Raw genomic sequence first — 127,253 nt, forward strand, 5'->3', positions numbered from 1 at the left:
CTCGCCTCCACCTTAAGCCACCACAATCCCGCACCGGACATGAAGCACCACCGGGACAGATCCGACCACCCGACAAAACAAGCTTCCACCACCTCAAGCCGCGAACCCGGCACTCAGCCAGAGACTTGCCTTTGTTGTTCCAGGTATCAGGGACTCCCAGGGTCTGCACCTGGCGCCCAGAAGGGATCGGATGAGCACAAGCAGTAAACAGCAGCCTGCCAAGCATGTCCCACTATAGCCGGTCTTCCACACCATGCCTTTGATCACATGAACTGCTCTCTGCACATTAACTAATCGTAAAGTAGCAAGCGTTTAAACATGTCATTATTTCACCTCCTAAAGAGTTTGTCGTAGTTCCTTACATGTCTTTACCTAAACCGTTCATGTATTAGGTTATTCACTAGTTTCATCTCATGGGGCAACTCACACTTGATTTATAACTAGTGGTGGAGCTGCTGATATAAATACACAGTTGATAACGTGCAAGCTACACCCTAAACATGACAGCCATCTTTCACAACAATGTACTGCTATATACTCATACCCTCAGTGCAACTAGCCATGATATACGCACGTTCAGCCTAGCATGCTCAAATATAACACACTTCTGTCTAAATAAAAAAAGAATGCAGCTTCAGAAGTAATCTAAATTGTATGCTGTCTAGGAGGTGGGAGGGTCTGGGAGGGAGGGTCTGCTGCTGATGGTCTGGAATGCGTCTGCTGACTGTGAGGTACAGGGTCAAAGTTTACTCAATGATGACGAATAGGGGGCGGACCGAACATCGCATATGTTCGCCATCCGTGGCGAACAAGCTATGTTCGCCAGGAACTATTCGCCAGCGAACCGTTCGGGACATCACTACTGATGACAGATGTAAAATATGCACAGAATTGACATTAGGTAGCCCAGAGCCAGTGTCACATGTGCTGAGGGTGCAGCTTACCACCATCACACAATTAAAGCAGAAACACTCCACATACTGACTCCTACCACCATTACCCCTTTAAATCACTGAAGTGGTCATGGTGCTTGGAGTAATTCATTTAAGGGTTTAAACTACAGGGCCACTGCACCCAGACCACTTTAGTAAGCCTTATTTAACATGGCACAGTAATAATAATACATTTCTGGTATGCATTGTAATTAATTTTGAAACTATTGTCCAAAGATGGCCAGTAGATGGTTTGCCAGCTTTGAAGGCTCTTCTACGTGCAAAGAAGAGTCATTGATTGAACAAGCGCACATACCTGTGTCTTGTAATTAAATAGAATGATTTTATTCATAGTAAAGAAAAGAAAATAAGGCCTCCAGCGTCGCAGATGCGCCTCTAGTGGCTGTCCGGAAGACAGCCACTAGATGCTGGCTTAACCCCAAATGTAAACATAGCAGTTTCTCTGAAACTGCTATGTTTGCATCTGAAGGGTTAAAACCGAAGGGACCTGGCACCCAGACCACTTCATTGAGCTGAAGTGGTCCGGGTGACTATACTGTCCCTTTAAATTTTATAAATGGCATCGGCCTAGAGGCTGAATACAATGACAAACCTGTTCTAATAACTGGTAACCCAAATTTGTCTTCCGGCTCAAGTTAAGTGGTTGTGTACACGTACCACTGATAAGTCCCACCACAAGAACACAGTCTGTGACTATGGTTATGAGAAAAAAATAAATTGGTTTTAATGGATGATGTACATGTTATATATACAATAAACAAGTGTGTACATGAAGTATACAAACATTTAAACTAGAATTCAGAATCAATGACCTAGAAAGCAATCTAGCATCACAATTCTGGTGACCAATTGGAAAGGGGCAAAAACGGAAACCTCGTTACTCAAATGTGTCCTACAGTATTCTTAACTGGCATCTGTAACTCAGAGTATAGTTTGAGATCAAAGAACAGAATTTATATTCCATAGCCAGACAACATCCTTGGGAATAGCTAGATCACTTAGTATTTTACAGCCTTTGCCATCATGCAGGTGTAACAAAATGAATGTTTCCTTGAATAATGAAAAATGCATTTGGTTACACAAAACACATCTGTTTTACACAACTGGCAATCTACATTACAAATGGGGGCATCTAGAACAGTGATAGCCCTACCAACAAGAAACATGCTAGCAACCTATTATAATACTGTACGCTGTCCAGATCTTGCAAATACACATACTCCAGAATGCGGAAGTATGTGTTCTGGTGCTTCTCTTTTGTAATGGATGCCCATCATGTTTCCATGCCTTCTACTCTTGCAATTAACTCATAATGCAGAATTCATATTGAAAAGATACATATCACATAGCAAGAGGCAAAATGAATTGGGGCGTTTGACTTTCCAGTGCCACCACTATGTTAGAAGAGCTATGTAGAATCATGTGAGAAGTGCGTAATATAATCTAGGGACTGTATATTTAATCTGACAAATGCATAGAGGATGTAGCTGGGACGGTCCCCCATCCTAAAGAAAAAGAAGAATAAACTCTCCTGAGATCCCTTACTGAGGCCAAGTTCTCCCTACAGTCCAATTTACCTGTATGTACACTCCTTCTCACTGCTGGGCTTGTGCAAGACTATGGGCAAAAGAGTGGAGAACCACGCCGTCATTGGACGTCAGTCACCAGCATGCCATGTGTGTTTCTGACAGATGCATTCTAAGTACAAAATTCACATTGACAGCGAGGAAGTAATGTTCCAGGCTGCTGCTGGTGCCAGTGGGAAAGTTACACCTCCAGCAGCATAATCAAATATATCTGTATGTGCAATGTTTCCCACTGAAAAGCTGCAGATAAGACTTCAAACAGCATGACCACTTGAAATCACTGAAATTGTCACAATGCGTAAAGTAACATTTTAGATAAATGAGAGCCAGAGAGATACATAACAGGGGATTTGGTCACTGATGGCTAACCTTGTCATCACAGCACTGCGTGTGGTGAAATGTAGTTCACAGACATCTGAAGTTTTAAGTTTACCTTCATGTATTTAGGGTACAAATGCACCCTATGGATGAAAAATTCAACAAAATGACAACAATTCCATCAATAAAAGCTTGGACTCCAACATCAATTTAAAAGCAATAAATATATGTAGTTGTTTCACTGGGGGAGGTAAATAAGGTTGTTGCCGGTGAAAAGTAACACAGTTGCAGGGTAAAGTTCTAAGAGTGGGAGAATCAGCAAGATCCTATAACGATTGTTTCACAATTGCTTTATCCACTAACCACAATACATCTAGTTGCACAAAACATGAATTATTGTGACACACTAGTCTCTGGAGTCTGGACGTAAAGGGACTCTCCATGCAGCAGTTTTAACTCACCTGGTTCCAGCGCCAGGAGCCTCGTGAAGCCGTGCCCCCTATTTTGTCAAAATGACGAAATAGGCGGGCGTGAGCAGGGAGCAATCAGACGCTTCCATTTGGAAGCGTCATTGCTCCCTTGTGCGCATTCATGCCGCCCTCTGAAGTCCTGAGCGCACTACCGTGCATGCGCACGGCCGCGAGCTGACTGACAGCTCAGCTTGCGGTCTTTGCCCGCACCCCTTCTCTGCTGACAGGCAGAAGAGAGAAGGCGCGCACACAGTGCCTTCTCTCTCCTGCACACATCAGACGTATTTTAATACGTCTGACGTGTACAGGGCCTTTTTAGGGCCCTGCATGATAGGAAGTACCTCTGGTGGCCGTCTAGTGACGGCCACTGGAGGTATTCCTATCAATCAATGTAAACACTGTATTTTCTCTGAAAATACCTTGTTTACATTAGATTGCCTGCAGGGAGCTATAGCTCATACCTGAACAACTACATTAAGCTGTAGTTGTTCAGGTGACTATACTGTCCCTTTAAAGTTATCAGTTGGTTTCTTGGATGGAAACCAGTAAACTTCAAAGAAACCTGGGTAGCACTCTGTAATCAGCCCACTTGACACATAAAATAAAAACATAGCATCTCAATCACTAAGTTCATCTTCATCGCTGAAATATGCACTCTTTTTGATTCTAGGTCTCCTGGAATCATCTGACGTAGAAGCTTCACTCTGAGCTGCTCTCAATTTGATCTTTTCTTCTTCCATTCTTGCTTGCTGTAAAACAGAGGTGATAGTAATTAAAGCCAACCAATTAACAAATAGATTGGATATTCTCATGGTCTAACCCTTAACCATCTGAAACTGTAGACTGTAGAAATAGAATTAAAAAAATTACTGATTCAGAATTAAAATATAGATTGAACATGTATTTAAAAAGTATATATATTACCTACTGAGATGCAGGAACATACTGTCCAGCCTAAGTTATATAGTAATACTACAGATGATGTCTCACCCTATAATTAGCCTATAACTTGCATTTTGAATTTTCATGTTTACCTATACACCACATATCTAGCTGGCCCTTTAAGTCTTGTTTTCTGCCTAAAGAGATAGTCATGTTTGACCAGCCTAATACTTTTGTCTGCTATAACTTAAAAATGTGCAAGTTTACTAAATGCCATGATGACATGTGTTTATGAAGTGCTTGCTATTGTGGCATGGCGAGCTTGATTGTAACCTCATGCACAGCAAAAAAAATATTAAAGGGAAACTCCAAGCACCAAACCACAGCAGCATAAAGAAACAATATCTTAACGGTTTAGATTATCAGGCCCCACTCTAAATTAAATAAAGTTAGTGCACATGTATGGAAATTTTCTGAACAGGCAGTGCTTACAATGCTGAGCCTACACGGACAGGCTATATATCTGAGAAATATTAGTAACATCCAATTAGATACTGCAGTTCATGTAAGTACAAACTATTTTCCATTGTTGTACCAAACAAACAATAACAAATGGCATCCATCGGTTCTAGCTGTCCAAGCCATATTTAATCCATTTGTCATTATGTATTTGGTACACAGGCCTCAGGAAAAGAAAGACTTTTCATTTAAAACAATGTGACTAGCAGTCAACCTCTCGCTATTCCACACTAAAGAGGTAGGCTGTGAGCACCTTAAAAGTATATTTATATGGTAATGTTAGGTGTGTCAGCAATGTGGTGAAAGGACCAAACAGCCTGGGTACATGCAGCAGTGAGATGGATTAACAATAGAAATAACATACTGCAAAACAGACAACAGCAGAGTTTAATAATGGAATTACACTTTAATTTGTGGTTATGTGTTGGACTGGAATTGTGGCTTATTGACATGGAAATTTCACAAAGCCAATTTGTAGCTCAGGCAGATTGTCCACTCCTTGGCCACATTGATGATGCGGAAGTAACACTTCTGAATTATTAGATCTGTCCAAACTGGACAACACCGATAAGCTGCAAAAGGAAGGCTAATAAAACTAAATCAAAACTAATCATTGCCATCCATTTTGGACACGAACACTGATAATACATAAGTGTAACTTCCACATTATCAATTCAGCTAAGGATGGTATGTTATCTGTGTGCCATAGAGAGCCCTGTTTTTGTCAGACACCTTTTAAATATTTTTATATAAAAACGGGATGGAAGCCAGAGACTCAAGATAACATAACCACTACACTGAGCTGCAGTTATGGTAGGATCAGGTTACGCTTCATGTCGAGATAAGAAATTAGTCTGTACCTGGAAAGCTATTGCTTGGCTGAGGCTATCAAGAGCTGGGTCTTCTCCTTCATCTTCACTTTCTTCCTCTTCAGGACTGGAAAACAAATAAAAATTAAACTTTAACACAGAAGGCTACATACCTTGAACACACCGGGCAGATATACAAATTTGTAATACTTACAATTCCTCCTGTTCAACCATTTTCCTTCTTTTCTTTTTCTCCTTTTTTTGGGGAGGTTCACGTTCCCCAAGCATATTTTTGGGACAAGCATAACTTAAATGGCCTGTGTCCTGAACAAAGAAGTAGATTTAGAATATTACATATTCTATGTTCTTATGCATATGCAATTATATATGGATTTCTAATGGGTTAAAAAGAACAGATAGTAATATGCTATTCTGTACTATGAGAAGACTAGAACGTGATTGTATACCAAGAGGATTGAGAGTCTTCTTATGTGACCTTATATGCTAAGAGTTTTAGCTAAAAGTTCTGACATAATTATAGCCATAATTATGTAGAACATTACAAAAGGACCTAATGGTCTATCTCTGACTTTCTGGACAAAGCACTTGCTCTCCATTGAAGATCTATCGCTCTCTATGTAACATCATTAAGCTGTACCATCTATTACGACTAGCCACTTGATGTAAGTATACACATAAAAATACATATTCCAATCATTCTTAACATATGCATACAGTATTTATTACAATGAACAGATACATAAATACATGTGGGGTTATACACTAGTTAAAATACAACATTCTCATCTGATTTGGACGCTTTTTATTGCTCTGGACTCCTGAGTCAATTCAGCAAGACCAAAATACATAATAATGATTTAGTCTCATCGAAATGACTGGTTCAGCACAACCAAATCCTCCCCATGCTCACCGCCTCTCACTGCTTTGGACAAGTGTCCAATTTCAATGAGATGAAGTGGTCTGGAAGCCTATAGTGACTCTTTAAGGAACTTTCAAAGTATGATTTTTTTCTTTCTTTTAATATATTTTTAATTTGTTATCTATCCAATGTATTATAGTGGGCATATCCATTCCTGTAAATGGGAGCATTGTTGAAGTCCTTTTATTTCATTTTACTTACACCACATTCATAACATCTTGACTTGTCAGTATAATTACGCCTCCGGATGAATTCTGTTGCTCTGCCATTGTCGATCGCTATGCTGGCCTTTATAACTCTGCCAAACAGCTAAGGGAAAAGCAAAAATTAGATTACGTTTCTCCTGCTGGTAACTGGTGTCAAACAAAGAGATTATTCAAATTATATTATTTGCCATACTTGTTTGTTATTTAGTGCTCGAACACAGTGCTGTGCAGATTCCTTATTTAAAAATAAAACAAATGCAACCCCTTTGCTTCTCCGAGAATCTTTGTCTTTCACAATTGTGACTCTGAAACACAAAAAAATAATTGTTAATAAAATTCTGATATATTACACGGATGGAAAATGACGACAACAGTAGACTACCCCCACCCCCAGCCAATCATTGCCACCTAGGTTGGGTGAAACAGACACTGGTAATCAGAAGGTGTAAATTCTGCATTCTCAATGCAGCTATTTGCACTTTCAACATCGAGCTGCTGATTATTTTTTATTGGATCTTTAAATGGACTCTGTAGGCACTAAGAAGCTCATTGAGGTAGTTATGCTGCATGCAGTCTGTGGGGATAGTCTCTTGCATCCCTGTAAAACTGTTATCATACTGAGTCACCATTCACAGCCTGTTCCCCAGTGACTATGGTGAAGTCAATCAGTAGATTTACCTTATACCATACACTCTCAGCCTGTCACTGCCTGGTATAACTCCATATGGCGTAAGGCAGACCAGTTTTTTGTTTTTGCCATTGAGAGCTGTGCTGCGAGTACCAAGGGATCCAGTATCCATGTAAAACAGTTAGGCAACAGATTAACAGGGATGAGAGAGAAAATGCCTGCGGACCCAGCATCAATTATTTGAATGAATTGTACTTGTTATGGTGCCTACAGTGTCTCTTTAATAACAGAAAAGGTGTTCTAAAAAAAAAAAAAAATCTACTTACTTCACTACTTTGCCATATTTAGAAAAGATCTGAAAGGAAAGATTGTAACAAGGTTAGAAAGTTCCTTGAACAATACAAATGATGTCTTAAATAGACAGAATATGTCAACTTACCCTGTACAGATCATTGTTTGTGAGAGAGAAAGGCAGATTGGAAACGTACACCGTACTTTTACTGGGCGCAAGGCCTCCACTCATTTTCTTACGAAAAAGAAAGAAAAAAATAAAATAAATTAGACATTAAAGACACCTTTTCAAAATGGTATAGTATGCAAATTTAAAGTAAAACTGTTTGACTATTGCAAAAAATAAAAATAAAATATATATCTAAAAGCTTGCTATGGATGGTGATTTTATTTTTCTAAAATGTTTAAGGAGTTGTAATTTTTCCATTTACATGGCATGCCTGGCTATCTAGGCACAACCAGGGCATGGTATGCAAATGACATAAAAGGAGAACTATAGTGATACAACAACAAACATGTTTTGCTTATGCTATAGTGTAACCCTACCTATTTAGGTGTTGTCTCCATCAGCAGAGGGGTCGAGCACTCTATGTGCACTGTATCATAGTGAATTACTGCACATACAGGCTCCAGGCACCATGACTTCAAGTGTTCATGGTGCTTGGAGTAACCCACAGCAAAAGTACTACAAAACTAGGGATGGCCATAATAAGGTATAGCTCCAACTCTTATAGAACTAACACTCCTTTGAATATATATAAATCAATACCTGATAGTTACAAACAAGTGTAACCTAATTCTATTGTTACTTATTAAGGGGAGAATTGAAGGATCACTATAGTGTCAGGAAAACAAACTCGCTTTCCTCCACCCTCAGGGCCCCCCTCCCTTGGCGCTGAAGATGTTATAAACCCTCCAGTTACTTACTTTAATCCAGCGCTGGGCTCCCTCTGCGCTGGTGACCTCTCCTCCCCCTCCGACGTCAGCTCCCGAGTGGAGCCGAATGCACATGCGCGGCCAGAGCCGCGTGCGCATTCAAAACGCCCATTGGAAAGCATTTCTCAATGCTTTCCTATGGACGCACTGCACAGTGGATGCGATTTTTGCATCCAGCGTCACAGAAGCACCTCTAGTGGCAGTCAGGAAGACAGCCACTAGAGGCCGGATTAACCCTGCTATGTAAACATACCAGGGTAAGTTTCTTTGAAACTGCTATGTTTACATCTGCAGAGTTGAAACCTGGGGGACCTGGCACCCAGACCCCTTCATTGAGCTGAAGTGGTCTGGGTGACTATAGTGGTCCTTTAATAGAGTGGCTTTTCCTGCACTGTCTGTATAGACAAAGCACACACATGCCATGGTTACAATGTAATCACACCCACTCACCCTGTACTGGCAGGTTCTGAACACACAGCACTCTGTAACAAGACTCACCATGGGACTCACAGCCCAACTTCCTGCCCTGCTCTGCGTGGCTGTTTACATCGTGACGTCACCGGGCTACAGGGAGGAAACAGGGTCAAAATTGTACAACCAGAAAAAAAAAGCATTTCTGTTTGTAAATTGCCATTTTCACATCAATGCAGTTCAGTCTGCTTGTAACATGCATTCATGTCTCTTTCCATTCCTCTTTATTGGTCTACGAGCTGCTTTTTTTTTTTTTTTTATTATTTTTTTTTTTCTTTAAAAGTAAGGTAGGTTCATTACACTGAATAATACGGTTTCTCAGCCTGCCTTGTGAGTAAACAGAATCTATATCCCCCACAGAAGCTGGGATACTAACTGCCACCGCTAATTTGTGTTCACTAGCAAAAAAATAAAATAAAAATAGTCAAAACGCGTTTGGAGGATGTTTGGTCCGCACCTTGCCCGGTAGGCGTCGCACGGTCACGTGGTCAGTACCGGAAGTTGGCTGCGCAGTAGGGGCATAGAGATATGCAGTAAGGGGGTGAAAGGTTCCAGAGAGAGGCTCGCGAGGCGGGGAGAGTGCAGAGCTGCTCAGAGTGTGAGTATAACTAACCCTGCTCACAGTAACAAAGCAACATGGCCCATGCCCTGCCTCCAGCAGGTGCCACACATTCTATAAACACTGTGCATGAAATCACTGGTCCTGGGCCAAGAGCTGCATTGCACCTTATTATTATTCATTTATTATTTAATTTATTATTATTATTAATTTATTTAATTTATTATTATTATTATTATTATTATTATTATCATTATTATGATTAATTTATTATCATATTATTAATTTATTATTATCATTATTATCATTATTATTACTACAATGGGTGGACTAACAGACACGTCACTTCACCCTTTGTGGACTGCAACTCCTTATACTCTCAGCCAAGCAGGTGCATGGCAGCCTATTCATATCATTAAGGCAGCTCTGCCAAACAGTGGGATTTTGCAATTGTAATTATTTAAGAATTCTTTTTATTTTTTTTTATTGTATTTTTTTTAATTTATTTTTTTATTCCTCATTGCTTCTGCTGCTTTTGAGGTGGGATTAATTTATTTATAGTGCTTATGGTTTGTTCTGCTAAATCTTAATGAGGATATCTACTCAGAGGGACATGCATCACTTGGAAAGCAAGCACATTCTTTAAAACAAATCTTATTAAATTAAATGTGGTTCGCAGAAGCTAGAGTGCCAGAGGTCAGAATCTAGTCACTTCAGGTGCATTGAGTTTCTGGTGTCGTTTGTAGTGTCTGGTGTTGTCTTTTTGGAAAACCCATCCTTGAAGGTTTCATTTAAATAAAGTGAATTTCAAATTCAATGCAAAAATAGAAACTTTCTCTAAGTCAGCGATGCTTTCAGTTAAGTTACTTTGGTCTTAAATTTTTAAACTCAATTTGAATGTTGACTTTCACAATAGCTCTGTTGGTTACACGCTTGTTGAGAATGCTCTGTCTGTTTCTTTATAAATACATTGAAGCTTTTACATTTTTTTTTCTTTTAAACTAATTATCTGAGCTCTATTTTACCTTTCCTGGTGTGCAATATTTCTGAATCCAATTTACTCTTTAGTGTAAAGAGCATATGCTGCTGTATCGTTATACATTTTGATAGATTAAGTTATTACTGAGCACATGAATTGAAAGCTGAATTTATCAAAATGAATGAATAATGTGGATTTTTTAAAGTAATAATGTTGTTCAGCTTATGAAACAAAATACCTATTCAAGGCTTGTTTCAGATAGCAGCATAACTGGAATGCTGCCACATTTGAGTGCAGTTTAGAAGTCTTCTTATTTTGAAGTGTGTTGTAAGGGATATATTATTTTCAGTCTCTCTCTGTCTTCCATTAGATCAGTGCTTCCCAACGTTTTTTTCACTTAATTATCCCTTGGCAGCCGATTTCCATAAATTGTACCCCTCCCATTAGCAAAATCTTTGTAATTAATATAGTTTGCATTTATTTCAAATTTATACGTTTTTCTCTGTCCCATATCCCCCCGCCTCAGGCTCTCCCTGCTTCTTCTCCGCCTCAGGCTCTCCCTGCTTCTTCTCCGCCTCAGGCTCTCCCTGCTTCTTCTCCGCCTCAGGCTCTCCCTGCTTCTTCTCCGCCTCAGGCTCTCCCTGCTTCTCCTCCGCCCCAAACGCAGACACACATATAGATAGATAGATACATACACACACACACACACACCTGCAGATACACAGATGCAAACACTGATATACATACAGGTACAGATGTACAGACACGATGATGCACAAACATACATATAAAAACACTGACATACAGACACACCGAAACATACATACAGATACACATTCTGACACACATACAGGTACACAGATACACACATTGACACACACGGATACATACAGACATTGTATGCGTGTCAGAGTATGTATCTATGTGTCAGTGTTTGCATCTGTATCAGTCTATATGTGTGTCGGTGTGGTTATCTGTGTCTGTATGTGTGTCAGGGCATGTATCTGTGTGTCTGACACACAGATACATACCCTGAAACACAAATTGTGGCCATCCTAAGGCACACCTGTGCAATAATCATGCTGTCTAATCAGCATCTTGATATGCCACACCTCTGAGGTGGATGGATTATCTCCGCAAAGGAGAAGTGTTCACTAACACAGATTTAGACAGATTTGTGAACCGTATTTGAGAGAACCAGGCCTTTTGTGTACATAGAAAAAGTATTAGATCTTTGAGTTCAGCTCTTGAAAAAATGGGGGCAAAAACAAGTTTTACTTTTAAAATTTTGTTCAGTCTATATACATACACTGACACACATACAGACACATACACTGAAAAACAGATATACTCTGACTCGCAGATACACACCATGACACACATGCAGATACAAAGACACAGAGGTACATACACTGACACACATGTAGATACAAAGACACTTAGATACATGCAGATACATACCTTGACACACTGACGAACATATACACACTCAGACACCCATGCAGATACACAAACATAGAGATGCACAGATACTCACATATACATACCCTGACAAACAGATACACACTCTCACACACATGCAGATACAAAGAAACATAGGGTATGTATCTTAGTATCTGCATGTGTGTCAGGGTATGAAACCTTAAGTGTGTCAGTGTATGTATCTGACACACAGATGCACACCCACACACACATGCATAAACACACATTGACACACAGATACTTATACAGATACACTTAAGGATACATACACTGACACATCCTCACGCACAGATACTTATTCTGACACACATATACATACCCTGAGACACATCACAGATACACACATTGACACACATGCAGATACAAAGACGCATAGACACATAGATGCACACCCTGATACACAGCGACACACACACACACTGACACATATACTGACAAACATGCAGATACAGACACACACATATATATATATATATATATATACACACACTGACACTTAAGGATACATACCCTGAGACACAGATACACACATGCACAGACGCATGCAGATGCACAGACGCATGCAGATGCACAGACGCATGCAGATGCACAGACGCATGCAGATGCACAGACGCATGCAGATGCACAGACGCATGCAGATGCACAGACGCATGCAGATGCACAGACGCATGCAGATGCACAGACGCATGCAGATGCACAGACGCATGCAGATGCACAGACGCATGCAGATGCACAGACGCATGCAGATGCACAGACGCATGCAGATGCACAGACGCATGCCGATGCACAGACGCATGCCGATGCACAGACGCATGCAGATGCACAGACGCATGCAGATGCACACTGACACTTAAGGATACATATACTGACACACATCCTCACACACAGATACACATGCAGATACAGAGTTACAATCCCCGACACACACATGCAGATACAGACACATAGATACATACAATGACACACTTAAGGATACACACCCTGACACACAAATGCAGATACACAGTCACATAGATACATACACTTAAGGATACACCCTGACACACACATGCAGATACACAGTCACATAGATACATACACTTAAGGATACACACTGACACACACATGCAGATACACAGAGATACACACACTGGCACAGACACTGTGCTGTGTGTGAGGGGTGTTGTGTGGGGGGTGCTGTGTTTGTGTGTGTGTGTGGGGGGGGGGGGGGGATAGAAGTAATTCATAAAAATGTATTATAAATAAACTGTCCCCTCTACTTACCTTTTCCCCAGGAAGAAGGGACATTGCCTGGTGGTCTGGTGGAGATGAGCAGCACTACTCTGCCTGCAGCTCGTCTGGCTGCAGGCAGAGTTCAGTCCTCCCGCGAGATCCTCTGAGCGTTGCCGTGGTAACCCGCGGCAAAGCTCCGAATTCCCAAACTCATGGGAGGACATTTCCTCCTTCCCTCCCTCTCCCACCGGTTCATGAAGGCACACACAGCAGGGTCAGCGCTCGGATAGGCTTGCTGGCTACGGCTGGCAGGCTAGATCTCTCCTGTCGGCCATTGCTGCACACCGGGCATTTACACCTACACTGCGTTTTTAATACTATAGTGTTAGGAATACACATTCCTAGGACACTCCAGACCCTTAAGCACTTGCACATGCTGAAAAAAATCTGTTTGAAGAGTGTGGGGTTTTTTTTTCTTTGCTTTTTTTGTTACTTGTTTTGAAGTATAATGCAGATTTGAATTGTATACATTTTGTGATTTATATGTTTTTTGCTTTACTATTTTGTTTGTGTTAAGTGACTTTAGTTTTCTTTTATTTGAAGGTTTACAGAGGAAATTGGGAAATTACAGCGGAAACCAAGAAATTTTCTGTGATTAAGCATATACCCTGCAAGTAAGTTTTTAGTATTTGCAATTTGAATCAAATTTAGAACATGTGCAAAAATGCGGCTGCATGATAGAAAGCATTTTACCCATAGTGTACACATCAGCATTTGCATATAATTGCTATCCCGAAATACTAAATGTGGCGGACCGCCAATATATCGCTGCGACGGATTCGATTTCCCTCCAAAAAAAACAGCTCAAATAATCCTGAAGTAAAATATCGCCAGTATCGCATATCCTCTCACACATGAGCTGACACTTAATGCTGGGCGTAGAACTGTTTAATAGGAACACAGTCACATAATTTATACATGTCACAAACTCCTCCTCTGTGCTTGAGAGATAATTGAGTCAGGAACTGTACAAACTCCATTATCTCCTGGTACAGAAAAACATAACAATTTTAAAACACCCCAAAAATACCCCCCAAATCCATGGAAATCCCACAAAATCACATCCCCGGATAGCCCTGATCTGAGTGACCATAATATCCAAAAATCGCTCAAATCTGTTCGGTAGTTTTGAATCTCTATCGCAGGGAACTTTTGACCTGCCTGCCGTGAGGTGGAAGCCCAAAATAGTTCCAGGGAAATAGTGGCAAGAACCGGTCTCCGTTCGTTGGGTTTTTGTACGAAAACCACATAGTTCATACGAAATCTGTTAAATGTAGAATGCTCTTCTCATTCGGTAGTTCATATCTCCCGAACACCGTTCGTATAGGTGGTAGGGAACTTGAACGGGCAGCAGGTCTATTTTCACCAGCGCTCGCGGGGGTGCCTGGCTGAAATCCATTTCAGGCATTCGACCATCAAGTCCCGCTGCCTGCGTTTGGGAGACAAAATGGCCATCCGTACTGTCGTCCATGTGTGTTCGGTTGAACGAAATGGCGGCCACCCAGTGGAGCATTCTAAAAATTGTTTCCTTTGCGGTTTTCATACTGGATACTTGGTGTTCCATGTTCTTATGAGGTTCTGGGGTGGTCCTTGTTTGGGAAACGAACCAGGTGGGTATGAACAAAATAAACGAATATTCATAAACGAAATGTGCCGAACCAAGTGATGGGGTATTCCTTCAACTCAATTTTGCTATTCATATTTATTAGAAATGTAGCAGGAACCATGGATTTCAAACTTTTCTCTCCCTGATGTTGATGGCCTACAACTCCCAGAATTCCTTGAATGCAATAGGTGGCCAGACAATCACAAGAGTTGTAATTTAGCAACATGCTTGGCAGGCAGAGTCTGCTGCCTGACTTAGGTCCACCCGTTTCTTCTTCAAACCCATTGTTCTATGTTTGACAGTGCTGCTTACTGTCCACCTCTGTTGTTCAAAGAATACTCACATGTGCACCTGCTATACAAGTCCCTCAGCACAGGTAAAGAGCGCCCTATAAATGATTCTGGCCAGCTCTGCACCCTTAACTTCCATGTTAATCATTCCTGTATTCCATGATTGAATGTTTGATTTATGAAAAAAAAGTGAATTAATTTGCATCTTGGATGCAAATAAATGGGAAATATCACCACCAACCTATTGAAATGGCATTCGTAAACTGTGTAAATCATTGGTTACTTGTATTTGGCCTCTGAAGATACTTTTAGAACAAATACATATACCACCATGACTCATACCCACCTCTGCCAGAGCACAAGAGTATATATGTATCCTATATTGTCTCTCAACACTTTTTAGCCTTCAAAGTACTGTATTTCGGTATCTCCTTATCTCACATCGGTATTTTGTGTTTCATTACATTTCCCCTTTACAACTGCCACAGAGTTGCATTCATGACTTATTTTTTTTCTTTTAAGTGGATTATCGAAAAGATGAAATGTGGGCTGATGGCAGATATGATTATGAGCGAATTCCTAGACAACGTCTTGTGTCTCGTGGTGATCTTCTCGAAGTAAGTAATTGTCAGATTTTGCTTCTGAGAGAATTCTCTGGAAAACAATGTATTTCTGGATCACATGTGATCCGTATTGGATTGTATTTATTAAACATTATATTTGTATTACTTCATGATATGTATTGTATAATTCATAACCATACATTTCTCAAATTTTACCGCATGGGTACATTCATGTGCATTAGCTAAGCCTTCAAGCTGTTTTAATGTACTGTATGAGTTTGTATTTAGTAAGTTGGAGTTTTCTTGTGCTGCACATCTAATATTATACTAGTTGGGTTTTCTTTATTAAAGGGACACTATAGTCAACAAAACAATTTTAGTTTGGTAAAACTGTTTTTGTGTATAGATCAGGCCCTGCCGTCTCACTGTTCAATTCTCTGTTATTTAGGAGTTAAACCACTTTTGTCTCTGTTTATGCAGCCTTAGCCACACCTCCCCTGACTGTGACTCTCACAGCCTGTATGAAAAATAAAATGGTTTAATTTTCAATCAGATATTGGCTCACTTTAGAAGTATTTATCTCCTCCTCTGTACAGTGAACATGTATCACAAACAGGGGGCTCCTGCAGTGTTTAGCATGCTATTAGTAGAGCAGAAGATAAGACATTCTAAGTTAAAAGAATACACAGTAAAGGAAGTTTAAACATTAGATCTCACTTTAAAGGAAGTGTTTAGGAAGGCTGTATAAGTCACTTGCAGAGAGGTGTGACTAGGGCTGCGTAAACAACGTGATTTAACTCCTAAATGGCAGAGAGTTGAGCACTGAGACTGCAGGGGCATGATCTATACTCAAAAACTGCCTCATTAAGCTTACGTTGTTTTGGTTAATATAATGTCCATTTTAATGACACATTGTGGTACATAGAAAGCAAAATCTACAATAGCCAATGTGAAAAATTCTCCATCCCAGCTATTTTACCAACTTAACTATTTTGGCCTAAGTTTACACATTTCACAGCCCCCATCCCCACTTGTTTTAAACAGATCTGTCATATGCTCATCAGCCATTAAGAGGATACCTGTCTGTCAGCAACTTCGCATGGCATAGAAGCAAAGGAATTAAAAACACATTACTAACTGACAGAATTAACCAGGACCTCTCGTGTCTTCAGGAACATTTTAATTAATGTTGGCTCCCTCATTAAGGCATAAGTGTTATATATGTACTTGGATATTCTTCTATCCAACACAGAGAAAATGCCAGACTGGAGTGTTTATGCCTCCTATTTACATTATTGATCCCCCTCTACCCTAAAACAAAAAGGAGTGGGGGAGCAAGACAGTCCCTCATCGCAACTACTTTCCACCTTTTCTTAGAGAAACACTGAATTACAGATGCACAATCGCTGTTGTGCATCTGTAATAATTCTCACAGAGTAGCATTGAATAGAATTCTTCTGTATTCAAAGTATTGCCTTCCTATGTGTGCTGGGGCAGAACGCAATCCTGAAGAGGACCCTCCTCTCCGACAGCCAGATGGGTGCACCCAAGACACATCTTTAAAGTGGCTCTGTTACCCAATGGTGACATTGCCACTTGATGTGCGTTGGCCTGGGGTTGTAGCAGAGGTGAGTTATAGTTCCATGATGCTGTTCAGCTCATGGTGCTTCATCTGCAATTTAGTCCATAGCGTTTGGATTGTTCCTTTTAGACGATTTTGAGTTTTTGTTTGATCATTGTCTATTTTTCGTCTCGGCGTATTAAATAGCTATAACAGTTCTTTGCACTAGCATATATTCGAATAATAAAAACTTGTGTGCAGCTTATTTTTATTAATTTTAACAAATTAATTACATATTTAAGCTTTTTTTTTATTTATTTTTTTTAATTCTTTATTTTTGTTGTGCAGGTAGGTACATGTCATTCACAAACGCCACAACAGCGTGCTTATATAATCCTACAGGTTTGACAATGGCATGAGTGCGTGCACATTTTTTTTTTTTAAAGGACCACTCTAGTGCCAGGAAAGCATACTTGTTTTCCTGGCACTAGAGTGCCCTGAGGGTGCCCCCACCCTCAGGGACCCCCTCCCGCCCAGCTCTGGAAAGGGGAAAGGGGTTAAATCTTACCTTTTTCCAGCGCTGGGCGGAGAGCTCTCCTCCTGCTCTCCTCCTCCGATCCGCCTCTTCTCCTCCCCGTCGGCTGAATGCGCACGCGCGGCAAGAGCTGCGCGCGCATTCAGCCGGTCACATAGGAAAGCATTCATAATGCTTTCCTATGGACGCTTGCGTGCTCTCACTGTGATTTTCACAGTGAGAATCACGCAAGCGCCTCTAGCGGCTGTCAGTGAGACAGCCACTAGAGGAAAAAGGGGAAGGCTTAACTAATTGATAAACATAGCAGTTTCTCTGAAACTGCTATGTTTATAAAACAATTAGTTAGCCCTAGCTGGACCTGGCACCCAGACCACTTAATTAAGCTGAAGTGGTCTGGGTGCCTAGAGTGGTCCTTTAAGTATTAACAAGCTTAATACAACATTTAACATTAGCGGTGGATATAAGCGCAGTAGTTGAGTATGTGAGTGGACTAGGTGTCCTTCGCAGGGGACTACTACAGTAAATTGAATGCTGGAGTATACACATCTGCCTGAGAGACAAGGCTGGAGGTTCAAGTGTAGAGAGACAGACATGGAAAATGTTAAACAAAATACGCAGGTTAGGTGAGGTCTAATGCTTGGTTGCCGCTGGGTACTTAACTTTACGGTGACTGGGGATAGCCCTCCTAATGCTAGGGACAAATGATGCTAAATAACAGGTTAACAAACCACGAGAAATTATGGGTTACGCGCTAAGTATGTGGGTCCAGATTGCTATTTGGGTACACAAGAGATCATGCGCAGGCTTATAGTTACCTTAGTCTGATTAACATTAATATTCATTTTGGTTAGGTCTCATTAGGTACATTAAATAATGATAAGCTCTAGTAAAGGAAAACTCAAACATAAACAAAAAGACCCATCACGTTTTTACCACTCGGCATGTCAGGGTGTTTAGATAAGTGGTGCAGAATGACTGTCCTGCCAACCAAAGTGAGTCTCTAAGAGGGCTGCACAGTCAAATAAGTGTTCCAGCTGGAGTGGGTAGCCAGTGTTGCAGGTACTCTAGGGTGTGCCTCTCTCCCGCCTTGCCGTTCAGCCGATGCCGCGTGTGGGCATAGTGCAGACTTGCGCCAGTTGCTGGAAGTGGGTCGTTGCTGTTGGCGGATACTTGCTGGAGTTGGGTCTAGGATCGCACGGAGGGAAGAGAGCGAGTGCCCCTGACCGGTGGGGTGCAGCGCTTCTGGCGGAGGTTCTGCTGGTCTGCAGTCGCTTGGGTCGCTTTTGCCTCACTGTGTGCGGGCGAATCTTCCTGGTGATCCCTTCTGTGGTCTGCTCCCCATGTGGGTCAGGTAAGGTGTGAGTGGGTGAGCGTTGTGTTTTTGCGCCCTGGGGTTTGCCCCTCACCTCCCTCTGTCTGTAATTCCTCTTACCCATTATCGGTGGGTCATGCAGGTTGGGAGTGGGTGCTCGAAGTCGCTCCCAAAGTTTGTCCCAGAAGCGGGTGAAGATCCCCTCTAAGCGCTGCAGGGTGTCTTGCTGTGTGGGCTCTGTATCAGCAGCTTACTTTGAGGCGCTGTGTTGTCAGCCGCCATCTTAGGTGCGCCTCGTGCGGGCTGTTTCTCGATCGTGGGCCAGGTATGGTCTCGTCAGATTGCTCCAGTTACCCTATGTGGACCGGGTTAACCCCCACCGGTTCCTGAGGAGGGGTGGGGGGAGGCTTGTGCACCGTGGGATCCGTCTGTGGTGTTACCGTCCAGGAGAGCGGCCGCCTCTCCCCGGCTCGGCCGCAGACAGGCCTCGTTTGCTCGTTGCGGGTTCCCGGGCAGTATGTACATCGTGTTTGGAGTCTTCAGTTGCCCCCGGGTTCCCCCTATACCGCTGGTGCCGTCTGGTGTGCGAAATTGCTTAATTTCGGGATATTATGGCTCTTAATTCGTCGTGTACATCAGGAGCTGATGTGAAACACGTCTGTCCAGCACGGCGGTTAGGCTCCGCCCCCCATTTAAGCTTTTTTTTTTATGTACATTCAAAAGTATTGAATAAAGAATATAAAGCTAGCTTGCATTTCCTTTATGCAATGCTCTCCTTGTCCATCTGGGCCAAAAAAAAAAACATTTTCTAGGCTTAGACCTTTTTAATGCCTGGAACACCCATAGCTCATCTAAATCTCGGGTTCTGCTGGCATCACATGATCTGGTTCTGCTGGCATCACGTGATCTCATAGCCATTTTTAAAAGTAACTGTCACTAAGTATTTGAGCAGTCGTCATGCAGTCAGCCAGGCCCCTCAATCTAAATAAACTGTCAAACATTATAGAGGTAATTACACCTAAACTCGCAATAGATTGGTCAGAGGTCATTATTATTTATCTTTTGTTGGCGTTGTTCTAATGTACTTAAATTATGTCGTGAAAGGGCTATCTAACTATTTAGGGATTTGAATATTTTTTTATTTTTTGGCCTTGGATTGTGGTGAGCTAAACTTGCAACAAAATATTGTACTCCTGGTAGGGTCGATAACATGTATTTTATTTTTTAAATTAAATGATACTGTCTACCTTGGCAAGGGCGCAGGAATTTGTGGATGCTAAACAGCCCCATGACTTACACCACCACACTGGACATGAGGTCCTTTTCTGAAGTCTCAATTATTTCCTTCAGCCAGAAACGCTAAAAATGCAGGCATTTTTATCATATCAATGCTTTTTTTTCTTTTTCAATGTCAATTAGCCTGTGATGTGCAGTTTGTATCAGTTTTCCTGGAATTCTTTTACATTTGATTGTTATTCGTGGATGCCTCATGAATGACTCATGGATGTGGAAACATTTTGAAAGTAATTTAAAATTTTAGGGTTGACGTCAATGTTAGGCTAGATTGCAGCAAAATCCAATTCTTATTAAGAAATCATTATTGTATTTATAACAACTGTTAATGCCAAGATGAAAATTTTTTATTCTGGGTTTTAACTGTTTTGGCCTCATTTTAAAAATGGTCTTTCACCGTTCAGAATTTACAATTTGGTATTGGAAGATCAAAAAATGTAAGTAGTATCTTACACATTCCTATAACTGTCAATTGATATTTGGAATATGAGAAATGATTGCCCAACATATTTTAATAATACTTGAAACCGAACACTGATAGTGATTCTTCTCTTCCTTTGTGTATGGAAGTTGACCTGCTTATTTTTGGGAACGTTTGCTCAATAAGGGGTTAATAAGATCTTGTGGACAGTAATCCATTAAATTAAATGTTTCTGGAGCTCATAATCACGCTTGCAAATTGGAGAAGGAAAAGCTGCAGCAATGAACTACATTGTATATTATGAGCTGAAACTAATGTTAACAAAAAATATCCCAGTAAAGGAAATTATCTGGGTTATGTGTGACAATATACAGAGAGTTAAAGGGACATTATAGTCACCCAGACCACTTCAGCTCAATGAAGTGGTCTGGGTGCCAGGTCCCTTAGGTTTTAACCCTTCAGATGTAAACATAGCAGTTTCAGAGAAACTGCTATGTTTACATTTGGGGTTAATCCAGCTTCTAGTGGCTGTCTTCTGCATGCGCATTCGGCTCCAGTGACGTTGGAGGAGAGGTCACCAGCGCCGAGGGAGCCCGCCACTGGATTAAGGTAAGCTGCTGAAAGGGTTTTAACCTCTTCAGCGCCACGGGAGGGGGACCCTTTTCTGTATTTGCTGCCCATTCATTATATTTTGGTCTATGTATTATAGACATTTGCAGTTCCCCATTAGTAAATAGCCCTGTATGTCTAGATTAGGATGATTAGCTGTCTCAAATTGAACCAAAATCAACTGAAAAGTTTGTGATTTTTTTCAGTGTTCCCCACTAAGTATGGAAACATTATGTGCTTGAATCTAGTGAGTATCATGCCTCAAAAACATGTACCTCAAAATTGGTCCCTTTTTAGGGACACCAAGACCTCAACTTGTTGAGTATGCAAGCATAAAAAACTGTATTTCATGTGATGGCTGAAAGACTTATCAGGTAGAAAAAATGTTTCCTTAATCCCAATTTGGTTTGAGATTACTGTACTTAAAGGAATACTATAGTGCCAGAAAGCTGTATTCCTGGCACTATTGCTCCCCTGCGCCCTCCCCGCCTGTGTAAATGAAGTGTTAAAAACCTTTTTGTTACCTTACCTGATCCCAGAACCGATGCTCCACTCCGTCCAACGTCCTGCGATGAGCCGGTGCTAATGCGCCTTGGACCTCCCCATAGGAAAGCACTGAATAATTGATTATACCTATGGGGAACAATCTGACGCTGGGTGTCCTCATGCAGAGGTCGGTTTCAATCCAGGAAGCCCTCTGGTGGCTGTTTTGTAGACAGCCACTAGAGGCTGACATAGTGCTGCATTGTAAACATTGCAGTTTCTCTGGAACATTGCAGCACTAGGTGCAAAAGGGACCCTGTACTCGGACCACTAAAATTTAGCTCAAGCGGTCTGGGTGCCTACAGTGTCCCTTTAAATTATTTATGTAATAGAAATATTTTTTTGACATAACCCCAGGTGATTTGTCCATTTTCATACTGGCGCCTGAGGGAAGGGACAGATAACTAAATCTGTTTTCCTGTTCCCTATATTTTCTGGTCTTCATTTCATGGCAGATAAAACTTCTGCGAGCTGCATCATTTTCTTACTCCTTCTAAGAGTACAAAAGTGTGATTTTGGAAGATCCCTTGATGCCATGGAATCCTTTTATAAAAAAAAAAATATATCTTCTTGTCAATGCACAGTAGTGGTCTATCACATGGCAGTGTGCATTTTGAAAAATCTTCTACATGCTACACACACACTCTGACACAGTAATACATATACTGGCACAAACACTGGGTATACATACTTACACACTCGATCATTTAGAAATAGTCACACATTATAAACAGTTTTTTGTTTTTTTTAATATAGTAATTTTAAATTCTCTTCCATCTACTAGTTAAAGGGACACTACAGCTCAATGAAGTGGTCTGGGAGCCAGGTCCCTCAGGTTTTAACTCTTCACATGTAAACATAGCGGTTTCAGAGAAACTGCTTTGTTTACATAGCAGGGTTAATCCAACCTCTAGTGGCTGTCTTACTGACAGCCACCAGAGGCGCTTCTGCGACGTTGGATGCGAAATAAGCATCCAGCGTGCAGAACGTCCATAGGAAAGCATTGAGAAATGCTTTCCTATGGACTGTTAGAATGAGCTCACGGCTCTGACCGCGCATGCGCATTCCGCTCCACTCGGGAGCTGATGTCGGGGAGGAGAGGTCACCAGCGCCGAGGGAGCCCGACGCTGGATTAAGGTTAGTGGCTAAAGGGGTTTTTAACCCCTTCAGTGCCACGGGAGGGGGACCCTGAGGGTGAGGGTCCCCCAAGGATGACAGTGTCAGGAAAACAGTTTGTTTTCCTGACACTATAGTGATCCTTTAAATCACTTTGTTTATACAGCTATAGTAACATCTCCCTGTATGTAACTTAAATGACCACTCTAGGCACCCAGACCACTTCAGCTTAATGAAGTGGTCTGGGTTCCAGGTCCAGCTAGGATTAACCCATTTTTTTTTTATAAACATAGCAGTTTCAGAGAAACTGCTATGTTTATAAATGGATTAATCCAGCCCTCAAATCCTCTAGTGGATGTCTCACTGACAGCCGCTAGAGGCGCTTGCGTGATTCTCACTGTGAAAATCACAGTGAGAGCACGCAAGCGTCCATAGGAAAGCATTGATAATGCTTTCCTATGAGACCGGCTGAATGCGTGCGCAGCTGTGGCCGCGCGTGCGCATTCAGCCGAATGGGAGGATCAGAGGATCGGAGGAGGAGAGCTCTCCGCCTGGCGGTAATGTTTAAACTTCCTTTATTGCACAATTTGTTTAATTAAGAATTTATCTCCTGCTTTGTTAATGGCTTGCTATACCCTGCAGGAGCATCGTGTGTGTGTGTGTGTGTGTGTGTGTGTATGTGTGTATGTGTGTGATCAGAGTTATATTTTCAAAGCTTTAAAGCAAGTTAACATCTGATTGAAAATGAAAGGGTTTTTATTTTCACGTAGGCTGTGAGAGTCACAGCCATGGGAGTTGTGGCTAGGTTTGCAACAGAAACAAACTAATTTAAGAGAATTGAGCAGTAAGACTTAAGGGCATGATGTATACCCAAACATTGTTTCATTACGCGAAAGTTGTTTTGATGCCTATAGTCTTTCAGGATTTTTTCCACCTTCCAAAGGTTTTTTTTTTTTTTTTTTTTTCTCTTTTGTTACTCCTTGTAATTGTAATATGGTAAAGTATTGGACATGCACCTTGTACCCACTTTTTTTGCTAAGCGTGTTTTGTAAAGGCATTTAGAAAAAATAATTGGTGCTGCTATAAGACAGCCTGGAACACCTTGTGTGTGTGTGCGCGTGTGTGTAATTCTGTGTTTAAAATATTTACAAACTTTGAGTGGAGTTCATGTGGGGTGTTTGCCTTTGGGGCAAAATGGGAATTGTTGATGCAAACTAATTAGCATTGTGTACTAGACGGTCCCAAACTGTGCTCACTGCTCTCACGTCTCCAATATATAGACTCTCTTTAATCCTCTTAATCATTTTCTCAGTAGGAGCCTGCTACCCCTGAGCCCACCCTTGGCCCAAAGTAATCCAACAAAGATAAAATTTGAAAGAGACTTTAAAATAGACTTTATTGCTTCACTAAAGTTAAAATGGCAAGATTCCAGCTAGTGCCTTAATCATGTTATATGGTTAAGGCACTGACTGAAACATCACGGCTTAATCACTAAAGTGAGATTTGACCAAAGCGAAATTAAAATTTATGGTCAAAAAAGCAGTACTGAAAATAACTTGTGTATAGGTACTTTTAGTTTAGCTACTCTGGCCTTAAATTTGAAATCACGGCGAAGTGTCACTTTGGTAAATAAACCGTATTTGTTGTTGTTTTAACCTGAATACGACAAAGTCTACTTAAACAGTAAGCAGGTAAAGCTTTTTCCAAAATGTATCCTCGTTGTATTGTGTCTTGCCTGGGTTTTTTTTTTTTAATTTTTAAAAATATATATATATATATTTTTTTATTTTATTTTTTACATGAATACATTCAGCTGTATTCTGTACATTTTTTTTTTAAGTGTTTGATTTTGTTTCTGCAGGGAGAATATCATAGGGTGGTAAATGTGGTTAATCACAGAAGGGCAGAAGATGAAACGTATCCTCGCTACGAAGAATATGGTGAACCAGAATACAGAGATTATGAAGAGGGACATGGCTACACTGCTGAAAGACGCGGCGGGCTTTACAGAGGGGTATGTACATCTGGTATTTTTAGGAAAATTTGCACATAAAGCAAGCAAAATAAATTCTTCATCTGTGTGTTTAAAAATGTTTTTTTTTATTTGGTGTCTAAAAAGATGTGCTTAAAATGTATTTATTTTTAACCATCTGAAACAGACCCTTTTGGGAAGTTGCTATTAATATATGAATATCCGAGTTCCTTTTGCTGCTGAGATGCGCACCAACTTTGCAGCTCTTCTCTTCCACCTTTTTTCGGCACACAACCCCCACAGCCGTCTGCAACTATGATTCCCTAATTTAGCTCCATTGTACATAACCACCATGAGCGCAAGTGGCTTAGAAAAACTCTCTACGTTTTTATTTTGATGTGCAGAGTAAAACATACAATTGAGTATTTATGATCATACGAGGATATGGTTATGATGTAATTTTGATAATACGGCATGATTTATATTAAAGGAACACTATAGTCACCTAAATTACTTTAGCTAAATAAAGCAGTTTTAGTGTATAGATCATTCCCCTGCAATTTCACTGCTCAATTCACTGTCATTTAGGAGTTAAATCACTTTGTTTCTGTTTATGCAGCCCTAGCCACACCTCCCCTGGCTATGATTGACAGAGCCTGCATGAAAATAACTGGTTTCACTTTCAAACAGATGTATTTACCTTAAATAATTGTATCTCAATCTCTAAATTGAACTTTAATCACATACAGGAGGCTCTTGCCCTATCTAATCTTTGCAATCTATTTACATAGCAGGGGATAAGAAACTCTTAATTAAACAGAACCTAAATAGGGCTCTCTTTACAGGAAGTGTTTATGGGAGGCTGTGCAAGTCACATGCAGGGAGGTGTGACTAGGGTTCATAAACAAAGGGATTTAACTCCTAACTCCTAAATGGCAGAGGATTGAGCAGTGAGGCTGCAGGGGCATGTTCTATACACCAAAACTGCTTCATTAAGCTAAAGTTGTTCAGGTGATTATAGTGTCCCTTTAAAGGGTAAGTGTGAGTCAGGTCAGGAACTGAAGAATAAAGGCTTGGCATGTTGGCTGATTAAACATCAGAGAACACCCATGGAAAGCGAGTCAGGTTAGGTCACATAACTATAAAACATGGCAAGTTCCCCAGGAGGCCCACACTTGGATAAGCTGCTCCCTGTTTGCTTTACAACTTCAAACTTGCTGTAATATTAGTTTTATTTTATATGCTTTTATTACAGATAAATCTATGCCATTCTTCAAAAACAACAAATCTAAAAACTACTTGTATATCGTGCATTTCATTCTATTTGTTACTTTCAAAGTACTTTTGTATTGTTACATGTAATAATATAGCCTTTCACATATCTGCATTTCTGCTTTTGTTCCCCCTGGTATCATTGCTTGATGAGTAGTCATAACCGTTTTTCAACACCTTGACAATCACCCATTTAGTGCAGTCTGCTTTTCTGGTAGCACTAAAGAAGTAGTGATCCCGCATTAGTGATCCCACTTCTATCCGTGTTTGGATGGATTTAATAGGCAGAAAGTGTCAGCTGTCACTCTCAACCAATTAATTTCATCTAAACTGGGACGAAATTGATATATCTATTGCGGAAATGGAATTTCTGCTGGAGATATAGCAGAAATGGAGGCTGGACTGGAGGCACCCGGGGGATCCAGGTAACTGTCCAGCAGGGGGGCTCTTGGCAACATAACTACAGCAGGCTTGGCACCATTGCAACTTCAGCGGTTATGATGGTTAGATGGTCTCTTTAAAGATAGACCGGGAAAGCAAGCTGCTAACTCATACCTGCCCCAGTCAGCAGAATCCACCCTCCAGCGTAGGAAACTGGAGTGTAGCTAAAAATCTAGGGAGGAGGGGGGTGTTTTTAATGAGGCAAAAATGTGATTCTTTGTTAAACTAATTTGCATATGCCCACCCGGAATCCTTTGCGGTTGTAACATCACTGCAGATTTCTGTGGGAAAAGCAAGTCTTATGGCTTGACTGGTATGCAGATTTTTGTTTAACATTGCTATATATATATATATATATATATATATATATATATATATATATATATATATATATATACACTGCGTGCAGAATTATTAGGCAAATTAGTATTTTGACCACATCATCCTCTTTATGCATGTTGTCTACTCCAAGCTGTATAGGCTCGAAAGCCTACTACCAATTAAGCATATTAGGTGATGTGCATCTCTGTAATGAGAAGGGGTGTGGTCTAATGACATCAACACCCTATATCAGGTGTGCATAATTATTAGGCAACCTCCTTTCCTTTGGCAAAATGGGTCAAAAGAAGGACTTGACAGGCTCAGAAAAGTTAAAAATAGTGAGATATCTTGCAGAGGGATGCAGCACTCTTAAAATTGCAAAGCTTCTGAAGCGTGATCATCAAACAATCAAGCGTTTCATTCAAAATAGTCAACAGGATCGCAAGAAGCGTATGGAGAAACCAAGGCGCAAAATAACTGCCCATGAACTGAGAAAAGTCAAGCGTGCAGCTGCCAAGATGCCACTTGCCACCAGTTTGGCCATATTTCAGAGCTGCAACATCACTGGAGTGCCCGAAAGCACAAGGTGTGCAATACTCAGAGACATGGCCAAGGTAAGAAAGGCTGAAAGACGACCACCACTGAACAAGACACACAAGCTGAAACGTCAAGACTGGGCCAAGAAATATCTCAAGACTGATTTTTCTAAGGTTTTATGGACTGATGAAATGAGAGTGAGTCTTGATGGGCCAGATGGATGGATTGGTAAAGGGCAGAGAGCTCCAGTCCGACTCAGACGCCAGCAAGGTGGAGGTGGAGTACTGGTTTGGGCTGGTATCATCAAAGATGAGCTTGTGGGGCCTTTTCGGGTTGAGGATGGAGTCAAGCTCAACTCCCAGTTTCTGGAAGACACCTTCTTCAAGCAGTGGTACAGGAAGAAGTCTGCATCCTTCAAGAAAAACATGATTTTCATACAGGACAATGCTCCATCACACGCATCCAAGTACTCCACAGCGTGGCTGGCAAGAAAGGGTATAAAAGAAGAATCTAATGACATGGCCTCCTTGTTCACCTGATCTGAACCCCATTGAGAACCTGTGGTCCATCATCAAATGTGAGATTTACAAGGAGGGAAAACAGTACACCTCTCTGAACAGTGTCTGGGAGGCTGTGGTTGCTGCTGCACGCAATGTTGATGGTGAACAGATCAAAACACTGACAGAATCCATGGATGGCAGGCTTTTGAGTGTCCTTGCAAAGAAAGGTGGCTATATTGGTCACTGATTTGTTTTTGTTATGTTTTTGAATGTCAGAAATTTATATTTGTGAATGTTGAGATGTTATATTGGTTTCACTGGTAAAAGTAAATAATTGAAATGGGTATATATTTGTTTTTTGTTAAGTTGCCTAATAATTATGCACAGTAATAGTCACCTGCACACACAGATATCCCCCTAAAATAGCTATAACTAAAAACAAACTAAAAACTACTTCCAAAGATATTCAGCTTTGATATTAATGAGTTTTTTGGGTTCATTGAGAACATGGTTGTTGTTCAATAATAAAATTAATCCTCAAAAATACAACTTGCCTAATAATTCTGCACTCCCTGTATATACGCACACGCTATAACATGTTTAACTCTTTTCTGCTTGCGTATTCCCCCTTTTTACTATCAAGCTGTCCATAGTTGAAATGTTATAAACATGTAGTTTTTGTTCTGCTAATTCAGGATAGTCCGGGATACAGATGGCAAAGAGGTGACCCCCACGTGAGCAGACAGCCTGAATACAGGTAAGCTTGTAGTTTACTTTTCATTACTTTCTAATTTTCTATCAGTAATAACTTACACAGTGTTTTCTTGGATTTGGAAAATTTGATTAACCCCTTAAGGACCAAACTTCTGGAATAAAAGGGAATCATGACATGTCACACATGTCATGTGTCCTTAAGGGGTTAAAGTGTTATTTATTACTCCTATGCACATAACTATTAATACATTAATTAAAATATTTTCTTATTATATATAATTTTTTTTTATTTTTTATTTTTATTTTTTTGTAAGCCTTCCCCACACAAACCATAAGCAATGAATATATAACTTATAATACTGGTAATTTAAATGCTTAGTTGCTAATTTTCCTATGAATCCACTAGTTGCCTTCATCTGCACCATATTCCTAATTCCTGGTTGATGGAATAAAATCCCCAAACTGCATACATCCTACTTCTGTCATAAGACCCTGCTTGCGATCAATTCCCCAAATAAGCACCTCTCCTTTATGTTAGCATGCTGGCTTTGACACAAGTCCTTTGACAATTGAAATCCGTCACACTGGTTCAATATTTCTCTATTCTCATGCAAACCAAGGAAGTACCGTAAGTACCACAGTAGCATTGCAGATAGGGCCTGGACTGTGCAGCGGGCTGCAGTGTCTATGGGGCAATGCTCCCCCGTTTAAGTTCAGAGAGGAGGCTCTGCAGCTGGTGGGAAGGCCAGCCCAGTGCAATACTAGCGGCCCAGGGAGCTTGTAGTTTGCACCTTGTACGGAAGTGTTGCATTCTACTTTATTTGTTTTGCACTCAATGCCCACTATTTACATCAAATATTTTATATCATTTACATCCTCTTTAATGCGGTCTGTTGCTGTACTAACGGAAAGAGTAAATGTGTCAAGCAGCCCGCCGGGTCCGCTCCTGCCAGAGAGCAGTATAGGTCCCGGCGGGCGCGCATCGTTTCGGCGGCATTCCCACATCGCAAGGGGAATGCCGCTGAATACTCACCCGGTCTCCAGGCACCCGCCGGGTCCACTCCTGCCTGGCAGCGGACTGGGACCCGGCAGGCGCATCTCATTGTGGCGGCATTCCCAGAGAATGAGAATACCGCCTATCACTTACCTCCTCCTGCGAAACATGCTGTCCTCTGATAGGCACTTCTCCCCTCACAGAGCGTCCGGGTCTGTAATCATTAGAGACGCCGGCCGCTGCAAGTAAGAACCTTTTAAGGTTCTGGCTTAACCCTTTGAGTGCCTAACTTGGGAAACGTGTGTGTGTGTGTGTGTGTTCACTGTCACATGCTCCCCTGTAGCCAATCAAGGAGCACCTTAGGCTATTTAAACCTTTTTCCTTAATTTCTCTGTGCCCTGTCGTGGTTTCCATTCTGGTTATCCGAGAGCGTGTTTCTGGTATTGTTTCTTGTGTATTTTGACCCTGGCTTTCCTACTGCTGACTATTCTGATCTCTATATTCCTTGACCTTTGGCTTGGCTCCTGACTATTCTGACTTCTAAATTCCTTGTCCTTTGGCTTTCTTTACCTGTCTTGTGTTTTTCCTTTTTATTTGTTAAATCGGGCAGTTCTAAGGCCTGGTAATACGTCTTACGGTTTTCTTTAATTTTTTTTTACTTAAGTTCTGCATGTTGGGCATAGTATTTTATCCTGACCATGTGTTGGTGCTGTAATATTCATAATAAATAGCTACTTCATAAAGTGCTACTTCATATGAGCCGTGAGGAATTTCTTTGAAACTCCGTTTGTTTTCCTTCCAGTGACGTCTAGTGGTCATTTAAGCTAACTGCAGTTGCTATCATAGGTATAACCACTACAATGTGGATTTCCTTAGCTTTTCAGGCTGTGTGTAATCTTAACAGTAATGAATAATTGTGTGAGAGATTTGCAAAATATTACATCTGATAAAACACCACTGACAGGAGTGCAAATTATATTGATCAGTGTTATAGAAATGGCTAATGCATTAATTATTACCCTGGTGGTAACAGATAATTAACTATTAGTTATAAAGTTTAAACACATTCTACAGTGCTGTACAAATAGGTGCATTAGCAAACAAATCGTTTTACTTAATCGGTTTGGACGTATAAGAACAGAAGTTGGTGAGGGCCCTGTTTAAGTCAACTTAACGTGGAAATTCTAACGCTACATGAATAATATCATGATCTAGTACAGCAAGCATGTCAAACTCAAAGCCTAACACAGGCCAAATAAACAAGGTTTAAGTATATGTGGGCCGCAGAAAAACCACAACTTTAGTTTTCATAGAAACGTAGGTTTCCTTAGAAAAGTACAGTATATAAAAAAAAAGTGTTGCCTCACACTGGACGTTTGCACGCTCGCAGGGCTTCAAAGCAAACAAAAGAGCACTTTTTTTTTTTTTTTTTTTAGGAGACTTGCATTTGCATATAACTAATGTTTCAGTTGTGCGCTCTGTGTGCTCTCAGTTAATTATTTTTTGTAAATCTTTCTTTTATTATGGCATATGCGTTATGGGGTACAGAATAGAAAGAGGAGGCATTGTGGGGTAACACGAGTTGATGATAACAAGATGGTGAGCAATACACCTCTAAGAAAGACTGCCATATTTTTTGTTTTTTAAAACGTCATGTAAACAGATTGATACAAGCTTGGTTAATAAAATAAAAGTAATTGTTGCTTAACAGTGCTAGATCAGCTACATCGATGTAGTCTTAATGTACCAACATGTCTTACAAAGTAGTAGTAGCTAGTTAGTATATGATTCAGAGAGAGGTCATTATTATGAAAAGAACATGCTAGTAATCATTGCTTACGGTACATAACATGCTAGAGTAGTTAGAGCGAATACAGTAATAATATTACGTTTTCTCCCATGCGGGGCTGCTTTATTGTATGTTGAAGAAAGTTGCTTTATCTGAATAGCTGTGTAAGGCAAGGCAGTAGGGATTGAACAGGCAGGCTGTGTACAGCGCTGACAACCTGTAGATTGACATGCATGAGGATTACGTTTAAGGCTCGGTGTTGCGGTTAGAAGTGCGTTCTAGATATAAGATTATAGGTGAGTACTGGGGGGGGTCAGAGTGCTGCTGGTTCGCCGGTCGAGCCGGAGCGTCGGGAGGTAGGCCGCCTCTCCCCCGCCCAGGTGCCAGTAGGCCGCAGCAGGGCTCTCGGGTTATTGTCGGTAGCGATGTTTGAAGTTGCTTGCCCGGAGTCCCCTGGATGCCAGTGCTTCCATACATTGATAGCTGAGCCCTGTATTTAGGCTTTTTTATTGCTTTATCGTCGAGTTGTAGCAGGAGCTCATGTAGTGTGCGACTGCTCTGCTTGGCAGTCAGGCTCCGCCCCCCAGTTAATTATTTATTCGCTATAACGATTGTATTTTTGGGGGGTTTGAGTGACACACACAATGTGATTGGAGCACCTTCCTTCAATTTTATCTTTCTATTCACTGTTTTATATTGGTTGTAATACTCTCTATTTCTATATATTAATTCAGGTTAGTTTATGAGATAAGACTATTCCAGAGCAGAGAGTATCTTACAAAGCAACAGGGAAAAGAAAAACTGTTTTAAAAAATATATATATATATATTTGTAATTTTTAAATGGTTGTGAGCAGAACGATTCAGGATACGCGCTATTGAAAAATGTTACTGAAAATATTGTTGGCCCTTCTTAAACTGGACGTCATCAGAGTGAATTTGTACCCACCAGTAGGTTGTAGTTATGGTAAATTCTTTTTATTGTGTGGAACTGTATTTTTGTCTGTTTGTGCAATCAGAAGTGAAAGTTTGAGGCTGACATTTGCTTTTCAGTGTGTTTCTAGTTGCCAGTAAAGATAAATAAATGACTTTCTTTTTCTTATACAATGCTGTAAGGTTAATGTAATTGATGTCATATTTCCTTTGAAAGTTTGTTATATCACGATTACGAACTGGACTAGAGGAACTTTGTGCATTTTGGAATTTTAAGGCAGCTACGGTGTGAATTGCCACTGTGCCACAAGGCAGCCGTCTATGACTTGCCATAAGGAGGCATGAAGTTTTAAAAGTGTGCCAGTAGAGGGAGCAATAGGACTCTGTACTAAACACGCATGCTTTTTCTACATGACAAATGCAACCTGGAGTTGTGTTCATACTGGTATCTCATGTTTACTGTTTCTCGGAGTGAACTGGGAAACTAACAGTGCAAGAATATAAGCTCTAAGCCCATGTGGTTCTAATTATAATTTATATAGTGTAGAGCTATACATTGGCATTATTTGACAGGCAGAAATAAGGTTGTCAGGAGGTGAGAAAGGCCTTGCTTGAAATGTTATTTACCAGATTCTATAATATTATTTCCTGTTCTCTATGATGTAAGATATTTAGTGGCACTATAAAGGTTTTTATATATCTGCAATGTTTGTTTTTGTTTTGTTAAATATCAATATCCAAATGCTGTGTGGTGGAAAAACAAGCAAGTTGGAACATAACATTTATCAGTGCAAAGTTACGAAGTGCTTTTAGTGTTAAGCTGACTACAAGCCTAGGAGAAAATCTATTCAGTATAAAAATAAATGCAGGGTGGACTCGCACGTTAAGCAGCTACACATGGAATCATTTATGCAAATGGGGTAAAACGGCCTCCGCATTTAGATATATCACTTTCTGCTGCTTAGTATAGGGTTCACAGAACAGAAAGCCTTGTACAAGAGTGTTCTAAAGTCCACTAGGAAGTAAACTGCTCTAATGATGCAGACTCTTGGTTCTTGTCTCCTGATACTGTGTAATAATGTGATATTAATGATCTAGAGATTCTAGAACATGGTGTAAATTTGAAGCTCTATACTGCTAACCAGGCCTTAAGTTACTTGCCATACCATACTCACCAGGGTGAATTTCTACTCTCTCTAGGGCTAAATTTTCCCTAGCCAGTGGCTAATGGAAATATTGAGGCCTGATTTTAGAGACCTACAAGAACCTTGCAGTTTTTGGTGTAGAGAAAGACCACATTTTCTGAAATGGGATGTATTTATTGTTCTGAAACTGAAGGCTGGAAGTGTCCTGCAAGGGCTTTATTGTGGGCTCCAATAGGCTGTGCTGACTCTTTTCTATTATTCAGAATTGGTTAACTCACTGGTACCCAAACCTGTCCTCAAGGCACCCCCTACCAGTGCAGGATTTAGGGATTACCTGTTGTCTAAGTGTGTTTTTGTTTTGTTTTTTTTAAACATCTGGGTAATCCCTGAATCCTTGACTAGTTGGGAACCACTCGGTTAGCCAACCGTTTTGCTTGATTGTTTCTGGCAGTGTGTTTTTAACTTTACCACCCTACTTATATCTAAAGTACATTTCCTTTGAGGCTGACTGAGCATCATGGGAAATGTAGTTTAGAAACATGTAGGGCTACTGATCTAGCATAATCATGCCAGCAATTAAAGGGACACAGAGAAAGAAACCTACTTCTCATTGTAGAACAACTCTAAATCTTAAAGGGTTTCTCCAACCACCATGATCACTTCTGCTTTTAGAAGTGGTCATGATCTTCACATACAGTTTAATCTGCACTTTTGTGCCGGGTGCTAGATATACTCACGGCACATGTGACCTAGTCATCTCCGAACAGAGTAGCTCCTACCCTTGCAGACAGTGTTTCTGATGCCATATGCCGTGGGAGCTTGCCTGGATCTCTCCCCGCCCTCCCCACCTCCCTGTAATCCTTAATGTGCCTCCGTGGTGTGTCTCTTTTTTTTTTTTTTTTTTAGAAATTCTGTCCACTCCCTCTCTCCCTTCCCAGCTCAGAGTGTGTGCATTCGCTATGAGCTGGCCCAGTAAAATGCTTCTCCATTTTGAAGCAATGGTTCACAGAGATGGAATGGAGTGATATAAGACTGGGCATGGAAACCAGCGAGGGGAAGTTTATTGCTAATTTTACAGATTTTTACAGATTACAGCTACTTATTGGTTTAGGGTGTCAGCTGACATTCTCAGCCAATCAGAGATGCCCTGACCGAGGCTTCCTGTTACAAGAATCCGTGTGTAGCAGAAGGGCAGCATCAGATTTAAACAGCACTGGATTTAAGTCTTTGGCGTTAAACCATTCATGAACCTATGTCAGGGACCTCTTGGCACCATAACAACTCCATTCTGATGAACTTGTTCTGGTGCCCCCTTGTGTTCCTTTATGATTTGTGTGCTTAGACTGTTTTCCTTTAAGTGCAGGGGGATGGATGAGAGACGTATGGCACACATACAATCTGCACAGGCAGTCTGTGCTCAGCCAAAGCATGCAGCATTTCCTAACGGGGACAATACAAGAATCTCTTTACTCTGCAAAAATACCTTTGCCAAAAATAGGTTAGAAATGCCTTTAGATGCGATTGATATTGGAAAGTGTAATTGGTAAAGAAAATATATACCAATGATCATACAAACATTTCTTACTCAGAATACATATGTAAAATATTTATTGTTTTTGTTAGATTTGGACGACTAAACCTCCTGTAATGCAGCTACCACAGAAATCTAAATCGAACTTTCCAGGACGCCCCCGGATCCTGCACTGCCTGGCAAGGTGTATTTTCCATGTGTTAGCAGGAGTCTGGATAACTAGACTTCTTTGTACAAACCCAGTATTCACATCCTAAAATGGGCAGCTTTCAATGTGTTTACATTTGCTGGAATTTAAGGCTATACAGTGCCCTGTGCATAAAAATAGCATGCATTGTTCAAGGCTTTGGTTTGATGCGATCACACATGGTTTTAGTGGGAAAACCTATAGAATTCATGTTTTACAGAAGAGCTTGTTTCAGATTATTATTGCCCTGGTTGTGCAGTTTCGTTCTAACCTTCTTTGTCTCTTCAATATCTACCCTTATAATGTTACAATTAAATGTAAACCTTCTGTGTCTGTCTTGACTCTTTTGTTTTTTGTGTTTGTTTGTTTTTCTCCATTAAAACAGCTGTTCTGTGCCATATCCTAATCTATACCCCCTACTGGCAGCACTTTTGCTGTACCCAAACCAGTCCACTAACAGAGCTTCAGGGCATAATGACAGGGAGGAGTTGGCCCAGCAGGACTACAGCTCTATCACAAATCTGGAATTTGTAACAGGGGAACTGGCCCCACTGTAGCTAGAGCTCTGTGGGTGCATTAGGCAGCAGGCAACAAGTTTGACTAATGCTACTAAGCTGCGAGAAATTAATAACAACGTTAATATAACCATCTCCGTGTAAAAGTTGTTTAGAGATGAGTAGCAAGACGTTGCCTCTAAGAAAATGCTGAATTATTAAGTGTTGCCGTCTGACCTGAAGCAAGATTCTTCGAATCTCTGAAGTGGACATGGTGTTTGGACCAACCCTTTAAGGCCAAAGTAGCAAAGAGAATATTTCCAGTTCAGCAATTTTCGCCTTGAATTTGAAATTCACTTTTATTTCCCTACAATTTAAATTTTGTGAATGTGTCTCAATAACGCCAGTTATTTAATTGGGTTAAGTTAAGACACCACAGTCTAATAAAGTGTAGTTATCAAAGCGCATGGCTGCAGAGTTGTGGCACTTGTAAAGCCAGTGATTAGTTTAAAATGATTAGTTTTTGTTTCTTTTCACCATCATAGGCAGCTTATAAATGGATCAATTAATTGATTCCCACGAGAGAGAGGTGTGTGTGTGTGTGTGTGTATATATATATATATATATATGTGTGTATATATGTATACATACATACCAAACTTATAGAATTGTTTTAATTAATTGCCAGATGTGAATTACAATTTTCATTCTGACTCCCTGTGAAAAATACACTTCAAAAAAAGCTTTCAACCTATTACAGCCTTGAAGTGAGTGTGATTTACACTATGCCACGGACCACTGGTTGACCACTACTTGGAGACTGTAAGGCAAAACTGGGAGATGGGTACAGCTGGTAGACAGATTAAAGGAAACCTATAGCCAGATAGCCACTAGAGGCACTTCCGAAATCGAAACGGCCGTTTGGTCCGTTATCAGGTGCTGGACGTCCTCACGCTCTGCATGTAGACCTCCAGCGTCAGATTTTCTTTCCATAGGAAATCATTGAATAATGCTTTCTATAGGGAAATCCTAATGCCAGTTCGACAAGGAGCATGGCCAAAGCCTGACCCAGCACAGAGGGACATCAGCACAGCATACAGGTAAGTCACTGAAGGGGTTTTAACACCTTCAGCATCATGGGCAGGGGGGGGGGGGGGCACGAGGGAGGGGGGCACGACAGAAGCCTATAGTGCCAGGAAAACGGGTTTGTATTTCTGGCACTAAAGAATCTCTTTAACCCCTTAAGGACCAAACTTCTGGAATAAAAGGGAATCATGACATGTCACACATGTCATGTGTCCTTAAGGGGTTAAAGTTTAAGATGGATTACTGACCTTATTTTCAGCTCCCTCCTGCAGCCTCCAGCTCTGTCTACGTCTGAATCCCTGCTGATGTCACCCGTGAACAATTCAATGCTTAGAGGGCAAAATGCCATACTTATTTGAAGAACAGATTTTTTTTTTTACTTGGTTATGAAGGTGGAAGCGTCTCTAGTGGCTGTCAGGAAGTTAATTACTAGTCGTACTCAAAGCAGCACTGTAATGTCAGGTTTTTATTTTTTGTTTAGTTTTTTTTAAATCTTTTATTTATAATCCCCTTTTTGACTCCACTACATTCGATTTGTCCCACTAGTCATCTTTAACTGCTCCAGGGTCCACCATTTCACCTTTTTTCATCTTTATTTGTTGTCTGGATCTAGGTCCTAGGCGCTGGACACATCATCTGCCCACACTGCGAGACACATAATCTGCCCACACTAGCTAGCACTATAAAATTCTTGCACATGCCCAGTTGCAGAATTGGGCATTTACTATTTTCTGAAATTCAGACAGGAAAGATGAGCGAATAGAGATTAGAAAAAACACGAACGAAGACCGAATTTCAATTTAGCTTATTACAAGGAGAGTACTACTGGCTCGAGGAATATCTAAAAATAAGTCTCCCTATCATTTTCTAAATCCCCATCCCATACCACCCTCACTCTATGGGGGTTAATATGACCCCTATATTTGCATTAGGGAAATTAAATTCTCCCTTCTGCCCCTACTCTCTGTGTTGCGAGTAGGGCCATGTCTATTAAGCATATTAAACTAAATGGGGGACCTCCAGCTCTGCCTACATCTGAATCCCTGCTGATGTTACTTGTGAACAATTCAATGCTTCTTATAGAGGGCAAAATGCCATACTTCTCTAAGCAAATGCTGCTACCAGCAGTATTTGCAGAACAGATTTTTTTTTTTTACTTGGTTATGAAGGTGGAAGCGCCTCTAGTGGCTGTCAGGAAGTTAATCACTAGTCGTACTCAAAGCAGCACTGTTATGTTTTTTTTTTTTTTTTATCTTTATTTGTTGTCTGGATCTGCCACACTAGCTCTAACTATTGTTGTCCCCATTAGTTTCAGGTGGGGGACTAATAATAATGGGGGGAACCTATTGTTCCCCCTCCCCCAGCCCCAAACTATTAGTAGTGGGTGTGGGCCCCATGGAATAAAAGGAGGGGGGCCTATTGCCCTCCACCCCTCCCGCAGCCACTATCCATTGCCACCGGTTGGTGGCCCTAAGTGATAAGGGGGGAGACCTATTGTCCACCCCAGACCCCCACCCACAGCAAATGGTTCAGGGTCCAAAGTGATAAGGGAGGATTTCCCCCCTTTATTGCTTAGGACCCCCACCTGATGCTAATGGCTGGGCACTCGGGTGGCCTGGAGGGGTTACTATCTCTCCCCGCCCCCTCCTCCCCCCCCCCTTGCGTTAATTATAGTTGCTGCCCTACCACAGGGGTCTCCTGTGTCTGGTTCCCATTTATTTGATTGGGAGGGGGAGGTCTTCTATGAATGACATTCCGAACAAAATATGACTACATTTCATTCAAACACGAATGGACAATCTGTTGACATTGCGTTTGGATGAAATTCGGTCAATGTCTATATGACAGGACGTTCAGAAATGGCGAATGGAGGAAACGCAAGAACACTGAGGAACATTGAGTATGCTGGGGAACATTTCTCTGGCACAGGAAATGGAGCAGAGATGAAGTTGTCTTGGTGACTTCAATGGTCTTTTAAGAAAGAGTACCTAAATGAGAGGCGATATTGACATGTCTTCAGTTTTTTCCTAATTCTAGGACGGCCTCCCATGTGAAGTTATTTATTTCACAAGTCGTGCCAATAAAACCAATAAAAATCACATTTTTAAAAAGCATAAAATTACTACAGATAACTAAATCCCTGGATAATTATGAGAGCACAGAGCTGATAAATGCTGTGTTCCTGGAACACAGTCCTGAACCATCCCTCATCCCCAAGTACCTTGCAAGATTGTATGACATCATCGGCGGTTCTGCATTCCGTGTCTAATAGTTATTCAGTAAATTTCAAATTCAAGATAAATACCTTATAACCAAACTGGAAACATTCTCTTTTCAACTATGCTTCCAGTTCAGCTTCTCTAGCCTTACATTTCAAACTCCCTTTGAGTTGTCACTTCAGTAAATAACGGTGTTACCGTATGGTGTTGATTGGAGGACTGGTATAGTGACATATACCCTGTATATGTAGGTTGTGAATGACTAGACACCGCACACGCACTTGTCTCAAATCCCCATTAAGGTAACATCCCCAGGACGTACTTTGAAACCAGAGTAATCTGAATGTACATTTCCTGGTTAAATACTTTATTAATATATCCTTTAGATTGTAAACTCATGGCCTGTCTAGCTAAACAATTTGTATAAAAGAGCTTCAATGGCTACATCTTAGCTTAAAGGCAGGGCCCTCTCTACCTTTTGTATTTGTCTGTATATTGTACGCTCTCCCCTAATTGTACAGCGCTGCGGAATATGTTGGCGCTTTGTTTATTTATTAATGGTATTTCTAAACGCTCATTGGCAACAGACAGAACTTTCTTCATGCATCTTTGTTGTTGCTCGGAACACGATTCCTGCTTCTCAAGTCCGGCAGCTTGACTGTTTATTCGGATGTCTGCTGACTCGAGTGCGTTTTTTAATGTGTTTTTTTTAATCTCTTAGTTTAGTTCAAGTGTGAAGAATTCCCATGGCACATAAAAAGCTTGCAATGTTTATCTTTGTTTTTTGTTTTTTTGCACCATGAAATATGTTCTGCCCAACCAACAGAATTAAAAGTAATTGTTCTGATACGTTCATTGTTTCTTTCTTTCTCTTTGGCAAATAAACTGTGTAGGTTTGTTGTCGTATTGCACAAACATAGATTAATTAAAAGATAAAAGTGCGCTAGTTATTCTGTTTATGCGAAGCCTGACTGGGATAAACAGCGATTTAGATCCCGTGTTGTTCAATCTCATCAACTCTAAAAATTCTCTGTGCACAGTGCATTATGTTGCTTATACTGGAGGCACTACACAAATGATGTAAATATTTCCTGTGGATTGTTTATTTTTTTCACATTGAGCAGGCTAGTCCTCTGTGGTTTATGTCAGTGCTATAATTATTTAGCTGTACCTACAGCAACTATAAATGTATCAGTTTTGATTCCACTTTCAGATTATAAAAAAATGCAGATTTTAAAAGACAAAAATGCTGTCAAAAGGGGAAGGAACAGCTTGGTGTAATATCACAATAATTACTTGGAAACAAATTAGAAACGGGATATTTAAACCATGTCTACAGTTAAACACGGAGTGATAGCATTCACTAAAGACATGCTTTTTAAATATCCCACAATAAGTCTCTTTCAAAATGTAAGTCCCATGTTGATGGTGTATACCAGGAACTTTGTATGTTGCCCCTCCTCCAAATTATGTGCATTATTATGTGTGAATCAAATAGTTTGTTTTTTATTAGAAGTAACTTTTTCAGTTGCGTAAATAGTTATCATTGGGTCATGAAGCCTCCTAAAACTCCCTTGAATAAGATGTGCCCTCTTGTCACACATCAAGCTACACCACTTAAAGGGAATCTCCAGTGCCAGGAAATCAATCCGTTTTCCTGGCACTGGAGGGTCCCTCTCCCTCCTATCCCACCAATCCCCGGTTACTGAAGGGGTGAAAACCCCTTCAGTCACTTACCTGAGGCAGCGGCGATGTCCCTCGCCGCTGTCTCCTCCTCCACGCCGCTCCTCCTCTGCATTGCGTCGGCCGGTGGGCGAGACTGATCCCGCCCACCGGCCGAGGAGACCTAATGCGCATTAGCGCTCCCCATAGGAAAGCATTGAAAATTATTTCAATGCTTTCCTATAAGGAAATGAGCGACGCTGGAGGTCCTCACACAGCGTGTGGACGTCCAGCGACGCTCTAGCACAGGTTTCCTGTGCTATGAAGGAGGAAGTGACCTCTAGTGGCTGTCTGGTAGACAGCCACTAGAGGTGGCGTTAACCCTGCAAGGTAATTATTGCAGTTTATAAAAAACTGCAATAATTACACTTGCAGGGTTAGAAGTAGTGGGAGTTGGCACCCACTCCACTCCAATGGGCAGTAATGGTCTGGGTGCCTGGAGTGTCCCTTTAAAGTGACCGCAAAGAAAGTTTTTTAGATCCCTCTCCTAATTCCTACCCTTCTACAATAAGAGCCTGTTGAACGTGTGATCATGTCTTGTAGACTATATCCTTGCAGAATGCAACAAAGAATTTCAAGGAAATCCTGGAGGTAGACCAATTTTTTATTCCTGTTAAACAGACTTTCTCAGTTAATTGATAGTTGTGTCAAATTCTACACAATTTATACATGGTGTGTTTGTGGTTTTTTTTTTCTTTTGATTACAGATATTATGAAAGGTGATAAAATATATAGCAAAATGTTGTGATTTCCACTTCTCTCTTAACATAACATGCAGTTTCAGTAGGGTCGCATAATCTAGTTTTTTTTCATTGTAAATGAAAACACAATCCACATTGCAAAGCAACAAACCAATGTAATCCAGCAGTCACTCTCTTATCTGAGACGTAATCTAAAGTCTTCATGTGATTTGGAATTAGCAGTGTAGCTACTGATTAGATGAGCCTGGGTTGCTGGGCTGTAGTTGATTATCAGATAGAAACTCCGCAACAGGCACACATTCGTTTAAATGTGTAATCCTAGTTTTAGCAACGCATACTTGGCAGGTCTGCACAGACCAGTAACCCCCACCTCCACCAGCCTCAGGAGATGCAGACATCGGCTTGATTGTGCTCTCAATCAACAAATGCAACATACATGTCTCTAAAATCAAAAGATGGAGACATGTAGGTGTATATTACGTACTGTGCCTCCGCCACACTGCAGGGGGGAAATGTATGTTAATGATGGAAGTTCTAGTGGCAATTCTCCCCTACTGCAAATATATGCCAAATAATTGGGGCATCAGTTTTACTCACAAATATGATACTTTCATTTGGAACGAGACTGTGCATTCTTTATAATTCACATGGCATAAGAAAGATTTATATTTGGTTTTCTCGTTTTTCACATTATTGGAAATATTTCCATAAACATAATATTTATGTAAAAGAGGATGGAAATTAATATTTGTTTTTAAAAGAAATCCTAAAAATGTAAATGGGTGCTTCATTGGCTGTGTGGATCATGTCTAATTGTTTTAACGCTTGGGGCACAGCCTGTGCTGAGAGTTTAATTCTGACTGCTGAAGTGCACTTGAGAATAATACAAGTAACCTGGGGGTTGTTAAGAATGTGCGTAGTCATTTGAGTGATAATGAAAGGAGGACTTTATAGGGCACCTTGTTTAATGGACGCCATAAACTGATGATGACACATTTAACTAAGGGTTTGTATTACAAAGCATCTTTGTGGCTGTCCAGAAATATTGTGTGGCTGTTTTTTTGTAAGTTATCACAAGACAGATTTTGAACAAATTGAGTTTCTCTTTATTTTAATTTATCCACACGCCTTTAGCTACCAGCCTCAGTTCAGTCACACTGTGGCGGTATCAGGAGCGTCTCATTATTCCGTAACCCTCTGCCCAATAGATATTTATGGGATAAGTAGTTTATCCTCCAAGAGCAATCCCACCCATCTCTCCCAAATACTACAAATGTATGATGGGAAATACTTTAATTATTATTTATATAGCACCTTCCGATTTCATAGCGCTGTACAGTGGGTGGGCTAACAGTCATGTAATTGTAACCAGACAACTGGACGTACAGGAACAGAGGGGTGGAGGGCCCTGCCCAATGAGCTTACAATCGAGAGGATCATTCCCGATTACTTTTGTGTAACCACTGTACGTAAGGTCTTTGTTTTTGTTTTTTTGTTGTTTTTTTCAGACACTATGATTTTTATAAAGAATATGCTAATTTATATGTAATTAATTAACCATAGTCTGCTACCCAAAATAACTTATTTAATTCCAGAAACATTTGAATTTGCCTAGTGCCGGGCAGAATTTTTAATCTTTGCTCCACAGAATGCAGAATTCATTATCACAGCAAGTGTAAATCTGATAGAAATGATGCAGAGTGAATGTGTATTGGAAACCTTTTTATTACATACATAAAACATCCACTAGATGGTGCCCTTTGATTAAACTGGCCAATCTTGCTCGCAATTTAGAATTTTCTAAATTACAGGTTAATGATCAGTATTACCAACTGAAGGGCTGGTTTTTTTTTTTCTTTCTGTGAAAACAGCTGGCATATAATTAACTGTATGCTCCAATAAATCACATAGGATTTTTCTTCCACCCCTATATGGAGCGCTAGCCATTGCTCAGACTTTGAAATGTGTTTGCTTTAAAGCTGTTCACATAACACAGGGATTGCTCACATAAAAGCCATACAATAGATTAAACTACATAGCCCTATTATGTCAACTAATAAGGCTGACTACAGCATCCCCAGTTTAAATACTATAAACATTCTCCTGGTAATAAAAGTTTGTGAGGGCCAATTGACATATGAAGCCTGCCCTTTGTTTGCAACATGTGATAGGTTCATGTAGAGGTCGCCCATCCAGGTGCATTTTATTTATGTCCTAAAAGTGTGATATTGCGTTATTTAGTACAGATAATCGACATTAAGTTAGTAAAGGTCTTTTTAAGCAAACCTCCGTGATTTATTCCTGCCGAGATAAGTTGAGGTCTGCACTGCAGCAGATGGTATGTGTGAAGTCAATAGGGAGAAAAGTCACACAGTTCAGTCACTTATTTAAGCATACCATTGACTGTATGAATGATCACACTGGTAGATCTATACCCAAGAACGCATGATATTATCACTGTAAGGTAAACTTGCTGACAGAACTTTGTAACTCTATTGAGCTTGTTTGTGTTAGTTATACACTGTATGTAGTTCATGGATGCATAACACTAAACTGTGTTTTATGGAAATATAATGCCATTAAAAGAACACTCCGGGCTTGCTGTAGTGGTTATGGTACCAGAAGTGCACTGGCGTTTGACCCCCTTGCCCACTGTAAGTACTCAGACCATTTTAGAATGGATTGACTTTTTGCCTGGGGTGTCCTGGGCACCACTTCCTTTCTCCACTACCAGTGAAGAAAAGCTGACATTTCCTAAACAGGAGTCTGTCAGCTCACTATAAATGAGAGCGTCCACAGAGGTACATGTAAATCGGCAGTAGTTAAATGCTCTCGTTAGTGTTAATCAGTCCAAGAAAAAGTTGATATTTCGGTCCTTTTCCAAGACTTTGCTAGAAGACCGTAGATATCCATTAAAAGGATTTTAATTTCATGTCTTCAATGGGTGTGAATAGAATACTCAAATATCAAATAATATGGGATGCACACTATAACAACTTCAAACAGTAATTATAATCCAACTTTATTATGTACAAAAAGTACTATAGTGGTAAACAAGACCAGAAATAAACAAAATAACAGAAGTAGAAGCAATACAATACTACAATGGTACAATATCAAAAAAATCTTACAAGCCACAAGACAGAAACACGAGTCACCAAATCCCCCCCCCCCCCCCCCCCCCCCAACGTTTCGGCACCAACTGGCTGCCTTTATCAAGGGTACCTTTTGAGTTGTGAATAGAATACTGACATAATTCTTACCACCTTTTTTCTTATACTGGCTAATTCCTGTCATTTCAGCCCATTTTTAATAGCCAGATTCGATTGCTTGTCAGGTAGAGTATGCCCAGCAGTTCTGTTGGAGTTGGCAGTGTGAGATGGTACAGTTTAGCCCAATCTTATTTTAATGATATTCTGTAATAAACTGCAAATGCCAGGCAGAACTTTTAGAGCTTTAGTTGAAAGATAAACACATTGGATCCCTAGTTTTTATTATATAATGTGGTTACCAACTGGTCAGCTTTAATCATGGCAGCATCAACAAAGCTAAATGGCTTTTCAGCACCCTTTCAGAATTCATTAATACCAGTGCCCTTGGGTTATCTGTAGCTCACCGTGATTATTTCAGCTGTCACAGTGATTGTATGAGAGTGGAGATAGACTAGCACAGGGCTTGGCAAATGCTTGTAGAATTTAGACCAGCATTTAAATTGATTTTATTTTTTTATCTTGTGGAGTCCAATAAAAGGTAGTTTGGTGCTTTTTAGTGAGAGCTATAGAAGTTGGTAATCGGGTGTGAACTGTAATTCCCATAGTCGGGCCCCTGAGCAATAAGGTGTGTATTTAGTTAAACGAGTGGAAGAGCATAATGAGAAACTATTCTTTTCAAATAATTTTTATTAAAGTTTTACATATTTGTATAACAACAGGAATATAAACATTGTATTTGGGGGTAGGAAGGGAAGGGAAACTTGGAAATGGAAAAGAATAACCATCCAGTATTACAATAGGCATAACAGTGTATATGGCAAAAATAAAAATAATATGTTTTTACATCAATGCACTTTAATAGCAAATATGTCAAAGACCATATGCTGTTTTGATTTTTTCTTCCCACTTGTCCCAATTATATTTTAATATTGGGAAACCACGCATATGAGCTCTATGTGATAATTCGTGTGCCTTGTTTTCTAGAATCAAATTAAAAACTTCCCTGAGAGATGGCACATCTTGGGACTTCCAATGTCTAGGTAAACAGGATGTAGCAGCGATCAAAATGTGACCTATGATTATTTTGTCTGTTCTATTAATGGATTCCGGGAGTTTTTTAAATAAGGCTAGTTCCGAGGTTAAAATGCTAATGGTCCTGTCCACTTTAATAATTAGGTCGTGAATCAATTTCCAATATTTAGTTAATTTAGGACAGAACCACCAAATATGGGCCATATTGCCCACACCCCCACAATCCCTCCAACACCGGTCAGAATACATATTGTTCATGTTGTGCAATCTAGACGGGGCTAGGTACCAACGATATAAAATTTTATAATGATTTTCAAAGTGGTCGGTGCAATACGAAATACCTTTTAAAGCTTTAAAAAAACCGAACCATTCTTCTAGATCGTACTGGGCACCCAGCTCCGTCTCCCATGACAACATGTGTTTTAATTTAACTAGGGGCTTGGCGTTATAAAACGAGTAGCATAAGGATATCGTGCCTTTACTAGTGGGGCTGCATAAAAAAGTTTTCTCTAATGGAGACATCTCAAGCGTTTTATAGTTTTTATCCGTTTCAGGTACCTTATATTGTTCTTTCAATTTGTCAATGATTACCTTACATTCCAACTCACATACATTCGTTAATCCATACTTAAGTTTCAATTTTTCCAAAGAAAGAATAGCATTGCCGTGGAAAAAATTGTCAAGATTAGTTATAGAGCATTCCTTCAACAGTTCTATTTTTAAGGATGGAATATAATCTTTCAATAATTCAATAGACATTGCTCTATATAGGCTGGGAGAATGATCATTTTTAAAAACAATATCCCAGGCCTTAAGTGTAGTCTTGGTAGATAAAAATAACTTTGTAATTCCAGGTCTTTTCTTAGAGTTTAACCAGGGTAATTCCGACAGTCTAACCGGTAAAATTCTGGATTCTTCTATTTCCATCCATCTGGGTTTATCAACCTGATTGCCAAAGCTCACAGCCACTGCAGCGTTAGTGGCGAAATAATATTTGCGGAAATCGGGAACACCGATACCGCCATTCGATTTGTGGTGCTGCAGGGAAGTGAGCTTCACTCGAGCAGGCCTATTCCCCCAGATGAACTTCATAATTGTCGAATGAACTTTATTAAAAAATGATAATGGGATGGACAAAGGGATGGTCCTAAAAAAATATAGAATTTTTGGAAGTATCGTCATCTTAACAGATGCGACCCTCCCCAGCCATGAAAGTTCCATTCCGCCCCATCTCTCCATCTCCTTTTGTAGGTCCGACCATGCTTTCCTCAAGTTGTGATTATGCATATTTACCAAATTTTTACATAAATTAATGCCAAGATATTCCATGTAGTCGGCTCTCCAATCAAATAAATATAATTTCTTAAGGGCAATAGTTTCCGAATTTTTTAAATGAAATGGAAGGGCCTGAGACTTAGACTCGTTTAATTTGTAGTACGATATTTCGCCAAATTGAGTTAAAATGTCTTTGAGGTGGCTCAAAGATTCTTTTGGGTTTTTGACAGCCAGAATTATATCGTCTGCAAACAGGCCAATTTTGTGAGCGGATTCTTTAACAACAATTCCTGCAATTTGTGGGGTTATTCTAATTAGTTCAGCCAGGGGTTCTATTGCTAAAACAAATAGAATTGGGGATAAAGGGCACCCCTGTCTCGTCCCATTGGTTAGAGAAAACGTTTTAGACGAAAAACCGGAAGCCGAGACATGGGCGGAAGGTGCACAATATAGCGCCTTAACTGCTGTGATAAAGGATAGTGGTATGTTGAATCTTTCTAACGTTCTCCATAAATATCCCCAATGTATCCTGTCAAACGCCTTCTCTGCATCTAGAGATAGAAGCAATGAAGGCGTTTTGGTCATATTGATGTGCTGAATCAAGTTTATGAATCTTCTAGTCCCATCGGGCGCCTGTCTATCCTTTACAAAACCCACTTGATCCTTATTTATTAGCAATGGGATTAATTTGGTTAATCTATTTGCGAGAACTTTAGAATAAATCTTTGAATCATTATTGATTAGAGAAATGGGTCTAAAATTGTGGCATCTATCAGGAGTTTTACCTGGTTTTGGTAAGGTGACTATTCGTGCGCTCAAGGACTCCTCTGGCATCGTTCCCCCGGACTTATAGGAATTGAATAATTTGGTCATGTGGGGAATCAAAATTTCTTGAAAAGTTTTATAATATAAAATAGTGAATCCATCGGGACCAGGGGCTTTTCCGGATGGCATAAGTTTAATCGCCTCAGCTATCTCTTTTGCTGATATTTCACATTCTAAACTCTCCAAGTGTTCTGGAGACAACCGAGGCAACGTCACTCTGTCTAAGAATTTATCAATGGTTGTTGCAGAAGGCTGGGTAAGGTTCGAATCGCGTTCTAAATTATAAAGTTTACCATAATACTCTGCAAACATGTCACTTATTTTAGTAGGATGAAACACTTTTCGCCCCTGATCATCAAGTAAATACGCTATTTTTGATTGTGCATTCACATGCCGGAGTTTGGATGCCAAAAGAGTAGAGGCCCTGTTGCCTTTTAAGTAAAACGTTTTCCTGAGACGTCTCACCATAAGAGATGTACGATCTAAATTAATTTTGTTAATTTTAGCCTTAATTTCTCCTATCATTGCTGATATGGAAGACGAGGGACCACATTTATTGGCCTGGTTCAAATTGTACAGTTCTTTTTCCAATGTTCTTAAATTATTGCTATTAAGTTTCTTCAGGTGAGACGCTCTAGAAATAAAATGACCTCTTAACACAGCCTTATGCGCATTCCAAGACACCTCGCCAGGAACCTCGGGTGAGGCATTTTCCAAAAAATAATCGCTCAAAGCTTTCTCCGTCAATGATCTATTCACAACATCGTTTAATAAATAATCGCCTAATTTCCAGGATCTATTCGGGGCTGAAGAAGCAATTTCGTCAATATGCATTATGATTGGAGCATGGTCAGACCAGTTAATGTCTAAGATATCAGATTTCAAGATGTGCGGAATTAAAGCGTTCTGGACCATAAACCTGTCTAGCCTGGAATACATATTTTTAGAAACAGAATAATACGTAAAATCTCTTTCATTCTCATGTATCAGTCTCCAGGAATCATATAAACCACATTCAATCATGTATCTGGAACATTTGTTTGCTAATCTGTCGCTGTCCCCTCTATGTTGTTGATCATTGTCTTCTCTAGCGTTATCCAATTCACCGTCCATAACAAAATTCGTATCGCCACACATTACCAAGCTGCCTCTCACATTCTCATTCACTAAGTCCATCAATTTCCTAAAGAACTGCAACTGACCGGTGTTGGGAAAATACACGTTCACTATGGTGTAATCAATAGTGTTAAGTGAACCTATCCATATTAAATACCTCCCTTCATCATCCGTCATTACTTTGTTCGTCGAACATGCTACATTCTTGTGGAAGAAAATTGATGTACCTCTAGACTTGGATTTATAAGTGCTATGATATTGGACTGGGAAAAGCTTTGACATAATCTTATGTGTTCTATCATTTTTGAAATGCGTTTCCTGTACACAGATGACATCTGATTTGTTGGATTTTGCTTCTTTGAATAGTAAGCGTCTTTTGTGGGCGGTGTTCAGGCCTCTCACATTAAATGACATATATTTTAAAACCATAATTTATGGAACAGCAATGCTTGATAAAGAGTAAAAGAACATTCAACTTTGTGAGAGTCCGAACAACCGCCTTCCAATAAAGAAACATCCAACAATAACGTCACAACAAACTCAAGATGTGTACATGTGAGTACGGGAATAAATGAACGAATTTGTGCAAGTCGCTGATGCCACATAATATGCATTTTTGTATGAGGTATTTCTGTGATTCGTGGTCTGTAAACATTTCTACCAAATTTTAAAGGATGGATGGTCAAAGAAAATATAAAAATAAAAATATCAACGGGGTACAAAAAACTTGGGTATACACCCCTATCAGGGGAAATAAACAAACAGTGAAAAAGGGCCATGAGGGAGAGCAAAAAAAGTCTCTCCATCTCAGGGTATTAGGCCCAGGTTGGGGGGAGAGAAGGCTGCTGGATACAAGGGGAGCAATATTAATGAACAAAAAAATAAATAAAAAATATAAATAAAAAAAAAAAAAATAAAACAAAGAGGCAGCTGTAAAATATGACATTTTGAAAGGACAAAAATCACGGAAAAAAAAAAAATAATAATAATAAAATTAAATATGCAATGATATACAAAAAAAAACAAGGGACCATAGAATAATATTGATTGTAAAAGTTTGGAAAGTGGTCAAATCGGTTTCTGAAATAAACCGTTAAGTCTCATGTCAAATAGTCATTGGTGTGCAAACTCTAAGGACAGTCATAACCAGGAGAAACAAGTCAAAATCCAAAGTAATCCCGCTAAAACTCCAGACTGGAGCAGGACTCGAAAGCCTGTTGCAGAGATAAAGTTTTCTCAGAACCAAGCCAGAAAAATCAATAGAGAAAAATCATGAAGATAAACGTGTATATATAAAAATAAAAATAAAAAAATAAAATAAAAAATCCTTAGTGAAAATAGGAAGAACATCTGAACTTGAAGTGTCGAAAGATTTACGACCGTGGAAAATGAAGACTGTAGCCCTATGAACTGGAAACTCAGGAAGTGTCCGATTTGCTTCTCTTGCTGGCCTGCAGAGGAGTAGATGGCGATAGTCTATGAGGCGATACCTGACTCCTATTCATGGATTGGAAGAGTTCCATTCCTTCCTCAGGCGACGTGATTATAAAATTCCTGCCATCCATGCGGAAAAGGACTTTAACCGGGAATCCCCATCTATATCTTATCCCTCTTCGTCTTAGTTCCGCGGTAAAAAGTTGAAATTCTCTGCGTCGCCTCATTGTTTGGGCAGAGAAGTCTTGGAAGACCTTCATGCCGCTGTAGTCCCCCGTGAGACCTGACGTGCGTACTGCACCCAGAAATTCCTCTTTAATGTGGTAATAGTGAAATCTCACTATCACATCTTTGGGTGCAGCCGCAGGCGCATTACCAGGTTTAGGCAATCTATGGATGCGGTCCAATAGCAGATCCGTATTTTTAGCAGTTGGTAGAGCTGCCTTCACCATTGCCTGGAAATAACTTTGTAATTCCAGAGAGTCTATATTTTCAGGGATCCCCCTGATCCTTAGGTTATTACGCCTACTTCTATCCTCGGCGTCCGCTAATTTTTCCGCCTGTTGGTGTACTTGCTTCTGAAGCTCTTTTACAGTTTCAACCAAATCCAGGTGAGATTGCTCTTGAGAGTGCAATCTATTCTCTATTATCTCCGTCCGCTGATTAATGCCCTCCATGGCTCCATACAAAGTGTCAAAGTCTTTCTTAAAGTCGTTTTTCAGATCGACTCTCAAGTCTTTAATGAGTTGTATTATCATGCCTGCTGATGGTGGCAGATCATCTGCCAATTCAGGTGGCATATTAGGATTGTAAGTCGCTGCCATAAACGTGGTGGTAGCCATATTGGAGGTGGCAGTGGCCATCTTGGGAGTGGAATACACACTGTCTGGTCTGGCAGCCATCTTTGTTGTGGCATCATGATTTTTACTCTGTGGTAGTGCAGAGAAATTACTGGTTTTGAGCATTTCAGCTCCTAATTCCATATCTTGGACCTCTGGGCTTTCCATAGCCCTTACTGTGCCTTTAAGAGTTTGGGGTCGGATAGCAGAGCCCCCCCCCTCCGGGACCGACAACCTAGAGGCCGAGGATCCCGATGGGGAGCGAGACCTCACACCATCCCCCCCTTTACTTGCAGCCCGGTCACTTTTGTAAGTGAGTGACCGGGCTGCTCTATGCTGAGACCGCGAGCGGCTTTCTGGGTGGTCCTTGCCGCTCGCGGGAGACACAGCTTTGTGCTCCGAGCATGCTGAGTGCTCGGAGCACTCTGAGCCGCACACAGAGGTGTCGGCTAGTGCGGCCGCGGTCCCGCCGCTCTCTGGATGCCGCGAGCGGGTCGCGACCGCACAGGCATAAGTTTTGGCATGTGAGACCGGGAGGGAGGTGGGGAGGGATTTCCCCGGCGCCACCAACGATATTTTAAGCGGCGAAACCAGCCGCGAGCCAGGCTTGGAGGCAGGGGAGTGAGCCTGGGCACCCTTACTCACCCCAGCAGCTCCTGCTCCCGATTTCTTCGTGACAGGTGCGGATTTTTCAACTTTCTTAGGTTTCTCCATGTTAGGAATTGTATTAGGTGTTAGTGTTTATATGTAGAATTTCTTCATTTAAATTGAATTGGTGCTTTATGGACAAAATTGCCCCCCTTGTCCAGGAGCCTCTCTAAAACGTGGCCATCTAAGATGGTGGCCAAGACACGCCCCCGAGAAACTATTCTAATGACCGCGATGTTGCCCCTCCATAAGGTATAATGAATTGTGTCCTTGTTAGAACTTAACTCATGTTAAAAGAGTTTCATCTGACGCTTCCATTCAATGACTGATGTATAGAGTTGTACTGAATTGATATTGTTAAAGTGGAGTGAGAGAGCTTACACTTTAACGTTGTCGCAGGAGATTGAAAGGATGATATGCTCCTGAGGAACCAAGTGTCAGAAACTGGCACCATAACTGGCTTTTGTGTTTTTGGAATTTCAGTAAAAGGACAATCCTATAGGAGAGATTTATCAAGGCAAAACTGGTGCTATTCATGCTTTTATTTAACACTTTTTTTTTTTTTTTTTTTTTTTTTTTTATCATTTTGGTTTCTTTCCCATTACCCAATAAATATTTGGTTGGGAACAGCCTGGAAAAGTTAGCATTTTTACACAAATTAAGTTAGTTTATAGTCACTTTATAGCTTAAATGAAACTAGGAACAAGTGTGTTTATTTATTTGAATCCATTGTTTATTTGATTATTTATTGCAAAGCAAAATAGACTTTATCCATCACTTAGTTTGTGATTATTTATAAGTGTTATTGTTTGAACTGAAAAAAAACTGTAGGCATGTGAAAACATAGCTAGTTTGCAGCCATTCACAAAGGTCCTGTGCTGTGATTGGCAGTGCTATGAACTGCAGTATTGCTGGCTGTGTCACTTGGCTGTCCAGCAATAGTGACTGGGCTCTAACTGGCTGTCTGCTCACTGTAGAATCATGTTCTGACCGGGATTCCTAGGTTTCCCAGTTCTAAGGCAGTAAGGGACATTACAACTGTTCTAACCAGCCAATAAAGCCACTGATTACTACCTTACCAGCACGTGTTCTTGAGCAAAACACTATAGGAAAACACTACAAATGTGTATTCCTGACCCTACATTGTTAAAAACACTATTTATCCATTGTACAGCGCTACAGAATTTTGCTGGCGCTATATAAATAATAATAATAATGATGATGCTGTCCCACCCTTGCACCCTGATCTGCCTCCTTGGCTAACATCATCAGAATTGACAATCTTAGCCAATCCATTGCTTTCTTATTGGAAAAATATTGGGTTGGCAGAGATTGTCAACTCTGATCTCAGCGAAAGTGGTGGGGTAGGGGCAGAGCCAAACAGCGCTGGGCAATCAATGTATCTCTATGGGGAAAGTTCAGCACCGACCCAGGATACATCTCTAGTGGCCATCTGAGTGACTGCCACTAGATGTGTTACTAGGCAGTAATGTACACACTGCCTTTTCCCTGAAAAGGCAGTGTTTAAAACAGAAATCCTGCAGGGACTGACTATACTCACCAGAACCAATACATTGAGCTGTAGTTGTTTTGTTGACTCGTGTCCCTTTATCGGTATATATCTGGCTACCTCCAATCCTTATAGATTGGAAGCTTGTGTGACTAGGGCCTTGTTTACCTCAAAATATCACTTATTCCTAAATGTAAAAAACTTCAGAATATGTTGACGCTATATAAATAATACAGATTTAGCTGTCTGATGGCTAAATCTGATGCTGGTTAGTATGGTGATATAGTCTCGCCTTACCAAATAACATCTCTGGGAAAACTAGCTTAATCTAAATCAGGCCATTCCACGGTTTCGATTTTCCTCAGAAAATATGGCGTCGGTATATATGGTGATTAAATGGCCAAGTGAAAAGACTCAAATGCTCTATATTAAATTGCTCAAGTTGTCTTCTTTTGGGAATGTTATGTCATAAAGTTCACATGTTTATAATTTAACCGTTTAACCTTTCAAATATCAATTAATAGATTGCCTGTGCTCCAACCACTTCAGTGAACTCAAAGTACTCGAAGACCGATCACGTGTTAAGAGTCCCATTGGAGAGAGCCCTGTTCAGTTCTAACTGAGGCTATGAGAGTTAGTTTACAAAGCTTGTGAACCGGAACCAACCTTATCTTTATCATATGCATCCTGGCCTTATATCCTGGAGGGAAATATAGCCTTGGCTTTAGCTTTACATTGTAAGTCAGTGACCAAAGCCACATATGACAGCTCTGGCCTGGACTGAAAATACGACCCAAATCCACTGCCTTCCCCAGTACACAGTGGACACAGTGATGCTTTGAAGGGTCTACTATTATTATTAATATAGCTGCAACATATTCTCTTGTGGTGTAGAATAGGTGTACTAACCAATGAGCAGTTGCACCAAGACAAGTTGGACAAGACAAATAATGAAAGGTGGTGAGGACCTTGCTAAAATGAGCTTCCATTGAATGCATTTGGATAGGTTTAAAAGCTCCCTAATTCAAGTCTCACCGTGGTCAAATATAAAGTGGACAGATGCAACGTATGGTGGATAGAACACACACACTTAGTGGGCAATAGAGAAATCTGAACAATTACCCTTGGACTAAATGTACTTTAGATAAGGACTCCTCTGGGTCCTCAAAACAATATGGAAAAGAGAATAATCTACAATACAATAAAAACAGAGAAAAACATAGCGCAATAATGTTGCGATAGAAATGGAGTGGAAATTAAAATAGTTATTCACACTCACAAACCAAAATTTATTGTAGACATATCGTAAAGATGGTGGAAACCTCAGGACTTGTAGAGCATCATGGCATATATAGAAGGAAAAAAAGAAACGTAATAGTGCAGAGTATCCTAATAAAATAGACACTTTAATATAAGGGCACACTTACAAGATTGAAGTGGCAAACAGGCATATCATATAAAATGTTCCAGTCATAAGATCCCAGGGTCGAGGGAACCGGAAAAACAGTATATAAAAGAAATAAAATAAAAACAAACTCTGTACACTGTACAGCAGCCCTACGTGTTTCGTTCAATAATCTTTGAACTTCCTCAGGGGTATATGATGAAGATCCTTCTGTATGCAGGCAAGGTGTATATGGTGCTCACAAGTACTAGGAAACCGTGATTGATGGAGGTACCCAGTCGGGGTGCTAGGCGGTCCGTCAATAGTCAAGGAAGCGGGGCCAAATTACAGTTTGGTCGGTCAGCATCTCCTCATAGAAATGCATTGATCAATGTATCTCTATGATGAATGTTAAGCGTCACTATTCAGAGGGTGGAGACACCGAATGGCAGTCACACTGTGCAGCACTGCCCTAGGAAGCACCTCTAGTAGCCACATGAGGAGTTGTCCCTGGAGGTGTCCCTAGGCCGTAATGTAAACACTGCCTTTTCAGAGAAAATTCAGCTTTTACAACAAAAAGTCTGAAGGTATAGACTATAGACACCAGAACAACTATATTAAGCTGTAATTGTTCTGGTGACTGTAGTGTCCCTTTAATGCAAACTGAAAATTTTTAGTAGATTAATTACATTAATACAAGTTAATTGAACTTGTGTCTGCAGAGATAACATGCAATTTTTCTCAGCAAGAACCGTTTGAAATAAACAAAAAAAGACCAATGTTATTCTGCAATTCTATGAACCCCTTACCTTTCAATATGAAAAGTATCTGCACGTGCTGATATTTCATATTGCTCCACCTCTGGTAGGATCCAGCAAGGAAACAAGAGGTCTCAGCTAATGAGTAACCAGCATCAGATAAGACTTGACTCTTAGCAGGGACCCAAGCAAGACAGCAAACCATTGCAGTTTACATTTTTTTTTTTTACGTTTTTTTTGTTTAAGCATTTCAGTTAACAACCATTGATGTTTAACCAAATACATGAATATGTATGTTCTTATTTTAGTTAAATAAAAAAATGTTTTTAATTGTTCTCCAAATATGAATGATAAACCTATTATACTGGCGATAGTTCACCTTGTTATAATTTCACCATTCAGACACTATAGTTTGGAAACCTACATTTAAGCCGCCGTCCAACCTCGTCCTAGCCTGAAAAGGTCTAAAATGACCTTTTCAGAGGGCCACGCAGGTCCGGTCTCCGCCTCCTTGGCTTATCGTCAATCTTGATGATCTCAGCCAGTCGAATGATTTCACATAGGAAAGCATACGAAGGCTATTGTGCATGTGCCGCTCTGCGCTAATCCGCATCTCCTCATATAGGTGTATTGAATCAATGCATCTCTATGAGGAATGTTTAGCCTCCCAATGCAGGGCTTGGCGATGCTGAACAACAGTGCTGCTCATTGTGCAGCAGTGACCCAGGAAGCACCTTTAGTGACCGTCTGAGTGGCTGCCTCTATAGGTGTTCCTAGGCCATAATGTCCACACTGCCTTTTCTCTGAAAAGACCGTGTGTACATTTAAAAGCTTTCAGGGACAGACCGTCAACACCAGAACAGCTTCATTAAGTTGTAGTTGTTCGAGTGATTATAGTGTCCCAAAAACTATGCATTTCTAATGGTATATAACAAAATCCGTTCTGATAGAACTGTTAAACTAATCTGAAAAAATGAAATCGTCATCCAGTGATTAAATCAAATTTACAGTATCTAACACTTCATGGGTGTTTTTTTGATCTTTGCAAAATGTTATTGTTGCTGCAACAGCTGTCTTAATATCCTGTTGCCCTCTAAAATGAGCATTATTTTGTTTCTCATAGGGAAAACCGAGAAGGTTTTAGAAGAAAGCCAATGTATCCTCCTAACGTCTACATGAGAGAACGTTCACCACACAGAAGAGAGTCTCTTTTCTTTCGAGACTCTCCAGTTACTCAAAGAGACTCTCCCCATAGTAGATCGGGTTCCAGCGTCAGTAGCAGAAGCTATTCACCAGACAGAGGAAAATCCTTTCCCTCCCATCAACACAGCAGAAGTAAGTTTTGAAATAATTCTAGAACAGTCACTATATCATGTGTTCTCACTTTTTTTTTTCTTTTTCTTAAATGGGGTACTAGTATTTGACAAAGCAGCAGTTCAATTGCATATGTAGGGTGTCTCCATTTTTTTTTCTTATAAACTGTTAGAGTAGAACTGTAAACATCATATAAATGTTCAATGGTAGAAATAATTGTAAGTCAATAGTATGGTTTTAGGTACAGTTTTTGAAAAACTTGTATCAAGGAAGTCTGGTTAATAAGTAAATGTCTACTTGGTACACTTTATTTATGAAAATGCATTAAAATAAAGCTGTGTTCCATTAGTGTGATTTTTATAATGGAAATGCTTCTAATACTATTGGGTCAAACTATTAAGATTCAGTCCGTACTATATTTTGGGCATTTGGCCTGCTTTTGAAACCACATGCACTAGCACTTTTGGAGACTTGATTAAAAGCAAATGTAACATGTTGGTGGCATGTAGGACATGCAGGATTGCACAGATTTGGACAGTCGCAGGTAGTGAGCTCAAGCCAGCTTGCACATTTTAATCATTTTATTTCTTTACTCCTCGCACAATTATTTTATTTTACTTTCCTGGACTTTCAGCCATTGCAGTCCTAAAGAAAAAGTTCAATACATAGAATACTCCTAATTATTTAGTGACAGATATAGTTCCTAAACACCTTGAAGTAATTGTACATTTTTACATGATGTTTTATCTTTCTTGATTGAGGAAGTTGGGATGGCCTCAGTTTGTGTTTGATAAGCTAATGTTGACTAAGGAAGTCGGGAAGATATGGGTATCTTTAACTGTTTATTGTTCTTTATTTAGGGTGGTGTCATTCCAAAGTGACCTGGAATTGTCTTAAGTCGTTAGTTTCTTTAACATCTAGTTTGTAACTGTGAATTTCACATTGTACAATAAAAGCTGCAAATTAGTCTGGTTGTTTTGCATTGCTGTGTCTGCTTATAGAATTTGACCGTACTTGCTAATATATCAGTTGTTTGTTTGTGTTCATAGTGTGTGTTTTTATGTATACCCAGGCACCCTTGTTGTTTTCTTGTGGAGAAGAAAAAAATATTCTGAATTTAATTTATAACCTAGAAAATTATTTATTTTATAAATTAGCGGAGTGTGTTGAAATACTTTTTATGGAATGTTTTGGTATTTTTAAGTTATTTTAATACATTTCGCCATTGCTTCTGTAGAAGTGTTAATAGTGAGGACTTTTCCATTTCCTTATTCCAGTGCCGGTTTCAAAATGTAACACAAGGTACATGTTAGGAAGTTGAAAGTGCATTGGACAGGAGTTGTGTGCATTAAAGGGGCAGTCTAAGCACAATGACCTGTCATTGTAGTGATTATGGTGTCAGCTGCCATGTTCACAGTATGCATTCAAACTGTTTTTGCATTCTGCCCAGCTTATATTTGTGATATGTCTAAAGTGAAAATTCACCTTCAGCAATAGACAGATGCATGTAATCCATACTTGGACAACATTCATTAGCTGAGCTGTCAGCCAATGCATTCTGTGCAAACACAGGTGGAGTTGGCAGGAATAATACAGAAATATGAACTATCGGACTTGTGATCTGAGAGGAGGAGCCTGGATCCGAAGTACCCAGGTAAGTGTCAGGCCATTTGAAAACAGTTTGACTACTTACTGTGTGACAGTAAATGGCACGTATTATGTTGGTTGTATCCAATCTACTTGCTCTGAAATATGTTTGAACTCTACCAGCTGCCTGTCTTCGATTCACTTTGGATTCTGTTTAGAGAATCCCTGTGTGTGTAGTATAGTGTCTGCTCATTTGTAATTAATGGAAGCCGCAGTATAAAGGTTATTGGTTTCCTTTCGAGCTGGAAGCTGGCTGTCCTGGGAAAGCTGAAATGGCTCCTATTGTTTTTAATGTGAAAATGCTTTCATGTACATCTGTATACTCATTGCAGCATTATAGCATCTCTGACATCATGAAACCACGAAGGAACATACTTTGGATTATGTTTTTGTAAAAAAAAAAAAAATAATTGCGATCTGGAAAGTGGTGTAACATTTTTTAAATGTGCCTGCTGGATCCAGTGTTTTCTATAGCAATTGCTCTACTTGGAACACTTTAAACCACTTTTGAGAGTAGGACACTTTTTATTTATTAAAAAAAATGTAAAAAAATAAAAATAGACCTTTTGTCTCTTGGGTTTAAAGGAAAATCAAAAACACACTAATGCTAATTTGTTGTGCTTTGTGCGTGTGCAGTGTGTCTTCTTTGTTTTATAAAAATGCAGATTTCGATAGAAACTGTCACTTATCTGAATGAATGCAGTTACACAGGCCTTGCTGTCCGTCAGGCAGTCGGAGGTGTTACTTCCTACAAGTTTGTCTCCATAGGGCTAAACTCACTTGCCCAGAGCACCTACTTTTTGAAAGACACAAAGGCCTCTGATATTTGTTAATGTAAACTTCCAGGGTTTTTTGTTTTGGTTTTTTGTTTTGTTTTCTACTATTTCTACTAGATTACTAGGTAGTCAATTTTCTTTTGTTACATGCTTTCCAAAGTTCAATAAAAAGGGAAATCAGCTGTTGGGGTTAAAACATGTGTCATGGCATGTTCAATCTTGCTTTATGCACAGATGGTGCTGGAATTTGTCAGGTCACCATTTACACCTGTGGTGGATGTCCTATTTCTGAAGCTTTGGCTGAGCGTGAACATTTACATTTGTGACATCATCTTGCTCACTTGTGCAGAGTAGAATGTTCATAGAACAATGTTGTCCAAAACCTATTGGATACTGTACCTTTAAAGAAACTTTGTGGTATAAACATTAAAGATTTAAATTGTAGTGAAACTGAAGTCTAAAATAGCCAACGTGTGAACACTGCCTGGGTTTATTTTTGGATCAACTTTTTAAATAATTTAATATGAAAAATATTTAGATATTTTTTTTTTTAAATATGAATTTTTGTATGTATATATTTTTGACTACTTTTGACAACTTAATATTTAGATTTATTTTTTTTGTAGTAAAGTTTATCATAAAATATTACATAATTTAAAAAGCTTGTCCAAAAACATTAAACGGAGGCCTTTAGCAGAGGTGGCTATTTTTCACTTTCAGAAGCTATAAGACTTTTTTTTTTTTTTTAAAAGCTAAAAATATTTCCATTATATAAATGTAGTAATGGCAAATGTTGAATGAAGTGTGATGTATCCTTCAGTAATGAAAAATGCCCAAAATCACCCTTAAAAAAAATAAATCTTATAGATTCTGAAAGCTATAGTATCTGTGTGTTTTTTTTGTTTTGTTTTTTGTTTTATTAGCTACTAAAACTGTTTGGTTTTTTTTTGTTTTTTTTGGTTTTTTTTTGTGCCTCCTTAAAATCTCACCATATAAATATTTTTAGTATAATTGCATTTAAACTCTTATATTTGTTCTATCTGCCTCTCCTTCGACCATGAAGGAAATGTTTGCACGTCTTTCCCCAGCAGCAATGTGTTAGAATCTTTTTGTCAAACAGAAACCAGATAATAATGCCATGTAATGCACAAAGATAAGGGCTCTCAGTTCAGCCAAACACTTTGTCAGCTTCAAGTGCCAGAAGAAATGGATCCCTTTTTATCACAGGCGTTCAATATATGATGTAATTAGACTTGTATACAGTAAGATGTCAGGCACCACCCCATACTGCGTAACGGGTTTTAATGGATTACCATTAGTTTTACTGCACCTTCTACAACAAAAAATTACTTTTAAATACCCCCTTTCCCCTATATTGACTTCATGTTCTTCTCCTTTTAGACTGTGCTTAGGGCTTTGTGGTCACAGTATCATTTTTCCACTACTGATCATTTGGAAAACATAATTTGCATTTTATACAAACAAGGACATCACGTACAATATATTTAAGTAACAAATGCAAAATAATTAAACTTGGAATGTCCTAAATATTTGAATAATTATTGCCCTCATCCATGTATCTATGCATATGCCTTCTTTCCCACTACCTATCTTTCTCATTACAATAACATTTCAAACTGATAGTATAGTATGGCATCTCACTTAATTACCTAGAGTAGCACAAGTCTGCTATTGCAGATGGATTAGGTAACGGTATAGTCGTCTCATAGAGGCAAATGCTCACCCAGACTTGCATGGAGTTGGACACAGCAGAAGCCCTAATAGATATGAACTCCTATGATAAGATCGGTGTTTGATTTGGCACTTATATGCTGCACCTTATCTCGTATTGCTGATATAAAGAGTCTGTTATACAAATAAACCTGTTTGTGTCTATTCTTCTACTCTAGTTAAAGGGACATTATAGGCACCAAAACAACTTTAGCTTAATGAAGCAGTTTTTGGTGTATAGATCTTGCCTCAGAATTCTCACTGCTCAATTCTCTACCATTTATGGGTTACGTTTTGTTTGTTTATGTAGCCTGAGCCACACACCCTCTGGCTGTGGCTGACACAGTTTTAATCACGTCTTAACTTGCTTTGGAAGTTTGTGGGGTTTTATTTTTGTTTCTGTTTTTTTTTTTTTTTTATCTCCTGCTCTGTAAATTAAACTTAAATCACACACAGCCTGCATGATCTAGAAAGTTATTAACAGGGCAAGAGGTAAGAAATGCAAAATTCTACAGAATGCGCAATAAAGGAAGTGTGAACATTAGATCTCTCTTTACAGGATGTGTTTAGGGAGGCTGTGCAAGTCTCATGCAGGGTTGTGTGACTAGGGTACATAAACAAAATGATGTAACTCCTAAATAGCAGAGAATTGAGCAGTGAGACTGCAGGAGTATGATCTATACACTGGAACTGCTTTATTAAGCTAAAAATGATTGGGTACAAATACAAAAAGAGAAGTCCTGCGCTTAAGCAGCAAGGACTACAACACACATCAGCCCCAATATATAGTAAAAACCAAAGAAAAGAAAATGTTACTTGCGCTTTCTCCTTAATCCCTATGTATATTTAGACAAATGGAGGTCATTTAGTTGCTCCAATGGCCATTGGAGGGATGCCCGCCTGCCAACGTCAAGGCAGACCCCCCTAAGCGGGTCCTAACACTGACCCTTCAGCCTGCTTCCTTGAGCTTCTGGCAAAGATATCTCTAATGAGACAGAAAGGGCTGTTAGTCAGCAATACTAATTAGCCCTTATTTTATTTCCATTTACATTTTTATGTTTTGGTTTATTTACTGACATTTTGGATCTATTTTTTTGAATTATCACTAATTTTCTACTTTTGCACTCGATCTTTCTTGTATTGAAAGTATATAAATTCATAAATACCCCAGTTGATCTTGCTATTTCATCCAGCAGATCAAAGGTGGTTTATGATACACACTCTAAAAGACTGATATATATTATTCAGCCAATTTGGGACTTTTATATTTATACTTGGACTATTTGCTGCTATGAAACATAATGCTGTGATTTTATACTGAGTATAACTTTGTCTGCCTGAGTACACACATTTGCATTTTAAGAATTTCCTCATTTTTAGAAATTAGAATTTTATTGTGTAACTATAAGGCATTCTCTTCTTTTTATTGTAAAAGCTCCTGGATAAATTGTATCTTTTCTACGTTAATCCTTGGGATTTGGTGAAACCCCACTCACTCCAGTTTTCGAGCTTCCACGTATTACTCTGTCTTGTTCCCTCTTATTTTCTGATAGCCATTACTTTTGTCTCTCAGTTTTGTTTATTTATTATTACAATAATACAGTTGTTATTGTGTTTGGTGTGTCCTTTTAAAATGTTTTTACCCAGAAAGTAGATAATGACTGATAGGTTACCATGATGGAAGTCCGATCTTCTGGGACTAAACAACTGCAACTGAGGCTCACTGCCAGTACCCTCCCTCTAGACTGCGTGCTCGGGAGAGTCAAAATCCGAAACTAGACGCTTGTTCCTGACATAATTCCACTTAAGGCTCCATGAGGGTGAATTGTATTTACAGTACATTCTCATTAATACACATGTTTGTATTTAAATCCTAGGTAAAGAAAGACCTGTTGGTCATCCTTTAAAGTCACCCAGAGATGTCTCCCCGTCAAGTTCAGCCTCAACTCTGCCAGCAAAGGTAAGTAAGCTCAACTTATAAAGAAGGGGTACTGCAGGCATGTTTTTTGTTGTTGGTGGTCCTTTATATTGTTTTGGTTTGCTTGGTTGTTTTTGTTTGTTGTAATTTTTTATATTGTACCCTTTACTGCTGCAGTGATTATTAATGCTATATGTCAGAAAGCATATATTTGCTTTGGAGTTTCACAGAACTTCCAGTTGATTCAAAAGATATAGATTAGATAAAGAGTTGCCACTTGTCTTAAGTGTGTGTGTCAGATTGCTCCCACTTGTTATACCTTGCCATTTCCCATCAGCCATCACTTTCCTCCAGCATAATGTTCAGGAGATTTCTATGGAGTCTCATTGCGCACACAAGGAAACTTGCTCCCACTACAGGGGTTTCTGTCGTCTTTTACCTTTAAGGTGATCATTTCCATTTGTGTATTTATTTATATCCCAATCCTGCAATTCACAGTAATGTGCATATTCTTTTTAAATACATTTAAGTACAATTTTTTTTTAAAGAGATTTATGGCAATATACCTCAGCACAGAATGCACCTGTCGTGGTTGAATATATTTATTACCTGTTCTGTATAAAATTTATATTTGTGCATGTATGTTTAACTAAAATATATATATATATATAAATTTGGAACTCCATAAAAATATTTAATGGCTATATTGGTGGGTAGTGAGAACCGCATGTACCCTCTTGGTCTGTTGAGACCTGGTATGGTTGATGTACAGACAGCGGCTTTGCTGCTTTGAATAGCAGGTTGTCGTTTCTCATCAAACAAATTTGCATCCAAGTAGTTTCCAACCGAGGAAGAGCTAGCATGGGTATTTGAGATTGCCTTTTGCGTGGATTTATTGTGTACAGCCATTGGTTTTCTTTTCACAGGCTGTGGAATTGGATAAAAGTAGCAGATCTGAGGGTGCGTTTGTGGAAACCTCTTCCATGTGGGCTGCTGACAAGATGGAACTGTCTGAAAACAATGCTCCAGAAACCACAGATGAATATGTAAAAACAGTAGGTTTCAGTCCGTGTAGTCACTCTATAAATGGTACTATTGGTCAACCTTCATCTGACCAGGTCAGTTAGAGTGGTAGTTCTGTAGTTGCTGCGCTGTAGTCAATAGTTGGCCACTCCTGGTATATATAGATAGTTTGTTTACCCTTATATTTCACAATCACGTTAACTAGAAGGATTCTTAGATTAACTTTATTATCTTGTTCTCTTCTGCATAAATATCAGGAAAGTATTTTGGAAGTATTTGTGCATATACGGTCACAAAATCTCTCTTTATACGTATGCATTCTTGTATTCTATAAGATTGGACAGTCATCTGCGTTATATGGAGATCCATCAGAAGAACTTGAGGCAAATGTTTCTGCGACTTCAGAAATTTTCGAAGTGCGTCCGCATAACAGTCGTGCAAAAGCAATTGCAGCAAAAACTAAAGAAATCGAAGAGGTAAGAACTGTGGGTATTGAGGTTGAAAAGGACACGATATCTAATGTCTTAAACATTTATTATTTCTGTTATGTGCTTATCCACTTTGAGAAACCACACAGCTGCTCAAATGCTTAAGAAATTACCTTCTGAACTCCGCCGGTCATAAATATTTCATACATTTTTTTTTTTTAGAATTAGAAAACCTAGAGCTCATTTTCAAAGGATGTTATTGGGACATGGTATGGATCAATATCTCGTTCATACTTGGCAACATTCCTTTAAAATGTACCTTTACAACTAGAACAGGTGGGATGGAAGGCCAAAAGCTGACTTTAGGCTTCAATCCGTATTATGCAGCCTTTCCAAATTCGTTCGTTTATTGATCAGTTGCAACCTCGCAATGGTAATGTAAAAGGTTTGTTGTTAGTTGATCTGCTACCTAATAAAGTATTCCATGTCAAGTGATAAATTAACCTTATACTTACCTTATATGAATCCAGATCTAGGGTCTCAGTGGTTGGTTTTTTCGATTTTTATAATAGTTTCTAAAGGAACCCTCTAGGTATTATAGCCACTCCAACCATTGTAATGATTGGTGCTGTTCTCCTGTTTGGTGTCAATCGGTTTTCAAGCAATGTGACAAAAATTAGAGGACCTCAAATATCCTGGCCCTGGCTCGTTGTATTGCTAGTGCCAGTCTTGAGTATCATGGGATATGTAGTTCAGAAACATCTGAGGAGCTGGCTGCCTGGTCATTGCATATCATTACATACACTTATATAGATTGCAGGGTTTGAGCATGTGACCTTAAATGAAAGAATTCGTAAATAGCCAATATTTGTTATTTTATTTTTTGAGTGAAAGTACCAGATTTACAACTCTTATCATTTTTAAGAAATGTATTTTTGTTGGGATTTTAATGGTTTCTAAATTACTCTGTTGTTCAAAGTTATTTTTTTATATATATATATATTTTACGGTCATAACAGGATCAGAACTGTCCTGTAAACCACATTTCATATCCATGTTTTAATGATGCGAAACAAGTAAAGTTAGACAGCATTGTATATGATTTACATGAAGCAGAAATAAATCGGTGAACCACTTTTTTACAAATCCCTTTCAAGGAAATTAAATTGGATGTGTGCTGTAGTGGTTATGGTGCCAGGAGTGCCCTATCGTAAGGAGTCAAACTTTCAAGAACGGGTTTGTCACTCTTGGCCAATGTGCTGAAGAGAGCTTCAGCGAAAATCGCTTTCAGCTCTCATGGAGCTGTAATGAAGGATGATATCCACGCCTTGCGGACCCCAGATAACAAATGGTTTGACTCCTTGTTTGTTTGTAAAATTATTATTACTGAAAATAAGCTCACGTGATAATCTCCTTGTGTGTTATATTGTAGTGTGTGTCTCAATATATTTTTAGAGCATAGTCCAGGCTTACCCTTGCTCTGTGGCGGCAACCTGTATCTGCTGAGGCCGCACACACAGTTTTAAGGTCTGAAAGTGTCCTTCCTAGAGTATAGCGTTGAAATGTCATGTGATTGTCTGTATTTATGAGCTCACACGTACTCTTGATAACCTACACAGTTTTAGTTTTGACCAAAGAGGACTAACGGTGGGTGGCAAGGGTAAGCCAGAAGTTGCATTGAAATAATGTAACTGTTTAGGTAAACGGCTTTAAGAGGCTCCTCTCAAACGAGTATTTTCCTGCTGTCATTTCTAATGGGGCACCCGTGACAGTTGCTAAACTTGAGGAAATCTGGTTTGGATTCCAAATATGGAAAAAAAAAATTGATGCACATTTGGTAGTGACATACAATATAAAAAATAGACCATCTGTTACACTTTTTCTGGCTACAGTAGATCAACTTCAAACCCTACCAGCAAGTGAATTTTCTTTGGTTTGTAAAATGGGTTTACCAAAGCCATAGGTAGAAGAGAAGTGATAACATTTAAAGAGCCGACCGTCTGTTTTGCTTAGCAAAGTGCTAAGTTTTTACTGCAACAAGACACTATGCAAACATGCTTATTACTTTACCAGTTGTTCTCCTGAAGCACACACACCAAATATTGAATGTGTGTCAGAGAACAAAAGTTCTTAGAACTATTAGTTTGAAGTGGGGAAACTAAAAGCAAAAGCATATTATAAAGCAAAAGTGTGATGTGAAAATTACTTTGCAAATTGGCCGCCTAATCTGCTATTGTTATTGCACTGTTATTTGGTGGGCCTTTTAGATAAGGGCCAACTATGCAAATTAACTTTGCTGCTTTTAAGTTTGCCGCCGTGAGTTCAGAGCCTTTTCTTTCTTCAGATGTGAAAGCTGTCAGATGCTTGATTTAATGTTTTATTCTTTAGGATGAAATGTTCCATAGCTAAGATTTTCCATTGAACCATTTCGGAATCAAGCTATAGATTCAAAGCCAATGTAAATGTGTTGTATTAAACACACATTGGAACCTGTTTCTTTAGGTTGCTTTATTGGGTCTTGATGCATAGTTACTGGGCCAAATTGTGCCATGATTTGCTCAGGGATATTTAAAAATAAATAAATTGTGTTTAAGTATAGCAGGGCTCAACATTTTCAAGTCCTACACGTCAAACTAGGCCTTAAAAGTTACTTGCCGCTGCATGCCATGGGACACTCACCAGGGGTAAATTTCTACTTTCCAGGGCTGAATTTTCATTTGCTCATGGCTTGTGGCAATTGGAAATTTGAAGCCTGAACATGGAATCGGCAAATACTTGAAGTACTACCAATTTTTGCTTAAAGGAACACTTTATACTAATGTTGGGAATACAAAGATGTCCTTCTTTATCCAGCAGTCCAAGAAAGCGTTAACTAATTTATTTCACTTTCCTGATTCCAGTGACGAAATCCCTTAATACTGTGTCTTTCTCCTCCTCTGGTGGCATGGTTAGACAACAGGCTAACGCAGCAATAAACAAGCGGTCCACTGCTTCCCCAGTGTAAAGTACTGGTTGCTGGAAATTGTTTAACGTCCGCATCAGGGTACATAAAATGTCAAATAATCTCTATTCCAGGGGCATAGCTATACACCCCTCAATGTAATAGAATTAGTAGCACCATGTCAGAGTTTTGCATTCCATAAGATTTCATAAAATAAACCTCTTTTAATGTTACAAAAGATAAATAGACAAAAAAGTGTGTACATCTATACTTACTAAATGTACAAAGGGGGAAATCTAATAAACAACCACATGACGTAACAAGCTGGATGTATTTCACATCTCCACTGGACCCTTTCTCACCAGTAAAGACTGTGTTTAAATACATAAAACACACCCTGCATGTGGAGCAATTAGCTAAGGATTATTTTCTGTTCTACCCACAGTTCGTTTGTGCACTGTAATTCAAAACTCTGATACTGTGCTACTAATTATTAGACCAGTCAGATATACTTTACCAGCTGTTCCATATCTATAAATGTCTTAATACAAAAATAAATTCTGTTTAGCTTGCTTTTGGTTGGAATAGACCTGTAGGTGTAAAGAAACACTCAAAGCACCAAAACAACTTAAGCTTAATAAAGTGGTTTCTGTTTGTAGATAAAGCCCCTGCAGTCTCTGTTCTCAATTATCTGCAGTACAGAGTTAATTCACTTGTGTATACACCTCCCCTGCCTGTGACTCTCACAACCTCCCTACATATTTCCTGTAAAGAAAGATCTAATTTAAACTTACTTTATTGCACTGTGTATTTAAATTAGACTTGTGTATGTCCTGCTCTGTTAATTACCTGCTAGAGCCCGCAGGAGATAAAACATGTATAAACTAAACACCGTGTGCTGTAAGATCTGACTTGAAAATAAACTTTTTTTTTTCTTTTTGTTCATATTAACGGTTTGTCTCAGCCAGGGATGTGTGGCTAGGGCTGCATACGCAGAGGACTGATTAATGAGACCTCAGCGCCATGATCTATACACAAAAACTGCTTCATTAAGCTAAAGTGGTTTTGTTAATTCAAGTATCTCCCCTATTATTCTCTGTTTTGCACAATTTAATGGACTCTGTGTAGGGGCTATTAATCTCAGGCAGCTCTAGGACATAAATATCTTGGTCTGCCGAATGTTAAAGAGAGTTACTCTCCCCAAGCTGCAGCTACATATATAATATTTTATTCTGCCCTCCTGATGATGATGATATGGTAGGAGAGGATCTGGGAAGATGGAATCAGCACATTTTTCTCTGCCTTCTATCACTAATTAAAGAGGGGGTGTATGAATGATTGCTGCCACTGCCCTGTAGTGTAACTCCCACTAATCTAGGGCGGACGAGGACCTGTAATATTTGATGCCCTCCTAAAAGATACTTAACAATGAAGTGTTGGAGATATTGATAGACTGCTAGACCTTCATTTTCTTGAATAATTGCATTATTTTCCCAAAATACATGGTTTACCATGATCTATTGTGTGTGTTATAAATAAAATAATAAATAGCTTAAGTGTATCTTCACATGCACATTTTCATATGTCTGCTTCCAAGTGCAGTTTTGAAGTATATAGTTCTTTTTCCTGTGTTTAATATTAATGTCTGCGTAAACATTGGCATTAAAGACATATGTGGAAGGTAAGCTTTCAACCTCTGGGCCAATTGACTTGTTAACTGTTTATTTTGGTTTTACTCTACACTGTAAATTTATGCTTCACTGATTTCCCCATCAAACTGAAAACGGATCTTTGTCATTGCTTTATAAATGATATCCATTCAACAGCAATTTTCTTGTACCAACTTAAATCTCAAATGTACTTTTCAATCTTTGAAACTTTTCAAAGGATACACGGGAAATGTTCTACTAATTAGATCACATTTTTATTATATTTTTAAAGAGAACAAGACACAATTGTATTTAATTTGACACACTCAGCCTTCTATCATTTCTTTTTATTATTGCTTTATTATAATATGGTGTATGGTGGGTTTTTCTTTTCTCTTTATTTCTATTTAAAAAAATTACTCTAACCCTATTTTTATCACGAGTCTGTTATTTTAATCTGTAATTACTGGCTTGTTCACACCCTTAAGGTTTAAACCCAACGCTGATAATAAGCAATACATTTGGCTGGAATACAGTTTGCTAAAGCTTCCCCCAGTGGTTTCCACTCTTCTTCTGACATCACAGCCTCTTGTGTGATCCAGTTAAAAGAATTTGATTGGACCGTTACACTGGCTCAGAGCGCATGCACGCACTCTGAGCCAGTGAGAGGTGAGGTGGAGAAAAAGTGGGAGGGGATTTAAAAAAAAAAACAATAATATTGTAAGCAAGGTGGGAGGTAGTGCACAAAAGGAAAGAGGGGGAGATCATGTTTCCTGCAAGGGACAACCTCATTACATATTTCGCAAGAGCACTGTGCATGCTGATGACAGACGTAATTTTTGCATCGGATTGATATTGGGCATCCCATAATAGAGTTCCGAGCTGCCTAAGTCACTTGTGCCAGGGGTATAACTTACCTGGCACAAAAATGATTATATCTCTGAATGTGCAACGTTTCATGCAGAAATGCTGCACATACAGACTCCTACTATCAAGACCACGTTATGTTGTAACCCTTAAAAGTCAGGCAGCTGGGTTTGCGCAAATACCATTGTTCTAGATGATGCCACATTCGAACATATTCTTTGTGTGGTTAGTTTATTTAAAATAGATTTGTATTTATAATTTTTTCTAACTTCTTTAATACACGTTATAAAACCAACCACATTTAGTAATATCTCCGTATTTTACCCTGCGTTGTTTGCTGCGCTAAAAGGCAGAGAACTGTGTGCATATGTACAGAGCCTTTGAAAATGTTGAGTGCAGTTCCTGGAAACTTAAAGGGACACTCCCAACCACAAAAGCACCTCCGTTTGCAGAGGTGCTTTATTTGTGAAGAATATGCCCCATTTTTTTTTCGTTTCACAAAAAGTGCAGATTTAAATATAAATTGTCACTTTAATACGTTTATTTTGTTAGGCCCACCTGGCTGTCAATTACACAACCAGCCCTGTTACTTCCTGGTTTGGTTAGCTCAGTGGAGTTAAACTCAAGAGGCAGCCATTGCTCTGAGCACCTGCCTTGCAAAAACTTCTCATTGAGCTCATTGGAAAGTCTGTGATTGGACAGACACAGAAAGTCTGGGAGGGCTTGCAATGGTTACAGACCAGAGACGTGCAACTTTTGTAATAGGTTTTTAGATATACCCCCTATGATAAAATGCATAATTATTGTTTTCATTGGGGATTTATCTACCAAACAGTGGTGCCCTTTTAATGTGTAGATGTTGGATAATACACCAAAATGGAAACACATGTTACCATACACGGAATATAGAGATAACCAAAGCATTGTTTAAGAACCCAATGAGAATCATCTTTATCTTAGAGTTTGAATTCTTTGAACAATTTGATGTCTTTATTTTTTTTTTTTAACTAGTCTTGTCACCATCTAATCAGCTCACCATTTAGTGCTAGAACTAAACTACTTCCAAATGCACATGTTGTCCATGCTTAAGTTGTCACTTTGTAACCTGGACTGTAAAGTAAATGTCTTCCTGTGCATTCCATAAATGAAATGCAGATGTTGGTCGTGAGCTTTCATTTCTTGGTATTTGCACATTAAGTCTCTTGTAACCACAGAAGTCTAGGTATTTTGCTTCTGAGCATATTTCTAAGTTGAGCAGCAGCTCTGAATTAGTTTGCGTGGCTCAGTGTCATTTCCTACATTAGTATATTTGTCTTGCTGATGCAGGGCTGTCTAGGTAGCTGAATACTATGCATATCAAGCCATATTCTGAAAACACAGGGGAAGCATTTTGATTGAACAGATTTCCTTAAAGGAGATCAACAGAAGCCCAGGAACATTTTTACCTTCTCCGATCATCACATATGGACTTGGATAAGTGTTACGAGATCAGGAAATAAAATATTTACCTGTAGTTTTAGATCAATTATGGCATTCAAAGACCATACTGTTGGGGTCCACTTGTAAAAGTACATGTGTTGATAAGTGGCTATAGCCCACAACCTATGTTGTTCACTAGTAAAGTAGTGGACCCCGATGTACAATTGGTACTAGTTTTGCTAGTGGACCCTGATGTACTGTTTGCACTCATAGACTTCCCAATTGCATGCAATTTTCCTGTACTAATCAGTACTGAGAGGTAGCAGCAGTGGTTTTGCATTTTATGGAAGCTTTGCATACCTCTCAAGTGTCCCTATTTAAGAGGCACAGTCCCTATTTTTGGCCCAAATCCCTCTGGTCCTCTTTTTTTTTTTTATCCTAATGTCAATCTTTTGTGGAAGCCCAGTATTCTTGGTGTTCAAATTTAGAGCTCCACAGCAATAACAACAGTAATGTGCCTTTAAAGGAGAACTGTAACCTCAACACTGTCTTTTAATATAGTGACACACTTCATCAAGTTTTAAAAGGAAATGGATTCTTTGTTAAATTAAGTATATGTAAAAATTTAGAAAATGTCATCCCTGCATTTAGTATATGACAGGATATTTCGCCATATACATGCACCCAGTCACAGTATTTGAATGTAATAGTCGGTCTGATGATGTCACTGCACGGTACAGGGAAGACCATAGAGACTATATAGAGGTTTTCAAACACTATCTGACCCAAGGTATATGTATATGGCTGAAGGGTCCTGTCATATACTAAAGGTAGGGATGCATTTTTTTTTTTATATATACTTCTACTTCATTTATCAAAAACTATTTTTGCTTTTAGTACACCTTCCCTCTCGAACCATCCGCCCCCTCTTCCCTCTCTAACCATCCGCCCCCCCTTCCCTCTCGAACCATCCGCCCCCCTTCCCTCTCGAACCATCCGCCCCCCTTCCCTCTCGAACCATCCGCCCCCCTTCCCTCTCTAACCATCCGCCCCCCCTTCCCTCTCTAACCATCCGCCCCCCCTTCCCTCTCTAACCATCCGCCCCCCCTTCCCTCTCGAACCAACGGCCCTCCCCTTCCCTCTCGAACCATCCGCCCCCCTTCCCTCTCGAACCATCCGCCCCCCTTCCCTCTCAAACCATCCGCCCCCCTTCCCTCTCGAACCATCCGCCCCCCTTCCCTCTCGAACCATCCGCGCCCCCCTTCCCTCTCGAACCATCCGCCCCCCCCTTCCCTCTCGAACCATCCGCCCCCCTTCCCTCTCGAACCATCCGCCTCCCTTCCCTCTCGAACCATCCGCCTCCCTTCCCTCTCGAACCATCCGCCCCCCCTTCCCTCTCGAACCATCCGCCTCCCTTCCCTCTCGAACCATCCGCCTCCCTTCCCTCTCGAACCATCCGCCCCCCCTTCCCTCTCGAACCATCCGCCCCCCCTTCCCTCTTGAACCATCCGCCCCCCCCTTCCCTCTCGAACCATCCGCCCCCCCCCCTTCCCTCTCGAACCATCCGCCCCCCCCCCTTCCCTCTCGAACCATCCGCCCCCCCCCCTTCCCTCTCGAACCATCCGCCCCCCCTTCCCTCTCGAACCATCCGCCCCCCCCTTCCCTCTCGAACCATCCGCCCCCCCTTCCCTCTCGAACCATCCGCCCCCCCTTCCCACTCGAACCATCCGCCCCCCCTTCCCTCTCGAACCATCCGCCCCCCTTCCCTCTCGAACCATCCGCCCCCCCTTCCCTCTCGAACCATCCGCCCCCCCTTCCCTCTCGAACCATCCGCCCCCCTTCCCTCTCGAACCATCCGCCCCCCCTTCCCTCTCGAACCATCCGCCCCCCCCTTCCCTCTCGAACCATCCGCCCCCCCTCCCTCTCGAACCATCCGCCCCCCCCTTCCCTCTCGAACCATCCGCCCCCCCCTTCCCTCTCGAACCATCCGCCCCCCCCTTCCCTCTCGAACCATCCGCCCCCCCCTTCCCTCTCGAACCATCCGCCCCCCCTTCCCTCTCGAACCATCCGCCCCCCCTTCCCTCTCGAACCATCCGCTCCCCCTTCCCTCTCGAACCCTCCGCCCCCCCTTCCCTCTCGAACCATCCGCCCCCCCTTTCCCTCTCGAACCATCCGCCCCCCCTTTCCCTCTCGAACCATCCGCCCCCCCTTTCCCTCTCGAACCATCCGCCCCCCCTTTCCCTCTCGAACCATCCGCCCCCGTTTCCCTCTCGAACCATCCGCCCCCGTTTCCCTCTCGAACCATCCGTCCCCCCTTCCCTCTCGAACCATCCGTCCCCCCTTCCCTCTCAAACCATCCGCCCCCCCTTCCCTCTCGAACCATCCGCCCCGCCTTTCCCCTCTCGAACCATCCGCCCCGCCTTTCCCCTCTCGAACCATCCGCCCCCCCTTCCCCTCTCGAACCATCCGCCCCCCCTTCCCCTCTCGAACCATCCGCCCCCCCCTTTCCCCTCTCGAACCATCCGCCCCCCCCTTTCCCCTCTCGAACCATCCGCCCCCCCTTCCCCTCTCGAACCATCCGCCCCCCCCTTTCCCCTCTCGAACCATCCGCCCCCCCTTCCCCTCTCGAACCATCCGCCCCCCCTTCCCTCTCGAACCATCCGCCCCCCTTCCCTCTCGAACCATCTGCCCCCCCTTCCCTCTCGAACCATCCGCCCCCCCTTCCCTCTTGAACCATCCGCCCCCCCCTTCCCTCTTGAACCATCCGCCCCCCCTTCCCTCTCGAACCATCCGCCCCCCCTTCCCTCTCGAACCATCCGCCCCCCCTTCCCTCTCGAACCATCCGCCCCCCCTTCCCTCTCGAACCTTCCGCCCCCCCTTCCCTCTCGAACCTTCCGCCCCCCCCTTTCCCCTCTCGAACTATCCGCCCCCCCCTTCCCCTCTCGAACCATCCGCCCCCCCTTTCCCCTCTCAAACCATCCGCCCCCCCTTTCCCCTCTCGAACCATCCGCCCCCCCTTTCCCCTCTCGAACCATCCGCCCCCCCCTTTCCCCTCTCGAACCATCGCCCCCACATAAACGACATTGTATCATATTTGCCTTGCTTCATAACATCAATATCCGTTCTAAAACCAAGGTGGGCATGGATGGTGAGCAATGTGCCACTTGACTGGATTTGCCTCCCAGGCCTAAGGCTGCCAGCCCTCCCCTGTCTGCAAGCATATTGAAATACTTTGAGCTATGTACTGCCTTATTCCCTTTCATGCCGCAGCCAATTTTTTCTCTTAATGCATGTGATTAGTGTGACTCTGATAAAGGATCTCTCTTTAAGGTGCATGTGCACTTTGACATGACATAAGCTAATTGTTTTACACATTTCCTGGATATGGTTTAGGGATCAGCGAAATGTTCTGCCCAGCCTTGCAATCTTGCTTACATCAGTTCACTAAATCCCATTTGCATGGACTATATTGTTTTTAAAGAGGGTTATCTGATGAAAATCCATCCAGATTTTTAATGCGTAATTAGGACCATTTTAAAGGCCCCAGAAAGGGTTTTGGCTCCAAATTTCCTCCACCCACACACATCCATCTACACCTAGAGTACAAGTCTCTCTCTATGCACAAACATTCCCATTGAGCCTTCTTCAAATATCCTTCAGTTCAGCTTCCTTGCCTGTCTCACTGTCATAATTAAAACAAGATTTAGAAGGGATTGTTGCCAAATCCACATTTTTAGAAACTAGTTGCTGGCCAGCTGTATAAATTGCTGTTCTCTTGATCCTCATCTTAAAGGAAGAAAATCAAATTAACGGATGCTTTTTTTTTTTTTTTTTTCTATGTTAACCAGATTGTACCAGTGTCAAATCAACAACACAATTCCTATCCCGTTTATCTCATTAATGCTTAAGTGCCCTCTAGGGTAACTGGCTAACTTTCTGATTGTTTTATCAATGTAAAAGTATCATATATAAGATATTATTTGGCAGACTTCATCTTTATAGTAATATGGAATCCTTGTTATATATATATACAAGTAAAATGTTCTATCTATGCAACTGTCTCACTTCCAAGCAGACTATTCCTTTAACAATCTAGGCATCTCCACTAAGATAGACCCACTGTAATTAGATCATGAGCATATTTGAACCTCATTGGCATTCTGAACCTTTTAAAATCCGTTTTTCTTTTGCCAAATGAGAATAGCGTGAATAATTTTGCCCATGTGTTACACATATTTGATGTAAATAAATAAGTCTATATTGTCCTTTCGGATTGGTTAATCCTGCCACATCTGAAATGTGTTACTCACTTAAAATCTAAGTCACTTAAAGCTATCTTGGTTTCTGCTCCATAGTGGCAACTAGAGCGTTCCATAGTCTACTTGCTTGTAGCATGCTGCTCTTCTATGTCATGACTTGCAAGTTGTGGTCATTCTATATTGTATAGTTAGGCAAACTATTTACATGGCAATAGAAACTGACTTCTTCTGCCAGGAGCCTACGTCATTGGTGTATTCTTGTGCATATGCCAGAGTATACAATGTATGTGTATGGAGATCCTGTGAGACTGCTGGGGCCTCCACTGATGATCTCCTGTACTTGCAATGAGATGCCATAGGCATCATCGTCTATCACCGCATCTTGCCAGAGTTTGTTAGTTGACGTAGTCGTTATTTTTGCCTTAAGCATATATTCTGATTGCTTAGGAGTGTGAAAACGTCACAAAGGGACAAGCACAGTACATGGTGAGTGTAGTGGGTAAAAATGTGGTGCAGTATATTAGTGAATAGGTTAGTAAAGGCCTTTGGAAATAATGTGAGGTAAAGAAAAATGCTTGGGAGACTGGGCTGCTTCAGCTGACTTTCATGTAAGACTGTAAAAACACAGGCTTTCTCTTCACTGCGCTCTGTAGGTGAGTCTCACCTTGTCACCCACATTTCCTGTGATCACATCAACCATGACTTGTGTTGGTGACTTTACTTATTGGGTGCCCCACCACCTTTAAAAAAAAAAAAATATATATATTTGATATATTTGATCTGATATATTTAGTGTAATGTTAGTAGAAAATCCCTTGAATCATTTTTTATATTTATATATATATATATATATATATATATATATATATATATATATATATATATAAAAATAATCAAATTCCTTGCACTCAAGCTGAATATTCTTAATAGAAGATGGCTTTTACTTGCCGGGTGCCAGTCCTATGGGGATGTTGATATTCACATAAGTAACGCATGGGCTGCACTCACGGTCTTCCAATACAAATACATGTTTTTAACATTATTTTTATTATTACTTTCTTCTTTTGTTGTGTGGCTTTATCCTTATCACATGGAATCATAGGCTAGTCACTAAGAGATTCCGTCTGTTTATTTGTATTCAGTTGGTCTCCTAGGTGATGGTGACAGTTGCCACAGCAACAGCGTTTTTTTTTTCATGTCATAACGTGGGTGTTACGCGTCTACGTGGGGGCGTGGTGTAGGTGCACATGCACAGTCACACGGTGAGAACACTGGGTTGAAAGCTACACACCTGTGGTAAGTCACATTTCTATGATTCTTAGGGGTATATATATAAGGTTGTTTTATTTAGCAATTGTCACTTTGTCCTGAGGAAGGTTCCTGTGCGGACCGAAACGTCGATTTGCTGATTTGATGAAATAAAGAGTTTTTTTTTGTATTGGAAGACCGTGAGTGCAGCCCATGCTTTACGTGTGTGTGTGTGTGTGTATATATATTTTATATTATATTATATATTATATCTTGTGTAGCCTTTCGATAGCTGACCCACACTGATTTTGCATCATGCGACAAAATGAATGATATATTTACAGAATAGAAAGCATTAAATTATCTATGGAAATGTTTAGATTTAAGTGTCATGTTAAGTTCTGCTCACACTAATGTGCCTCAACAGCAGACGCTCTTTCGCAAATGTTTATTTAACAGGTTTAAATGCCTTTTCTCATCTATGAAGAAGTAAAACATATCACAGTGTATTTATTTTTCTATATTTATACCAGGTTTTCATACGAAATGCTGAGTGAGCACCTAGCGGCCTGATTTAGAAAATGGACCTTGTCCATGCAGAAGTCAGGCCTGTGTGCATTCACCCAGGTGGACAGGCTTTCTGATTGTACTTATTTTTTTAAATTTATTTTCTTAACATTTAAATGTTTCATGCTCCTGCTCACACTTTGATGTGAATATGAAATTTTACCAAAATGTAGCCCACAAAGGAGAAGACCATTTCTGGTGATTCTTAAAGATTGCATGCTGCATGTGTAAGGAGGAATAAAAACAAGAATAACCTCCAAAAAGATAATGGCAGTTGAGCTATGTCTTGCTTCTCAATAAGGAATTTCACATTAAATCAATTAATGAAGAGACACTTTATTCTTTGACTTAAATGTAAGAAAGGGCCACCTGAAGCATTAACGTATGCAAAATTTGAAGTCCTATCTTCAGTATTTTCAAGGTGGTGAAACAAACGGTCACGCGTCCCTTTGTAAACTTTAACATTCAATATTTCGGTAACCAGGGCACTTATAAAAGTGAGGTTACACTTAACAGACCACTGCCCAAATTAATAAAGAACATTTTTTAGTAGATATACCCCCAATGGAAACATGCATGCATTTACATATGCGTGTTCTTGCTAGTGTTCTATCAAAAAAACGACTTGCGGAACTCCTGTCTGAAGTCTTCACAAGCCCTCCCATTCTAATCCAGTCCAGACATTTTAAGTGGCTGTCCATTCACAGTCTTACCAAGGCAGCTCAATGAGAAGTCTTTGTAAGGCAGGTGCATTGAGCAATTGCTATATCTTAAATTTAGGTCCACTGAGCTAGACAACCAGGAATTAACAGGGCAGTTTGTGCGAAAGTCAGGGGGTATAAAAAGGTTAAACTATAAAAGTGCCCATTTCTTTTGAAATCTGCATGTTCTGTAAAAGGAAGAGTGGGAGAAAAATAGGACACACTCTTCACATATAATGCACTTTAGGAATCTGGAGTGCCCATTGCAGTGGAACAGTCTTCATCTGCAACGATCACCTTTTAATTTGTGATTTGACATGCAAGTCAGAACATGTTTAAACGTGTCTGTACTAAGGATATTACTTTAAATGGAAATTGCTGTTTTCTGAATCGAATGGAAATCCTGATGCCATTGGCATCTCATCTTCAAATTTGGTAGAGTTAAAGAGTAATAGTGTGTGTGTATATATGTAAATAATATATATATTTGCATAGGCAGATTCTTTCAGGATGCTAATTTTTTTTACTAAAAATTCAAAGAATGTGAGGTTGAGCACCTTGTTTATTTGACATGGAATGTCCCTATAGTTTCTGCTAGAAACGGTAAGTGGCTGGGATCATTCAGTACATTTTTACTAAACAAACATTTTAGTGTGTCAGGCAGAGAAGTATAGGTGGTAGTTAAAGGGGCAGATAATGTTGATGATCTGTAGCACTTGTGATTTGCCATACTTGTGAATTGTCACATGTAGATGATGAAGTGCAGGCAGCCTATTGGAAATTAGCACCCCAAATATCTTTTGTGTGCTAAATTACACTTATAATTGCAATCGCTGCAATTATCACTTAATTAAGATTTTTTTACTCCATTGTATAAAAACTCCCAAAGCCTAGCACACGCACTTGTGCTTGCGCGCTCTCTCCATATTAAATGAAACCGAAAAATAAGTAAGGTGTCACGGCCCCTGGCTCGCGGCTGCACGTGGTCGCACCAACTCCGTGCGACCACACAGACATGTTTAAGAGCTTACCTGTGCAGCAGCGAGTCGGGAGCCGACCCGCTGGGGTGTCCGTCCCCTTCACACGCGGGATCCAAAATGGCGCCGACCACTTGTAGCTCCACCTCCAAAGGTCACGCAAACATGCGTGTGACGTCACAACGTCGTCGCGCATGGACGTTCTGGGGTCAGAGGCCAAGCCCTGACCAATCACAGCCCAAGGAGGGATATTTAAACCCCTGAATTTCCCTAGTTCATTGCCCTTTCGTGGTTTCCGTTCCTGGTTTCCAAGAGTGCGGTTTCTTGTCCTTGTTATTGATATTCCCGGTATTCTGACTTTGGCTATTTTTGACTATTCTGATATCTGGTTTCCCTGACTTGGCGTTTTTATTGATCTTGTGTATTTCTGGCTTCCTTGGCTTTCCCTTTGACAATTCTCTGTCTTTCCTTGTATTAAAAATCCGGCCATTCTAAGGACCGGGTTACATTCTGTCTATTTTTCTATTTTATGTAGATTTTACATAGTTTTGCGTGTTGGATCACATTAGTAGTCATAACATAAGGCTTCAGGTCTAAATACTTTACAGCTGGGGGATGTCGAACATGCGGCCCCCCAGATGTTGCTGAAGTACAACTCCCATGATTCTTTCAATGAAACAGATAGCCAGGGAATCATGGGAGTTGTAGTTCAGCAACATCTTGGGGGCCGCATGTTCGACATCCCTCTACATCAACACATTGGACCCACACCTACCTTGAGAATGCTTTTTAGTTACAAGTGAATTTATAATTCAAAACTTTTAGATAAAAGAGGGGGGGATGCTGTTTTGCAGTCCTGATTCCAAAAATAATAACTATATATATATATTTTTTTATGTTTATGGTATTCAGTTAACGCTGAGCCAATCCTAGTTTTCTGTCTCCGCTCTCTGGTGCTGGGAAGCCCATGTTCAGAGCCTAGTGCACCCCACGTCAGCGTGCACCATGCTACTGCTGGAGTGCTTCATAATGAAGTCCAGCAAAAACGTTTGGCTAAGGTATAGCCAGGGTTAGAAATAGCGTCAAAGTTTGACACTGGTCTGCGTGGTGACACAAATATTGATCACCAGGTTGCATCTCTGGGAAGCAAGTTATGGACATGTCTCTAATACAACTTTTTAAATTCTCCAAAAATCTGACCATAATATACATTTGATTTATTGTGGTACTCTGAAGTCTTAGAGGTTGTTGATAAAACAATTAAATGAAGTGTCTGAATGCTCTTGGCTAAACACCCTTAGGGGTCTTTTGCTACGTGTACATGTTGCTGTTTTTTGTATTCTGTGACTACTTTTCAATTTGTGATATCAGCTTCAGCAGACCAAATTTTGCAAAGGTTCGGCTTCAATGGAAACTCTAAACACTTACAGCACTTAATTGCTTCATTTGTAAAGAGTTTTGTCCTCACTGTAAAATTAAAAAAAAGTGAAAAAGTGCTGTTTTCAATAGATAATAAGTGATTTTATAAATTAAACTTGTGACAACCCCCTGCTGTAACAAGACAACTGGCCCTGTTACTTCCTGGTTCTTTAGTTCAGTGGATCTAAACTCAAGAGGCAGCAATTGCCCAGCACCTGCCTTGCAAAGACTTCTCATTGAGCTTCATTGGGAAGTCTGTGATTGGACAGGCACAGAAAGTCTGGGCGAGGTTAGAAGGGGAGGGCACGATGGATAGTATAAGGTAAAAATATAATTTCAAAGAAATAGTATATCAACAGAACAGTTCTTATGATTTGTGTAATTATAAGTTTACTGTAAACACGCTATTTGAGTGTGATTAAATTGTTATTTTTAAAATCTAGGTTGTGTGTGTTTTTGTTTTTGTTTTTTTGCTTTAGTAATGTGCTCCTTCCTTGTAGTCAAGTCTACATTTTGACAGCAGTTTGCATGACTTATGTTTTCAGTATTGCTGGCATTCAACTGGTTAAAATTAGATTTCCAAACTTTATTTTTTTTTTAAGGCAAGTTTGAATGGCAGATGAAGCGGGCACAGCTTGTCGCTGGAGTTGTTTCTCTCGCTGTGGTTTTTGTGGACTATGAAAATTTGTTCATGTTGATGGGCAGCACAAAGAATGCCCGCTCCAGAATTCATCTCTGTTTGATGACCTGATTTGCCTACTGTAGTATTTAAGTTCTACATAGCACAGGGGACCGATTTTCAGATATTCAACATTGTTTTGTGTGTCCATAGAAGCATGGTGTATAAGTTAAAGTGTGTGGTGACGATCAATAAAAGGAATCAGTGGCTGGATTTGTTTACGCTTCTGCTTTGCAAGTGCAGACCAGAACTTTGCATTTTACAATGGGCCCCTGACACATTACAACTTTAATTGGGCTTGCTCTCCTGCTGCCATTGACTTGCAAATGGTCTGGCTGCATTGACTTTGAATACCTCTCCAAATTTATGTAAATGTGTCTAGCTAATGAATACAATTTGGGATGTGTCATCTGTAAATGTTTGCAGTTAACAGAACTCTGCATTCTGTTGGTCCTTTAAATAGATTACAATCCATAATATAGTGATGAGGCATCAGTGCCCCCAAATTAGCTAACCAAATCATGCATTCTTCGGCTATTGTTTTCCAGCCCATTCTCATTACCTTTGAACATGGCTTTGAACTTCAGATAACGAAAACTGTTAAAATTGTTTGTTTGGTGACCAAGAAGGTAACACTTAATGAAGAAACCAGGACTTCAAAGGGTAACTGTGCATTGAAGTCAGACACCACTACTGGTAAATTGAATGAGTCAGTCTTAATGACAGAGATTGGACTGGTTCATAATACCTAGGTACTACTGAATCTTCCTATTGTGCGTTGGAATGACCTGTTGAATGGACTGCATGGTGCTGTCCCTGAGATCCCAGCATGTACAGTGCTGTTACAGATCACTACAGTCACACTTCTATCAGTCTCAGTCAGCTAGCTTGGTACATTACATAAGATTGGTTAAGAAGGTTAGATAAGTAGGGTTACGTGAGGTCATGATGTGGCGCTTCATTGGCTGGTGGACAGTGTAACGGATCGCCTGGCACCCCGACTTGGTACCTCCGTTAATGGATGCTCCTAGCGCTTCCTGAGGACTCCAAGCACTCTGGCAGACACCACAATCACCGAATCCGAGAAACCTTTTAAATTCTCCCAAGCATATGAATGCTGTAGACCATTGAATAGGAACCATACGAATAGGCTTGTACTCCTAGCAGTCAACTGGAACAGCATGCAATAAATCCTTCCCCCCAATAATGAGACGACACATCACTTTGAGGGTAAAACAGGAACTCTGGACTGGCTCATCCAGCCTGGCTTTTATTTCCAACTCACACATACAGGCCACACCCAGGGGGAGGCATAAAAGAACCAATGACATAGATGTTACCTCCCACACATCCCCTCCCCTTAGTGTGACACATAATCCCATTATGCATACAGTGTAAAATATACTTTTACACAACTTTCATAACTTTAAAACCATACATCACATTCACATAAAAATACATATCCACAATCAATCCATTCAGGGGAACAACATATTAAAAAATGGCATGAATCCGACCAGGGGTTCAAAAGTTACTAAAAGTATCTTTTGTTCCTTTCTGGCTGGCAGAAAAACATCCCCACAATGCACCCTGGTTTCCTCCCTTCTGCCCTGGAATTAATTGGAGAAGTAATCCAATTACCCAGGACTAAAGGCAGACTCCATTAACCACATGGTTGCAAAACGACATAAAACACTTTAAAATACATAAAGTCACATTTACACATAACACACACATTTCACCTATCCCCAGATAGCTGGGATCTGCACGCACAAAACCACCGAATAGCGCGCAGATCCTACTCCCACAGTACAATTGCCATGGAGCTAAAGTCTTTCCCATAGTCTTTCATTATATGAATAGGCTCCATGGTATGGCTATCTGGGGTATCACATTCCCATAAAGTCTGGTCCATAGTCCAAAGGCAAGAGGCGGGCAATCAGCCCCCTCCAAGGACACGTGGCGAGGTCGGTTTCGCCACAGACAGTTTCCAAATGTTGAAGACCTTGTGCGGTAACTGGGAGCGGTTAGGTTATTGGTAAATAACAAGACCCATACCTATTATCAGAAATATGACACATATCTGCTCTAATAATTGTTGAAAGCGGTAATCGGTCAATCCCTAATTATTGTAACGTGATCAGTAGGAAAGCATCAGAGAGCAGCTCTGTCACCTTCTGGGGTCTTTGCATATTTTGGGAAGGCACCCGGTGGCGACTTTGAAACTTATGCTATGGTGGCTGAAAATGCAGGTGTTTTACTAGATGTTACGCTCACAAACATCCAGACTCAAGATGTACAAGGACTGTTCACAAAGGAGTAAAATGATAATTGGTTATTTAAGGTGTGGCTCCCAGGCCTGCCTTTTGAATTATGGTGTGCTGCTCGCTCGCATGTAATAAATTAAATCCGATCTTGAAAATAAAAAATTAATAAAAGTAAACGCTAGTCTGGAATGAATAGGCAAAGTAGATGAATACTGGCTCCAACTTTCAAATTCATTTTTTTTAGCCGCACTCTCTCGATATGTCAAGTAGAACTCTGAAAGTAATAGAAAAATCTACATTTTATCAATGTGTTGGCTTAAACTTAGAAACCCAGGGGAAAGGAAATGTGACATAATGTGATTCATGCAGATATACTGACACTTTAATAAGATTTTAATTTCTTTTTCTACTGCCTGTGTTTTCCATGACACATGAAGTGAGTGCAGCTGTGGGGGAGAAATTGGAAGTTTGGTTTGACAACCTCGCACTGTCCAACATAAAAGCAACTTTTATCATACATGGTACATGGTAGGGCATGTATATAACCTGTCGTTCCTCTCTTGCTTTGTATCTAAACTCCTTCACTCTTACAACACTGCTTGTATTTCCGTGTATATCGCCCCCTTTTTGTTCTTCTTGTAACTAGTTTTCATTTCTTATGTAGTAAGGGGACAATGGACCCTAAATCATTGCAGCCTCTATTAACTCTAGTGCAAAGGTCAGCAACCTATGGCTTGGGTGCCGTGCATAGCACTCAAGGTGCCTTTTCACTGCACTCCAGGGTGGTAGAGCTATAAAATAGGCTCTGGCTTATCACGAGTCCCAGTGGAACTTCAGTTATTGCTCTTGCAAAAAGGTAATGAGGGTCAATCCTCAATTTCCGCACTGGAGTAGAGCAGTCTGTAGCAGCTATCACATTTACTTGTACCTGGCCAGCCCAGTCCCCACCATCACTGCTAGAATATATACAGAGGTGCAGAATAAGCCTATTCCCCTCTACCCCCCCATACAGATAATGCAAAGAGCTCATTCACAACACCACTGACAATCAATATATACGCGCACAACCCCACAAGCAGCTCTCATATGCAATACCACCAACAGCCCCAAATACTCAAACCACCAAACACCCTATGCAGCCCAACTTCTAACAGACCACATACACACAAATACAGAACTGCAAAGAGACTACAGCACCCATAAATAAAACAAGTGCAATACGTCAATATATATACATCTCAATTTAAAAAAATAAATGGGACCGGCACACCAGGGACTTTAAGATCTGGTTTTAGCACAGTACTACTAAAAGGTTGTCTACCCCTGCCCTAGTGTCTAGTAGGAGAGCAAGGAGGTGTGCCATGGTTATCACACCTCCTCTTTTCCTTAAAGGAATTTTACAAATCTTTCCTCTAACCAAAACATAAGCTGCTATTTAGGAATGCCTTAAAGAGGCACTGTCGCCGTCTGGGGACATTGCATAATTTGCAAATGGCACTCATTGGTGACATCACTGCTGGTGGTCCGGTGGCCTGGGTAGGCAGGCAAAGTTGATATTTAGTTACCTCAAAAGCACCGCCATCTTCTTCTGGCCGGTCCATTTGTGCCAGGAGCTGACATCACTGCTGTACTCTAATTTAAAGGGACACTATGGCACCAGAACAACTACAGCTTATTGAATTTGTTCTGGTGAGTAGAATCATTACCTTCAGGCTTTTTGCTGTAAACACTGTCTTTTCAGAGAAAATGCAGTATTTACATTACAGCCTAGTGATAACTTCACTGGCCACTTCAGTTGGCTGTTCGAGATCCTTCCTGGGTCATGGCTGCCTAAAATGCATCCAAACATTCAGTATCTCCTCCCTCTGCATGCAGACACTGAACTTTCCTCATAGAGATTCATTGATTCGATTCATCTCTATGAGGAGATGCTGATTGGCCAGGGCTGTGTTTGAATCATGCTGGCTCTGCCTCCTTGTCAGTCTCAGCCAATCCTATGGAGAAGCATTGTGATTGGATCAGACTACCACTTCTGATGATGTCAGCACACTGCTTGTTTTTCGGAGGCAGAAAGGGCAGAACCAGCAGCTTCAGGCTTTAATACAGTAAGATTTTTACTATATTTATGTAGGCATGGGGGCCCAGGGGGCTAGATGGTGGTTTTAACACTATAGAGTCAGGAATATATGTTTGTGTTCCTGACCCTATAGTGATCCTTTAATAAATCTCACATGTGACTGCAAGTACATTTATTTACATGCAGTTAAATGAAGAACTCGATGCCAGATCCAAAAATTTCTATACATTTTGTAACAAACGAATCCTACAATAAGGTGTGTTAGAGCCTATACATCCACATAAAAATAGAAGTTTCACCATCTGCTTAAGTGCATTTACATTATTTAACACACATCATATTAAAACTGACAGTCATTTCCTGTAACTGAAACCTTGAAATAAAATGTATGTATATTGAGGGACATTTAATAGTTATCAGGGCTCCCTTTATGTCAGCCCAGTCTGTGGCAATTTGATTAATGCAGACTCTCAAAACAGAATACTTGGGCATTATCTGTAATTGTTTTTATCAGATTACTGGCAACATTTATCAACAAAACTGATGAAAAGGGTGGGTAAACTTTTAGATAAAATGATATCACTTACACAATAGAAAAATGTGCATGTATTGGCTAGAGATAAGTGAATTCAATTTTGCTACAGCTGATGCTGTGTGTGTGCTATAGTGAGTTAGACAAAATAGCATAAAAACCTCTTATCAGGGGATGCTATTGAACACTCGCTGCTTTTTTGGATCTGTGGATAAGTGCATATGCTTGTGGAAGCTACATTAGAATATCCACTTACCATGAGATTGCTCCTTCTTCTATTATTGTTGTTAGAATTAATGTGAACAATCTACTCATCTACTCGCAGATCTCCTTACATTGTATGGTCATGGGAAACTTTACAGAAAGCAGGGCCGTCTGAGTGACACTAACACATATACTGACGTACATACTGACGTACATACTGACGTACATACTGACGTACATACTGACGTACATACTGACGTACATACTGACGTACATACTGACGCACATACTGACGCACGCACACACACACACGTGGACATACTGACACCCACACACGCAACATTTACACTTGGCCACACTTCAGGTTCTTGCCTTTTGCTGGAGGGTGGTTTCACTGGGGTCCAGTAGCAGGTTGAGGCAATTAGGAGCTAGGCTCTGGCAACCCCTGCCTGGCCCCCTCCCACGCGGTTCCGATCTCTCTGTGAGGAAGTGACTTGCAACTGTCACTTCTTCCCAGGCTGCTAAAAAGAAAGGGGCCCAGTCGCGCTGTTACAGCGCCCAACTGGTTCCCTGTTGACACATGCCCACCATGTGGTCCCAAGTGCGTGTGCCTCATTAGTGTGTAGGGAGGTGCAGTTGCACCACCGGGTCCAGAGGTCTGCGTAAATGAATTGTAGGCAGCGGGTACTCCTGAAGTAACTGGGCCCAGGGCAGCTGTCCCATTTGCCTTGCGTTAAAGATGGCCCTGACAGAAAGACTAGTGCGTATGTGAAATTGTCCTCCAGTGGAAGAATTCATGGGATAAGGAAATTGGCAAACTGCAGTTTCACAATAAAATGGACTAACTGTCCCTTATCTTTTGCAATTTCACAATGTGTGAAAGGTAGCTGCTTTAGCCACATCAGCATTGCTCTGGATAATCAGTCAGACATTATACCCCTGTGACGTAATGAGCTTAAATAGAAAACCAGGAAGTTCTTCCAAGCTGCTGATGCAAAGAATACTAAATAGGGCGATATATAATAATTAAATATAAAATAGTTTTGTGGGTTTTATTTTTTGGGTGGGGGAAGGGTTTTTATTTTTCTCATTTCCTATTTTTAATTATGACAAAATGACCATTGATGTGTATTGAATTTTAATATTCTCCTGATCTCCAGCCAGTTTATTGTAATGACATTCCTTTCTTAATGAGCTCCCTACTAGTAAAATTGTTCACTTTTTAGTCGTTCTCTCTAAAGCATCTGTTATGTATCTTCGTTCTTTTTCTGTAATTTAGATCAGTATGTACGTTGCGGCAAAGTATTTGCAGATTTGGTTATTTTCCTGCTTGAGGCCCCCAAATGTGCCTCCTTCTGTTTACTGGGCTCAACCAAATAATTTTTAGCATAGTACCGTATATTTATTTAGGTATCCGTTTCTCAACCTGTAGTATGTTTACACCCCTTAATCTATGTGAAGTTTTTTTTTTTTTTAACTGCTTAGAAGGAAACGCAATTCCTTCCAGCGTTTGATCATGTAATGGAAAGAGATACATATGTTAAACAACTGAAAGGCAGTATTTTAGTCCTGTTTAAAATCGTTAATTCAGCTTGTTTCTTTTTGAACTGCATAGTGCTCGGGGTTTCTTTCTTTCTTTATTTTTTTCTCCCCTTCTGCCTCCTGAGATTTCCCAGCCATGAATAAACCAATGGTAAGGAGGCATTTCAAGTAACCTGCCAAAAATTGAATGCACGAGATGTGGGATAAAAAGTCGTCTTTTTTTTTTTTTTTTCAAAGCCTAATCCTCTTGACTGAACAAGATAAACCTGACACTTGAGCTTTGCTTTCCTCTTTACAATATTCATATTTTCTTCCAAACATACTTTTTACTCCTCAGTTTGGCCTCTGAAGATACAAGTCTGACTGTTTCAATTTTTTTTTTTATCAAAGCCCATTGTTTTTTTTTTTGTTTTTTTCTTCTTCAAGAAACACTTTGGGTTTGGACGCTGGAGCTTTCCCATTGCACCACACCCTAGGTTTGGACAATGCGTGTGTGTTATTTTTTTCTGCAAGTACCTCTTCCCTTTCCCGAGTAACAAAAAATAACGTAAAAAATCTGGAAGATAATAAATATATTTTTCCTATATTTTACCAGTTGGATTTCAATTTTCTATATTTTGGACTGTAGTGAATTAACCCTATGGAATTGTATCATTTTTATCTAATTTTTTATTTTTTTTTGCAATGTATTTTAGTCTGGAATTTAAATCCTTTTTAGCTCGTTTGCAACTGCCTGTTTAGTGAATAAGTCTTTTTGTATGCCAGTTGACAAGCCTGCTTTTTTTTTTTTTTTTTTAAACTTAATTTGTCTTACAAACTCTTAAACAGACGGTTTCCTTATTTGGCATCAGATGCTGTGTAGTATAAACTGTGAACATTCAGTGATTTCGTCCTGCAAGCTAAACCAGTCGTTTAGAATCCTGGGCATGCTGTAAACATACACTAAACGTTCTTGGTCTGACATTTTGTACCAATAACCAAGTCAGAGGTAGATTGATGAGTTTGCAAGGGATAAGAGGCTTACAATGGCTGAATTCAGTCATCCAGATATACGCTTTACTGGAACCTTGCAGAAAGGTTCAAAACCACAACCGCAGTGAGCAACAGCAGCCGTTTTTATGAGTAGGAAATTACTTTTGGATGCTCAGGAATTTGCAGATGGGTGAGGAGAAAATTCTCCACTAGTCCCTAGAACAGTTAAAGATCTATTGAGACATTTCCGGTAGTTGGTAAATGCTCATAAAATGAAGTACCGGTATTTCTTTTTGTCTTCTAAATGTTCATTAAAATCTACATTGATCACCTTAGTTCTTTAGCCACCTATGGAGAATATTAAACACATTTATTTCTAAAACGTTTAATCAAGAAGTTATTTCTAACTAAACAGCCTTACAGAAATGAGTGTTATACTGGTGCATCTCTAAAGAAGATAACAATGTATGCTTGTGTGGGGGTTCATCTGTCTTTATTCATTAATTGAGAATTGTCAATAATTTGCCGGGTCGTTGCAAATATCAAATCAAAATAACTAGACTTATTAAAAATAATAATAATTTTTAAGCCAGTTCGGTTGGAATCCATATCTGAAAGAAATTGGTTCAGGATTTACCTCTGGGGTCTTGTTCATTGAATAAGACGTCACAGGTAAACACCAGATGAATACTTTAAAGTTCAGGTATAGATTAAAAGGAATTTGTCTCGGACGTACCGAACACAAGTCTAAAAATAATTATGCTGAAAAAAAATGCCCCAAATATATTTTCCATCTCTGCTATTGTAGACTAATATTATCAATTATTTTGTGGTTTCTTCCTTTAAATGAATTCTTCTTTTAGGTATAACCAGTGGCATAGCTTTGTGCATTTCCAGACATTCCCATAAGCCTTTACTACATTTTAGCTATCAAAGATTCCATCAAGCCCATCAGTAACCAGATCACAGAAGGTCACTGATACTAATTGACTTACACGATGAAGGCATGTACCCTGTGGCCGCCTTGCTCGTGAGAAATATCCTGTGCTTTAAAAAACATGTTGATCTGAACACATGCGCCTCTGGCTACGATAATTTCTTAGCCACGAACCTCAAAAGGTTAGTCTTTTGCAAATACATCAATTAACTCTACATTTGATATTGTGTCAGTTAGGTTGATAAAACATAATACTAAGTATGACACTTGACGGCTTTCTTTTTATGCATAACAGAATAAGCTTAAAGTAAGTAGTTGAAAGTAAATGCATCTCACATATTCAGGAGCAAAATGATTTCCCCCGGAAATGTTGTAATTTACTCCACATTTTATGAGCTAAGCATCTCTGCTCTGAGTCCTCCAAATATGTGCTGCTTAGGATTTTGCGAATGAACACAAATGTGACCCTGTATGGGAATATTTTTTTTTTTTTACAGAATTGTGTCTTTGTTTCTATTATAAAATTCAATGCTCTACCATCTAATGTTTAATACAAAAAAAAGGTGCATCTCGAGGGACCAGGAGAGCTATCTGGTTACAGCTTGTTATAAGAGATAATTCCTTGCTAACCCGAATGAGGCCGAATAATAACAGAATCACAGAGCTTCACAGGCCAGTTTGTGTGTGGCCTAAATTTCGGAATCCTCTCTTCACCAGATGTATCGGATGAGGGTAAGGTTACTTCATACACTGACTTATCCTATTCACTAATCTAATACTTATGCAGGGCCTTTGTGCTACCTTTTTTCTTTTACCTTGGAAACTGTTATTATGGTCTTCAAAAACCTATTGTTTGGGCTTAAAAATTTAATTCAACAAACATGTACTCCCTGTGCTCAGAGGCACAGATGTATACAAGCACATTTTAGGAGTCTGATACTTTTCAAATTGTGTTTTGGTTTCTAAAGGAAAAGCTATCCTCATAAAGCATGCTGGGAACTACCCATCATGCCATTAACTGCATTCCTTAAACTGTTTTTGAATGGTTTTGAAATTGTGTGCATTTGAGCTCAACATTTCCACCCACTACTAGCCATTTTGGAGAGAAAACTTAGCCCTGATAAGTAGAAATTCACCCCTGGTGAGTGTGCAGCGGACCCTCTAGACTTGCAGTGGCGGGTACATTTTAAGGTTTGGCTAGTTAGTAGCATAGGACTGGAAATTAATTTAAAAAAAAAAAAAAAAAACTTGAATTCTTCAAAATTGGAGTTTGTAACACAATACAAAAATGCAGTATGACCATAATGTGTAGGGACGCAGGTTCTTTTGCAAAGAGAACGGGAAATAACCGTGTGAACAGGACATTACAAACAAGTTCAATAAATCACAGTAACAAGTTTTAACAGAACTGTAGGAAAAATCCTCTCAAACCCGGATATAATGAGTGTTTAAGAACAGAAAGACGTGGGTACTGAGAGGTCAGTGTCTGAAGAGGCGAAGAACAGGATGAGGGGAAAAAAAGGGGAGTGGGGGTGGTCTCGTGTCCTTTACTTTCCTCCTTTCCACTCCAGCTAAAAAAAAACGACCAGGGGTATTGATATGGTGAGGTAGCACTGTTTTCCTATAACTGGTGGTCGGAAGGGGGAAGGAGTGCAGCAAGTAAACCTTGGGAGAAAGTTACGGAAAAGTATTTGAGCATGGTGAGAATTGCATGTTTGTCCCTCCAAAAGGGCTGTATGAGGGGAAATTGCGACCATATTTGAAATAAAGTGCCCATCTCCAGCACTCCTGGTCATAGCCCAAGGCGAAAGTGGCCTGTTTTTTTTGTTTGTTTTGGTTTTTTAGGTGTTTTATACCAGTTAAAGAGCATCTTAAATCTGGATTCTTGATATCTAGTGTTAATTTATGATTTATGAGTGAGAGAAAATAATTAATTCCGTTGCTATGTGGAGAAGGTGCGACCCAGGCTTCTCTCCTAGTATTTTACAAAATAGGGAAGTTGTGTGTTGTTGGGGAGAAGTCATGTACTTGTACAGTTGTGAGATGGCATAAGTAAGGGGAGTTGACTGAGCACACACACACACACACACACACACAGACTCGAAAACAGGTCATTGTCAGTTGGTAGTCTCTAGGCCTGGGACATGCGTAAGAAACTGTCAATTGGTGGAATCGAAATCTAGTTCCAAGTCCAGGAGGTGTCGGAGTGAGTAGCCTATGGTTAACATAGACGTCTTGCACTTGGCATGGATAGGGTAAGCCCAGTGAGGATGTGAATTGCTGAGAAGAGGCTGGTGAAAAGGTAGGCTGTGGGCTTGAAATTTTAGGCCCTGCCACGAATGTGTAGTAAATGCAAGACGGTTTTGGTTATGCAGTTACCAAAGTGGAAGACATGAGTAGTATCTTTTTCTTGAGTTTACCATACTTGTAGTCCTGCCATTTTAGGATGTAGAGGATTTTATGTAAAGCTATTGTAAACAGATTTATTAATTTATTTTTTTATAAATTAGCCTATTCAAACCTATTGGCAAGACATCTGTGCTTGATTTATTCATTTTATATGTTTTGACATCCTCGCCTATTTTTGCTATTTGCTCTTTGTTTATATTTTATACTTGTCATATTTCTGTCTCTCAAGTTATTGCATGACATCACAGTATGATTCAGTGCTTTGATTAATGCATAGCTCATGCTACACATTATCTTTTCAATTATACACTCTTGTTACACTTCAAAATCTCACATACAACAGTAGATTTGAAACATTTGAGCTACCAGATAGGACATTTTGGCCTGAAACTCATTGAAGGAGTTGTGTGGGGACCTCCAGCGTCGCTCAATTCCCCATAGGAAAGCATTGCAAAGCATTTTCAATTCTTTCCTATGGGGAGCACAATGCGCATGCGTGGCATTGCTGCGCATGTGCATAAGTTCTCCCCGGCCGGTGGGCGGGATCAGTCTCGCCCACCGGCCGACGTAAAGATTGGGAGGAGCGGCGACGAGAAGAAACCACCACCGTCCCTCGGCGGGGTCTCAGGTAAGAGACCTGAAAGGGTTTTCACCCCTTCAGCAACCGGGGATAGGGGGTGGGAGGGAGAGGGGGGACCTGCAGTGCCAGGAAAACGGATTGTTTTCCTGGCAATGGAGTTTCCCTTTAAGTTGGAAAGAGGCTGAATTAAGCAATACGTCTACAGATGTACAGATATTTTGGACATATAATGAGGAGGTGAACTTCCTTATGATGTACTCTCCTGCAGGGCACAGTGTGAGTCGAACTGCTTGAAAACTGGTATTCTCCTTGCATCTACAATTGGCTATAGTGATTTATTTTGTTGTTGCTTGGAGTGTCACTTTAAAGGACAACAATCATTCAATTTTCACTTTTTTAGAAATTACATTATTTAGTGAAACTTTGTTTTTTAAGGGGGTGTTGGGAGGGGGGGGATTTAAACTTGATCTTGGTGAGCAGCCATGTCGGGTCAGACTCTGTTATCTGACCAACTGCTGCAGTTTCACACACAACAATCACAGCCGCTGGCTTGTTAGGTTGAGATGCAGTTGGTCAGATAACTGTAGAATTCCACCCACAAAAAAGTAGTTTTCTTTAACAATAATGAAATCAATACTTTATTTTAAAAAATATTGTTAATTTTTCAATAAACATAATGAAGGCAACTCGTCTTTTCCCACACGATGACATCTTATTGAGTGGTGACGTTGTGTAGCTAGAGTTAAATTGCGGTACCTACATTTACACATTTATATTAAGGGGATACGGTGAACCTTTCAACTGTAAGTTTTTTTGTTTTTTTTAAACTTAAAGTATTTCTAAATAATAAAGATATATTGCTGCTATAAAGGAACCTTAGAACAATGCATACACACCACAATGGAGCTTTGTGTAACTCTTAATGGGTTACTAGATTACAGGCCATCCTTTCTTCTCTATTCTGTACATTTGTCGTAAAAACTTAAGAGCATTTTGTGTTTCTCAGCCTTTCCACGAACTCCATATTCTGCATGTTTTTGGACGGTTTGCTAACCATCATTTTTATATCCCAGAGAGAAATCTGTTTAAAAACTTTCCCTTAATGGGTGTATATTATCCACTGTTCTTTCCATTATGATCTTTAACAGTTTTATAAAGTATGTGCTTAAACACACCCACTGAATTGTTTGCATAGATACCATGACCTTGATAGCCATGACCTTGTAAAGTCACTGTTTGTCATGAAACGTCTTCCTTGACTTGTTGCCCCCTTAACACAGGAGACAACACTCCTTCAGTCTGTATGTCAGAATGACATTTTCATTTCCTTAATTTTCAGGCGGTTGTATTGTTTTTACAAGGACCGTGTATATTGCAGGCTTCACCATTTGTTTTTAACATGCCACTTGTTTGGTTTCTGTGTGAATACACAGGCGACATTTTTCTCAAGTATTCCGTGCACACAAGACTAGTCCACCTTACTGCCATTTATTTCACATTACCAGAATTCTATGTGTTTGTGATTTGGGCCAGGACACCTGTACGTACAGATGCTGCATCGTTTCCGAACTCCATTTTTGAGAGTTTTTGTAGATAAAAAAAAATGTTAATCTGTACATATGATGGACATTTCATTGATCACTACATAGATTACGTGTACCTGAAGGTGATAATACACACACATTATACCCTCCCTTAACCCCTTAAGGACACATGACGTGTGTGACACGTCATGATTCCCTTTTATTCCAGAAGTTTGGTCCTTAAGGGGTTAAAAACCGATAACTAGTTCATATTTGTAATTTGTGTATTCTGTCCTTTTTTGTTGTAGCTGCTCTGCCTGGCAAATGAATGTGTAATCAACATTTGCATCATAACACACCGTTATCTACCCTAATGAATAACTTATTAACAGGATTATAGTTCTATTGTCACGGCAATATTCTAAAAATTTCCAAGTGTTTTTGCCCGTTATTTCCAGCTAATTCCTGGGCTCATAATGAATATCTCATGCCATCATCACAACCTGACCTTAAATGATCTATACCTTTCTGAGAAATTTGTAATGCAGAAGGAAAAAAAACAAATCCTCTGTCCAATCTAAGTGACCAAGTGGCATTTATTCAGGCATTGAACTGTCCTGGGAACCTTTCTCCCTAAAGTTTTGACAAATACTTTTAGATTAAAACATTTCTAGGTCTGTCTTATGGCTGAATAAAAGGTAATTTGGTCACAGAGATTGGACTGGGGGTTTTCTTTATTGTGTATTATTATTATTATAGGGGTCCTACATGTTGAGGTCTTTTCTTGACAGTCTCTATTACTTTTTGTACACTTCCCGGCATTGTGATTGTGCCATTATAGAATGCCCTACTTATCTGGTGTTTGCTGCTCTGTGCCGCCCGGATATTCTAGTCTACAGCGCGGTCTTTTATGGTTGGTTTGTTAAGGTAGAATTATTTAGCCATTGGCTATTATGTAAATGAAAGAACCTTATTGCTTTTAACCCCTTAAGGACAGATGATGGAAATATTCTGTCATGTTTCCCTTTTATTCCAGAAGTTGTCATTAAGGGGTTAACATTACATAGTTCTGTGTTTACATTGTTGTTGGAAGTATAGTCTAGCTTGCTCGATAGCTTGAAAATCTGTTGTCTGAAAGCTAGTTAGAGTAATTTGCATTTTTTTTTTTATTACCGTATTTATCGGCGTATATGATATGATAGGGGGCAAATGATGTGTGCGTGTTATACGCCGATATACCGTATTTTTCGCTCCATAAGACGCACTTTTTTTCCCCTCAAAAGTGAGGGGAAATGTATGTGCGTCTTATGGAGCGAATGTGAAGGTTTACTTACCTGTCTTGAAGCGTGGGCCGGTGTTCAGCGCGCACCGCGGTACTGGAACTTGAATTTTTTAGGTTCCGGTTTCCGGCGGGACTGAAAGGAAGTGCGCACTCAGTGTGCACACTTCCTTTCAGTCCCGCCAGAAACCAGAACCTAAAATTGAAGTTCCTGTACCGCGGTGCGCACTGTGAAGCCGGCCCACACTTCAAGACAGGTAAGTAATTATGGGACAAGGGGAGGGAAAGTGCACTATGGGACAAGGGGAGGGGGGGACACTATGGGAGGGGGTGGAGAATACTATGGAAAGGGGGGAACACTATGGGATGAGGGGGGAGAATACTATGGCAGGGGGGGAAATTTCCTTCTTAAAATGAGGTGCGTGTTATACGCCGATAAATACGGTATTTTCAAATATCTATCAATCTAATTATTCAGTCATGTGAGTTTAAATGGGGCATGTTTTGTTATACCTGATCTGCAGCAACCTAGACGTGGATGAGAGCTTTTAGCCAAAATTCATTCCTTCCCAACAAATTGGAAGACTATACATGCAAAGTATTTCCTTCTGGGAATAAATCGGCCCAATATATGGATGCTCAGCACCCACATGAGAGGACATATTTAAACAAGAGAAATGCTGTGTATTTGCATTTAGTAGTTCGCTTCCACAGAAGCACAGAATTCTATGTGTTTAAAAGGTTATAAATAGTGTTGCATAAGGTGAGGTACTGGATCATAAATATACTTTTTTTTTTTTTTGCATTGAGTATCTTAAATTCTAAATCCATCACATTATTTGTTCCCAAATTCTCGGATCTTTGCAGGAGGATATGAAAAGACGTTTATGTAGCTTGAAACTTTTATTTATGTTAACTGTATTTGCCTTACTGCCGTCTGCTCATAATTATTAAACATTCCTTTGGCGTTGGTGTTGATCTTTGTGGGTTTCATTTGGGGGGAAAAAAACATGTTTCTTTTTAATAGGTTCAAAACAAGAAAGAAGCCTGTAGGCGATGTCCACAATCTGTTATTAGCAAAGAGCTGATTTGAGCAATAAGACAAAAAAAAATGCTATAACATGACTCAAGAAACCACAAGGTAATGTAGCATGATTCATGTTCCCTTGTGAATATGGGAATCTGATTAGTAAAGAAACCAGGCAGAAGAACTTATAGACCACCTCACTGTGATGCCTATGGACCTTTACTTTGTACTCCGCATCATGGGCGTTACTCTTCCTGTTGCACCAACCTCCAGTCTGCCCTGTCTCCTCAGTGATTTGCCCTGTGATTTGCCCTGCCTTGTGAATGCTTTCCCAAACAAGGCAAACGTTCTCTGTGACGTCAACTTCTTTACCAGCATGCCGGTGTCTGAATGGAGTGACGTCATGTCTAGTGTTGGCAGCATCAAGAACAGCGTGTTAATGCTGTGGATGCAATGTATGGAGATCAGAAGGACCATTTTTGGGAGTCTATGCCGAATTAATGGCTGACAGGTGGGAGAAAATCCTACTTTTTTTTTTTTTTTTTTTTTTTTTAAAGGGGCTTTGCCAAAACTATTAATTTGCATTCTATTTAAAATGAGCATAAAATGTAGCATGCCTGGGTGTCCTTTACACCAGTCTTTAATCGTCTGTAGAAAAATATGGGAATTGCGTGATATCCAAGCCTGCTACAGAATTATGCTCTCTTACGGGAAGTTCTTGGGTATGTGTGATAGATATGCTGCAAGCGGTGAACCCAGTCACTCCCAGTAATACTGGGCATAATTATTGGTACTACCTTTAGCATCACTTTCCGTAAGGAAAGAAAATGATGGAGAAACTAAATTCTACTAGACTTTTAGTTTCAACAAGTCCTAACATGTCTGCTAAATAAGCTTTAATATGCATGAAAAGTGTCCAAATGCCTTGAGTGTCCCTCTAAATTGAGGGTGCTTGAGACAATTTCCTCTTAACCTCCAACACCTCATTCGGAGTCTCTGTGCCTCCTTAATGAGGGTAACAAGTGCTAGTGCTTCAAAATCTAATGGTCTGTTAAAAATGTTAATTGTAAGTTGCCTTTGTTTCACCTGCAGCAACCTGCCTCCAAGCACCACTCATTAGATATGGGCACTGATAAGAGTTTTGCAAAAGTGACACTTTCTCTGTGGTGTGTTTCCTGTGCCTCCAGCTGTGTTCTATAAATTAGAAGTGACCTAGGTGAGAAACAGTGAAAAGCCTATGCAAATTGCACATCACCTTGAATTTTCTTTCTTTAACATCAGATTCTGTCCCCTTTGTTTCTGTTATGGGATTATCTTCTGGAATTTAACTCATCCACAACAATTTGTCATAAAACAAACTTATTAACCCAAGTGCAAATGTTATGGTACTTTTTAGCAGTAAACCAAAATGTTTAAATGTCTATCTGTTCCTGTCCAAATTAATAAAATAAATTGCGTATATACGCTGAAGTAATTAAGTCTGACACACAAGGTTCAGGTTAAAATAACTTCGAGAAAATTTATTGGCAAGTGATTAAAAAAGCGGATGCGCAGGTCCTTTTAAGAGACATTTTACGTCATCATTGATTATTAGAATATCAGCAAATAAACATCATTAATTGGATTAATTGTTAAGTGTCGGGATTAGTGTCCTCCTATCAATATTATTAATTGGTTCGAAAACTTAAGTGGTTAGTCCCGTGTCCACCCACCGAGAGGTGGGATTGTTCTGGACACGGGTGGGGGACAAGGGGTCTTGAGCGTCATTTTACACGGTCGGTGATCTCAGGCCTCGTGGCCAGGTGCAAGGTCTCTTATGAATGGAACATTTCATTACTACTGTGTTCTCATGGCCTTCAAACTATACTATGTTGCAAATCTAAGGAAAAGTCAGCAATTCCTGTGTTAATCATGTCTTTATAGAAAATACAGTCTTTGTTCTATTGTATTAGATGTGCTGGGAAATTCTGTCATGTAAGGTAGTTTTAAAATGAACAAGTTAGGTTATGAGGACAAAATGGAGGATTGAAGAAGTCAGGTTAGGAGGACAAAAATGGAGGATTGTCACAGTATAAAGTTAAAATGGAGTTAGTGCAATAATTGAATACAAGTGCAATAAGGTTTTTTAAATAATCCCACATCAGTCCCCCCTATGAAATGTTAGATTCTAAGAGATAAAACTTTATTAAGTTAGTACCAGGAAGACGTGTTAACCCAAAGGCACAGAAACCCCGTGACCGCTAGCTAGGTGTTAATGCAAAGTGCAAGGCTGTCCCTAGTTCTGACCCTGATAGGCTAACTCATCCGTCAGTATGGCTCTCGAACACTTCACACCCATGGGTATCCCATGGCAGCTAACCCACCACTTCTCCAACACGGGGTCTTTACCATTCACTGACAGATGCTGTCCCTAAGTTAGTCCCTTCCTAGAATTCCTGCACTTTATCAACAAAAGGGATTGTTTGCAGCGGCAGACAGGGTGAGTTGATGTCTTGGAGCTCTTGGTCATCAACTTCGAGATGGGTGAAAGTGGGTGCCGCTTGGTCAACAGTCTTCAGGAGGGATTTTCTCAGACATGGGAGGATACAACAAAAGAGAAGAGCAAAGATAAAAAGAAAAATTAGTATAGCCATACCAATATGCATTAAAGCCTTTTGCCATCCTGTCATCCAACCAAACCATCTTTCCCAGGGATCTTGTATCCCAGAATTCCTTTTTAACTCTATAGACAGGTCATTTAATTTTTCTATGGCTAATGTAACTTTACCATTAGGGCCTGTGTTTTCTGGGATGTAGGTACAACAGGTCAAGGTGTCAGGTAAAATTTTACAAACCCCTCCTTTTTCGGCTAAGATCATATCTAGGGCCATTCTATTCTGGAAAGCCATTTGGGATGTGGCCTGCAACTGTTCGGCCAATCCCTGGAGGGCGTCTCTGGTATAATTAACAAAACGCTGTTGATTATAATAAATGTAATTGATCCAATTTAAATTCTTGTTAGTGGTAACTATGGCAAAAAGTGATTCAAATCCTGCAGCAACTTCATCTCTGGCTTTAAATTCATTGGGCACCCCCCTAGGCACCCCAATAGCATCAATATAAACATGAGGATCAAAACTTCCTTTCACTGGGGCGTCACGCTTAACCTTAGTGTGCCTGGACTCATGGGTGACGAGGTGTGTGTCAGAGATAATATGTATAGGCATAATAGCTTTAGCCAAAGTACACTCCCCCCACCACTCTTTGTCCATTCTGGATCTCAGCTGTAAATTCCCACACAACCAGTAGATATCCCCTAATGACCTGGTGTGAAACTGCAACAAGTCCATAGAGACACTCCTGTAGGTAGCACAATACCCCTTAGAGAAGTTACCCAAGAATCTACCAATTCCATCATAATTAGCATAACAAGTGTAATTACCTTTATACACGGTAATACCGTCTGGGGGTTTGACATCCTTGGTTAGGAGAGGATACTCCTTTGTCCATGCACTACATATGGACCTGTTAAAATCATAGTGATAGGCAAAAAGGCTTAAAACACATTCCTCTATATCTACTGGCAGGATTAGAGGTACGGTACCCAGGTGAGGCCGGGCACCACCACACACATAGCATGCAGTCTTATTATGCTTATTAGCATTATATTTCATCCATTCTAACCATAAATTTACATCATTAAAACCTGTTTCAGCGGCCATGGTATCTTCAAAGGTGGGGTTAGCAATGGCCATCATGTCTTGAAAGGTCTGGATGTGAGGTTTTAATGGGTTAGGGACCATATGGGTGGCCCCTTGCCACTCAGAAGAGTTGCACATATCTTTTAAGAAGAAATGCCCTAATTTACGGTAGGAACCCTTTTTCCAATACATTCCCATCACATACTGGTCTGCATCCGTTGGGCTTGGATGCTCAATGTTAAGGATTAATTTCATTGGTGTACCCCCCCCAGGCTTTCTCAAAGTCATTCTCTGGAGAAGGGATCTACCTTGATCATCTACTTTAGATAGGGCACTTTTTGGTTTGTAACCCCAGGCAGGCCCGGCATTCCATCCCGCCGCCCCCCAGTGATTACAATTGTGCCCCCATTGTTTGTCAACTACACAAACATATGGATCTTTTGAATGAGGGATATCTCTGTAAATACTCTGGATTTGTGATGTGGGGAACGGGCATTCTACAATATCACAATAGTCAAAGGTGTAAGTAGCCACATGGGTGCATGATGAATTGTACCAGAAGGTATACCCACTAATATCTTTGATGATGGCTACTTGTTGGGCCTTTATAAGGCTAATTAAGAAGGTGTACCAGAGGTACATGCTTGTGCGGTATCTGCTTCCTCAGGGGCTGGAGATTTCTTGCAGTGGGAAGCGTGGATCCAATTTGGCCTACCGGCCAGTTTGACGGAGGTTGCGGTAATCAGGAGAACTTGGAATGGACCGTCAAATCTTGGTTCCAGGGTATTTTTCCGCACAAACTTCTTGACCAGAACCCAATCTCCGGGAAGTAGGTTATGGGAACCTGTATCCAATTCGGGATCTGGAATTGAAGAGAAAACTTGGGCATGTATTTTGTTCAAGGCACTTGCAAGTTCAGTTACATAATCTACTAAAACATCTGATTGGAGTTGTAACTGCTGCGGATAATAACAACCTAGTCTGGGTGCTGTCCCAAATAGAATTTCATATGGGGACAGTGAATGCTTCCCTCTAGGTGTGTGCCTAACGCTGAATAGGGCTATTGGCAGGCTCTATGGCCAGGCCATCTTTGTTTCTTGTGACATTCTTAACATTCTGGCTTTTAGAGTGCCATTCATGCGCTCTACTTTACCACTACTTTGTGGGTGGTAAGGGGTGTGGAAGGCTAGGGTCACCCCTAGAGCAGTCCAAATTTCTTTAGTCACTGTTGCTGTGAAGGCTGGGCCTTGATCACTTTCAATGACTTCTGGGAGTCCAAACCTACATACTATCTCTGTAAGTAGGCGTCTTGCGGTTGTTTTCGCAGTGATATTGGCCACTGGGTAGGCCTCTGGCCATCCTGAGAACATGTCCACTATGACTAGTGCATATTCATGGGGCCCACTCTTGGGCATTTGGATGTGGTCAATTTGAATTCGCTGGAAGGGGTACATGGGCTTTGCCAGGTGTTTCGCAGGCACCTTGATTGGTCTTCCTGGATTGCATTTTGCACAAATAACACAGGCCTTACAGAAGCTGCTGATCAATGTTGTGATTCCGGGTGCTTCATAATACTTCTGTATGAGGGCGGCCATCAATTCTTTTGACAGGTGTGCAGGCCCATGTGCCCATTGGACAACTGCTGGATATACATTTTTTGGAAGACAAAATTTGAAGTTGTTGTAATATACTCCGTCCTTTTGGACAGCTCCTTTATTTTTCCATTTTTGGGTTTCTTCAGGAGTGACTGCAGCTTGCTGTTCCCGCAAAATTCGCAAATCAGTAGGAAGAGTTTGCAGAGCAAAAATGGGGACTTCTTCTTCTTCTTCTTCTTCTTGTCCGGACACTTCTTCATCCACTTCCTGCAGATCCCTGGCTGCTAGCTTAGCAGCCTGATCAGCCAAATGGTTGCCCTTTGCTTCATCTGTATCCAATTTCCCATGGGCCTTTACCTTCAAAACGGCCACTTCTTCAGGGAGTAGGAGGGCATCCATTAGCTCCTTAATTGCAGTACTATGTTTGACTGGTGTACCGGCGGTGGTAAGAAATCCTCTTGTCTTCCAAATTAGGCCGAAGTCATGTGCCACACCCAGAGCATATCTTGAATCTGTATAGATGTTGGCACGTTTTCCTTTGGAAATTTTGCATGCTGAAGTCAGAGCCTGTAATTCAGCTTCTTGCGCAGACATTGCTGGCGGTAAGGATGATGATTTGATAACTTCGTCTGTTGTGGTTACGGCATATCCTGTATGATATCTTCCTTCTTCATCAGCATATCTTGAGCCGTCCACAAACAGGGTAAAATCTGGATCTTGTAATGGATTCTCATGCACAGTTGGTAGGTGTACTGTCTCCATTTTCATCTGTTCAAAACAGTCATGAGGTGTTTCGGGGTCATAATCATTCACTATGACCAGATCTTGAAATTCCTTTTCTAGGAAGTGGCGTGGCCATGCTTCCAGAAGGTCAGTTGTTGGGTATTTGACAATACCATTTTCCTGTAGCTGTTCTTCATCCATGGTGGCCCAAAGCTTTGCCATGGGCCCAAGGTCATTCCATGACCTTGTCTTCAATTTGGTAACAGGAATATGTGGGATAGCAGTATCCCAATGGCGATAGAGGTAGTTAAGTTGTTGAGGTAGTTGGATCAGAACCATGCTATTGCCTTCAGAGTCACAATAGAAATCTTGAGCAGTGAGCTTCACATCAGTCCAGTGGTAAAGCTCATCTTCATAGCAAGGTTCGGGAGTAATGTCTGGTTTGTACCACATGGTACAGAAGGCGTAATCTGGGCCTTCACAGAGAGGCTTCTCATCTTCATAAAATGTCAAATGTGGATGCATGACTTTCTTGATACATCCACAAAGCAGGTAAATGTAGGTTTCATCTGTGATAAATCCATAATAGATACCCCCCTCAGGGAGTGGAAGAAGAGTGGATGGATTAAGAACTTGACATCTTTGGATGGAAATATTGTCAGGTAGAAGAAGATGGCACTGGAGGCGTAGGTGTCTGGCTGGAGACACGTGCTTAAGCTGGACTTGGATGATGATGGCAGAGATGTCATGAGGGGCCAAAACAACCAGAGGGTGGCCAAGGACCAGGTCTGAGGTTCTTTCTATGAGCTCTCTTGCAGCAAAGACAGCCCTGAGACAGGAAGGAGTCCCTCTGGCCACAATGTCCAGTTGACATGAGAAATATCCAATAGGCCTTTGCCGGCCTCTTAAGTCATTAGTTTGGGTGAGAACTCCTGTTGCGTGGCCTTGTCTTTCAGAGACAAATAATTTGAAAGGTTTTGAGTAGTCAGGTAGGCCCAAGGCAGGAGCAGAAGCAATGGCACGTTTGAGAGCATTGAAATTGTCCAGAGCTTCATTAGGCAAACAGAAGGGGTCAGACTTAAGTGCGTCATAGAGAGGCTGCATGAGCAGGGAGGCTTCTGGGATCCATGCTCTACAGTAGGAAATGAGGCCTAGGAAGGCATGGAGGGATTTTGAAGTCCTTGGAGTTGGGATATCCAGTACGGCTCTCACCCGGTCCCGGGTAAGATGTCTGGCACCTTGAGATAGGCAATGGCCAAGGAAAATTACAGAGGGTTGGCAGAACTGTAGCTTGATGAGCGAAGCTTTGCATCCTTGTTCTGCCAAATAACAAAGCAGACTAATTGAGCACTGTTCAGTAGTGGGTATATCATCTCCACAGAGCAGTAAATCGTCCACATACTGGAGCAGGACAACTTCTGGGTGCTCAGCTTGCCACGGGTCAAGGATGGTGGCCATGGCCTTTGCAAATTGACTTGGTGAATTTTGTGCCCCTTGGGGCATGACAGTCCAGGTATACTGTTGCATCTCATGGGTGAAAGCAAACAGGTATTGGCAGGATGGGTCCAGTGGGACACTGAAGAAAGCATTTGCTAGGTCAATGACTGTGAAAAATTTTGCAGATGGTGGGACTCCAGAGAGCAGAGTATGGGGATTTGGTACAAGAGGGGTGTCCAGGACGGTAGCTTCATTAACAGCACGGAGATCCTGAACCATCCTGTACTTCTCTGGCTCACCTTTTGGAGTTTTCTTTTTCACAGGGAATAATGGGGTGTTGCATTCAGATTTGCATTTCACTAGGGCACCCTTCTCCAAGAGTGCCTTGATGTGGGTAGAAATGGCAGCAGCCTGTGCTGGTTTTAATGGATATTGTGGTTTTCTTGGTAATTTAGCTCCTGGAATGAGCTTTACCACCACAGGGGGAACATTTAGGTGACCTATGTCCTCTGGGCCTGAGGACCATAACTTGGCGGGCACCTGTATCTTTAATGCCTCTGGGAAATTGGACCTTAACTCTGCTGCTTTCTCTCGGGGCTTTTCTAAATGCAGCATTAGAGGCAAGGAGCACAAGGCTGAGGTGTCTGATTCAGATAGAGGTGTGGACATTTCTACCTGCCCATCCGGGGTAAAGGTGATGGATGCTTGCAGGCGTGAGAGAACATCAGCACCTAATAGGTTAATTGGGCATGTGGAGGATACCACAAAGCGAGCAAGCAGGCTAGAGCCAACTCGTAATGGAGTTGTTAAAGGGCTATGTCTTGGCTGGCCATCCACTCCAACACAAGAGACGTCAATATTTGACAGAAAGGATGGGTCTGGCAGGTCTTGTTCTCGCAGAACACTACGGGCTGCACCTGTGTCAACTAGAAATGTGGTAGGGTGGCCTTCAATGGCCAAAGTCACTGTGGCAAGTGGCCCCCCCTTATCCCCTGTAGACACTGCCATGACAGGGGTTGCAGACACAGGCTTGCCAATTTCCTAATCATCTGGTTCCTCAATTATCGGAACCTGTTTGGTGGCTTTGGGAGCTGGGGCAGGTTTGGAGGGCTTTCTGGGCTCCCTTGGCTCCTTTTTAGGTTCTGGGCAGTCACTTCTAAAGTGCCCCTTGGCTCCACAATTAAAACAATGTCCCCCCTCCTCCGGTCTAGTACCTTTTGGGACTGGGGTGGAGCGGGATACCATGAGAGGCGCTGAAGTGGATCTTCTTGGGGTCTGAGCGGATTCCAAACCTCTAGCAACTAAAAGTAGGGTGTCCAGGGGAACAACCTTATATTCAGGGCGTGCAGCAATGATTCCCTTGCGTATAGAGTCCTTAACACCTTGGACAAACGCACCTGACAGCATTTGTGAATGAATCTTGTCAGTAAGATCAAACCCCAAATCTGTAAACATTTGATACAGTCTTGCATGAAACCTTTCCACTGATTCTCCTTTATCTTGAATAACATCAGTAAGGCCAGCAGCCTGATCTGCAAGTTTGTCCTTAGCCCATTCTTTTAATTGGGTGCAAAAAGTTATTCCAGAGGGGTAATCAACATCACTGTTGAGCTGATCTGTACTGAGGTGTCGGGCCATACTTGGCCAATACGCATCCCCTGCTTTAATAGCACAAATGCTCAATAAATCACGCCATGCGGCTGAATAAGTCTTTTGAATTTGAACTATCCCTCTGTAGAAGGGCATAGGCTGCTTTTCTGGGTCCGGGAGTGATTTCATCAGAGCACTAGCTTGAGTGGGGTTAAAAGCTACATATTTAGGAGGGGCCTGTTCTCCCCGACCCTTGTGGCCGAAGGGATCATCGATAGAACGATGAGTTGGGGCTCCCGCAGCAAGTTCCGATGAGACATGGGACACCCTGTCCATCTCGTCATCATCGAATTCTATGATATTGACTCTTCTACGCGGTGCAGGTCCCGCGTGAGGTGAAAGGACCGGTGGTTGGGAATGAGCCCCAGATGCAGGGGTGGCTAGCGAGTCGTAACCTGGGGACAGGTAGTCGCCGGGAATTACTGGCATCAGGGCTGAACTGGGAGCCGCCATATTGGAGGCGGGGAAAGGAGTTGCTTCAGGATTAAGGGAAGAAGCGGCGGCCATATTTGATATGGGCACTTCCGGGGCAGATTGGGCCGGACTGGGCATGACCGGAACCTGGGGAGTGGCTTGGGGAAAGGGAGGGTAACCGGGGTAGGGCAGGGCCATGGGATATGGGAAGGGGTAGGGCCAGGCAGGGGAGGGCAAAAGAGTAGGGTGGGCAGGTACGGTTAAGGAGGTAGGATATTGGACTGGGGCGGAGCTGGTTATCGGAGGAGACAGGACAGGATTAGTAGGGATGGATGCAGAAAGAGGAGTCGTAGCATGGGAGGGAGGGGTAGTTAGCTGGGCGGGTGCTGGAGGGGTAGTTAGCTGGGCGGGTGCTGATGGAAGGGGATTAACCATAGAGAGAGATTGCAGGGAGGAGGCGGCAGATGAGATGTTAGGATTAGGCATGGAAGGGAGCGTGGGGATGGCTGAGGATGATGGGACCGTTAGAGAAAGGGAAGGGGTAAAGAAAGATCCATCAGAATTCAGGACCGGGCAGACAGGGGAGGTGATGGGATGGGATTCGGGAGGATCGGGAGTGGGGAACATAGTCAGCTGGCTATCACCTATGGCTGACTGAACTTTGGGGACGGACATCCCCTGGGCGCCATTTTGGGGCGCTGGCTGAGGGAAAACCCCAGCAACACAGTTTTTATGATACACAAACAATTTCACACCTTTGTGATTTACTTCTTCCTCAACCCAACCTTCTAACTGAATAGCCTTCGCTACTCTGTACCATGCTTCAGCAGTCTTTAATAAACCATTATCTGTAAGCTTGCCTTTCATTTCTGCTAGTAACTTGCGCCAACTTTCTGGTTGCAATCTCCCACATGTCGGTACAGCAATTTTACATACTTTTGCAATCTTTTCAACACCTTTAACCATCTCTTCACCCTCTCTGTTCTCTACCAAATCACATGCTAACCAGCCCTTGCTGGGCTTATCTAAATCCTGTCCCATAGTCCCTTTACCCCTATACCAGCGTCCTAGATATAGAGAGAGAGAGGGAAATTTGAACAAGAACGTCTACAATGCTCGACTGCCACCCGAGAATCGTGGGACTTTCTCAGGTGCGTCTTCCCAAAACGTAGACTAGTCACTGAATCCGCCTACCCGGGGTGGTAGACACGGATTGGAGCGAGGTGAGAAGTGTGTGACCAATCACTTCTCTTTTAAGAGGAATGGGAGTGGATAGTATAATAATATAGAGAGTGTAGAAAAGATGAAAGGCAAGGAAAAATCCTTAGAGACAGACACAGGAGTACATGAGACTCCTCATTAAACAAACAAGACAACAATACAGTTGAAATACAGTGTATGCATCACAGTTCAAATGAAATCAACAGTAATTCCTTTCCTTTACTCATGTGCTTACTCCAAAGTCACCTCCCTCAACCCCGTAGTGCCCCTATAAAACCCACTTATAAGTCTCACTATCACAAATAAACAGAAAAACTGGAATTCCACCAGCCCCCAGCGCTCAGGGCGGCGGTTACCAAGAGAAAACTGGAATCCCCCCAGCCGAAGCTGAGGTTTACCAAAACTGGAATCCCCCCAGCCTCGGTACTCGGGACAGTGGTTACCAAAATTGGAATTCCACTAGCCCCAGCACTCGAAACTGTGGGTTACCACGTGCACAATGAGGCTAGCTAAGCTCTCAGAGTGTCACGAGAAGGATCACAGGAAATTATGAGTCTACACAAAATCCACAGTTCCAACAATCCCCTTTTTCCTTACAGCCACAGCCACGAGGCTCCTAAAAGAGGTAAACAGGCAAAGAAGACCCCCAGGAACGCATCCACAGGTCAACCCCCCTTTTTCCCTACAACCACGGCACCGTGGTTCCTAAAAGGAGTAAAACAGGCAACAGAAGACCCAGGCAAATCCCCTCGGGTCCACCCCCCTTTATCCCAAAAGGGGCAAAATACAAACAGATAGACAGATATACTGAAGACCCAGGCAAATCCCATTAGGTCCACCCCCCTTTATCCCAAAAAGGGGAAAACAAGCAAGACAGAACCCCAGGCAAATCCCCTGCAGGTCCACCCCCCCTTTATCTCAAAATGGGGAAACAGGCAAACAATTCAAACACAATTCAAACATACCCAGGCAACAGATAGACTAAAATGCAGGTAAACAAATGAGTAACGAGACACCGGGCAAGATATTACCTGTCTTTGATGTCCTCCCGGGAAGCAGTCACAGACACGTGGACGGGTCAATCAAAGGGGCCGGAACATACCGGTGGCTCTGCAGAAGTCTCTACCGTGTACCTGGAGGTGATCAATCTCCTTTCCTTCCCCCTGGATTCCTCCGTCCAACAGCGTCTTCCTTAGGACGGCTCACCGGCCAGACATAGCCCGGTGCCCCACGTTGGGCGCCAAGTTGTTATGGTACTTTTTAGCAGTAAACCAAAATGTTTAAATGTCTATCTGTTCCTGTCCAAATTAATAAAATAAATTGCGTATATACGCTGAAGTAATTAAGTCTGACACACAAGGTTCAGGTTAAAATAACTTCGAGAAAATTTATTGGCAAGTGATTAAAAAAGCGGACGCGCAGGTCCTTTTAAGAGACATTTTACGTCATCATTGATTATTAGAATATCAGCAAATAAACATCATTAATTGGATTAATTGTTAAGTGTCGGGATTAGTGTCCTCCTATCAATATTATTAATTGGTTCGAAAACTTAAGTGGTTAGTCCCGTGTCCACCCACCGAGAGGTGGGATTGTTCTGGACACGGGTGGGGGACAAGGGGTCTTGAGCGTCATTTTACACGGTCGGTGATCTCAGGCCTCGTGGCCAGGTGCAAGGTCTCTTATGAATGGAACATTTCATTACTACTGTGTTCTCATGGCCTTCAAACTATACTATGTTGCAAATCTAAGGAAAAGTCAGCAATTCCTGTGTTAATCATGTCTTTATAGAAAATACAGTCTTTGTTCTATTGTATTAGATGTGCTGGGAAATTCTGTCATGTAAGGTAGTTTTAAAATGAACAAGTTAGGTTATGAGGACAAAATGGAGGATTGAAGAAGTCAGGTTAGGAGGACAAAAATGGAGGATTGTCACAGTATAAAGTTAAAATGGAGTTAGTGCAATAATTGAATACAAGTGCAATAAGGTTTTTTAAATAATCCCACATCACAAACACTCTTGCTACAGCTACCATTTCTTTTGCAGGTGCAACTTCTAATTCTTGTATTCCTCGCATAGGTTATTGGACAAGTGTTCCTCTGCCCATGCATCACTTCTGGTAGTTTTACCTGCACTGATTACAGAAATCCCTGTTCAGTCAAAAGCTCTCTAATGCCTTTTTGGTGATAATTCGGCAGTTTTGGTAGCTGTAGTTTTTTGTTCTGCACACAATCGTAAAGCTGCCCTGTCCCTTTTCGGTCTATGAAATCTATGTATTCCAGTTGCTTGAGTCTTAGTACTTGGTATTTCCTCATGTAGATAGATGGTGATTATGTGGATAGTGAAAAAGTGTAGAGCTCAAAGGAACTCTCCGACTTTACTTCAGACCCCATACCAACTTCATCTCCATGAAGCTGATATCGAGGCTGGAGTCATTGGGCATTGTCTTAACTTTAGAGGGTAAACCGTTTCTTCGAAAGGTCTTGCATCATTGAGCCATCTTACATCTTGTAGAGTTCTCACTAGAATATAGAGTATGAAAATAATTGTATTGATTTGCACGGGGTCATTAAACATTGCTGGGAAGCTTTTGTGTTTTAATTAAATAATCTGGATTTGACTTGGTGTCAGTCCAGCAAAAAAGCACAAGTGTTAGTTTTGAATAACCCTGTTAAGCAGTTTCAGCAGTATATCACCGCATAGCAATTTAGTTTCATTGTTTTAAGGCAAATAGGTGATGCTTTAGGCCTCTGCAGAGTGCTGTTGACTCAGTGTTGGCTTTGTGTACATTACAAAGTTACCACACATACCATGTAAGTGTTACAAGCAGTAGCCTTCCTGTGCCCTTTCAATCTCTTTCCAAAAAGTGATGTATTTTCTTATAAGTGTCATCCTGCACCTTGTGAAACTTTAACACTTATTCTTTTACGCTAACTCCTTAATACCTTGCCTAATTCTCTGCTGGCCTGTTAATGACGTGTTAATGTAATGTCTTTGCATACCGATACAGAAAATGGCAAGTCAATGATTCTGAAATCCTAGCTAAAAGAATCAAGGGCAGTAAATTCTGTCCTTTATGGGTACTGAATGAATGCGTTGGAATGCTCATGGAATAGTAAAAAAAATGAATAAAAATGAGTTTCTAACATGAATAGGTTAAAGGATTATCTATGTATTTCTTTACAATAAATTATCAACTGCTTTATTTATTCCGTAAGCATGTAATCCGTTACATTAACGTTTCAGTCTCAAGTGGAGACTTTCCTCAGGACTTGAGGGGGAAAAAAAAGACTTGTGAACAAAAAAAATGGAATGGGAAATTAAAATGAAGGAAGAGGCACAGTAAAGAATATTTATGTGCCGATAGAAAGAGACCATTTTTGTACATAAGCCCATCATGTGTCTAGCCGTGTCTGTCTACGCTTGCCACATTCCAGATGGATGGCCGGTAATCGCATGATCATCACATACAAGCTGCATGACCTACATTACGGCTCCAGCTGCAAATCAGACAAAAGAGGGAGAATTACTTGTGGGTGATGCAGCTCTGCCACTCATCCAGAGGGGAGCCCCAAATTGCCAATCTGATTAGCACCCTGCTGGATTTTAATCCAATACTGCATGCCAACTGCTCACTTTGCTTCTCTGCAGTTTATTTGTGCTGACCTCAGGAGTATTTCTGTGACCTGCAGGGAGTCATTACAAGAGTACCATAATCTTTTTAATTACAGGGGACTTTTAAACTTGAAAATCAAACGTTTCTCTACCTGCTTGGTAGAAGTCAATGTATATCTACACATTGAGCTCTATCTCTTTCTAGCCTTGATCTTTTGTGGGAGGAAAATTGTTGCGCTAACCACTTTAACAGACTTCTTATGGCATTGTTGGGATATTTTGGGAATGCAAGGCCCTCCTTGTTTCAGAGATTCCATACAACCTGCTGGTTTCTGTGCTCTTTAAAATGTAACCAGGCACTATTAACTCCTTATCTTCTGTATCTTAATGTTACCGAGCAATATTAACGGCTTCTCTCCTGTATCTTTAAGTGTTATGCGGGGTATTGTGTATGCATTCCACGGTGACGGGTTTAAGGGCCAATGGTTATGATAAATCGGTTTATTTCACATACAGTGGTATGTAGTTATGCAATGTGAAAAACATGTTGATTAATGTTATCCGTTTGGCCTCTTGTCCCATACTTAATTAGGAGTAAATATGGAAGTGGATCCTCCCTATGGGATATCCTGTCTAAGATGGTTTTTTGATGACTTAGTGAAACTTAGTAGTGTTTCCTGTTTTAAACTTGCAAAAAGTTCAGTTGTGTTACAAAACATGGCATTTGAACACTTTCTGCATGTCTTAAAGAGCAGGTGATCACTGTATAATGTGTTCAGTTTTAACGATTTGGATACAAATGCATTTTTTTTTCTTTAAAGGGACACTCCAGGCACCCAGACCACTTCTGCTCATTGGAGTGGTCTGGGTGCTAACTCCCACTACCCTTAATCCTGCAAGTGTAATTATTGCAGTTTTGTATAAACTGCAGTAATTACCTTGCAGGGTTAACTCCACCTCTAGGGGCTGTCTATTAGACAGCCACTAGAGGTCACTTCCTCCTTCATAGCACAGATTATCTGTGCTAGAGCGTCGCTGGACGTCCTCACGCTGTGTAAGGACGTCCAGCGTCGCTCATTTCCTCATAGGAAAGCATTGAAAATGGTTTTCAATGCTTTCCTATGGGGAGCGCGCATGCGCGGCATTAGGTCTCCTCGGCCGGTGGGCGGGATCAGTCTTGCCGGACGGAGACAGAAGGAGGAGCGGCGCAGAGGAGGAGACAGCGACGAGCAACATCGTCGCTGCCTCAGGTAAGTGACTGAAGGGGTTTTCACCCCTACAGTAACCGGGGATTGGGGGGTGGGAGGGAGAGGGTACCTCCAGTGCCAGGAAAACGGATTGTTTTCCTGGCACTGGAGTTTTCCTTTAACCTACATATATGTATCATTTTTACCACGATCTATCGTCTGGAACAACTTAACGCAGGTTTACCATGCCTAGCCACTGTGGCATACTGCTGGCTGACAAAATTGGTTAGATTCTTGTGTTGCCCAATACAATAAAACGTCACGCACATGGACACCACTCTCGCTTCTTGTCTTTAGTTTGATGTCAATGCAATACTGAAGTCATGGGCATCATTACAAAACCACTTTGTGATCAGTGATACCGTACACAATGACCTTATTGGATTAAATAAAGCCCTGTTAATAAGAATTCATGGCTGTGTAATCTTTTAAAACCTGAAGCGGTGGAAGGGAGGGGGTGGTGACAAGGCTACTTTAATTGATGCACATTCTTGGCTACTTGTAGTAACAGTATGGCTTGACATCTGTGCACTTTGCACAAGCAGATTTCCTGCTGTGATGTCATGCTGACCTGATACTAAATAGCGTTGGACAAAGTCAGCTCTTTTTTTTTTAAGACTGCTTTTTCTAGTTTCAGGATGCCTGTCTGAAACTATAAAATACACATTCCTAAGCTGTTAAACAAAAACAAAGAAAAGTCTGCATCTGAATGCCCCTGCTGTAAGACTGCATTTACATCCAGCAGCCGTTGGCTTAAAGTTAGGCCATCATAATCATCACTCATTATCAGAATGGTCCGTTCTGCTTAGACACACAAATACATTTTTTAACACACAAAAGCATGGCTCTAAAGAGTAATATATCGTTTATTTTGTATTTAAGTGGGAAATTTCTTTATTGGAAGACAATTTGCAACATAGGAATGCATTGTTAAACCATTTAAAAAATGTAGGATTTAAGGATAATATATTGATTCTTATACCAACGCGACAATATGGAATAAACCAGGGCTAACCTGCTCACAGTACTATTTTCCAGTCCTCGTCATCTAGGTTGGATGAAATTGGCATAGTGAATACCGTAGTGGTAATTACGCATTATCAGAGCAGCCAAAGTGAAGTAATCCATTGACTCCACGAAGTTGGCAATGGGGCACTTTAGACAACATAACTGCTGCAGCAAATTGTAGTATTTATATTACTTAGTATACCCAAGTTAAAAATCTGTTACATCACTAGGAATTGTCCTGGTAATTGTCCGGAAAAACTTTTACCTTTTGAACTTTTATTATTGCTATTGTGTGGAGCAAGTCCTGGTCAGATCATTCATCCTGCATTTCAGTATAATCTCCATTTCAAATGCTCATCTTCATAATGTGATTGGATTTCCTGTAAGGATAAAGAGACACTTATTGCATTTAAAGGTTTTAGGTTAATTCTGCAGTAGCATTGGTAATTGTTCCCATTAACAAATGAATACATTTTGGCCAGCTAATTTAATTACCTATTCAGTGGAAAACTCATAATTGCTTATCTTGATACTAATAGAACTATTGACTATTGTTGTGTTTTTGGTTTGTTTTGGTTTTGTAACCCACACAATAGTTTACAACAGACGGCTGGTTTCTTGAATGAAGGGTTGTGCTTCTGAATACGCTTAATGTCGATAATATATTGTCCGGGTAATAGTCATTATCATCATTTCCTAACTGTAATGGGTGAAACAGGATAGACAACCTATCAATCTCTAGAACGGGTCAACATTTATCACCGTAATCTGTACAAGCAGGTTAGATGTTTTGTGTTTCAGGGATTATGTGGATATCTTGGCATGTATAGTTTTTCAGATCAGAACAAGTACACCAGGGGATGGGTGGGGGCGTGCTGCAGGGGAAAGACCAACACCCCGATGACTTTTTGTTTAGTCCCTTGTGGGCACTCCATTAGAGACCTCTTTGATGAACTCTGATGAAGTGCACGTCAGACACAAAACATGTTGGTGTCATCCTCGTGGTATGTTCCCCCGATGTACACCCCTAGCCACGAATTGTAAATGAGAAATAAAGGTATTTGTATTTTTAAGATGTATTATGCACAGTTTGGGTGTTTTCTCCCTGATTATTTGGATGTCTCAACATTGCCTTTGCTCTGCCTTTTTTGTTAAGTGCAGGAAAAAGGGGCTATACTTTGACTTAGTATATCCTTTGACTGGCGCTTAATTTAAGGGAAATTTCAACACAACGCAAGTATATCATAAAAATTGTATTTTTTATGAAATCATTTTAGAGAGGGAAGAGACAGTATCACTATAACAGTTTGACGGAAATCGGGGAAACACTCCACAAAAATTATTTGCACAATACCACTATAATAATCTGTAGTGATTATGGTGCTCTTAGTGTCACTTTAACACACATCTGGGAAAACTGTTTTCAAAATGCAATTTAAAAAAAAAAAAAAGGTACTTCCTCTTAAAGGAACACTATAGGGTCAGGAACACAAACCTGTATTCCTGACCCTACAATGTCAAAACCACCATTTAGCCCCCTTGGTTAACCCCCACTAAATATAGTAAAATCTTACTTGTATTGAAGTCTGCTGCTACTGGCTCTGCCCCAGATCTGCCTGCTTGGCTGGCATCATCAGAAGTGATTCTCTGAGCCAAATACAATGCTTTGCCATAGGATTGGTGGAGACTGTCAATGAGGCAGATCAGGGGCAGAGGCAGCACAAGTCAAACACAGCCCTGGCCAATCAGCATCTCATAGAGATGCATTAAATCAATGAATCTCTATGAGAAAAGTTCAGTGTTTCCATGCAGTGGGTGGGGTCACTGAATGTCAGTCACACTGTGCAGCACTGCCCTATGAAGCACCTCTAGTAGTCATTTGAGGAGTGGCTAGTGGAGTTATCACTATGTTGTAATGTAAACACTGCATTTTCTCTGAAAAGACAGTGTTTACTGCAAAAGGCCTGAAGGGAATCATTCTACTCACCAGAACAAATGCAACAAATTTGTAATCTACTCTAGTTTTAAAAGTATAGAGTGCTTTGCTTCATGTCGACTGTCTGAACACGTACTGTTGTAACCATAACTATCATTTAAAGGACCACTATAGGCACCCAGACCACTTCAGCTCAATGAAGTGGTCTGGGTGCCATGTCCCCCTAGTTTTAACCCTGCAGCTGAAAACAAACTGCTATGTTTACATTGAGGGTTAATCCAGCCTCTAGTGGCTGTCTCCCTGACAGTCACTAGAGGCCGCTTCCGCGATCCTCAATGCGAAAATCGCAATGAACTCACACCGGACGTCCATAGGAAAGCATTGAGTAATGCTTTCCTATGGGCGGGTTGAATGCGCGCACGCGCGCATTCAAAACTGATGTTGGCAGGGGTATTACAGGTCACCAGCGCCGAGGGAGCCCGGTGCTGGATTAAGGTAAATGGCTGAAGGGGTTTTAACCCCTTCAGTCCAGGGGAAGGGGGGCTCCGAGGGGGGGGGGACCTAATAACCCTATAGTGCCAGTAAATCGAGTTTGTTTTCCTGGCATTGTAGTGTTCCTTGAAATGGCGATTAGGTTTTACATAACCTTACGTGAGAGGTCTAATTAAAAGCCCAAATGGCATCTTGCCTTGTGTGTTTTCCAAGAACTAGCAGTATTTTATTGTGTGTTCTGGATTATGGCATTTTCTCATAGCACAAAATATATCTGCAATTAATTTTAAAATTGGGTTAAAAAAAAAAAAAAGTGTGTGTGTGTGTGTGTTCCTTTAGTTGTTGCCGAAGCATTAATGGGTCCATAATATCTGACTTTATGGGCACAAAACTAGTGAGAGCAGCAGGGTCAAGGGAAAAGTGGTTGACGGAAAGCGTTTACACATTACCATCATTTGTGTGTATATATAGTTATCCCTTTAAAAGCTAAAAGTTCACCAGACTATAAAGGATGAATTATTATTGGTATTTGTATAGCGCCAGCTTATTCCGCCACGCTTTACAGTAAGAGGAGAATTTACCAAATGAGACAATAACAAAACGTAACAGGAACAATAGGTAGTTGAGATGGATGCATCTTAATATATATTGGCAAAGGAAAGAAGCCCCCCTCCCCCATGCTAATGAAGCATAATAACTAGAGCCTGTTTTATGAAAGGCGTATATCTGCTTATAGGCCCTGAATTGCACACAATCAGTCATTGACTAAAGTGCATATAAAATGAATTCCAAATTTAAGGTCAAAATAGTCAAAGTGAAACATTCACTAAGTTGGTTATGTATTGGCCTAAATTTGAAATTCAAATAGTATTCTGGGGAACTTAATTAAAAAAAAATTTTATTATTATTTATTTATTTATTTATTTTTTTGTGGTTTAAGTACGCCTATACACTTTGGTAAATTTTAAGCAATGCATTGTGTTTATATTTAACATGTTACTTTTTTTTCTTTGTTTGACTGCATGTGACTTTTTTATGTTAAATGTTAATGTAATTTTTTCTGCTATGCGCACACAGCCCCTCTGACGTAACCTCTTATTTTCTTGCAGGTATATAGGCAGGATTGTGAGACTTTTGGGATGGTCGTGAAGATGCTCATTGACAAAGATCCATCACTTGAAAAGCAGGTTCAATACGCCCTGAAACAAAATTTAAGTGAAATCGGAGAGAGATGTATTGAAGAACTGAAAATGTATATCATGGAATACGATGACACACAACAAGAACTGGCATAGCACGCAAATCACACCAACCATATGGGCAGATTTTAGACATTATCTTGCACACATCTGTGACATTTAACCTATATTAATATTTCGGTTATTCTAGAAGATATAAAAATAACAAGGCTGGAGAGGGTACTTGGGCTACCTGCATTTGAATTTTTTTTTACAAATATATTCCCTATATATATATATATAGGGAATTCATGGTTGTTACATGTAATAATGTATGATAAGACTGCTCTAAAATGTGTGTATTTTGGTGGCCTAACTTTCTTAAAAAAAAAAAATAAAATACACATGACCTGTCATTTTACAGTATTGTTTAATAATGACCTTCTGTACAGACTGTATCTTTAAATTTAAAATGTTCTGTAAACAGTTTTTGTTAAATATTCCTCTCTTCACACTGGCTGTAAGGTTATTAAAACAAATTTCTTCTGTTTTTATTTAAGATCTGTAAGATATCGTTTTTTTTTTTACGGTTTATTTCAATTTATTGGTTTCAATGAAGAAATGCATTTAAAAAAAAAAAAAAAGTTTATGTACCTTAAATTTGGGGTCCTAAACAAAAACTTTTTGTAAATCTAACCGGAGTGTTCTTTTGATTTGCTACTCGGTTGTTAGATTTATTAAAGTGTGAGCTCCAGGAAATTAAAATATAAACTATAACATTTAGCCCATAAAGGAAGTTAGAAAAAATGTGATGGTATAAAGGACATACCGTATATACTCGAGTATAAGCCGACCCGAATATAAGCCGAGGCCCCTAATTTTATCCCAAAAAACTGGGAAAACTTATTGACTCGAGTATAAGACTAGGGTGGGAAATGCAGCAGCTACTGGTAAATTTCTAAATAAAATTAGATCCTAAAAAAAATTTATTAATTGAATATTTATTTACAGTGTGTGTATAATGAATGCAGTGTGTGCGTATGTGTGTGTGTATGAGTGCAGCGTGTGTGTATGAGTGCAGTGTGTGTGTGCATGAATGCAGTGTGTGTGTGCATGAATGCAGTGTGTGTGTGCATGAATGCAGTGTGTGTGCATGAATGCAGTGTGTGAATGCAGTGTGTGCAGGGCCGGTGCAAGGATATTTGCCGCCGTAGGCAAAAAATTTTTTGCCGCCCCCTCCCCCCCCCATATGTCCTGACTTCCCCTCCTCCTCCCTCAGTGGTCCTTACCTCCCCACCCCCGTGTTCCTTCACTCCCCCCCCCAGTGGTCCTGACTCACCCCTCCCCCAGTGGTCCTTACCCTCCCCTCCCCTAGTGGTCCTTACTTCCCCCTCCCCTCCCATAGTGGTCCTTATCCCACCCCCTCCCTCTCATAGTGGTCCTTATCCCCCTTCTCCCTCCCATAGTGTTCCTTATCCCCCCCATCCCTCCCATAGTGGTCCATATACCCCCCCCTCCCTCCCATAATGGTCCTTATACCCCCCTCCCTCCCATAGTGGTCCTTATCCCACCCCCTCCCATAGTGGTCCTTATACCCCCCCCTCCCTCCCATAGTGGTCCTTATACCCCCCTCCCTCCAATAGTGGTCCTTATACCCCCCCTCCCTCCCATAGTGGTCCTTATACCCCCCCTCCCTCCCATAGTGGTCCTTATACCCCCCTCCCTCCCATAGTGGTCCTTATACCCCCCCTCCCTCCCATAGTGGTCCTTATACCCCCCCTCCCTCCCATAGTGGTCCTTATACCCCCCTCCACCCCATAGTGGTCCTTATACCCCCCCTCCCTCCCATAGTGGTCCTTATCCCCCCCTCCCTCCCATAGTGGTCCTTACCCCCCCCCCTCCCTCCCATAGTGGTCCTTATACCCCCCCCTCCCTCCCATAGCGGTCCTTATACCCCCCTCCCTCCCATAGTGGTCCTTAACCCACCCCCTCCCTCCCATAGTGGTCCTTATACCCCCCCCCCTCCCATAGTGGTCCTTATACCCCCCCCTCCCTCCCATAGCGGTCCTTATACCCCCCTCCCTCCCATAGTGGTCCTTAACCCACCCCCTCCCTCCCATAGTGGTCCTTATACCCCCCCCCCTCCCATAGTGGTCCTTATACCCCCCCCCTCCCATAGTGGTCCTTATACCCCCCCCCCCCTCCCATAGTGGTCCTTATACCCCTTTTTTTTTTATTATTATTATTTTTTTTATTATTTTATTTTTTTTTTTTTTCGTCCCTCCTCCCTGCTTGATATATGGCAGGGAGGGGGGCTCTCCTTCCCTGGTGGTCCAGTGGCAGTTCAGTGGGGGGAGAGGGGGGCTGGCAGAGCTGTACTTACCTGTTCTGCAGCTCCTGTCAGCTCTCTCCTCCTCTGCGCCGTCCGTGCAGCTCCTTCTATCAGCTCACACTGTAAGTCTCGCGAGAGCCGCGGCTCTCGCGAGATTTACACTGGGAGCTGACCGAGGTGCTGAACGGACGGCGCGGAGGAGGAGAGAGCTGACAGGAGCTGCAGAACAGGTAAGTACAGCTCTGCCAGCCCCCCTCTCCCCCCAGTCTGTATTATGGCAATGCAAATTGCCATAATACAGACCTTGACTCGAGTATAAGCCGAGTTGGGGTTTTTCAGCCCAAAAAATGGGCTGAAAAACTCGGCTTATACTCGAGTATATACGGTATTTGCTTTTTTTGTTGTCACTTTCATTATATTCTTTCTAATTGCAAACTAGAAATTGTAGCCATATTAGTCCAGTGATGCAGATGTAAAAAAGAAAATTCATATCTTGTAATACTTTTTTTATTGGGCTAACAGAATGTTTTAATGGCAAGCTTTTGGGAGAACCTCCCTTTCCTCCCTATTGAATTTTATTTGTCATTAAAACAATCTTAGTCCAATAAAAAAATGAGTTTTACCAGATCCAAATGTTATCTATAATTGCAAACTATTTAGTATTGTGCCATATTCTTCACAGTATCCTCTACCACACCCAGTTCATACCATACAAAGTGTAGCATTATATGAACTATCGGTCAAGATCTAGATAAAAACACATACACGTTTTAAAAGTGAAAATTGATTGGACATTTATTACATTTAATGAAACTTGATAGATTTATTTATTTTTTACATTTTATTTTAAATGATATATATATTTAAGTTATTTTAAATTGTTTATTTTCTTTTATTTTTCTTTGGGAGGGGCTAGGGGGAGGAAAAAAATTCCACTGGGTCAGACTCTACGGTTATCTGACCTACTGCGGTTTAACCTAACTTGCCTAATTCTGCAATTTTGCTTAGAACAAACACAGCAGCAGGCAAGTTTGTTGAGCAGCAGTGACCCAACATGACTGCCAGTTAAAAAGTGATATTTACATCATTTAAATAAATAAATTAAATAAGCCATTAAGGTTAATTAAATAGAATACACTTTAAAAAGTAAGTAACAATTTGATGGCAGTTGTCCTCAAGGAACCATCAAACTCAAGGTCTTATTCTTACTGTGTATGTCCTAAATATAAACAAGTCTATCAGAGAGGCAGAGAGAAAAACTGTGATTAATGTTTTGTTTGTTAAAGGGACATTATAGTCACCTGAACAACTTTAGCTTAATGAAGCAGTTTTGGTGTATAGAACATGCCCCTGCAGCCTCACTGCTCAATCCTCTGCCATTTAGGAGCTAAATCCCTTTGTTTATGAACCCTAGTCACACCTCCCTGCATGTGACTTGCACAGCCTTCCATAAACACTTCCTGTAAAGAGAGCCCTATTTGGGCTTTCTTTATTGCAAGTTCTGTTTAATTAAGATTTTCTTATCCCCTGCTATGTTAATAGCTTGCTAGACCCTGCAAGAGCCTCCTGTATGTGATTAAAGTTCAATTTAGAGATTGAGATACAATTATTTAAGGTAAATTACATCTGTTTGAAAGTGAAACCAGTTTTTTTTTTCATGCAGGCTCTGTCAATCATAGCCAGGGGAGGTGTGGCTAGGGCTGCATAAACAGAAACAAAGTGATTTAACTCCTAAATGACAGTGAATTGAGCAGTGAAATTGCAGGGGAATGATCTATACACTAAAACTGCTTTAGTTAGCTAAAGTGATTTAGGTGACTATAGTGTTCCTTTAAGCATTAAGTGAGACATAGTCACAAACTACACTTCACCAAACACTTGTAATTCTGCTTCATTTAATAATTGATTTGAAAACGCAACCAAAGACCAGCACAATGAAATAACCACTCAGCTGAGAGTACTTTCAACGACTGGAATCCCTGTAGACTAAATTAAGTAAAGAACACAACGATGTCTACATCTTTCTCTTGAGAATGCATGTTGCCCATACTGCTTTCACAGTTTCGTTTAGCGAGCAAATGTAATAACAATCTGCCTAAAATCTTTATTTCACACACTAATGATTTTGAATCTTCGCTTATGAAGCCTGTTGCAGTCCACTCTCACCTGACACAATTACATAATTCTTTGGGGAATTGGAATTTCTCTTAAATCTGTCATGTCTGTTATTGGGGTGATATTTCTGTCTGAAGCTTTTTTTTTTTTTTTTTTTTATATGGAGTTACCCTTTCAGAGCACAATGTGTCCAAGCTGTTATGTGCACAGTAAGATGCCATATTACCACAATATGTATTTAAATCTGAAGAGCAAGAGAAGGAGACAGAGTGCGGATGAGATATGAGGGAACAGGTGGTGGTGCGGGGGGACCGGAGCAGAGCGGAAACCTCATCTGTAGTAGCGGGTGCAAATGAGTATAGAACAGCGGAGGGAGTGGGGTTTGTAGGGGAGGGCGAGAGATTGGAGATCTCTTCCCTGATTGTAGAAATCCAATATCATATATCTGAACTATAAGATGTTGGATTTGGGAATGTGATACTTTAAATGGTTACTTCAACCACCTATAACCAACCACCATAACAAATTCTAATGGTAGAAGTGGAGTCTGTAAAACATCCAGAGATATCTGCAATTGTGTGCCTGAGCTAGTTGCAACTCTCCCCCACCCCTGGCACACGTGACTTAGGCAGACCAGAACTCTGGCGGATCCCAGAGCTGCATTTAAGGTAAGTTTTATGTTCGTTATAAAGGTTTAATCGGATAAAAAGGGGTTGGATATAGTTTACAATACTCAGTAGGGCATTATAAACCATAAAACACATAATGTGAAAAAAGGGTTATAAAAACATTTTAACAATATTGCTCCAATGCATCTAAAACATATAAAGTGGATTACTAAGTACAGTTGGCCTGGTAACTCTGCCATTTTTTGCCATTATGATACAGTGGTACGTCTGAACTACGATCACGTTGTGTTGTCAGTGTCATGCAATTCTAACTGCGTCCTACTGGTTTTCATTAGCTTGTGCCCTATGATTTATTGTTCCTGTCGAAACTTGACAGGCACTTTCAGAACATATACAGTTTTGGAAAAAGACAGTTCTGCTTAACACTTTAGGAAAAGAGTATCAGCAATGTTTATTCTTAAACAAATAACATTAACAACCCAGCAAAGGCTTGGTTTTGGGGTGAGAAAATAGAAATAGAAAATATGTACGCTCCAAAAAAAACAAACATATTTCAATAAGAACTATAGTATTGTAAACTATAATAATCATTTATATTCACACAGTTGAGTGTCTGCCACAGTTATGTTTATTGAACAAGCTGTTATCACATTTATCCTAATGGAATGGTCTGCTTATATTATTTTAATCTAATTTCCTGCCATCTACATTTTATCTCTAAGGAACCTAAGTATATGATGTGTTGACCAGACTACGTTCTTTCAGTGCTATCCTTGTAATGTTTAGAGTTAAGATTAGATTTGGGTTTTGTCACACAGACCTGCGGGGAGTAAACACTCTCTAGTTACCAAGCTTGGAGGAACCTCCTGCAGAGCCTTCATTGGCTGAGAGTGATCAGCTGACACGCTCAGCCAGTGAGCCCAATGAAGGGTTAGCTCAGGAGAGCTAATGGAAGCTCCTAGCAGAATCTTCTGGCTCAGAGTTCTCAAGGGAAGGGGCAATGAGCAGAGGCCCCCAGTCAAATCAGTAGAAAACAATTTGCTTATCTACATTATGATGGGTGGTGGGGGTTATGCACTTCAGGCACCATAACCACTACAGTGCACTATACCTTCCGGAAAAGCCAATGCTTTCTGTAAGTAGAAAAGGAAAGAACATAAACTCCACACAACACGTTTTTTTTGTTAAGTTCTAAGACTGAACTCTACATCATGGATGTAAACATTTGGCTGTCTAGTTGTGGAAGACTGGCAGTGGATAAATCTATGCAAGGAGCAGTACGTGGTATCGAACGTATAGGGTCCGTTTAACTGAATAATAGGTGTAAGAATGTCCCCGTTCTTTCTCCCCTCTCACAGTTGCTTCTAACTGCTGCTATCTTCTACACTGTAGATATGTGAGAAGGGCCTTCATTAACCTTTTGTTAACAGATAGACTTTTGTTTGCTGTTATATCCTGGATGCAAAATTTTAAGATGCTGCTAAATATGTTGGTGCTTTGAATATGCTTATAATAATTTGCAAAAATTGCTGCAAACTGCCTTTCAGTGCCAAACTTCATGTATGAAACAAAAGCCTTTGTTAGTCACACTTCAGGCTTTAAAAAAATAATTAAAAAAAAGCCTTAAACCACAAAGGCTTCTTTGCGGGCTCCAAATGAAAATGTCATGTATAGTACAGATACTTGGTACATTGTACTTACTGTATTTTATAATCCTGTAACATTCTAAGAAGTTACATTCAACAACAAAAAAAGTTAGATTCCTTAAACCTACTGTATGTGGTTAAATTATATTTATGTACATATATATTATGGAAATAACATTTTTAAAAAAAATAGTAAATGAAGTAAAGCATAATAAAACATTATTTGCGATTATTTTTATAATGAATGAGGAAATGAAAAATGTAAATTTTGTAGATTTGCAAAACTGCATTTTAGGTATCCGTGTGCAGCAAACTATACAGAAAATCGATGATTACTTTTTATGGACTTATTCAAATGTTATGCTATTTTTTTATATGCATATTTGCATTAATGGAATTTTGCTTGCTGCTAATGATAAAGATTGAAGCAATAAAGTGCACTTCACCGAAACTTGTATAAATAAGACAAATCTGAAGTATTGTGACTGGCTAGCTGCAATATATATATATATATATATATATATATATATATATATATATATATATATGACTTATTTACTGACATGAAGAGGTCTTTTCAGGAGAGCATATATTTGCTTGTTTTGACAACCTCATACCTTAAACGCTGTAGTCTCTGAGGTTTTCTGAATTCTCCAAGAGAGACACTCTGAACTGTGGATATGGTGATGTGTAATAGGGCCAATAAATAAGAAACATGTTGGACTTAATATATATTAAATATATATAAAATATATACACACACGCTATTATAATATTATAACACAAATAAAAGTATCAATATATCCAGAACTACATTGTTGCGATTTGTTAATTTTCCTGGTAAGGAATTTTTGGCAGAATTCCTTGACTTTCTAGAATATTAAGAAAGTAATTGTCCCATTCATCAAAAGATGACTTGCCAGTCTGTCCTGGGACTTGTCTAACAACCTATCATGAAGACATTCACAAAATTACAACAAAAACATAACACACAAAAACATGGAGTATCTAGGCTGAAAAAATAATTTGAACTCCCATTGGGCAATATTTGTGATTGTCAAGGAGAGTGATGTTTTGAGGCCCACTGACAAATCGTTACTCATTCTTACAAAGCTGTTAGTTCAGCAACTTAGACTGCCACAGTCTTCTACTTTTTACACGACCTACAATTGCCTGATAAATGTTCTTAGAGGGCACTAAATGGAAACATACTTAGCAGACATTTGGAGTCAGTATTTCACTGTGAAAAGTTATTTTTTTACACTCCTTGGAGACCACTGTTAAAACCACAACAACAATTTTGTCATTTTTGCTGTGTGTTCTGTTAAAATTGCTTTCTTGCTGATTAAATTCACCCACACATAGCACATAATGCTGAAATTGTTTTTTTTTTTTTCTATAATACCATATTTTATACATAAAATCGGTCAGAATGAGCTTGGGCCCTAAAACATAAACAAATCCCAATCCAGTGGTGTAGTTCTGCAACAACTGAGGATATACTTGTTTTGTGAATCAATAGATTAAGGGATAATCTTATAAAAGAAGGTTTGCTGTATTGGATACAAAGAAGGAAGGGGGCACATTTACCTCCAAGCCCATCTTTCAGTCACAACACAATTATGGATTTAAAAAAAAAAAAAACACTTTATAAAACAGTGGTCGAGGGGATTGATTCACTAAACAATAAACCGTAGAGAGCTAAAAACAGAATGGAAAATGTTACATTGAAATATCTAAAATGATATCATAGCTGGATTGGTTTATATAATTTCTGCAAATTTACAAAAAATGTTTTATCTTCAATTCACTACAAGTGGTCATTTAGTGAATAAATCATGAACATGTATTCCTAAAGCTTTAATGTTCCTCTAGGTGTCCACCCCCCCACTTGCATGAGTATAAAAGGTAAGTTTTACGGACCTTCCATCTCGCAGTGTGCTACTTCACCACTTTGGCTGAGATCATCAATGATGATGATCTCAGCCAATCCAATGCTTTCCCATAGGGAAGTATTAGAAGGCTATTGTGAATGCACATCAAAGCACTGCGCTGTGCCAATCGAATCGTGTTAACCCTGCAATGAAAACGTCACGTTTTTCAGCTGCAAGGTAAAAACAACAGGAACGTGGCACCAAGACCATTTCATTGAGATGAAGTAGTTTGGGTGACTATAGAGTCCCTTTAAATACATTTGAAAAGCTGAAAAGCCAGTGTGAGTTCCCCTCACTCCCAAGACTCTTAATCACTGAGTGTGAGGCTTTGAGTGCAGACAGACAGCATCACTTAGAGAGAATGTGTGTGATGAGAGATCACATGTGGAAAATACCATTTAAGAAACAGATACCAACTGCTCCTGTCCTGGGACAGGCGAGATCAGTGATGCTCAGCAATTGCAGTGTACAGGCATGCTGCGTGATCATCTTTACCCTGTGATATTTTTATGACAGATGCCAGGGCTATTATGACATATGAGGATTTTCCTTAATCCTTTGTCCCAAAGGGACTAAAGGGTCCACAGCTGATGTTTATTTGTGTTCTCTCTCTTCTTTCCATTAAACATCTGATAAACAATGCTGCTAAGATGTGGAGGGGGCAGAGCAGCATTCGGGGGACTTTGAGTACGAGCATTGTCCAGCTGAGAATCCCGGTGGGTGGTGAACATGCAATATTGGGAGTTATGTTGCGTGTGATTCAATTATACTGGTACTCAATGCACGGCTTTTCTTTCAAATTGGCTTTTTAAAGGAATCATAAAAATACAATACAACTGGATATTGGAAATACGAGGAGGATGAAATAAAATAAAACATATTTGAGTACCACATCTTTCCTCCTCATTTAAAAAAAAAATCTCAGGCATGGAATTCATTCTGCAATGGCCCATTCCTCTATTGCTTTGGGAGTGTTCATTCGCTCTCACAATTTCCATCCATTGACCTCCTCCACAATCATTGCTTTACAGTTATCCAGATATTAAAGGCCAGCAGTCGCTGTTAGGCTCTTACTGATTACATTCAGTGCTTTAATAGGTACCTTTGGCTCATTAAAGGATCTCTTGCTCTGGGAAAACCTACCATAACCTGTTCTTGTCAGTAATGGATGTTTTTTTCCAAGGAACATACTTAAGTAAATTACTGAAAACGAGATCCTGGTATTGAATGCACTCAAAGCCAGATTATTACATATTAGGCTCTCTGTAAAACAAAAGGTCCTACATCTGTGGTTTAGTTGAAAGATTTATGAATTTGCAGTAATTAATTTCCTTATATGGTTTAAATTTTAGAAAAATCCATGTTTACTTCAGTTGTTTCAAATGAATCACCGCTTGCTGTGTTGATAGTTTGCCAAGCACAGATTCTGTGCAAAAATAAAGCTATTTATGAAATGAAGGTAGGAGAAAACTGAAAATGGAAAAAAATAGACAGGGGAAGGCAGACAATCCAGGGAGAAGACCAGAAACGTTCCGTCTTTAAATTAATCTAAAATTATTAACAAACTAAAAACCTTGTTTTAATCAGACAGCCATGACATAGTGAGTGGAATAGCTTAGGTGTGAATCTAGATGGACGTGTATCCTAGTGCGTTCCATATAACTGCATAACTCCCAAGTGTCACTATTTTGGAGGGACAGTCCCTATTTTCCATCCTAATCTCCCTCTTTTCTAAGAAGTCCATATTA

At 40.5% G+C, this 127,253-nt stretch overlaps 2 protein-coding genes across 3 annotated transcripts; one reads left to right on the forward strand and one right to left on the reverse strand.

Annotated features, from left to right (window-relative positions):
• Nucleotides 1–3,764: 3,764 nt before the first annotated feature.
• Nucleotides 3,765–9,102, reverse strand: ZCRB1 (zinc finger CCHC-type and RNA binding motif containing 1). Of its 2 annotated transcripts, none has more exons than XM_063445110.1 (8): nt 9,037–9,102; nt 7,751–7,837; nt 7,638–7,666; nt 6,877–6,988; nt 6,679–6,786; nt 5,752–5,861; nt 5,589–5,664; nt 3,765–4,076 (listed from the first exon to the last, which is right to left on the reverse strand). In XM_063445110.1, the coding sequence occupies exons 1-8, from the start codon at nt 9,037–9,039 to the stop codon at nt 3,945–3,947; spliced, it is 657 nt and encodes a 218-aa protein (XP_063301180.1). In that variant the 5' UTR covers nt 9,040–9,102; the 3' UTR covers nt 3,765–3,944. The 2 variants fall into 2 exon arrangements, with proteins under 2 accessions (XP_063301180.1, XP_063301178.1); XM_063445108.1 differs by having other exon boundaries at nt 8,989–9,048.
• Nucleotides 9,103–13,839: 4,737 nt separating this feature from the next.
• Nucleotides 13,840–117,362, forward strand: PPHLN1 (periphilin 1). Its single transcript, XM_063445111.1, has 9 exons — nt 13,840–13,915; nt 15,720–15,814; nt 25,012–25,164; nt 28,889–28,950; nt 56,864–57,075; nt 63,086–63,168; nt 64,053–64,181; nt 64,485–64,625; nt 116,781–117,362. Coding segments are annotated over exons 1-9 (1,062 nt in total). The 5' UTR covers nt 13,840–13,914; the 3' UTR covers nt 116,967–117,362.
• The last annotated feature ends 9,891 nt before the right edge of the window (nt 117,363–127,253 follow it).

Source organism: Pelobates fuscus, chromosome 3, assembly GCF_036172605.1.
Source record: "Pelobates fuscus isolate aPelFus1 chromosome 3, aPelFus1.pri, whole genome shotgun sequence".
In the NCBI taxonomy this organism is placed as follows: Eukaryota; Metazoa; Chordata; class Amphibia; order Anura; family Pelobatidae; genus Pelobates; species Pelobates fuscus.

Coding starts and splice junctions, on each gene's coding strand:
- ZCRB1 (XM_063445108.1), bottom strand. CDS start 9,039: ATGGTGAGTCTTGTTACAGAGTGCTGTGTGTTCAGAACCTGCCAGTAC. Junction 7,667..7,750: donor CAAACAATGATCTGTACAGG/GTAAGTTGACAT, acceptor CTTTCCTTTCAG/ATCTTTTCTAAATATGGCAA. Junction 6,787..6,876: donor GAGCACTAAATAACAAACAA/GTATGGCAAATA, acceptor CTTTTCCCTTAG/CTGTTTGGCAGAGTTATAAA.
- PPHLN1 (XM_063445111.1), top strand. Junction 15,815..25,011: donor CTCGTGGTGATCTTCTCGAA/GTAAGTAATTGT, acceptor TTGTTTCTGCAG/GGAGAATATCATAGGGTGGT. Junction 25,165..28,888: donor GCGGCGGGCTTTACAGAGGG/GTATGTACATCT, acceptor CTGCTAATTCAG/GATAGTCCGGGATACAGATG.